This window comes from Ornithodoros turicata, chromosome 1, assembly GCF_037126465.1.
Source record: "Ornithodoros turicata isolate Travis chromosome 1, ASM3712646v1, whole genome shotgun sequence".
Lineage (NCBI taxonomy): Eukaryota > Metazoa > Arthropoda > Arachnida > Ixodida > Argasidae > Ornithodoros > Ornithodoros turicata.
In genome coordinates, this window is record NC_088201.1 from 4494735 (window position 1) to 4615896 (window position 121162).

General features: G+C 44.8%; 10 protein-coding genes across 14 annotated transcripts in view; 4 read left to right on the forward strand and 6 right to left on the reverse strand.

The window, feature by feature from the left end:
• LOC135377345 (succinate--CoA ligase [ADP/GDP-forming] subunit alpha, mitochondrial-like) overlaps nt 1–2277 on the forward strand; it is a 5513-nt gene extending 3236 nt beyond the window's left edge. Inside the window, exons 6-8 of the mRNA XM_064609701.1 lie at nt 30–103; nt 1112–1300; nt 2137–2277. Of these exons, the coding sequence (XP_064465771.1) occupies nt 30–103; nt 1112–1300; nt 2137–2163 (290 nt within the window). The 3' untranslated portion in view covers nt 2164–2277. The remainder of the gene's footprint in view (nt 1–29; nt 104–1111; nt 1301–2136) is intronic.
• Nucleotides 2278–7305: 5028 nt separating this feature from the next.
• Nucleotides 7306–21414, reverse strand: LOC135377347 (programmed cell death protein 4-like). The gene is made up of 9 exons (XM_064609703.1): nt 20963–21414; nt 20410–20519; nt 17026–17139; nt 13385–13606; nt 12567–12664; nt 12386–12500; nt 9635–9853; nt 9437–9576; nt 7306–7493 (listed from the first exon to the last, which is right to left on the reverse strand). The coding sequence occupies exons 1-9, from the start codon at nt 21240–21242 to the stop codon at nt 7433–7435; spliced, it is 1359 nt and encodes a 452-aa protein (XP_064465773.1). The 5' UTR covers nt 21243–21414; the 3' UTR covers nt 7306–7432.
• Nucleotides 21415–24008: 2594 nt separating this feature from the next.
• Nucleotides 24009–41872, reverse strand: LOC135377348 (inositol polyphosphate-5-phosphatase A-like). 2 transcript variants are annotated; one of them, XM_064609704.1, is made up of 16 exons: nt 41385–41872; nt 40126–40167; nt 39945–40045; nt 39035–39122; nt 38807–38870; nt 38644–38747; nt 37239–37355; nt 37105–37160; nt 36230–36314; nt 36068–36163; nt 35439–35516; nt 30782–30855; nt 30434–30545; nt 30068–30142; nt 29093–29123; nt 24009–24425 (listed from the first exon to the last, which is right to left on the reverse strand). In XM_064609704.1, the coding sequence occupies exons 1-16, from the start codon at nt 41436–41438 to the stop codon at nt 24325–24327; spliced, it is 1278 nt and encodes a 425-aa protein (XP_064465774.1). In that variant the 5' UTR covers nt 41439–41872; the 3' UTR covers nt 24009–24324. The 2 variants fall into 2 exon arrangements, with proteins under 2 accessions (XP_064465774.1, XP_064465775.1); XM_064609705.1 differs by lacking the exon at nt 24009–24425 and adding an exon at nt 28052–28111 and having other exon boundaries at nt 28977–29123; nt 41385–41870.
• A 72-nt stretch (nt 41873–41944) lies between these two features.
• LOC135377349 (uncharacterized) lies at nt 41945–43932 on the forward strand. Its single transcript, XM_064609706.1, has 3 exons — nt 41945–42275; nt 43032–43219; nt 43282–43932. The coding sequence occupies exons 1-3, from the start codon at nt 42079–42081 to the stop codon at nt 43497–43499; spliced, it is 603 nt and encodes a 200-aa protein (XP_064465776.1). The 5' UTR covers nt 41945–42078; the 3' UTR covers nt 43500–43932.
• Nucleotides 42960–50667, reverse strand: LOC135377350 (ras-related protein Rab-24-like). Of its 2 annotated transcripts, none has more exons than XM_064609708.1 (7): nt 50510–50667; nt 50065–50216; nt 49937–50005; nt 48708–48854; nt 48501–48651; nt 45187–45246; nt 42960–43712 (listed from the first exon to the last, which is right to left on the reverse strand). In XM_064609708.1, exons 2-7 carry the CDS (start codon nt 50176–50178, stop codon nt 43660–43662), a joined length of 594 nt encoding a protein of 197 aa, XP_064465778.1. In that variant the 5' UTR covers nt 50179–50216; nt 50510–50667; the 3' UTR covers nt 42960–43659. The 2 variants fall into 2 exon arrangements, with proteins under 2 accessions (XP_064465778.1, XP_064465777.1); XM_064609707.1 differs by having other exon boundaries at nt 42960–43715; nt 50510–50665.
• Nucleotides 50668–60448: 9781 nt separating this feature from the next.
• LOC135379209 (regulator of G-protein signaling loco-like) lies at nt 60449–77087 on the reverse strand. The gene is made up of 14 exons (XM_064612453.1): nt 76853–77087; nt 72563–73571; nt 72217–72519; nt 72054–72146; nt 70075–70257; nt 69896–69982; nt 68419–68740; nt 67239–67396; nt 67010–67174; nt 64990–65187; nt 64836–64926; nt 64631–64770; nt 61521–61623; nt 60449–61447 (listed from the first exon to the last, which is right to left on the reverse strand). Exons 1-14 carry the CDS (start codon nt 76879–76881, stop codon nt 61266–61268), a joined length of 3063 nt encoding a protein of 1020 aa, XP_064468523.1. The 5' UTR covers nt 76882–77087; the 3' UTR covers nt 60449–61265.
• A 4469-nt stretch (nt 77088–81556) lies between these two features.
• Nucleotides 81557–90623, reverse strand: LOC135377352 (golgin subfamily A member 7-like). The gene is made up of 5 exons (XM_064609710.1): nt 90489–90623; nt 87527–87643; nt 87295–87447; nt 84279–84380; nt 81557–81791 (listed from the first exon to the last, which is right to left on the reverse strand). Exons 1-5 carry the CDS (start codon nt 90501–90503, stop codon nt 81756–81758), a joined length of 423 nt encoding a protein of 140 aa, XP_064465780.1. The 5' UTR covers nt 90504–90623; the 3' UTR covers nt 81557–81755.
• A 208-nt stretch (nt 90624–90831) lies between these two features.
• On the forward strand, nt 90832–109393 carry LOC135377351 (uncharacterized). The gene is made up of 10 exons (XM_064609709.1): nt 90832–90972; nt 93456–93634; nt 93692–93824; nt 99153–99286; nt 100605–100809; nt 100876–101081; nt 103615–103744; nt 105876–106009; nt 107321–107537; nt 108048–109393. Exons 1-10 carry the CDS (start codon nt 90903–90905, stop codon nt 108155–108157), a joined length of 1518 nt encoding a protein of 505 aa, XP_064465779.1. The 5' UTR covers nt 90832–90902; the 3' UTR covers nt 108158–109393.
• A 4266-nt stretch (nt 109394–113659) lies between these two features.
• On the reverse strand, nt 113660–115514 carry LOC135396712 (uncharacterized). The gene has a single exon (XM_064627850.1). It carries the CDS (start codon nt 115188–115190, stop codon nt 113952–113954), a length of 1239 nt encoding a protein of 412 aa, XP_064483920.1. The 5' UTR covers nt 115191–115514; the 3' UTR covers nt 113660–113951.
• Nucleotides 115515–115715: 201 nt separating this feature from the next.
• LOC135377353 (mannosyl-oligosaccharide glucosidase-like) lies at nt 115716–120283 on the forward strand. Of its 3 annotated transcripts, none has more exons than XM_064609711.1 (3): nt 115716–115756; nt 116428–116987; nt 117921–120283. In XM_064609711.1, exons 1-3 carry the CDS (start codon nt 115753–115755, stop codon nt 119808–119810), a joined length of 2454 nt encoding a protein of 817 aa, XP_064465781.1. In that variant the 5' UTR covers nt 115716–115752; the 3' UTR covers nt 119811–120283. The 3 variants fall into 3 exon arrangements, with proteins under 3 accessions (XP_064465781.1, XP_064465782.1, XP_064465783.1); XM_064609712.1 differs by having other exon boundaries at nt 115717–115875; XM_064609713.1 differs by having other exon boundaries at nt 115717–115875; nt 116431–116987.
• Nucleotides 120284–121162: the final 879 nt, after the last annotated feature.

Here is a 121162-nt window from a genome sequence, read left to right on the forward strand (position 1 = left end):
AGTTCTGAGCAGTGTCACGCACTCTGCAGGTATTATTCTCATTGGAGAAATCGGAGGCAATGCGGAAGAGAGCGCAGCCGAGTTCCTCACGAAGCACAACTCGGTGAGTTATCTCGTCTTACTGTCCTAGTTGTTATTATTCAGCCATTTATACTTTGTGTGGCCAGTTGTTTATCTACTAACGGCAATGTTGAGCGTTTGAATCCGGCCGCCAGCAACTTTGCGGCATGGAACACGTTTCTCGAGCACGTTGTCATCGTGTGGATCAGCGCATGCTCAAGATCTTGCGAGCGAGCAAAATTAACCCACGGTCCAAGGCTTTGCTCATGATCTATCACGTGACATATACAGGAGTTATTAAAAAATTAGTCTATAGAAAGACTAGCAAAATTTTGCTGGATTCCAGCAGATAGTCTGCATGTCCAAGTCGCAAAATGGAATAGGAATTGAGGTAACGAAACTCTTTCCCGTCCAGTTCATTTAAATCCTTAAGGGCTGTTTATACTCCGCAACGGCAAACAGCGTAGCTCGTGCCAGAGCACGATGATTGACTCTGCACGTTCTCTGCCGCTCGAGTATAAACACTTTCGACGGCAGGCATCCTGGTTGCGCGCGCTCGGTCGTGGAGGTTACGACGGAGTATAAACACTCCCCTTTAGTTGACATTTTACCCATACTTGATTTTTGTAGCATTCATTTGTATGCTGTGCAAGTAGGCTAAGGGACTGTGCCCTCGTAGGTTGGTGCTCGCAAAATAAGTGTGTTTCTGCATGGGCTGACAAACAATGTCTCCTTACATGACTCGTCTCCTGTTCACCCCCCCTCTCACAGAGTGGGGTGAACTGTGGGTGAGGGGTTGAGGTGGGTGCATTACTCTCAGCATTGTCGAAATGATAAAATATTTGTGAGCCTGTGGCACAGCTTTCAAAAATTGAAACCACTCTTTGGGTTCCAATTCAAATCATCACGAAAAATTGTGATTTAAACTCTCGATTAAAATCGGTTGTGTAAATCCAGATTATTTAAATCCTGGTTAGTGCAGATTTATCTTATATCAGCTTGAAAACTAAATGTTGAGCTATGACACCACTTGCGCGGTTTACTCTTTCAGGGTGCCAATGCAAAGCCTGTGGTGTCCTTCATTGCGGGTCTCACGGCGCCACCTGGGAGGCGAATGGGTCATGCAGGCGCCATCATTGCCGGTGGCAAGGGCGGCGCCAAGGAGAAAATTGAAGCTCTCAAGACGGCTGGCGTCACGGTCACCAAGTCTCCGGCACAGATGGGGGCCACTATGCTTCAGGTAAGCGAGCTAGCATCGAATTTGAACAGTGAGTAATCATATGTAATAAGGGCGTTAAGCAACCGTTGCATTGTCATTGTACACCTGGCCTTGTATCCTCCATACATTTCATCAAGCAGTCGCTCTCAGGAGCAAAATATTTTTGCATGACCGTGTCTCACCACTCATCAATTTACGGGTGCCTTCAAAAACAAGCCACGAGAAATGAGGCTTGTCTTTGAAGGCTCCCATCACCTGGTGTGAAGTACCGGAGCAGCTGCGAGGTATCATTTCTAGAGACTGGGGTTTTAGGGTTTAACCCTATTTTTAACCCAAATTTGCACCCTGAATTGAAGTTTGCCTCTCTAGGGTGAAACTCATATTTACTCAGCAAATTGCAGTCACTGAAACATCTGTAGGAATGCACACTAACTTATTTGGCAGAAAAATACAATTACATCACTGTATGTACCAAACCAGTATTGTTAGTTTGAGTAACTGAGCCAGATTTTCCCCCCAAATTTAGCAGAATGGAAGTTTTTCCACCTGAATTTGCATGAATTTAGAGCACATGTTTGATTACCTGATTTTTACCCCTGGATTTAGAAGAAAAAAAATTTCCCAAAAACTTCAGGCTCTAATCATTTCCCAATGAAACTATGTCACATAGATTTCAATCTGTAAATGAGGGTATCTTTCTGATGTAACTGCACCTGCTTCTTTCATCCATTCCTCCCACCACGTCTCTTTACTATTTCCATTGCTGGGTGTTGAAATGTTTTCAGTTGTGTCTTGCGCAACTGTTTTTTCACTTTGGCAGCAAAGTGGCATCTTTAAAGTTGAATCTTGTCTTTCAGGAAATGAAGAAGAGAGGTCTGGCCTAAGCGAGCATCATGACGCTCCTCTAGTTGTAGCTAGTTTTGGGTTCTCACCTTGCATCGCGCTGTACAGTCGGGTCTGCGTTATTTAAGCAGAAATAAAGGCCCATTTTAAAATGCTGTTCTACTCACGGCCTTTTATCCTACGCTCTCGTCTACAGGCAACAGCACCTTGTTGCGCTAAAAGGCTTGCACGTGCCCAAATGTGACACGCAAGGAATCTGCACCACTTTCCACATCCTACCTTCCTTCCTGATAGGTTAAAATAAACTGTTTTTAAGCGAGCAGATGACTTTTGACTCAACACAGTACATACCACATGCATGATATGGGTTCCTCAAGTCCAAGTGGCATCACAATTGCGGTTTTAGTAAATTTAACGTCTCTTTCTCGCTTTCACACTGTGAAATCGAATCTCATAAGGCCACACACAACAGAATGGATGATTAACCGTGTATTCACATCCTGACGGAAGATTCTAGTGGAAGAAAAAGCGAAAACACTGCTCACAGAGCCGTATAGTTCTGTCCCGTGTTATGTTCAGCATTCACACTGCGCGGAATATCGAGAGCAGCGTACTGAACACTTTGCAGATTACACCGTCAGCGTCTTTTCCTGTCGTCTGCTACGAAATATACTGCAGCTGTGTCGCAGGATGTTCCCCACGATTAGCAGTGTACGCGAAGATACGTCACAGCGGAAAGCTACGACGTTTTTCGCATCTTCCGCTGGAGTGTTCTGGGAGGAAGAAATATTTCTGCTCCTTGCGAACACAATCTCAGCTCGGGTTGTCAGGGGAAAGAGAGAACAGCCCTTCACACTTTGAAGATTATGGGGCCAGAGAGGAGAAACTGTTAGATACCTCCTTCTCCCCCTTTTCTCAGTTTAAAGCAGCACTGTGCTCTCCTGGGTTTTCTGCAGTCGTCTATTCAAAGCGCGTGGACAATGGCATAGCACTTAGCGTCTCCACGTTTCCTAGGTAAGTATCGGACAGTCCAACTGTTGGTAGCATTCCATCCCACCAGACTCTTTAGTGCAACCTTGGAGATGCTGTGTCCACTTGGCTGCTGGCTGATGAGTAATGATATGAATTTACGGGGCAACAAAAAGAAAAAAAACCCTAAAACTTGAGGCTTAGAGCCTCAAGTTTTAGGGTTAAACCAGATTCTCCCCTGAACTTGCACCCTGAATTGGGGGTTGCCTCTCTAGGGTGAAACAGATTTTTACCCGGCAAATACCCGGCCCTCACTGGGACGTCTGTAGGAATGCGCATTAACTTGTTTGGCAGCAAACACAGTTACATCACCCATTGTACTGAACCAGTTCAGTTAGTTTAACCGGGCCAGATTTCTCCCCAAATTTAGCGTACTGGAAGTGTTTCCACACGAATTTGCATGATCTTAAATCGCACGCTTATTTACCCAATTTTTACTTCCCGAATATAGAAAAAAATATTTCCCCAAAACATCAGGCTCTAGTTATGATTGATGCAAGGATTTTTTTTTAATTTTTCTTTCAAAAGTAATTGAAACTACTATCTCACTACTTTTTGAGTAAGTTAAACTACACCTGTAACTATGGAAAAGTAGTTTTAACTACCTCTGAACTACATATACATTTCCACACAATGTAGAACCTAATACAGTTGCACTTCATTTATGTCAAGCTGAATGTCCTGCTGACATCCCCAGATAAAGCTTGCCTCTGCCCTCTACCCAAATTTTGGCAGAAGGCAAACTTGATTACCTGCCCTTATGTATGCACACTTGTAATACATGCTCAAGTTAGGCACGTACCTTTCTTCAAGTGTTTTACTAGATCTGGGTACTTACTAGGTACTCATTTGGGGGTTTAAAAAATGTACACGAAGAAAACAGTGAAGAATGTCGAAGTCACAAAGGTATGCTTGAGAATGGAAGACGTAGGAAGCATCCGAAATTCAGAGATTACTAGCTTTCAGGCAGAGACTGCCCTTTAAAAAATGTGATAGATTTTCGCGGTGCTTCTCACGTCACATGGCTCAACTTTGATTTGACAATGTCCTCTATTGGATGGTTTCTGCAGAGTACCTGCTGAGAGGTACTAGAGTCATCAACAGAAAGTCAGGTCTATGAACAGGTTTTAGTAGATGAAAAGTACTCCACAAAAAGTGCATGACACAGCAAGTTGTCAAAACCACGCTCAAGAATGTGATGCAACATATTTCAAAAGAAGAACACGATGATACCACGTTTTCAAAGCTGCTATTATGAACACTTATAGGTAGAGCGGGTGCAAGTATACCTGTGGTTTACCCACACAATTTTCGGATTTGCGGATGGAAAATGTCACTTGATGCCGGTACAGCCGCGAGTTGTCAGGGTATCCGCACTACCTGTATCAGCAGTAGTGTGGTGCCATGGCAGACCACAAGACAGTGTCATTCGTTAGCAGGGGCTGCTGCGTTTGTACCACAGTATCCCTGCATTGAGCACACCTAGTGAGAGGTTGTTTTCTATGCCTGGGCATATTTTCCGAGAGAGGAGAACAGCCCTCAAGTCAACTAAAGTGGACGACATACTCTTTCACGACAGCGTTTTCGTGAAATAAAAGCGTAAACATCTGGACTTCTTCTTCTGGTGTTTTATATAATAATCTGATGACAATGTTTCTTAATAGCTCTGTGTGTTTTGACACACCAAAAGCGCAATTTCTTGTGCGCAGACCAGTGATGGCCAGTAGTTAACTACATGTAATTGCACTACCTGATTGTAGTTAAAAAGCAGTTATCAACTACTTTCAAAAATGTAGTGTCAACTACTAGTTAAACTACTATTTCGAGTAGTTCACTACAGTAGTTAGATTACTGCAGGCGCCAACTACTTCCGATTTTGCCGCAAGCTTTACAGCACGACTGTGCTTCAGACTTTTACCTTGAGCTACTCGTTCGATGAGAACGGAGGTGCACAGCAATTGTGCCGTTCATGCGTACTAAATCTTCACTTTTATCGCTGCTTGTGATTCATATTTAGGTGTCCAAGAACACTATAGAATGGGATTGGTGTTGATGGACAACGTTAAGTAGTTATAGATGTAGTTAAAATACGTTGCAGTAGTTAAATAAGTAGTTTTAACTACCTCCCCTGAAATGTAGTTGACTACTAGTTAAACTACTCTATTGCAAAGTAGTTAGTAGTTATAGTTGAACTACTGTAGAAGTAGTTAGTGGCCATCACTGGTGCAGACACTTTCGTGCATTTCAATGTTTTGCTGCAGTATGCAAACTTGTGCTGCTCGGCATCCCACGTGCAGCGCAGGTCTGCGGTTATACCCACACAACCTGCAGGTGTGAGTAGTTCTATCAAAACTCATGCTCGAGATTTACATACCTGCACAGACCTGTACTTATAGGACGGCACACACGCAAGCTAGCTGGTGGACAAACTCCATCATACTCAAAGCCTGAAGATGGGCAAGACAAACGACCACACATACAATTTTCATTTCTTTTCAAAATTCCTTATTTCCCATGTAGTGTGCTTCAGTAAGTGTTACTTGTGCGATTCGTACATTTCCTTCGCTGCAAGTCACATTCTGCTATCTTTTTTTCCCTCATACGGTCTTTCCCGGCACAACTTGAATTGGTATGAGATTGTGTGTGATATGCGTCCACTTATGAGTAGACCCTGAAGTTTTCGGGTTTTATATTTTTCCAAATTCGGGGGGTAGAAATCGGGTCAATAAATTGATGTCGAAAATTCATGCAAATTCGGGCAGAAAAATCACCATCAGACTGAGTTCGGGGAGAAATCGGGCATTATTGTAGAATAAACGTTGACTGTACCGTTTATTCAGAGTGCCAGAAGTAAGGGGCAGTCGCATATTTTGTGAGAAACTAGTATGTCGATGCCTTGAGGTGCCTAGCCTAGGTGCAGTTTTGCAGGTAGAAATCGGGTTTAACCCTAGATAGGTGAACCTCAATTCGGGGTGCAAATTCGGGGAAAAATCGGGTTTAACCCTAAAAGATCAGGGTCTACTTATGAGTTGTCCCAATACGACATGTCTTGGTATGAGTTGAGTGTGGTAGTACAAGTTGTACTGGTATGAGCTGGACGGTCACCAGTCAGGCGAACTAGGTGTCGTACAAGTAGCAAATCCATTCTTAGCCTCGAATCACACGATGCAACTTCAGTTGTGCGCAACCAGATTGCACCACCGGGTTGCACCGTGTGAACGGCAAAGCTCTAATGGTTGTGCAACCGCAGTTGCAGGAGTTGCACAGCCGGTCGCTCCACAAGCGATTTCTCCTGCAACTCTAGGAGCAACCTGTCAATCACGCGGCTCCTCATTCCAAGCGCATCGAATCGTTAGGACTGGCTGCCGTGCACAATTTCTGTGACGAAACTTCCGCGTGTCAGCTGTTGCGGTACGCAGGACGCCGAAATTATGGAAGTCGCAGCGGCGGTTGAGGTAAAACGTTTTGCAACAATATAATGCGCAGGTGCTTCGTTGCAAACTTAGTTGAAAATGATGACGATGGTGTTTTTTTTTTGTGCCATCTTGCAAGCACGGTGACAGTGTGTGCACGTGACGTTCCGAGTTGCTCACCGTGTGAAAGGAGCCTAGTCAGTGCAAGCGGGGCAACTTCGGTCGTGCGCTACTATTGCGGGAACCGAATTGCAGCTAAAAAGTTGCATCGTGCGAACGGGTTGTGCAACCTGGTTGCAAGAGTTGTGGGACACATTGTTCCACGAGCGATTTTTCTTGCAACTTTGAGGCGCAACCTGTGAGACACTTGGCTCCTCAGACGACGACATCCAATTTCAGTGGCTGGCTGTCGGGGAGTCACTTCCGCGACTTAAATTCCACAGCCCAGACAACACGCTAGCAGCATGGAAGCTGTCCCTGCAGTTCACGTAACGCATGTCTGAATGTTTTTTTTTTAAAAAAAACATTCTCGAATACATCATTGCAAACTGTGAACAATTTTTTTTCTAAGGTTCTCGCTCTCGTGCGATTGGATGAGCATGATGATGGTGGTATTTTCTTTTGTCATCTCACGAGCGTTGTGTGTGGAAGACGACTGTGATGGAAGTTAACCATGCATAGGTTATTTTTTATGGAAAATGTACGTGCTTGTACAACCAGAGTATGACACGGCACAAAAAACCCATTGGTTCAACAAGTGTCGTTTATCAAACACTTCACGGGTGCCATGAAATACATGGTTTCTAAACACCTCTACGCGGAGGTAACACAACGTCGGAAAAGAAAGCGGGGCAGGATGAAGTGACGTTCAGTAGGCATCCTCTTTGAGGCGACCGCCGTCCCCTTCGGAAACAAAACGTTTGCGGCCCCTGAAATTGGACAAACATCAGGTGAACTGCGACAGCATTATTGGTGCATGTCTCGTACATCTGGCAACACTGAAACATTGTCAAACACACAGGATGCGCCTCATCAGCGTTGTCCGCCCGATACAAAGGGCACAGCCGATAGGATCATCATCATCATCATCATCAGAAAGAGCCCATTGCCACAAAATTCCTTCCGGTATACTACAGCCAAGTTTCACCGCAGAATAATTAGAGCCTGAAGTTTTCGGGAAATATTTTTTTCTAAATTCGGGGGGTAAAAATTAGGTAAACAAACATGCGCTCTAAATTCGCGCGAATTCTGGTGAAAAAAAACCTTCCAGTATGCTAAATTTAGGGAGAAATCGGGCACAGTTACTCAAACTAACTGCACCAGTTTGGTGCAAACGGTGATGCAACTGCATTTGCTGCCAAACAAGTTAGTGTGCATTCCTACAGGTGTCTCAGTGAGGGCAATCTGCTGGGTGTAACGTGTAAAAATCGAGTGTAACATGTAAAAATCGGGTGTAATGTGTAAAAATCGGGTTTCACCCTAGAGAGGCAACCTTCAATTCGGGGTGCAAATTCGGGGAAGAATCGGGGTTAAACCGTAAAACCTCAGGCTCTAAGAATAATCAACAGCTCCATTCCTCAAGGCACCGCACCCCCTTCCTCTGTTTCCCGAATATCCCAATCCGACAAGGAGAGGCGACTTAAGCGAGTACGACACGAACCTGCACACAAGAATGGTGGAACGAAAACCAACACTGCACTGAACGAATGGTAGCGCCGATGGCGACTGCACACACGCATGCAACCCGCACGCGCCACTGTTGCGTAGTTCTGTATCGTAGAAGTCTTATTCGTGCACCTACACGTCGTATGTGGATTTCTCACATAAAATTTCAGCCATACATTGCGTGCATTTCGCTAGTGGAGGCCAGTTACCAACAGCGGGTCGGAACAACACGCGTCCTGCCGGAGCGGAGAGAAGCCGCCGAGAAATTGTTTGTGAACACGTTCGTGAATGCACTGCTACAGAGCGTTCCCATTAGGGGGACGCTGCATGGGGAAGCAAAGGGCCGTGCTGTGCTGTCCCGGCAAACTGCGGGCCATATGGGGCCATAAAAAACGACATGGACTCGAACATTGTGCCGACACAAGTAGTTGTGTCGGCACGAAACAACTGGTACAAAGTTGTTTGGTTGTGTATTCGTGCAATGCGAGAATATTCCCGTTAATCTCCGGGTAAATGGAACCGAAAGTGGAACTGGCTCGAATGATTTCTAGGTGCTCTTGAACACTAATGAGGGCCATTGCTACGTGCATCGTAGTTCGAGCCTTTCCACTCCTGGTCGTAAAGAGACGGCAAACGCGTGACCGCAGGCAGCACAAAAATGTGCGCGCCATAGTGTCTCGCTCGCAACGAAAATCAACCTCATCAACGATTTTGAAAGTGCAAAATGGCACAAGAATCACTGCTCTCGATTTGCACCACAGAGAAAGAGAGACTGTGGCTGGCATATCATGAGGAGCTCGAAAAGTGTTTGGTCTTGCGGATGAGGAAAGCCAGAATGTGCGACCCATCAATGGTTCCATTATTCATCCTGAGGCAGAAGAATTCCTACTTGGCATTGGAATTGAAGGTTTTTCCTGCAGCGAAAGTTGGACGGCGAGATTTAAAGAGTGCAACGGTCTCATATTTTGATGCCGCAGAGTGCAAAGACTGGCAGGCACGATGAATCGACATATTCTTTGGTTCCTAATGAGCGAAGCGCCGTAATGAACCTGTCCCGCGTAACAATAAACCTCGCCATTATAAACTATACGTTTGTTACAGTATTTGTGCCCCGTCCCTTCGGGTTCCGTTTAAAGAGATTTCACTGGATCTATATACTTATATAGATCGAGCCATTCCTAAGCCGCGACTCTATTGAAGGCCTTACCTTGACGGCATAGCTTTAACCACGTCCTGCGACAGGAATCCGGCCTCGCTGCACCGGGTCACAAACTTCTCGAGCACTGTGTACGCTGGTGGGACGTCAATGCAAATGTCGGGCATCTCTTGAAACACCCGGTCAAAACCCTGCGGGCAACGGCACAATGATGCGCCTCTCGCGATACACTCGCTCGGGAGCTCTTACCCGCTTCATCTGTTCGGGGGTCACGATGACGCTCTCGTCGAGCGCCTTGAGCAACTTGCACATCAGCTCCATGGCAAGGTCACCCATGTCTTCTATCACCATGACGACCGCTTCGTACACTAACTCGTGGTGGAAGTGCGGCACCTCGAGGTCCTGGAGGCACCGGATGGCCTCGTTCACGTCACCCGAACACAGGTACTCCTTCAAGAGCATTTGAATCTGAAGGAAAAATTAACAGTTGGAGCCACGTGTTTACTCATCGGAAGACATTATATGCTGCATTGATTATTTTATTTGTTTTATTTTCAACAATACTGCAGGCTTTAAAGGGCCCATGCAGGAGTGAATACAAGAGGTTGAAGGTAGAGCCCTGCGCGGATAAGATTTTTGACATCCGCATTCGACCCGCATCCGCGCACACGTTATCCGCATCCGATCCGCATCCGCAGCATACATAACCGTTTACATCCGCATCCGATCCGCTGAGCAAAAGGCAACATCCGCACGTTCCGAAGGACGCGTAAAGACCGCCGGAAGCATGTTGGCATAATTTCGGATACCTCCATGCTGTCACGGACTCACAACGACAAGCAAAGGTAAACCTTTCATTAAACGCGATATGGAGAGACGAGAGACTTCTGGAACGCGTGGATCGCTACCTCGCTGGTGCTCGCGTGGTTCGAGACGCCAGAATGCCTCCTCTCCCGTCTTGGCCGTGCATGGTCAAAGGTGAACCCGAGCATGCATGCGCTCGCTGTCAGCGCGCAATACAAATAAATTACTGGTGGAAAAATTACGGCACGCGGTATATCCGCATCCGATCCGCTACCGATCCGCTGCCTTCGCATCCGCATCCAATCCGCATCCGATCCGCACACCGCAGAAAATGCTAAATTTTCATCCGAATCCGCAAGTATCTTGCGGATATCCGCTTCCATCCACGGATGGTGCAGGGCTCTAGTTGAAGGTATACATTGGCAACATCGAACTGCATCATAACACAGTATATAAGCTCTGCAATTCAACTTTTAAAATGTAGCACCGATTGCTGTTGAGAAGGCATCGTCAGAGGCGAACGCGCAAGGCGGTAAATTGTTCCAGTCCTCAATAGTCCGGGGAAAGAAAGAGTATTTATATCTATTAGTGCGGGCAAAGATAGGTGTTAATGAATGTTGATGGGAATGTCTTGTTGTCCTCGAGGTCAATGGACAAATATAACTGGATGGACTAATGCCTAATCTCCCGAAATAGAGAGACCGCATAAACATAAGCCGAGCAAGTTTACGTCGGTGCTTCAGTACTGGAAGTCTAGACCTACGCAAGAGATCACTGATTACTGACCTTTCTCCCACCCACACATCGACCTTTTGAAGGTACGTACTACTAGGTGCTACAAGTAGTCTAGTGCTAGTACTGACCACGACCTACTAGATTATGACGACCATCCATGGCATGGCACCCCTTCCCAGCGCCGCATTTGGAAGCTAGCGGTGGCGCTAGTCCTCGTCCCAGTTATTGCTTCCTCAACTTCTACGATACTTTGTACTTCAGCTTACCTTAGTATTTCTGTACAAGCGGTGGATATTCCACAGTTGTTTCATTCTGAGGTTGATTATCATCATCATTCTAGCGTTTTCATAGGAGCTATTGCTGTTGTCTGCTATGGTAGTCGTACATACACTTCTGCGCGTTCAGAATTCAAATTTCCATCGTTCAATCGTGATGCAGATCTCGCGTGCCGATGAGTAGCGCCCCCAGCGGACGGGCTCCTCATAGAGGTTACCAAATTATGACATGGTCGTTATAATCTAGTAGGTCGTGGTACTGACCCTTCCAGGTGCATTCTACTCACATTTTTGCAAAAGACCACAATGAGTGTGCCGTGCTTTATCAATAGTGCTCCGAATTTTACTAGAAGCAATTACTAACTGCTGTACTGCGCTAATTATGTTACACAGTGGCTACATAAAATTTTAAACTTTTCAAGACAAGTAAGCATAACATCGTACCAACCTGCAAGCTTTAAAGCTCAACTCTACCCATTTCTGAATGCAAACGGCTCAGTACATCTCACACAAAAAGTGCAGAGTATTAACGAGGCACCAAGATTTTGGGTTTAACCCTATTTTTAATGTATTTAATTATTATATTCTGCGTCGAATAGGATATTCAATATGAGTGACACACAGTATTTCCTCCCAGTACAATGTCTGCAAACACTCAGAATAAAACTGGATTAAAAAAAAAAACAAAAAAAGAAGCTGCCTGAACAGATGCCATATATGTTTCATAGCTCGATTATTATATTCATCATACACGCCAAACAGGGTGCACCCATACTCAATACCTGTAAGAACCAGACTAGAAAGGCTGGAGATCGACCAAAAGCCAGGAGACATATTGAAGAGATGAGACGTAAACTGGCTTGCCAGCTTGACTGGATAGCTTACTGGCTTAACATAACATACTAAGAACAAGTTTACTGTAACATTTCGTCAACATCACACCGAAAACAAACGGTAATCTATCCGGGGTCTGATTTTATATCTTCGTTATTCCCTCGTAACGCGCAGGGAGAGGCCCCTGTGGCTATTCCACGCATTAAACCCAGCATTAATGTGCCATGACTCAAGGAACGCTTTTACCGCGGAAAAATGCATAATTCATAGTTCCCCGCTGCGGAATTCAGGATTTGGCGCAGCAGAAGAAGAAGGGCCTCAACCCTGAGAGAACCAGTCACACAGAGCTCACCTTCTTCACCAGGTACTTTACAGGACGCATCCCTCCCCCCATCCCCCACACGTTGTCCAAGCGCACCAGACCGTGCTTCATGCTGAGCAATGTACACGCGTGCTGCAACGTTTGCCTGAAAAAAAAAAACATTTGCGACAACGATGAGCTGCAATTCCGGTATCTTGTGCAGAGCACTCACTTTGCCAAGGGACAGTCAGTCTCCTCCAGGTTCAGCTGCACGTACTTGGGAGGAATGCAGTCGTCTGCCACGGCCCGGGCCAAGAAGTTGCCCAAAACCTGAGCGAGAATTGATTGCCTTATGGGCCCTACTCTGCTCAACGCTCGAACAGCGCCACGTGCAACGTCCGAGGAAACAACGGAGTGAGGCTTAAGACGTACACATTTTCCGCGAAGTTTATAAGCCTCTATAAATTTACGTGGACATTTGGGTCACGGGTGAACACCGCCTATTCGTCCCTTCGCGGAAGACTGGGGGAGATAACCATGCTTCGACGCTACCCTTGCTTCGATTTTTCGGCCCAGCCCCAACTTCACTGACAAGAATTCAGCCCAGAATTGTTGCATTGTTCTTTAATATTTTTCCTCATAATTTCCATAAGAGACATAGGCATTAGGCTGTCTACATGGCTACACTTTCAGGCTCTAGCAGACACAATATTTGAAACGAGAAAGTACGCTTTGCTGCCTGCGTAGTTTGGGAGTGAATCGCAATATTTGTTTCCAGATTTTTGCGCTATTTTTCTTTCCAGATCCTGGAATGTACCAAAACACCACACAGAGTGAAAAGAGCGTCAAGTGCAGGGGTGTCGCTAGAGCCCCCTCTAGGTGAAGAAACATACCTAACAAGAGAGACAAAAAGCAGAAGGCGGCATTCCCGGAGAAAAGGAAAAAGCACGCGCTGCACGTGTGGGCAATAAAACGTGGTAAAGGCAGCACACTAAAACAATGTACCACACTTCCGAAACTGTGAGGACCCTTTGGTTACGTCACGCTTACCGTTGTTGCGTCTGGGGTATCGAGGACGAGATCGGGAAGACTCTTGAGCAGCAACTGAAAGCCCTTTTCAAAGTCCGGCTCCGCCAAGATGCGGCCGTACATGTCCGATAAGAGCACCGACGTCATCTCCCGATGTGAAGGCTTGCGCTCCATGGCCAACGAGATGGCCAGGCAGGCCAAGTTTGGCCGGATGTGGTTGAGGTTGTATTCTTCCAGGGAAAGCTGCGGACAAAGTAAACACCAGAAGGGATCATGGTGCCACTGATGTCAAACTTTAAAGTAGCACAGAAGTCATTTTTAACACCCAGTTTTCTTCCTATAAAACTGTTAAGTTTGTCAGTAAGATGCACCATACGAAGTAATTTACACCACAGAGTCATAATTATCGCAGAAACTGAATTTAAAATACGCCACAAAAAGCGACCGTGCGCAACGGCGGTGAACAGCAGTAATAGCCTGTGATCTGCCTGGAACCTCGCGCTGACGCTATAAGGAGAACGCTCGCTGATTGGCCTAGAGAAATGTCGTCTGCTACTCCGCTGTCGTCTGCTACTCGGCTGTTCGGGGTTCTGATAAAGCCTTTCTCCTTGCCCTCGGTAATGCTTCGGCCGCTCCTTCTATCCCCAATTCTCCGGGAGAACTGGCAAAACAGGTTTACAGCAGCAAAGGGACAATGCGCTGACCCCCACTGACCGGCAAACCAGAACGAGTCTCCTTATGCCGTCATCGGTGACGTGCCATCATACCTCCTCATCCTCGTTATCGCTGGAGTGGCGAGTTAAGGGTGAAGGCGCGGAGCTACGTTTATGTGAGTTTTTTTCTGGGAAACAAATTGCACACATCAAAACCTTTCGCGCTATTCGGTATAATGACACACACACTTTCATCAGATGTCTTAATCTGAATTTTTTTTGGGTGGCCCTCTGTACTCCTTTAAAGGAAAACAACAGTAAAAAAAAAAAAAAAAAAGGGGGGGGGGGCAGGGAGGAATCATGCAGCTATGGCCCGCCAAGTACAGCTTTAAAATCCTCAGCTGATTAGTGATGGCATAAAACCTGTAAAAGGTTTATACCGGTATAATCCTATAAAAGTTGAACACATTTTATAAAGTTTGACAATGTTGGATTTTATTGCTGCTTTACGGTGTCGCGTTTGGGTTAGAAGAGAAGAAGGAGGCAGGGTATTTGAGAGAAGGAAACGTGTGGGACGAGCTACGTACTGACACGATTTTTCTTTCTTTTCAAGTCACAGAACACTGACAACAACATCACAGCTGCCCATAGACCAGCTAGCAAAAATTAAATCCCAAAACAGAACTTGCATTAAAGGCGTTGGGACACTTTCATAGATGTGGTTCATTACATCATGAACGCCTTGTACTGCGTGCTAGAATACCGAGGAAAAAAAGAATTCTTCTTCTACGTGTCGTACTTAGCGAGATACAATCCCCCGAACGCACTCCCCAGCAAAGCGCAGATGTCAAGAGAGCCCAGAGTTGCGTCCATTCCCATTGGCAGCCGCAAGCACGTCGCTTCTCGTGCGCCGCCTCACTGGTGGTGGCGAGGGCTGTGATGTCAGAGCCGCGTGAGTTTCGGTGTTCGCGGTGCCCATTTACTCCGCTTCTATCACCCTCTTCCAGTGATGACCAGTAGTTAACTACATGTAGTTAAACTACCTGATTGTAGTTAAACTACTATTTGGAGTAGTTAACTACAGTAGTTAGGTTACTGCAGGCGCCAACTGCTTCCGATTTTGCGGCAAGCTTTACGGCACGATTGTGCTTCCGACTTTTACCTTGATTGATTTTACCTTGATACCTTGATTGTTTGATGAGAACGGAGGTGCAGAGCAATTGTGCCGCGCATGTGTACAAAGTCTTCACTTTTATAGCTGCTTGTGATTCATATTTAGGTGTCCAAGAACACTATAGAATGGAATTGGTGTTGATGGACAACATTAAGTAGTTAGAGATGTAGTTAAAATACATTGCAGTAGTTACAGAAGTAGTTTTAACTACCTCCCCTGAAAAGTAGTTGAACTACTAGTTAAACTACTCCATCGCAAAGTAGTTAGTAGTTATAGTTAAACTGTAGAAGTAGTTAGTGGCCATCACTGCCCTCTTTGCTGTGAAACTTTCAACGCACGTTCACATCGTGCGAATAACTTTTTTTTTTTTTAAACGTTTTTCCGAGATAACGTCAGGAAGCGCAATATCAAACTGTATCTGGGTGTTCGTGACATTCCCTGCTCTGGGGGCAAGTTGAGCCTAGTACCCATATAAAGCATATATAAAGGTTTTGATGCAACGTTTTTTTTTCTTCTCAGACTCCATCAACTGATACAATCTGAAATAAATGAGGCACGCCACGAAGATTTTTTCCGGTAAGTCACTTCGACCCACGCTTGTTCCGGGGGGACGTGAATGGGCTCACAATATTCTGGGAGAGGGCAAAGAGAGTCGCGTCAACTATTTTCCTCCTGCGCCAGAAAGGGTGTCTCCACCTATATACCTAACCGATACCTAGCTGCCACAAAATGCAAGGAAAAACGGATCCTTCCAACTTTAATATAGTCACGGGTAAGTTACTTTAAAAAAAGTAATTGAGTTACAGCTAGTTTATGAAAATACTAACAGAGTTGAAAATGTGTTACTTTTTCAAAACGTAACTAGTTATAGCGACAGTTACCAAGCCAAGGTACCTTGGTTACTTTATTGTTAACATTTACTAAATGACATCCGAGAAAATGCAACGTTCCAAAGTTTTATTTTACGACTGCATCACGTGCTCCCAACACTTACGCGGTGGTTGTTTTTTTCAAGGCGTCATCAGTACGCTGCCCACTGCTTCAGTCCAAGCCCACACTAAACGGTCACTCAGCAGTACGAACGGTGAAGCGTTCTCAGAATAGCAGTCTAAGGAACAACAGCATCGAACGCTACCTGAGTAACGTAATTACGGTGATTTTCCTTACGGCCAGTTTTCACCAGTAAGTGCTAACTAGCCGGAGTTAAAAGTTACTTCCCCAGAAACGTAACCTGTTCCTGAAATAACGTAACTACACAAGACCGCTTCCATTTTGGGGCCTATAGAAAGCCCCACCTGTTGTTCCTCAGATATTTCGTTCAAACTTTGTTTACAGCGGAAGAGACAGACGCGGTTAACACATTAACGCAAAGATGCTTAACAATTCCTAGTAAGCAGCATGCTGTCACGTTCTTGTATTGTTATCACCGATTTCGTTCAGCTTTCCTGCAGGTTGGTGACGTTATCGCTAGATCCCTCTAACCTTCAAGAGCATGGGATGTTATCAGTGAGCTGTTCGCTAGAGCCTTCCTGATAGTGTGCCCCCCCCTAAAAAAACATCGTTTGCCAGTGATGAGCTAAGTGTGGAAAGCAACAGGTGGAAAGCATGTAGTGAAATGTAGTGCAACTGCATGACAAAACTCTGCCCACAGCTGTACTTCGCTTGTGTTTCTGCCTTATTTGTGCGAAGGGGAAAAAAAAAAAAAAAAGAAGAAGAAAACATTGAAATGGGCTCCGCAATTTTTTTTTTCTTTTCGGCAATTTCTATTTTCTTTGCGGTTTAGATCTCTCGGTCTTCGCATAAATTATGCCCAAATGGGTTCGTTCAACACTTACCACAACCTCATTGGTGTCGCCATGCTCGAAATACTCGAGGAGCAGCGGATAGACAGTCTTTTCAAACTCATCTTCCGTGAGTTCCGGAGTTATCGACTCAAACTCGTAGTTCTCCTGCAGATAAACAGACAATACAAATCAGACGTGGATATAACTGCTGCTGCTGCTCGCTAAAATTCTTTTAAAATTCTTCCATTTCTTTTTCAAAGCTAAATACCCCATCGCAGTGCACAAATAAGCGGGTGCCAGATGTACTCCAGATGTCCCTGGAGTCTAAAGTGGGATAATATGTTATAGTCCTAAAAGAATAAATGGTAACCAAGGCCTGGGAAAGACTATGTAGTCCGAAAACAAGGTGCATCAGACATGACATAAGGAAGAGAAAAGTGCTAGCACATGCGGAATTAACGCATTTGAACATCATACACACATGGTGCATGAATCTGTATAGAAAGAGTAATATAAAGTAAGGCTAATCGTATGCTAAACCTAATAAAATGAAACCTTCAAAAAGCATCACAGGAAGTTAAAGTAACGGTTTACATTTCGTATGTTAGGTCTATATTAAAATATGCCTCTATTCTCTGAGATCCCCACAATAAGAACTCCACAGATAGTCTTAAGACTAGACAAGATAGGATGGCCTCATTTGTTTTGAACAATTATACACAAGCATCAAGTGTTAGAGCAATGGAAAGTTCACTGAAATGGGATACACTGGAAATTCGTAGAAGGAATTTAGGGCTCAAATTGCTTCACAGCATATTTCATAATCGTACCGATCATTCTAGTAGTGTCAATAAAAACCGTTATCTTTTACCACCCGCCTATCTTTCTTACTCGGATTATGCTATGAAAATAAAAGAAATATATTTGAGAACAGACTGATTAAAACACACTTTTTTTTTTTAACAATGAAACGACTGGAACAGACAGCCCCTACCCCCATATCAAGAGAAAACAATTGGCACTTCTTGAGGAGCCTCTTTGAAATGTAAAGCACCATTCAAATTATGTCTCCATGGCCAGTTTGCTTTTGGTGTATATTATGTTGGTAGCGTTTGATAACCTTTTTGAAATGTAATGCTTTAGTAGCAGCTTTCTCTCAGTTCTCAGCTTGCTACTGGCACATTTGTGTTGCATAGCAGTTATTATGCTAGGCATACCTGATAGTTGAAATTAATGTACATACATTATGCTTTAATGATATGCAGTGAAACGATTGCTCTATGTGCGAGTATGTATGTGGTTTAGCCATCTTATTTTATGTTTGTTCCCCCCTACTATAATGCCTCACGGCAAAGTGCGAAGCCCTGCAAAACAAATCAATCTAAGCGCACAATTTTCTGCTACACTACCTCTGAATCTACTGACATATACATAGGGCCTGACTTTTTAGGGTTAAACCCGTATCCGCCCGATATTTACCCCCCCGAATGAAATCTCTAAAATTCGGGTTTAACCCGAATCTACCCAAAAATATCTGGGTCGCGCAGCACACTCATAAGCGTGCATTAAAATAAAGTTTGATAACATTGCTAAACATTAGTTCCATGTTAAGACAAATTTTTATTAAACAAAAAAAATCACCCGAATACACCCGAATTCCTGACGACAGAATATGCCGTAACGGGATTTAACCCGAATACACCCGAATTTTCAAATGAAAAATATCACCCGATATTTACCCCCCGAATTTGGCCAAAAATAAAACCCGAAAAAGTCAGGCCCTACATATACAGGCTTTTTTTTTATCATTTACAGAATTTTTTATAATAGAGCTATGACAGCTACACAGACGCAGTTTTCACAGGTGGGTTATGCGGTCAGGCGGACATTCTGCCGGAAAGCGTATGCAACCAATTACCTAAACTTCGATAATTAAATTATTAATTAGATGTTCTAGGGGAGATGCGAGATAGCAAAAATAATGAACGGCTCCAATTTTGCTAGCTCGCATTTTCCCAACTAAATCTAATTAATAAGTTAATAAATTAACGAATTTTAGGTAATTAGTCATCACGTAGTTCTTGTCCAGCAGACTATGCTTTCAGGCAGGATGTCAGCCAGGTCGCATAACCTAACTGTGAAAACAGCATCAAGGAAGCTCTCATTGTCTTATTATAAAAATCTGTAAAGGATTAAAAAAAAAAAAAACTGTATATTGTGGAGCAAATTCATCGCCATCCTTGCACGGGCGATTCATTCTCTGTTGGCCTTCGCTGCCTAATAAACGAAACAGTTTATTAGGTCTTATCAGTCTTCCGTCTTCACAATAAGTAATGTTCTAATTAGAATTGTGACTATGAGGTGAATGCAGCTACACATATTGATAAAAAACTGGTAGAGACATCAAAATTGTGACACAAACTTTGTCAGAATTTCTGCTGCAATTTTCGTCAGCCGCCATCGTCATGCAGAAACAGCAACAAAAATCCAGTAAAATCATGCCCCGTGCATATTATAGGCCTATCCCAGTCAACTTTTGACTGAGATAGACCGTTCAAAATGCATGGGGTAAGACTCTGAATACCCTGCACTTTATGTCTGTATTGCAATGATGTAAATAAAAAAATATAGGCGCACGATAAAATTTCTTGCAGACATTTTTGCGACTGCAATGTTTCCTATATTTTCTGTGACGCGATCCGAGCATGCAATGATTGCAGTATTTCCCCCGTGCATCTTACGTTACCTTTTTCTTTACAGTGTTGCACAATGTTCAATTTATTTATTTTTCTCGAGCCGTGGGATCAATGCTCATTGCGCTACAGAGCAAAAAGTGCTTTTTATACGCAGGGTGTGTGCAGATAAACTCCAGTGGCATCTGCACGCGCGACTCGTCGTCTGCATACCGTCTGCGTCGTCTGACGACCTTCCGGTGGCACACGACGGCACATTTATGCATGCGAAAGCTACAGAAAAACCGTGGGAGCCACACTCTGCGTAAGAAATAAACAGAGCGATGAAAACATCGGCTTACGTGTATCAGAATAAGGCAACGTGGCGGCCTCAGGAGCTCTATTCGGGCATCGCTAGGGGAGTTATCGGTGCAGAAACCGACGCGACGTCCTATATATGGATGCTCATCAGTAGTGCCCCTAGCAGTACCCTGAGGCTCCATATCATACTCTCCTGAGGCCACCAGATTCTGATACACGTAAGCCAATGTTTTCGTAGCTTTATTATTATTTTTTTTTTTTTACGCTGAGTATGACTTCTACGATTTTTCTGTAGCTTTCGCACGCATAAGTGCGCCATCGCGTGAGCCACCGGAAGTTCGTCAGGTAAAGCAGACAACGTGTTACGCGTGCAAAATGCCACTGGAAATTATCTACATAATCCGTTTTTTTTTTTTTTTTTATACAAACTGGCAACACTCACCTGATTGTCAGAATCGTAGTTTGGATCTCGCACGTCGGCCGTGATGTCCTCGTCGTCGACGGAGAGCTCGCTGCCCGGCTTTCCCCATGTGCCCTTTCCCCCAGCGCCGCCTGAAGAGATGTCGTAAACATGAAACATTATTACAGACACGCTTCAGCATCACACGATCATTCGCGTCTCATGGAGCATCTGATGTTTGCTTCTTGTTTACCCCACCCCCTTGACAAGTCAACAACCATGTGATGATAACGCACCAGCAGACGCATCCGAAACCAGAAAACACGCCACTGACAACTAAGTAAACCATTACTGCTCGGCAACATTGCGACGATAAACCGCAGTTAGCAACACAAGTAGCAACACAGCTAGCGACAACATCATATAAAAACACAAAAAAAGGAAGCCTCGGTATCCGCCGCCATATTTATGTTTACATTCCGACCGACAAAGGCGCACTGCAGACGCGCGATTTCAATAAAAGGACCCGAAGCGTTTTTCGGGGATGTCACACGGAACTTAGTTCACATTTAGGCGACAAAATTTCCCAGTTTACCTTTCTTCGGCTGACCCCTTCCATGACCATTCCTAGGCCTTCGGCTGTTCTTCCTGAACTGCGGGTGCGTTCGCGTGGTCGCAACCACGACGGGGCTTACGTCTCCGGACGCGAGCATCTTAGATGGTCGTTTCGCCCTCCTTTTTATTCTTCCGTCCGTCGACGGGCGCTTTGCGTCGTTGTCCGAAGACACAAGCTCGCCGTCCTCCGCGCCCATCACAGACGCATCAGCGTGCTCAGTATGTACGGCATTATTGAAAACGTCGGCTTCGCTGGCCATGGCACCTGATAGTTATTTCTCGGTAACTACTTCACTACCCAACCTCTACGTTTATATCTCGGAGGAGTTATAACGCTCCCTAACAAATGTACCGCTAACAAGTAAAACTTTATCACTTCGAAACCGCAGCACGATCCACAAACAACTTTGCGCCTCTTCAAAACCCGATGCGAGCACGCAGCACGTTCTGCGCCAGACGAAAGATCGATAGTAAAAAATATTGCAAACGTTGTTGTAACAACGAAACGTTATTTGAACGTTCTACAGCGAGTGTGAAATTTGATGATAGCTAGGTCAATATGTTGAGTAGAGCCTGAAAATGAAGATCGAATTAGCTTTTGTCTGTTATCGTTGTTGTTGTTGTGCACATCTTGCGTCAGGTTTTGACATTGGAGTTCTCCTCCGTTCCTCATGTACGTGCTAGCACGTGCGTACGACTTGTTTACAAACAGCTGGGATGCCATTGTGAGGGATAGTTGACTGATTTAGCGAATAAATAAGGCCTATTGCGTTTATTTAAGTAACACACAGTAATATCTCAATCTCGTTTGGAATTGTCACTCGGTTATCTATGAAAACTGAGTGTGCGATCGACCTGCATCGAGTGGTGAGTGGGAAAGCTTGGCCGGCTCGGCTTGTGCGCATGTGCAGTTGCCGCGAAGGAAGCCTCCTTGGTCATTGCATAAATGAATATATTTCACAACAATGCGCAAAGGACAGCTTCTGTGCATCAGCACACATAAAAGTGATTTTGCCTGGAAGTCGAGAACAGACACGAAAGAAAAATGAGGTTACCGCAAAGCGTATAGATTTCTCATTGAACTTTGAAATAAGATCGTTTCTTGCAAACTTCAAAGTACAATGTACTGCCATGCCTAATTGGATATGGGTACGGTTTTAGGGACTTAGAGTGGTATAGCCAGATGGCGCATTGGAATCTGAGCTTCCTCCTTGGTACTTAAATTTCCCCTCATAGCTGCCACATGGATCTCTGCACGGCTCCCACTTGCAGGTCAAAAATGTTCACGAAACTTGATCCATATACACTCACACAAAAATTAAACTGACAAGAGATGTGCACATAATTTATTGCGGACATTGACATTCAAAAGCAGCAACAAAGATGTTTCTGATAATCTATCGACAGACTTGTATATGGGGAATGACAACTTGCAAAAGTCTGACAAGATCATGCGTCCTAACCAGCGGCAAAGAATCGTAGCCTGTGGACGGAAACATTGCGCTGCAAATGTAACCATGATAGAAAAAAAAAAAAAAAGATCTGAGCATGAATAAACAACGTATCATACTAAAATGTATGGAGTCTTTAAAAATAGGTTTGTAAGAGCAAACCGCTAATGAAAGAATCACTTGTGCAATGAATTTGGCACCAGCAAAATTAAAAGGATCATAAAATATGTCGCGGACTGCAACTGCCCGCATAATATTGTCGAATTCCAACGCCAGTTGAATCCGTCGAACTGGTTGAATGCAACCAACTGGTAGTCGTCTTAGATGTAAAATGAAGGCGGGGGGGTGCCACAAAAGCAGTCACAATGTAATGGGCACATATCGCTAGGCTTCGCATTCCAGAGGTAACAAATTCCATCACTCTATGTATAACATTTTAGCTCGGTGTTGCGTTACATGAGGTTGCAACATTTTTTATTTTTATTTTTTTCTACCGCTAAATGTCCCAAAATTGCCAGGACCCTCTCCGCGACCAGCAACGCTACATGATTACAGCTATAACGAGATGCCAAAAGCTACGTGTATCTATCTATGTTGTAACTGCCGCCTAAAGTATACTTTTAAAAATGCCTTTGAGGGCACAGTTCTTTTCGTTTTACTTTTTGGAGATTTGGATGCGAGCTCAAGATACGCGTCATGTGTTTTGCAGAGCTGCCCATTCAAGTACGTCCACAAATTTTTCACGCAAACTTTTGGTCGTCGCAGACGCTGTTGCCAAAAAAAAAAAACCGAGCTCTCGCATACCTTCCCGATAAAAGTTAGACTAATTAATTAACAATTCACGTTTGCGAGTAAAAGTCTGAAACTACAGGTTCACATCTCCACTACGTGCACATAATTTTTTTTTTTTACGTATATATTACTCTGAGAACTGCACGTTTTCAAATGAAACTGTCGCATAAATGCACGTTACGCTACTTGTTTTAACGCCGCACTCGTCGACGTTGAACGTGTGAAGCTGCGTGTTTTAGAAAAGCAACTCTGTGTGCACAGCTAGTAACGAGTGGAGAGAAACAACGAGAGGTTGCAGACAGTGGAAGTTTCAGATTTTTGCGCACAATGAGATCTCGCTGGTTCAAAAACACAGCGAAGGGGTGTCTGGGGCGTCGGCTGTTTGCAAGTTAGAAAGGCCCACGATACCTAGTGTGCCTTTGGAACAGTACATGTTTCGCTTCAGATCTCTTCTCAAGAACCGCAACTGGGGATTCGGCTTTTCAGAACGGTACGACAAAGCCTCTTTGGAGCTCATTGGAAACTGGGATTTCGCTTTACTGCTTGTCACCAATGGCAATTTTTCGAGCTTGAACGCAAACAACAAAGTTGTGATCCACATAAATATGTAATGTTCCATATTTATGTGACTGCAACTGAATAGTACTGTTGTGGACAGTTCTGTTTCAGTGTTACCACAAGAACATTACATTATTCCTTTGCTTTCGCAAAAGGAAGATTGCAATAAATCATGAAAATGTCGGGGACTTCAGAACCCCAGACCCTGCGAGGTAAGACGCTTCCAAAATAAGAAGAAGACGCCAAAAGGAAAAAATTTCGGGTCGTATAAGTTACTGCGCTGGTATAGGTACAGAATTAAAAAGTGTGCCGTCGAGCCACTGTTGCACGTGTGTATGCACTTTCGCGTAGCCAACCGCAGTGCCGACTCGGTGACGTGTATGCTAAACGCTAAAATCACTTAAAAAGGTGGATGCAGCTAGAGATGTGTGACGTGATGTGACAGCTAATGCAGTCCGTGTTCTTGGAATGGCCATCAGACCTTTGCACAACGTGTGTCGATACCCGTGGAAGCTAGCAGTGGGGGGTGGGGTGATGGCAGTCAGACGGTGGTCTCTCTGAAGATGCGAACGGGAGACCCGGGGACCCTGACCTGAATGAAACGGGTGGTGGGGTCTTCCTCGGGGTGGACCTGGCTGGACCCTGCGAAGTGAGATGAAAGTGAAACAGTACTGTTAGCAGCCAATACAGTAGAATCCCTTTATAGTAAAGCTGGTCGGTACTCGAATTTCTATCGCACATAGCTTATAGTGTCCTTTGTAGCCGTAATTATTTATTACTACATTCAAATATGGTAGCCTTATCTACCTTTTCTGCACATTACCGGTGAAAGACGGTTCCAATACATTGACTGCAGCACGCAAACCAACCGTTTGGAGCCCCGAAACTGTCATGCCCAAGTTCTCATGCAAGCTCCAATGACTAGTAGATTGCATGAACAGGTTGTTTGTCTCCCGCAATCCTGTCTTCTCTTACCTGGGTATTTTATTCCAAAATTCTTTTATCTACTGTATCCATTTCTCTGTGAATTGATATATATATATACTCATGGAACGATGCGATAGCACCAGAGGACACGTGTTTCGCCGTGTGTGCGGCTCGTCAGCTCTGGGTAGCTGCGCATCGTTCGGAATTGGCAAACCAGGGGTCACTCAGCGAGCGATCTACACATGGGAGGGTGACTCAGCACTCCTCAATGCCACAGGGCAAACCAGTAATTATAATGAGGGGAAAAAATGCCATTAAAGAAACAAGTAAATGACACTAGACATATTTGAAATTAAAAATTACAGATTAAGATGGCAGCCATAGAAGCCATCTTAATCTGTAATTTTTAATTTCAAATACGTCATGTCATTTACTTGTTTCTTTAATGTCTTTTTTCCCCTTCATTATATATATATATATATATATATATATAGGGTGAGGTAAAAGGATTATCAAACGGCCACGAAGTTTTACAGAAGTTCAAAAAAAGACGCGGAAACAGATTTTAGGGAAGTTAAAAACACTCAAGGGGTCGACGTTTCGACAGTGGCACTGTCTTCGTCAGGACAAAAGATGCGTAGCTGATTACACATTTCTTAAATAGGTTTGCTACATGACGTCATAATCGGTCCGGGCACGCCACAGGCGTTTGTCAGTGAGTCAGATTCGGGTATATTCCAGAAGGTCAAGTCCGGGGGTGATGTCATTCGCCGAGGTCACTGTCCGCTTTGGGGAAAATTCCGGGAAGGGTGAGCGCTGCTTCATATATATATATATATATATATATATATATATATATATACTTGGTGAATGGGGTTCGGACGACCGCGAATATATGTAGCTCAAATGAAAATTGAAACACAGACTACGAAGGTACGGGAAGTAAGAAAAAAGGGATAATTTATATATATATATAGTGAAAAAAAATAGCATAGGCTCTTTGGCTGCACGTTGAACATATGTTTATAAGTTTATTATAAACATATATATATATATATATATATATATATATATATATATATATATCTCAGTCCCGAAGAAGGCGGAGCTTCCTCCGAAACGTAGACTTCCCCAGACCCTTAGTTTAAATGCCAGCTTAATAAATAACTTTCCCCTACTCCCTACTTCAGTCTCTGGTGTCTTTTCTCCCCTATCTATATATATATATATATATAGAGAGAGAGAGAGAGAGAAAAAAAATATATATAATAGAAAAAAAATAAATATAATAAAATAAAAAATAATAAATATATATAAATAGAAAAAAAATATTTGGGTGCCTGTGGCTCTTTAATTGGGACATCTTACTATATCCATACCTTTGCTATGTGCAGGTTTATAACTTGGAGCTTCTACTGTAATTGCAACGCGGTTATCTCATTTATTGTAGTCTGCACTTGTTGTGCCCCACTCTCTGGCTGGGAAAATGCACTCCACATCCACACAAATCCTGTTGATGTTTACAAAAAAAGCCTGGGCAACACGGAAATTAATTAGAGAAAAAGACCCTGCTTGCGCCATCGCACGCAGCTTTCTAAATGTTCTACATTTGCCGTATTTACCCAGTAGACTCTCGCTAATTCAAACTCCCGGGGACCAGAGAAATTAGTCTGAATTATCGGACATGCCTCAAAATATGAGCTACAAGAGAAAATTATGTCATGGGGGCATATAAGTCTTTTTGTTTGCTGAAAAACGTAGCCCCATAGAAAGGGGCGCATTAATTATGCAGGGAAAAATAAAGTACCAACATTTGGGTACCCAAGTTGGGGGAGCACTAATCGTGTCAACAATGCAAGTAAATACGATATATGTTGCCTGTATCCACCGCTGGATTTCAGTATTGACACTCTAATACAAATTATGCAAATCATTAAGCACGCAAGGTTTGCAGATGTATATACCCCATGAGGTCCTATCCAGATATACCTCTCCCCAATCTCAGATTCTAAAAAATAATTTACAACTGTGTGTACCAATACTGACTGATGGAGCTAACCTGAACACAGAAATACTGTGCAAGTGCACCTCAATGCTACACTACTGCTACTACTACTACTACTACTGCTACTACTACTATAGTACCCCCCCATGATGCAATGTGACTCGATTCTCTGATTACTGTAAACATGTTGTGATCTAGGTTGGATACATTATAGAATAATGACTAAAATAATTGGATTAAACCATCTGATAGAAATGGTGAGGGTACATACAATGCCCAGAGATTTGTGCTAAAAATTTTAGGAATACTTTGATGATGCCTCGTTGCGTGTACCAGTTAGACAGTCACTCGTTGCATGCAAAGGCCACGCTCTTTGCACAAAAGTTGAGGAGACTTACCTATTGTGCGGCCATAATCACCATGTTTTCGACACTTGGTTTACATACCAGCAATCAGGAGGAACAGACTTACCTCAAATTACCCGATGCATGCCCACCATTATAGGCGTACAATATTTTCCTACTCGATATTAATACTACCCTAATTCAAATAAAATATTTGGTTCCCCTAGTGGAACATGAACCCGAGACGGCGGATAGGATGCCGTTAACGGACGTCGATCAATGTGAATCGTAACAACATTTCTGCTGGCAACCTGAATGGAACCTACTAAACGAGAAATTCATTCCCAAAATACAGATTGTATCCCGACGTACACAGTAGTAATGTGTCACTATGGGGATATATAAATTAGGGAGATTATAGATAATATAATATAATACTAGCTCTCAACTAATATTCAGGCACCCTAATATCCCGATCTTTGCTAAAACTGACAGCAGAAGTGCCGCTTTAGACTAAACCTCATTTATACCATATTGCAATCTCGCATCGTATTCTCGCAAAATACTGTTTCTCACAGAAGTAACATAATCTGACTCCTGTCTAGCAATGTTGTTCCTCCACCTATTGGTTGCTGACTACCCTTCAATGGGGGCCAGAAAGACATAGATCAGGAAGGTGCCATTGCTGTGCCATTGAAATGCAACTGTGCCTGGTGATGTCACCAGGCTTTGACGGTTCTTTCAAAACGTTCACCAATGGTTTGCAAACCGAGTTTATGAGTGATGTCGATTTATGATAAAATAAATACCTTTTTTTTTCTTGTCTGGAGTGGCACTGCGGCGCTTCTGCCAAACTATACCGCATAATAGCTAGGAAAGCGTTCAAGTTTACATGTCGTGCTTTCCTTTTTTTTTTTCCTTTTCTTTTTACGAGCACCTGCCCACTTGAGAACCAGCTAGCAATGTGAAAACGTGCAGAGAAGTTGTCACTTACAGGATGGGATGACGATTGGCCTGACCAGGCTGAGTAGTTGACTAGAGGCATCATGCACCTAAATGTGAACAAAAGAACTCTACAGCAATAGTGGCAAGATAAAGCGGGCTTGCAACCAAACATTAAAAACGCGAGGGTGTAATAATACTGTATTTACACGCATATCTAATGCACTTCCCTCGTTCGCTCGCAAGTGCATGTATCAGTGGGTTACGCAGTTTTAGAAATGATCACGAGAATTTCAAAAGGTTCACGTAAGAGTTTGAATTTGTGTCTTTTCAGATTACGACACGAGTGTTCTATCGAGGTCTAATCAGGCAGCTCTTATAATATTGGTTTAAGGGTCGACGTGTCAATCATAAAGTTGTAGAGCGCCTTGAGAAACACCTGACCGAAGGTGTTTCACACAGACGTGGGCGGAACAAAAACTGACAGACACAACGTCTCCATTTTGTTTAATAAATTCAGCGCACCGGCAAGCGACACAGTAAACAACATCAGACTTGACGTTTCGGGTCCCATACGGGTCCCATTATCAGAAGAGGACGTGTGACTTCCGATGATGGGACCCGTACGTACGGGACACGAAACGTCAAGTCTAATGTTGTTTACTGTGTTGTTTGCCGGTGCGCTGAATTTATTAAACATGTCTACTCCCGGCCTCTGGACTATATTCATCTCCCACTTTGTGTGGCTTCCTTTTTTTTTCACCATTAAGAAGAAAACAATGTACCCATGCGACTTGTACCACAGAGTTTTAAACCAGGTTCAAAACCCTCAGTATGATCAAAACTGATCCAGCGTATCGTGGCTGATGCTCTTTCGTACTCGATATCGTACTCGGACTTACGTTGACGTTAGTTCTGTACGGTGCATTTCGGTATGCGCGTAAATACTGAAAAGCGGCATGTGATGTGACTTACGGCATGCGCACACAAGGGGGTACAAGCCATGCACTGGGAGCATCACAGGATGCAGCAGGTGGGACACGTGGCTGAGGAATGTGAGCGTTGTTCCTTGTGGCGAGACACTGTCGTACCTTGGATCAGCCGGAACCACAGGGACACTGGCTGAAAGATACGAGCAGTACCCATTGGTTCCATGCACTTTGAACAGTCTGCTTTGTCATAAGTTCTGCTAACTATCCCAGGAGTCAAAACTGGACCTCTCGGACTAGAGATGTGGTCATTATGGAGACTACTGCAGTATAGTCAAGCAGGGCAAGGTTTCAGGGTGAAGTAATGGACAAAACGACGTCCACAGAGGGACTTGATGTTTCGTGTTGTGATCGTGGAAACATGACAGAATAATTAAATTTTCAGTTGAATTAATGGCATTATCTCACAAGTTGTCCACATTAGTTTTATGCCTCTACATTATTTCAAACTCGAGAACAAAAGTGCCATCTAGGAAACATCTGCAGTATTACTATTTGCATGCCATTATTCTGGAGATTTTGTCCTCCTTGCACAGATATCACGCGACATACGCATTTTAACACGTTACACGTACAATTGAATAACATACATTTCAAGTTTCTGCACAATTTCTGTTTAAAAATGCCCTTTTCCAGTTTTCAATGGGTCACAACAATACGATCACACAATTGAATGTTCAAGCACTGGATGACATGGCCAGGCATCATGCCACTTTGGCTGATCCGTCAAACAGCACATCACGTCTACCTCACTGATGCTCATACAGGATCACCAAGTTACATTCACTTGGGTTATTTCAAGGATCAAATGCTGAATCGGAGCTCAATTCGCGGTGGAACCTTCCTCTTTAGAAAGATGACAGTACAGTACTACAAAAAAATACATTATTACATATAAGTATTTGTGGTTCAAAATGCAAACAAGAACAACTCGCTGCTGTCTCAGATTACTATAATGTCGTACAGATTAATCTCAATAAGCAAATAAACAATAACAGCTTCGTAACTTTAGCAAATTCTCAGTACAGTTTCGGCAATCTTGGATGTCTATGTGACTTGAAAAGCAAGTAACCTCACCTTGTGATCGCCCATACAAACATTTGTCCCCATACTCTGATAGGAAACGGGTGGTTTTCCAGTCTCATCGGGAGTCTGCAGTAAAAAAAAAAAAAGTCAGACTAGAGCCACATGTTTGTCCCTACATGCAATATCTAAACTTCATGAGATAACAGTGGTCCCCATGTTTCCACTTTTTGGTTACACGTCTGCGAGCAATGCCTTTGAATTTCTTTGCAGACGACGCATCGACATTTGCAAAAGTCCTCTTTACAGAGGGCAAGAAAAGTGCCTCGCACTCTACAGGGTGCCGTGATGCGTAAGAAAGTGCGAGTGCCAGCAAAAGAGCCGGAGGCATAGGCGGAAATCAGCCGTTGAAAAGCATACCATGAGCACGAGGGTTTTGGCAGACTTGCTGAGCAGAATCCGGTCGCACCACGCGGGACAACGCGTCCGCATGTAGCTCCGTGCCTCGCTCGACTCTTCCTTGTACGGGTAACTGGTGAACACACAAATTTATTTATTTATTTATTTATGGTAGTACCTCAAGGCGCCCCATTGGGGCATTACATGAGGGGGTAAGCGAAGATAAAAGTTAACACAAGTAGAATATAAATAACACGGAAATATTGAAAATTAATGGAAGATTAATTAATTAATTAACGGAAAATTAACGGCAGTAGTAGAAAATTAATTACTCGTAGCGCCACTGAAATCTCAATAACGTGCTCTCACCTGGGTGGAAACTCTATGTCAAACTCAAACAGCCGGTCCTTGAAGAGCTTCGGTTCCTTATCGTATTCTTGAAGCTAAATAAACAAAAACAAACAACCAAACAAAAAAACAATCATTACGTCAGAAAGAGGAAGAGATGCGTCCTCACAGGCGTGAATTATGCAATAAATACTCCGGAATAACCGAGCCTTTTTCGCTGCATAAGAGTCACTCCAGTACGTGCAGGAAGTGATGTTTATAACAGCAGGCTCCTCTCGGACCAACATTCTGTTTGAACGATATGCAGTCCTTAATATGAACGCTTTTCTCCGCGACAAAAAGCGTCCATATAGCCAGTCGTGCATATTATCGAACATCGGGTTATTAAGGAAAGAATCGGGGTCAATCCAGTAGTCGTTACTGTGATCAAAAGTCGCAGGCGGTAGGATGCTAACATAGTGCCAGCAGTTTGCAGTCGTTGCTGGGCATGCTGCATCCCATGCCATTCTGAGTGCCCCCCCCCCCCCCCAAAACAGCATATAAAATCGGCACATACGTCATTAAAAAACATGAGAAGACGGGGGTTCCCTTTATACCGGAAATACACGGGGCTATATATAGGTTTCGTACCTTATTGCACCGTCCATTTGCAATATTCAGTTCCCATTATCCGATGCGGGAACACACTACGCCGATACTGGGAGGTGACACGGGTTCAAATCTCGGCACCGGCTGTACCGTCCGAGGTTTTCCCCCCGGGTTTTCTGTCAGACTTTCCAGACGAATATCGGCAGGCACAGTTACCCCCGAAATCACCCCGTGACGTATACTAACCCCCCCCCCCCCTCCCATCTCCCCCCTCACTCCTGCTGTCTTCTCTCCATCTGCACACTTTACACTTGCACACACACACTACACACTCGCGGCACTAACGCGAAATTAAACGCAGGGGGTTACCGGGCGGAATCAGGTTTAACCCGAAACAGTAACTTCCTAACTATTATATGACTCGCATCCTTTGACAGAAATTGTGCGTAGCTCGAGAAACCCCGCACGCCAGAATCCCGAGAGTACAGCGGCGTTCAAATGTCCACATCGTGCTCACCAAATATTTTTGTCCAGGTTACGGTTGCGTTATAGTTATGAAGAGAATAATCTTTCCAGTTACATCGAGCATGCCCAACGAAAAGACGTGATCCACCCGCATGATGAGATTAATCTCGTCTATGGCTTCCAGCAATACCGGCTTAGCAACAAACAAGATTAGCAGGTCTATATATGGCCTTTCTAAGCAGACGACATCCACACGAACTGCTGCAGAAGAACCGCAGAAGAACCGCAGAACAATGCTGGAGAGAATGGGGTGAGGATCGTTGCCTCGCAAGTTTGCATTTCAACTTCCTTTGCTATAGTCGACGCGCTAGACGTGATAAGCATTCTACCGGTTGACATACTAAAATCTCCCATAGACGAAACATACGGGGGGTGTGTTACCAAAAAATGTATTAAAAAATCTACTCAAAATTATGGGGTCAACGGTATTCATGTCGGGAGAGCTTTTGCCATGACTTCCAAGCACTCTATTTCAAGTTGCGAGAAATTGAATTTTCTGAATTGAACTCTCGAATATGCCAAGCCAGCCTCACGTTTTTTTTGTTTGTTTTTTTGCCAGAAACAGAACACGCATGTCAGACTTACCCCATTCCATTGCAAAATACATTCCTTACTACAATAATAATAGCTGGAAAACAAAAAATAATTAAATAAATGCAAAAACCATCGTTTTGAGCCGTGCAAATTGTTGGCAGAGCTCGGTTATCCATCAATTAGTGAATGCAAGATGCAGCGAAAGGAAATGGTGACCACCCTCTTCCTGTTTCCTTCTCACGTTGTAACCATGCTGCCATTATCAGTAGAAGCGTGGAAAAGGGAAAGGGACAGGTTCACGGCCTCCTCGCATCACTGTTTTCAGAGACCTGAGTGCGGTCAACGATTTGCACCCCTCGAAAACGGTTTTTTTTTTCTTTTCTTTAAGTTTTTCTTTTCAGCTAGCATCATTTTCGTTAGGGAATGAACTTCGCAATGAAACTAGGTAAATCTGACCCGCGTTCTCCGTTTTCTGACAAAAAAAAAAGTGTTGGGTTGGCTTCGCAAACTTCGGAGTTCAATTTAGAAAATATTTATTTCGTGCGACTTAAATTGATAAAAGTGCTCAAAAACTCTCCCCGAGATTAGAGCACTGCACGGGCCTAATTTCCAGGCCCGGCTGCTACGGCCCGCACCCGGCGTCTTCTATAGATTTCCCACCCGTACCCAGCTGTTCCCATGCTCAGGCCCGGTCCCAGCCCGCCTCTGCTCTGTGTGCTCTCGAGGCCCGGAGGCGTATTTAGATTTACTAAAGAGCACAGCGCAGTGAGGAAAAGGACGCAGCTAATTGGTGGAGAGTGAGGAGGTACACTCGAACGGAGCGGCTGTGTTTCTCTGCCGGCACAAAAGAACCCCCAGGTGGTCCAAATTATCCGCAGTCCTACCCTACATGTTGCCACACTGCGCAGACAAAACCCCCCCTTACGTGTAACCACCGTACCATTACCATTCTCTGCCAGCAAGCCGCTCTGTGCTCTGTGCTTGCTTGCTTGCTTGCTTGGGAAGGCAGCGCGCAGCGGCGCGCGGGCGTTAAGCATGTACCTTGCGGTTCAAGAGAGACTCATCTTCGCTCTACTGTGCATGCACCGGTGTTAGTTCCCCTTTCTCGAACACTCACGCGAACGAAATGTGTCAGAACACCTAACCTAACGGACCCTCATGCCAAACTCTCAGCGCGCCCGTCACACCAATCGTCCCCAAATGTGTGTGAGTGCACGTGTGAAATCCAGACCCATTACACGAAATAAGCGTGATCACATATAAAAAAAGTGATAGTTCTCAGATGAGAATACCATGATATCCCATACCCAATGGAAAAAAGAAAAGTAAAACCAAAATTCAGCTGTCCAGTCTACTGAAATATGTTCGCGTACATGCCCAACCATGGCCGGCGTTGTCAAGCCCGTACCCGGCCCGGTGGCTGAAACCCGAGCCCGCCCCATGCCCGTATAAAAAAATGCAAAGCCGGGCCGGACTCGGGCTTTCGGGTAAGCCCGGGCCCGTGCAGTACTCTACCTGAGATAAGTAGCACCGACCCAAAAATTTTCAGAGAAGTAGATAATTTTATTAGAATGTTTTAACACATTTGGTGAAATACCACGTGTATGCCGAGGAGATCACATCTCGGCAATTGGTGGCATCCTCGGCCAGGTCCGCTGGCACCTGAGGAGCGCTATGCGGACACTGACTCGCCCGCATAAGCTCGCTATTCCCGAACTAGGTTTCCAAACTCGACAGTGCTTACATCGCTACAACCGAACTCTCACGATTTATCATACTGCACATGGCGAGAAGGAGAAATGACACAATGAGCCCTTATTTACAATGGTCCCAACAACTGAACCTCTGTATGCAATAAGGGGATAAGTCGAATTACCCCTTTTTTTCTATTTTTGTTGCAACGACATCTACATACCAGTATGTACCTGTCAAAGAAAATTTAGGACCGTATTGCAATTTATTGACTCGCTATAGGAGGATAAGAAACGGGAAATGCATGCGTGTCAATGGGATGGACAGCCAGATCCAGCCCCTTTTCTACACATGCATACAAATGGTGTAACTTTAAATTTTGCTACGATGCGGAAATGAACTTCGACTTCGACTGGAAAAACATGTTGTTCCTACCTCACGTGACCGTGCCGGCAGTGCTAATGAGCGTTTTCATCGGAAAAACGTGTGCACTATGCTAATAAGTCATATTTTACTGGCCATACAGAACATTATTTTCAAGATTGTGTTCGTTTAGCAGCATGATAAGTCCGGTCTAGGCTGCTCCACTGCACAAAAGCACCTTCGCCCGTCCTGGCGTCACCATGAAAGTCCGACACGTGAAAACTGTTTTTTCCTGCACGAAAACCCTGTCCGTGCAGTGTTATATAGAAAAAGGGGATATGTCATGCTCCTGGGTTTTGTTCAATTTCTGCTAAGTCACACACCCAGAAACGATGCTAACGGGACATGCATGTAGCATAGAGACACACATATATGTTACACATTGTGCATAGGGCCTGACTTTTTCGGGTTTTATTTTTGGCCAAATTCGGGGGGTAAATATCGGGTGATATTTTTCTTTTGAAAATGCGGGTGTATTCGGGTTAAATCCCGTTACGGCATATTCTGTCGTCAGGAATTCTGGTGCATTCGGGTGATTTTTTTTTTATATATAAAAATTTGTCTTAACATGGAACTAATGTTTAGCAATGTTATCAAACTTTATTTTAATGCACACTTATGAGTGTGCCACGCGACCCGGATGTTTTCGGGTAGATTCGGGTTAAACCCGAATTTTACAGATTTCGTTCGGGGGGTAAATATCGGGCGGATACGGGTTTAACCCTAAAAAGTCAGGCCCTAATTGTGCATTTGCGTTATAACTCATCTGCAATTACTTTACCAAATATTCACTTGCAGTTTTCTCGTTTTGGGATTTTTTTACTTATTGCATACAGAGGCTCAATTATTGGGTATAAAAATAATGAATCAATAAGGCCATCCACGAGAAGAGACAAGATTTTCATAATTTACTTACCCACTTCCCGTCATTACGATAGAAGGCTTCTTCGTGATCTTCTAGGCTGAACACTTTCCGTTCGACAGTGAGCACCACCTGTTGTAACGTCCTCGTTGTCGGCTCAACAATACCACTTATGTGTGCACGCATTCATTTCACAGATCGGGGCATAAAGGGCAAGTACACTGAGCGGGGGTATGTGTGGGGATGGGTGCTAATTTTTATTTCGCGCGTCGCGCAACAAAAAATGTCTACGCTGTCCCACGAGGGCAAAAAAAACTTTAATGGCGAGATGACCTACTTGGTTCGAACATTGTAATTGCTTCCATCCATCGGGTCAATACAATTGTCATGGACAAGAAAACCGGTACTTTTTGAGAGAAGCGGGTTGTAAAAAATTGTGAAAGAAAAGTATGGAAGAAAGCCTATTAGTCGAGAAATTGAATACTTAGCAAAAAAAATAAAAAACAAGGGGGGGAAGGTACCAATGAGTACCCACCATTTATAGGCACTCATTTCTCACTCCAATCAGGAGCATAGGGACATCAATTCTCACGAAACCCAGTGAGTGTGCATGTGCTGTTAGGTCCGCCCGAATTCCTGAGGCCCACTCTTTAAGCAAGTACACTACTACAAGTTCCACTTACCCTATTTTCATCTTTGGGATGCCTGAAGAGAACCTTTGTCACGTCACCGTTTTTGGCACTTTTCACATGAACCGGAGGAGCGCTTCGGGTGATTTTCTGGAAATGTGTCACGGCTACGTGTGACACACAGCCCTGTACGAAGGTTACAACTGGAAACGTTACCTCAACAACTGCTTGCATGTCGAGTCGAAAATTGAAGTCTCCAAATATAAAATATGGGACCTTGTCATACTTGTCGTTCTGTAACCTGCAAAATAATTTGTGCCAATTACGACTTTGTGCATTTACCGGATTACATGTATTTTAAATTGTATGTAATTTTTTATGTATGTATTGTATGTAATTATTTATGTATGTATTGTATGTAATTATTTATGTATGTATTGTATGTAATTATTTATGTATGTATTGTATGTAATATTTTAATTGTATGTTGTAAATTGTATGTATTTTAAATTGTTTAATTTGTATTGTATGTAATTTAAATTTCAGATGTGCTCGCAATAATAGTAGTTAGATAGTTTGAGATAATAGTCAAGCATTAAGGAGGAGCAGAGCCCTACCAATTTACGCGACACATGTCTCGGTTGGTATATGTTACTGATTTCTAGTGCTTAATGAGGGTATATTTTTAGTGTGGGCCTTAGAATCTCTTCTACGGTGCTCAGAAGATGAGAAGAAGAAAAAAATAGAACGTATTTCGTGCTTTTTCAATATCTATTAAAATAAAGATCCTGAAATTAGAATTCTTGTGTCCTTAATCACTATAGAAAGATACATCTATCTAATACACCCAAAAAGAGTGTCTCCACTGAGCCAGATACCTCCTACACGATTTTTCAGTTTCAGGCTACGTGCAGGGTACCATGGTCCCAGCAGGACCTAGTCGGTGTGTTGGTTTGCATAGCGGTACCATCTGTCGAGCGTGGGTTCAGACTGCGGAGGGTGTGCGATCCCCTTCATAATATACTAAAACAGGATGTTCTCAGACACGCAAAAATACCTTTTTTTTTTCGTGCAATCAAGTAGGTGCCTACCTGTTGAGTGTATATTCCAATGCACCTTGTCTGGTTTTCGTGTACTGTGATGGAAACTGTTAGCAGAAAAGACATTACATCTTACAGCTCAGCAAGTTGCTCGTCTAGGGAACAACAAAAGACACTGAACTTACAGATTCCATTGCAATGAAATTTGACTCATCGTGAAAGAGATGAATATTTATGAGATCAAACGTTGTGCCATGTAGATTCCATCGTGTCCTCATAAACCCTTTTCTTGCCAGCTTACGCTGCAAGAAACATTAGGGAGTCATTCTATTAAAATTTTAAAACTCCACCCCCGAATGGCATACAATCATTTACATGACTGCAAGATCTGTCCATAATCTCTCTACAACAAACATTTTCCAGATAAATTCCAGTGTACCATGTATATTAGCCATGTATTCTACATTGTAGATAAAGGGATAATATGTAATAACGAGAGTGGCTAAGGCCTCCATGTGTTAACACCAGGCCTGACATCAGGCCTTCTCCCCAGTGTTGTTCCAAGCATTGTGTGCACCAGCCATGTGTAATTCGCTACCGTGGTGCCCTTGAGTAAACTTTAAATCTATTCAAATTTGACGCAGGTTGCCAATTCCAAGTGATTTAAATGCTAGCCAGAACGTTCTGCAGACAATGCTAACAGTTATCACATTTTTTGTATTACGTGCACGTATGAACAGCTATTTTATTACACTTATCACCATCCAATGCCATCGTAGTGATTCGGGGCCAAGTTGTGAGCACCACTACAGAATGTTGGTGAACACTAAACATTACAAAAGTCTGCCATGAAAGCGTCACAAAGCTTTTCAGGCCTCGTGTAACGTACGTGGAGGTCTAGAGAGTTGTACGTGCACAAGATGCAACATCCTGTCGTACACTTTACATTTTCAGTAACGTATCAAGTACAAACAATGCAAAAAATACAGATATGGTATAAAGGGTCATAGAGCATGACTATCTCAGTTCATAATGCAACAGTACAACCTGTCTCACCCCAGCAAGCCACGTTCATTAGGGAAAGGAATTAAATCAACAGCAGCAGCAGCATTGGTTACCACAAGTTGTGCCGGCAACAACAACAACATCTGCTACCTGAATATTCACCCTCTGACAAAACTAAGACTGAGCAAACTCCTTTTGGGCTGCCTGAAGCAGATTGATCTCGTAAATAAATAAATAATGAAGACGGGAAAGTGTGGTCATGATTTCAAAGAGCAAAGATGACTTGGACTTAAATACGGACAACTGCTTCACCGAACTTGACATGGGCACGACGTTTTCTTTCTTTTTCTCTTTCTTTCTTTTCTTTTTTTGCACGAGTGCACGGCTCCTTGCCCTCAAAATTGCCATCTGCTGTTGTGGTACATTACCCGAAATTTCTGGCAAATGACTCCGCTGGTCTGAACAACAATTTTTCTCACAAATATAAAATTTCAGTTTAGTTTTGAAGCATATTGGACCCTACGAGATATGTCCCTTTAAAAGTAATGGCATCATCCTGCATTACCATGGTCGGCGACTTCTCACCTTTGGAAAAAACTCTTGCGGGAATTTTACTTTTTCTTTGGTCGCGACTTTCTCAATGTTTCCCGAATGCACGTCTTTACCCAGCACAGGTTGAAAGCGGCACTCTGAAAAGGACGGGGAAAATAATTCCCTCATCATGTTCCATTAGGACCAAGAATGTTACCTTGGAAGTCCCATATCTGTACATTAGTCAGTGACTGGTGTAAGAAGTACAAGTTTCCAAGAGCCTAAGAAGAAATGTCAATGAGAATGTGCTAAACCAAGACACAAAAAGTTCAGTGCCAAGTGGATTGATTTCAATGAAGAAGTGAGACCGAGTTCTTCAATTTGTCTTATCCTTTTGGTGCATGAAAAATTTGTTAAGTCGGTTTAAAAAAGAAAGGTTGCTCACCGTAAATTTTTCCGTGCAAGAGAAATCTTCATCTAAGAACACCCGCACCGCTGAATAGTTCGTCAGTTCCTCACTCGACATCAACGTGCTGCACAGACAGAAGTGCAATCCTTTAAAATAATATTCGCATTAATGTTGACAATGGGCACTGTCTGCGTGGCGTACATCAAGTTTTGCAAGGCGGATCCAACACCCAAGCTTAATAATAAAGGGGGGGGCTCCAGAGCAATTAACTAATTTGGTCCACTTAAGCGGAGATTAAAGCAGCGATCGCCAGAACTTTTCTCCGTTATCCTCCACCCCCCCGACGCTTATTCATTTTCAACTTAGAGACTAAAATTAAACATTCAAGTAAGGCAGGTTGAGCAATCAATTTTGGTACTCAAAACAAATTAAGAGTTCTTTTGAAGGTACGAGGTCTACCTTAGCTTGAACACATTCTGACATTGTTGCCTTTATTGCAATAGCTATTGCAGAACTATGGTAGTGTATGCTAAGAAATGACATGTCAGATGGCCGAAAGGCGATATAAATACAAAATAGACAAGACGAGGGGTGTTTATTAAGGGGTTAAACTTCGTTAAAGGTGCTAAGGGGCATTTACAATGACGTTGCGATGGAGGCTTTTGTCGTGAAGGATCTCAAGTGCCAAAAGTACGGAAAACGGAAGTTGATCCGTACCACATGTGCCAGTAACATTAATTCTCAAGTATCATGCGCACAGTATGTAAAGCTACCTGCAGCCTAACAAAATCCAAGCTACTTGAATATATCTCGAAACACAGAACCTAGCTCACAAGCAACATGTTACTGCATTTCAAAACACTCTTTTGGGGTATTTTTTTAAAATTACATATCACAGAGTGGTACACATGCAGCTTAGTGCACCGTCATTCATAAAATAGTCTACCTGACAAAGTCGGCCACGTGGGTCATGGTCTTTGCGTAGTCCTTGCCCCCGACCTCTTGGCAGTGAAGAGCCAGGAAGCTTGGCTGACACTGACGCACCCTCTGCGTGGTAGGTTGAAGAGATATGTCAGAACCCTCTCCCTTTACACTGCCATTAAAAACTTGCACGACAGTTCACTTACTCCAAGAAATTCTTTGATCCATCCAGGTAAAAGTGTGTGAGGCTGCAAGGAAATCATGATGTAGTAGCAGTTAAACGTACGTAAATTAATTTGTAAACTTTTTTTTTTTTTTTTTTCCTTGAGGTATACAGGGGCAGCATTTTGAAGAGATGGAGGACATCATCTATCCGTGTTGGCTGGGGATATAAAATAAAATTTTAATACATTTTTTACATTTAAATAAATTATTGTATGTGAACGTCAGCAAAAGATACTATACCACCAACAGGACAAATATAGATGTCACCAGCAATACAAAGCTCTTAAGTTCTGAGGTACTTAAGGGTACATTTATTGGCTTTCCAATGCCAGTTTCCACGATCTCAGCTGTCTCACGACGTAAGCCCCCAATTATTCTAATTATTATTTTTAATGCCAGTTTCTTGCGCTATTAGCCTATGTCATTGGCAGACTTGGTTCTTTGCAATTATAGAAGCCAAAAGTTTACAATTACTGCAGTGCTTGTGCTGTAATCCCAAGAAGCAGACATTCCAACAAATTTTTAAAAACTTTTTTTAAAAGCTTAAAATGTCATATGGCAGTCTTTGAAAAAAAAAAGAAACTTTTTATCCAAGGATCACCCTCGTAGAGACTTTTCCCCCCCACCAGAGTGGCGAAACCTTTCAGATCTTTCTGATTCATTGCAGACGACGCGATTGCAGATAAAAAAAAAAAAATTGACGCGTTTTCGCTGTTGCGAATTTCTATGTGCGACAGTGCGACATCTGTGCGCAACCGAAAGATGTCGCAACATCGATATCTTTGTCTTTGACTTTTTGTTTTCTTTCTTCGGAATTTTACCGCGAGCGGACCTGGTGAATCCCCTTCAAGAGCCATTGCTGCATGCAGCACCAAAGCTACTTCCAGTAACCATATTCGGAAGCCGCACACTGCTACGCTCCGTTACACCCCAACACAGTTGCACGCGAAATAAACAGGCGAACGGAAAGCACATGAGCGTGCGGATCATATAAACACTGCTTTTCCGCGGAAAAAGAAGATGCACGCATTATGTGGGACAGCATGATGAGCAATCGTGGGGAGGGCTTGTACGATCGCGGTGAATGCTACAATAATTGATGGCGAATCAATTGATCGGGCATCGATTCGTACGTCTCTTTTCCACTCGTTCTCGGTCGGCAGATCGCAACATCACAGCATCCTTGGTTTGCAAGCGAAAAAAAGAGCCAAAAAATCTGTCTTGGAGGCAGCACCCTCACCTCTTCAAAGATGGACCCCACGTTGGCTGTGACTAGAAGTACCGGGTCGCCCATTGCTTGCGTTCTTCCCCTCTTGTAAATGGTTCAGTCAGGGTGTACCGCGGAAGGCCCCCATCAAGAAGACGTACTCAACCGACCGAAAATTCGTTCATGATGCCAGTGCTATGATGCGAATCCTCTTTGCGCAAGGCGTACCCGCCCACAAGCATTGACGTCACAGCAACTGATTATCGTTCTTCGTAATCCAAAATCGGTAGAACAATGTGCAGAAGTAATGCAGTCATCTCACTAGCCCATTTGAGCATTGTTGGCGATGCATTGTCGGAGGACCATGCAATGTTTACTATTTTGGACGGCACGTCCGTTATTTCGAAAGCATATATCGTCTGCGATATGGGTTCGGCTACGGCCGGAAACTTAGCTTCGCGCTTTGCTCTCCTCCTCCTCCCCAGCGCCTTTCATATACCGTTAAGTGCAAATGACGGTGACCAGACAACTTGACGACAACGTACAGCATTAATAGGTCTCATTTATCTCGTCCATGAATTACCCGCACACCTATACTAACTACGGTGGCGGCGCGCTGCGCGGGTTCGCCCGCCTGAGCCGTGCGTTCTGTTTGTGTGGTCTGCTCTCACAAGCGTCACATTGTTGAAGGAAGTTGGAGGCGTTATCTCTGTTTGACGTATCCAGAATGTCTCGAACAACCAGTTTCGCTAGCAGGAGGTTGCAATGTATATGCTTAACGTTCAGTCTGTTTTTGTTATTCGCGTTATCTTCTTTGAGTCACTCGTCGATGAAGTTCGAGTCGCTTGTTTCACTTCCCAGCCCGAAACAGGCATGGGATTACGTGGCTGATCTAAATCACATGTGGACGACGAATCCGGGACTGTACGTTGCACTCTTTTTATCAAACGTTTCGCGCCAGGTAGCATTCTTGATTAGACTGAGTAGTACAGCGTAAACGATCGCTGGGATATCTATGCCCTTTAGATGGGACTGGCGTGTTAGAAGTCAACCTGACAAGTAGGGGGCCAAAATTTTACTTGACCCCTTCCCTCTTACAAAATGCCGCTCCATTTTGACCAGTCAAATGCATTTTTTTTAAATCATACTTCTGATCGGGTAACTGTCGTCTGCTACAATTGCTCATTAACTCACAGATGGAAAGTCATGCTGTTCTTGTTTGTGTTGTGGACTTCTGAGGTTGGGAAAGCTAACTCATGAGAGCTCTGCGGGAATCTGATGAACTTTTTTTGGAAAAGTATGCAGTGCCTCAAAAATTATTTTACCTGAACCTATACTCACTGCCGGTTCCCTGTCCTTTGCAGACATTTAGCCTCCTCCATACACAGGCGAATGTACTTTGAGCACAAAATTAAAGGCACTTTACAGATTTTACAGCCTCAACAAGGACCAAACCTGAAACACCAAATCATTCACAACACTTCGGACATGCCTGAGCAGTGGCATAGCCAGAAAAATATAGTTGGGGTGGGGTTCTATGGTGACTTTACATTGAGGAGGAGGATTTCTCCCCCGTCAAAACGAATTAAATGATTCTAACAGCAAAAATGTGGTTGCAAAAAATAAGATATTTATTGTCATTATACAACGTCCCATATAAGTAAAAATATTAATCCGCAGCATCGACTTCACGATCCAGTCGAGCGGAGGCAGCCACCCCGTCTGGGAGTACGACGTCCTGCTCAACGAACGGCTCTCGCCCTACGGAATCCTCGCCAGAACCGCCCACTACGTCGTCGAGCCGGCGGACGCCGCCAGTTTCCGCATCACGACGACTGCCTCCTTCTGCAAATTCCACCTACTATGCGGTAAAGGGCACTGCTGGTTAACTAAACGGACACAGCCGTTCACTTTGGTTCATTGCTTGCAGCTTCGACGAAGAGCGTCACGACCTTTGCCGCCCCGCATGCTAGGAGCGGCGGCACACAGCTACGGGACACGTTTACGGTTTCCATGACGCCGCTGCTGGCTTGGCTGTACGGACACGAGGCACTGCAGCTACACCACAGGGGCATGCTGGACCGTATTGTCGGCCAGCTGGAGAAGGGGAAGCGTGATTCGCCAGGCATGCCGGCCGTGCGCATGTGACATGGCCTGTTGCGCTTTGCAGCTTTCGGAATCGATGCAAGATTTCTAAAACGTGGGGAGGTGTCCTTACAAAAGTCTGCGGGGGCTACTAAGCGGGCCTCTTCAGTTGCGGAAATGCAGGGTTCACCCAAGTTCCTCGACGAGGGCTGGGCTGGTGACATTAGCAGCAGTTGCGAGTTGCAGGGTGGGGCTCTTCGAGTTTCAGCTTGGAACCTGCTAGAGGGGGGTAAAAAAAAAAGAAAGAAAAAAGAAGAAGCACTTTCAGTGCAATTTGTTTAGCTTGAAGGCCTGGGCCATATTGGGGAGAAGATACAAAGAATCAGACCTCCAAATTGTGCTTGCTATCTATAATCATAATCCAAATTGCTATTTATAATTAGGGCCTGACTTTTTCGGGTTTTATTTTTGGCCAAATTCGGGGGGTAAATATCGGGTGATATTTCTCGTTTGAAAATTTGGGTGTACAGTCAAACTCCTTTATAGCGAACACCTTTTTAACGAAAATACCAGTACAGCAAATTTTTTTGCGGTCCCGCTGGAGTCCTATAGGTCCAATAATGGACATCCTTTTTAACGAAAATACCTTTACTGCGAATTTTTTTTGCTGTCCCCTGAGTTTCGTTTTAAAGGAGTTTGACTGTATTCGGGTTAAATGCCGTTACGGCATATTCTGTGGTCAGGAATTCGGGTGATTTTTTTTGTTTAATAAAAATTTGCCTTAACATGGAACTAATGTTTAGCAATGTTATCAAACTTTATTTTTAATGCACGCTTATGAGTGTGCCACGTGACCCGGATGTTTTCGGGTAGATTCGGGTTAAACCCGTATTTTACAGATTTCGTTCGGGGGGTAAATATCGGGCGGATACGGGTTTAACCCTAAAAAGTCAGGCCCTATTTATAATCAGCAGACTTCACTACCTTCCAAACATGCATCTATCTCAAGCCTGGCAAGTATGATGGTGGAAAAGCACGGTTTACAGTGCTCTCCTTATCATCATAGGAATGTCCCTTTGACGGTACACAACATGCCGCAAGATACTTCCATCCAAGATTTCAGTCAATTTCACCAACATGCTGACCTAGAGTCACAAAAGGGATATACTACTGTGCACAAAGAATCATCCCAAGGTTTACAAACACAACTGCACACCTTCAACAACGAAGCGTACCTTATCAATGTTTACAACAATAACAAAAATGTTTGAATCTAAAATTTTGAGATAGCATATTTCTTCTATTTTTGTATGCCATCTTGATGTTTGGAAAGCCAAGCCAGGCATAGAAAGCCAGGAAGTGGGCCAATACCACGACCAGAGTCATAAGGCATTTCTGCACAAATTCATGCGCAGTATGCCTCCAGTTTGTTACACTTTCACAAACTGCAAACGTCAGCCTTCGATACAATCGAACACAACCCAGGCTTAAAGGTGATGCTGATGACGACAGGAGTTTTAATGGTGCATGGATAAATCCAGTCCCTTTTGTATTGATATCAGGTCACAGCAAGGCTTTAGCAGCAAGCTTTAATTCCGCGAGGTGAAATCTTTGCACTTTAGTGTCCCCAGAAAAAAAAAAAATAACAATGCCCACTTCCAATATAAAAACTGGCAGCACGGAAATCTCTCACAGAACATTTCCCGAATCTATGACATATTGAACAATGACAAATGCGAGGCGTACTCACATCTAGTGAACGGTGATGTTGAAGACGCATAAGTTTGGGCTACTTGACTAAAGAGTTCCGCTGAAAAGCAAAATTACGTGGGATTTTTTGTTACTCAGCCGGTTTGAGGATCCACAGTAGGTTATACTAAGTGAAATTAAATCGACACACATTGCGGATATAAACAGCGATGTCCAACCTACGGTTATTTCTAGAGGCGGAATAATGTTCTTTAGACAGATACAAACATTGTCAAGTGTGATTTATCTGTTGACAGAACACCTCCAGTTGTCAGCTGATGCCATCTTAGACTAGATATGACCTGATTGCTAACTGATGTGACACAGTTGCCGTTCCCCTATATGAGATATTATCCGCTAGCCGCTGCCATCTATACAACACACAACAAATGCAAGTTCCAAAACCATTGGGCACAATGCGAGCCTTCTGAGCTTTTGTGAACACACTTATGTAATTATGTCTCAGCTTTACAAACATATTAAAGGGAAGACTAAAATTTCTGTATTTAACTTTCATTTTGCGCAGACAAAATAATGACTACTTAAATATTCATACCCAGCCAAAACGACAGTTAGCACCTTGCGGTTACCCCAAATTATTCTTAAACAAAGTTACTAGGTAGGACAGATGCTGTAAATGCTTCTCCCGACTGAGAAGAATTTTCGGAACACAACGGAGAAGGTATCCTGCCACGTGCGTCATGTAAATGTGTATACCTGCTCCTGCTTAGGCTCGAGAAAGAGCCAGCAGCATTGTAAGCTAGAGACTGACGTGGGCCGGGCCCAACCTGAGCAGCCTTTATTACGCTTCCCTTTGCTTCGCCTAAGAACAGAAAACGAATAAAGACAACGCGATCTCCACCGCTCTCTAGCTCTGAATGCTGAGCAAAGGAGGGACTGCGCGCCTCATGGTTTAAAAAATGCTGCTCTCTAAGGGGACATAGAGCCCTCAATGATCCAGTACGGCCGATCACGGTGACATAGCCGGTTCACGGTGTGTTAGGGCAGCAAAACGACGAGGAATAACGCCACACTAGACAAGCCGCATCTGCTAGTACTTCACAGTGTGTTTACAGTATGTCTTGTGAAGAGCAGAAACAGCAAAAGGAGTTTTGGCACATGTGGCTATGTACGTGTGTGTATGTAGTATTGCGAACCAGACACCGTCCGTTGACGGGATCCTTTTCGTCCGCAATAATCTTCAGCGGCAAATAACGAACGCCATGTATCCATATGCCTATGCCAGTAACTTGGGAGGGGGCTTGAGTTCGTATTTAAGGGTGCGGGGCTATGTCAATCTCTATTGCACAAGAATGAAAGAAATATTTATGAGAAAGAGACACTACAGTGCCTAAACAACGAGGTAGTTCCTATCGGCTTTCAAACAAGGTGTATTTTATAGTAGTCAGTAGTGTGAGTTCTACTAGTAAAAGTGCCAACGAATTAAGAGTCTCATGTTGCGTGTCAGAATGCTTTAACCCATACATTAATGGCCTTGTTGCGCATTATTACGTTGTACTTACGGTGTTATTTGTTTTGTTAAGAAAAACTCTGCACCTTTTATAGCACTAGCCATCTTAGGTACGTGTGTCTATAACCGCTGCCGCACCAGAACTGGACGGCTGTTTCGGGTCTTATGGGACCTCGAGGCAACGTTTGAGGCAGTGGTGTCGGAAGGTCATGCGATGTCTTCCTGTCAAGATGAGAGCCTCAGCAGAATGTACAACCACAATGCTTTCTTAAAGGGACGGTCACATCTGGAACTCCAGCTATGAAACCGATACCCTATGTTTGGCACCGGCCGACAATATACAGCGAACCCTCGTTGATATGGCCACCGCCGTTCCCGCGGATTTTGGTCATCAAGCGAATTGTCATATTGACGAGAAACGCACCCTCCGCGGACCGGACACACCGCTACGCACAACAAAAGCCGACGTAATTACGATTTATTTTCTGAAAAATCTGTTAACAAGGACTACGTCAAACAATTTTCGGTCATTAATTTTTCTAACTGGACAGTAGCCCCATCAATTGCGGACACGTTATCGACCGTTGTCTGCTCACAAAATAACGAGGCAACCTGTGACGCCATACTTTAACGCGTGTCACCATCTGAGCGAGGTACGAGATAGCCTCTCCCGGGGGCTACCCTGAGGGTCGTGTGACGTGGTCATAATAGTGGATTTATAATGCCTGTGTTTGAGCGTACTTGTGACAAAAATCGTGGTCACTGTCCAATAAACGGATTGTCATATTAACGAGGGGGATTTACATGCTGGCGGAACGGTTCCCGAGAGAAACGGTCACAAAGCGAGTACATGTCAGATTAAAACGGGGGTCATATTAACGAGGGTTCACTGTACCGGGCTCATTTTATCGTCCGAAAAGTGCTTAGATACTAAATAAACGAATTTGAAAGATCAGCGCCGCTTCCGCAGCTGCGGAGTTTCTGGCTGCGCGACCTCACTCCTTAAGCGGAGGTGTGAGAGGGCAGCACTCGGAGGAGAAAGGCGACATCCAGGTGCCCCGTAACTCCGTGTGACGCCCGCCGCACTCCTTTCCTCGAGGTTGCGCCCTCACTGGTTCTTAGGGAGTGACGTTTTCTCGTTTTTCTAGAGGGGAAATTCCGACATACTCTTCAACATCCGGCGTCTGCTCCCGTCATGTATTCCATCGAATAACGGTCAAACTCCGCCACTTTTTCGCGCAGGATTTTTTTATGCCGTGGTCGGCAGTCCAGGAGGAATAGAATGACACCATTAGACCATTAGTTTAGAAACTGACTTGAATGGATGCGACCGTCCCCGTAAGGACAATGTAGCGGGCGAGTTTGTTAGGACCTAGTCCCTGTTTTGTTTCTGTCTTGTCTCTGGTGCCACGCTATCGTTTGGTGGATTTTTAAGCGGGGGCTCTACTTTTTTTGCAGATTCCCACACAGAATCGATTGTTTGCGCTAATTTTGTGGTAAAAGTCGCAGAATAGAGTAAAAAATACACAACAGCAGAAAGTCATTACATGTAGCTTGTGTATTCGTGAAACGTACAAATCTTTTACTACCAGACATGCTTCATTTCTAAATTCCCTTTTTCTTCTATTATAACGCTTTGGAAAATGTCAGTGCCTTTTTTGCAAACTCTGTTTCTTTTTTTTAAATTTGCAATAAAATCTGAAAACACTACTCAGTAAAAAAATGTGGTGGCTGTCACTGCAAAGTACGCTCGCCGATGCTCAAAGAATAAAATGAGCCACACAAAGAAGCGTCATTTCGATGTTCCTTTGTGTCAACTTGGACCAAATTTGCATCGTACTCACCGACACCCTCTCCAGTTTTGCTGGAGGTCTCAAAGAGGCAGCCTTCTAGCTCTTCCGCATACTGCAGGGCGGTGCTATAGTTGACGGCTCTCGCTTGATGACCGTCGTCGATGAGGTCCTTCTTTGTTCCGCAGAGAAAGACGCGACACTTCTGTAACACGTAGGCATATACCATGTAATCCAAAGAGGGCGAAGCGTCGTGCCCACCTCTTCGTGTTTACGGAGTTCCGAGACCCACTTCTTGGCCTTCTGGAAACTCGCTTTGTCCGTCAAGTCAAAGCACACGATTGCCACACCGGCTCCGCGGTAGTAGATGCGGCTCATGGCTTCGTACCTCTCGCTGCCCGCGGTGTCCTGAAGACACAGAATCTGCATTTACCTACCACACAGTCCAAGTGCAATAGCTGCTTTTAAAGGCAAAGTATCTCATTTTTGGCTGCTACAGAAGCTTTTGGCATCTCAGCAATAATTTGCAAGAGAGCCCTTTCAGCTGTTCGAGGGCAGGGGAAAGTTAAATTATGCCATTGAGGAAAAATATTTTGCCCGATAGAATGGGTTTCAAGCGATGATAACCCCCGAATTGACAGATGGAACTTGACTTGAAGCCGCATCCTGACTTGTGCAAGTCCGTGCCAAGACGGTTTGAACGTGTCATGAACCCTCCTGCTGTCTTACCTGGTCAAGTTTAAGCCTGCTAACTGCGTATGGGAGGGAGATTTTTGTACAATTTTTGCACTTCCAATTTGCTTCGCAGTATGAAAACGCAACATTTTGTAGAGTCAGGACTGATAAGATGCGTTCACCCGCCATCCTGCACCAACACTTGTGCAAGGGCCCTGTAAACAAATTGATGATGCATCAGCTCATGTAAAGCCAAGACAGGCAAGATTCCGAGTGCCGTGTGGCTTCCCGGAGCTGGCGTACTGGAGCGTTATCCGAGTCGGGTTCAAGGTAGCCCAAGCGCGGACTCGAAATTTTCATCCCGCGTATCATGTTGAGCTCGCTGCGTCAGAACACTTCAAGACGAAGAGGGTTTCTGAAGTGCACTGACACCTTTCCAAAGCAGCTGCAAGTCAAGTCGACATCAAGCCAAATCTATGAATTCGGGGGAGTAAGTGTTGCTTGCCCTTTTAGCTGTGGGCACTTCCAGTTGAGATGTTGTCGTGCAAAATGCAACTACATGAACGCAGATGTGGCTGCACCAGTTTATTACACTGCTCTGTATCAAGTGTTCCACTTAGGGGTTGGAACAGACCTTCCACTGTGCGTGAAATGCTGCATCCACTAATAAGATCTGCCACCCAACTCCATGCTTGAAGAGTTTTTTTTTCTTTCTCACGCTTATCACCCGCGCAAAATGACTGCTACGTGCTCGTTTTATGTTCATCGTTATAAACGCAAGTTTACACGGGGAATTTTCCTGCAGACAATCTTACCCATATTCCGAGGGTGACTTTTTTGTTCCTTAGGAGAACTTGTTTAGCGCCATATGCTGCTCCAATTGTCTGCAACAAATCGTGTTATAAATCATCTTGGCTAGTATATGTCCGTTCAGTTTACTCACGTTCTGGTACGGCGCCGTTCCATTAAAACGATCGTATAAGTACCGCTCCACTAAACTTGTCTTTCCGCAGTATTCCTTTCCTAAAAGCACAACTTTCAGATCCACTTGGCTCATCTCAACCTGTTTCTCGGAAGCGGTTTTGTCTTCCGTTTCTGCGTCAAAGAAAATTCTTTTTTAAATGCACATGCGCTGGGTTTGTGTCGTGTTTACACGGCGAAGGCTATCAACTGCACACGAATGAAAACCAACACTTCAGCATGACCTTATCACTGCTGTGTGTACGGTTAGCACGTGCAATACACTAAAACAAACGAAGGCCAAAACTGCTGCTCTGAAAGTACCAATAACATGATCACCAAGGTTTGGTAAGAAACATGCGTGACACAGCTGTGTTGTGTCGTCATTTCTCTACGTGTGTCAGACAGTTTCTGCGAATGTCACTTACAGTTTGCGCGGAGTCCAAGCCTTGTTGAACCACAACAGCGCTCGCTGCTGTAAGCCATCAAAGCAGATGACACACCATTGCTGGTGGATGGCACCCCACGTGATCTCGTAGGTGTCTTCGATTGGGCTGCTGCACTCGATTCAGCGGAAGTGCAGCGGCGCAGTGCAGTGCAGAGCAGAAACGTGAATAAGGTAGCTGGCGCTGTCAGCGTATCAGCGACCTGGTGCATACTCGCAATACATTTTGTTATTTTGTTAAGACAGCTTGGTCATCGAGGTCATCGAGTCAATTAGTAATTAGTACGGCAACAGCTGCCCAAAATGTTGCGACGCAATGCTGACGTCTGTGACAAAAGACCGGAGGAAGGTTTTCTATTCGATTGGCTCTACTGCTCTAGTGTAACGTGTAACTCTGTTGCACGAGGGCAGCACCTGTCGTGCACTTGCCCCTTACATTTTCTTCCGAAACCGAAACGTCGGTGCCGTCGTGCTGTCACTTGTGTGACGCGTTTGTCAATTTAGCTTTGGTTTGGGGACAATCTTCAGAACTCTGAAGCCTGTCCTACAGCTGGCCAACCTTTTCAGTGACTTTCATCGTTAATTGCTTAGGCAATTTGAGGCCTTGTATGTATTTGTCCCTTCTATGTTGTTCCAGCCTCAGAACATCAGTTTTCTCATCTTCAGAACTCGTCGCTCTTTTTGTCCAATTAGTTTAGACAGCGCTGCGCTCGCAACTGAGCCACGCTTCTTCGGTTTCGGTTTTTATGGTACATATATACAAGCAGGAAAGTTGGGGAAGTCGGTAAAGATGCATAGGGATAGAACTGCAAACCAGACGTGGACGGACAGAAGAGCTGTTGGTGTATCTACTTCTGTCCGGCCTCCGTTTGCGGCTTTATTCCCATTTAGTACAGCTTGGCGATAGCATCTTTTATTTCTCCGGATTATGTGCACGCTTCTGATCTTTTTTTTTTTTTTTTATGGAATACTTATAGGCTTCACGATGCCGTTGGTTCCAGTTCCTTTCCTCGGCTTAAATGCACGCAAGAGCAGCTGTTAGTGGGAGCTGATAACATACTATACACGCATAAAGAAAAAATCAAAGCCGAGAGTGCAAACACTACGCACTCGAACAAGACCTATATGCATCCCTAAACCTACACCTGAGTAGGGTAGCTCACGTGACAGGGTTGTACCACGCAGGGGCGGACCCAGACGCTCGGTTGGGGGGTTCTTTGTCAGAGAGCGTAGTGGGGGAGGGGAGAGGGAAATCCAATGTACAAACTGAAGTTCGCCCGGTCCGCCACTGGTACCGCATGACCCTACAGTAGAACATAAGAAGAGGAAGCAAGCAAGCTCGTGCATGCGATCCAACAGAAACCTTTTCCTTGAGTCTGAGGAGCAGGGCCCTGTGCTCCTCAGACTCAAGGGGCGCGTTCGGTGAACTCTGTCCCTCACACTCCAGTGCTCTACCCTCTGCTAACTAAACGGTCTTTCAGAGCCACAAGCCCAGGCAAAGTTTCCAAGGGGGCTCACCGGCTTTCTGGCGTCCCCTTCCTCCATACGCGCTCCGACCTGCAAGCTGGAGCGTGAGAGTTCATCAAGAGCGCTCCACTCCGGAAAAAGGAGTGATACAGTTGAGTAAAAAGGAGAGCGCTCCCTGTGCTCTGGAGCCGCTACTCAACGTGCCCGTGGTGAGTAGCTAGTCGGTCGAGTAGGTTTGGGAAGATGTGGACGGAATGGCCTTCCTGCAGGATGGCTACATCGTTTCTAATGGCACATTCCATTGGAAGAGCTGGGTCAAATTTTTGCTCCGGGAAGGGACAAAAACTGTGCCATTGGTGGCAGAATCGTGTCAGACGTTGAATGTTTCATTGGCAGGCAAAACGTTTGCTCAAAAGAGCAATAGTTTTTGAGCCATGAGACCAAAGCTAACCCGGGAAAGCACGGGCTCACGTGCTATGCGCGGAGCGTGATTCGTACCTTGAACGATTGTTAGCATTCCATTGACGAAGCAAAGCAGTGTGACCCCACCCAGCGCAGGGCAAAATCTGCTCTCCCAATGGAATACGCCATAACAATTGCATAACATGATAAAGCCAACAACAATCCAATCCCAAACAAGCACATGCAGCATGAAAATATCGTAGGAAGATTCAGTAAAAAGACACAATCGCGATTCTTTTCCAGCAGCTTAGGCAGCTTGAAACACAACAAGGAACGATACATGACGAACATTTTGCTTGGAAGGCTACATAACTTGCGCGCATGGAGAGAAATTTACTTTGACAGCTGCGGAAGTGAATCTCGCTTGTTTCACCTAAAAAGGAAGTCTCAACACACTCATTGAAACAACTGTGCAAGCTTGCTTGCTTTCGAATGGTGTTATGATGCGCCATCCCAGGACTTTGTGCTCCTGAGGGGATAGCTGCTCGAAAGCATCCCACGAAACGCCGCTTCGAGCAGAATGCTACTTCAACTCTTGTAGGTTTAGGAACGCACCCCTGTTGGACCTCCGTGTGAGTTGAGTGGCAAAGCTCAAAATTCTAAATAGCTGTAGCTCTTGAACATTCCTCAACAACGGGTAGTACAGTCGAACCTCGATATAACGAATTTGTAAATGCTGGCTCTTTGTTTCGTTAAATAGAGATATTCGTTAAATGGAACATGCCACGGAGGAGAAGTAAGGAGAACTCTTCTCGAAATAAGGTTGCTGTCATGCACTCTTTCAGATGTACTTGTGTGTCCAGTGCGAGCAGAAAAAATATTTTGCTAAGTAAACACGTTTGCTGTGCATCGAGGAACGATCTCGCTATGAATTTCTCGCCTACAGTTTTTGTTAGTGCAAAGCGAGAAGCTTTTATTTTAGAATGCGGGGAAGCCGCCGTGAAGGGGTTCCGTGTTTCCTTGAAGGCTTGAATGTCGCCGTAAGCGTAGTGCGGTCGCAGTCTTGCGGTCAACAAGCTGTTCTCTTTTTTTCTTTGAGATAAAACACGACACCCGAAGAAGCACAAAGGTTGTTGTCCGACATCGTACAGGATATGGTATTTACATCACCGCCAACGCACAACCAAGATATCACCTAGATATCAGCTAAAATATCTAAGATATCAGTTTAAATAACAACTAAAATGTCAGCTAAAACATCATCTAAAATATCAGCTAAGATATCAGTTAAAATAGCAGCTAAAATATCAGCTAGATATCAGCTAAGATCTTAGTTAAAATATCAGCAAAAATGTCAGCTAAGATAGCAGCTAAAATATCAGCTAAGACGTCAGCTAAGGTGTCAGCTAAGATATCAGTTAAAATAGCAGCTAAAATGTCAGCTAAGATATCAGCTAAAATATCAGATATCAGTTAAAATAATAACTAAAATGTCAGCTAAAACATCAGCTAAAATATCAGCTGAGATATCAGCTAAGATCTTAGTTAAAATATCAGCTAAAATGTCAGCTAAGATATCAGCTAAGATATCAGCTAGATATCAGCAAAGACTCCTGCGTGCGAATGGGGCTCTAAGATAAATGTCGACACAGTTCTCTGTGAAGTCGGTCCAGGACGCACGATCCCCCTGCGGTAGGTGTGACATAGGCCGCCTGATACCACTACGAAGTGAGGCAGTAACAAATCAGCTAAACATAGGGTAGCATTATCAGCTAATGGTAAACATTATCAGCTAAATATCAACTAAGCTATCAGCTAAAATATCAGCTAAGATATCACCTAGATATCAGTTAAGATCTTAGTTAAAATATCAGCTAAAATGTCAGCTAAAATATCAGCTAAGATATCAGTTAAAATATGAGTTAAAACATCATCTAAGATATCAGTTAAAATATCAGCTAGATATCAACTAAAACTCCTGCGTACGAATGGGGCTCTAAGATAAATGTCGACACAGTTCTCTGAAGTCGGTCCAGGACGCACGATCCCCCCTGCGGTAGTTGTGACATAGGCCGCCTGATACCACTACGAAGTGAGGCAGTAACAAATCAGCTAAACATAGGGTAGCATTATCAGCTAATGGTAAACATTATCAGCTAAGACATCAGCTAAATATCAACTAAGCTATCAGCTAAGATATCACCTAGATATCAGCTAAGATCTTAGTTAAAATGTCAGCTAAAATGTCAGCTAAGATGTCAGCTAAGATATCAGTTAACATATGAGTTAAAACATCAGTTAAAACATCAGCTGAGATATCAGCTAAAATATCAGTTAAAACATCAGCTAAGATATCAGTTAAAACATCAGCTAAGATATCAGTTAAAATATCAGCTAGATATAAGCTAAGACTCCTGCGTGCGAATGAGGCTCTAAGATAAATGTTGACACAGTTCTCTGTGAAGTCGGTCCAGGACGCACGATCCCCCCTGCGGTAGTTGTGACATAGGCCGCCTGATACCACTACGAAGTGAGGCAGTAACAAATCAGCTAAACATAGGGTAGCATTATCAGCTAATGGTAAACATTATCAGCTAAGATATCAGCTAAATATCAACTAAGCTATCAGCTAAGATATCACCTAGATATCAGCTAAAATATCAGTTAAAATATCAGCTACGATGTCAGCTAAGATATCAGTTAAAATATCAGCTAAAATGTCAGCTAGATATCAGCTAAGATATCAGTTAAAATATAAGCTAAAATATATAAGATATCAGTTAAAATAATAACTAAAATGTCAGCTAGATATCAGCTAAGACTCCTGCGTGCGAATGATGCTCTAAGATAAATGTTGACACAGTTATCTGTGAAGTCGGTCCAGGACGCACGATCCCCCCTGCGGTAGTTGTGACATAGGCCGCCTGATACCACTACGAAGTGAGGCAGTAACAAATCAGCTAAACATAGGGTAGCATTATCAGCTAAATATCAACTAAGCTATCAGCTAAGATATCAGCTAAAATGTCAGCTAAGATATCAGTTAAAATAGCAGCTAAAATATGAGCTAGCTAGCTGCTAAAATGTCAGCTAGATATCAGCTAAGATATCAGCTAAAATATCAGCTAAGATATCAGTTAAAATAGCTAAAATATCAGTTAAAATATCAGCTAAGATATCAGTTAAAATATCAGCTAGATATCAGCTAAGACTCCTGCGTGTGAATGAGGCTCTAAGATAAATGTCGACACAGTTCTCTGTGAAGTCGGTCCAGGACGCACGATCCCCCCTGCGGTAGTTGTGACATAGGCCACGTGATACCACTACAAAGTGAGGCAGTAACAAATCAGCTAAACATAGGGTAGCATTATCAGCTAATGGTAAACATTATCAGCTAAGATATCAGCTAAAATATCAGCTAAGGTATCACCTAGATATCAGTTAAGATCTTAGTTAAAATATCAGCTAAAATGTCAGCTAAAATATCAGTTAAAATATGAGTTAAAACATCAGCTGAGATATCAGTTAAAATATCAGCTAGAACATCAGCTAAGATATCAGTTAAAATAGCTAAAATATCATCTAAGATATGAGTTAAAATATCAGCTAGATATCAGCTAAAACTCCTGCGTACGAATGGGGCTCTAAGATAAATGTCGACACAGTTCTCCGAAGTCGGTCCAGGACGCACGATCCCCCCTGCGGTAGTTGTGACATAGGCCGCCTGATACCACTACGAAGTGAGGCAGTAACAAATCAGCTAAACATAGGGTAGCATTATCAGCTAACGGCAAACATTATCAGCTAAGATATCAGCTAAGATGTCACCTAGATATCAGTTAAGATCTTAGTTTAAATGTCAGCTAAAACATCAGCTAAAATATCAGTTAAAACATCAGCTAAGATATCAGTTAAAATATCAGCTAGATATCAGCTAAGACTCCTGCGTGCGAATGAGGCTCTAAGATAAATGTTGACACAGTTCTCTGTGAAGTCTGTCCAGGACGCACGATCCCCCCTGCGGTAGTTGTGACATAGGCCGCCTGATACCACTACGAAGTGAGGCAGTAACAAATCAGCTAAACATAGGGTAGCATTATCAGCTAATGATAAACATTATCAGCTAAGATATCAGCTAAGGTATCACCTAGATATCAGTTAAGATCTTAGTTAAAATATCAGCTAAAATGTCAGCTAAAATATCAGTTAAAATATGAGTTAAAACATCAGCTGAGATATCAGTTAAAATATCAGCTAGAACATCAGCTAAGATATCAGTTAAAATAGCTAAAATATCATCTAAGATATGAGTTAAAATATCAGCTAAGCTATCAGCTAAAATATCAGCTAAGATATCAGTTAAAATATCAGCTAAAACATCAGTTAAAATATCTGCTAAAATGTCAGCAAAGATATCAGCTAAAATATCAGCTAAAACATCAGCTAAAATGTCAGCTAAGATATCAGCTAAAATGTCACCAAAGATATCAGCTAAAATATCAGTTAAAATATCAGCTAAAACATCAGCTAAGATATCAGCTAAAATGTCAGCAAAGATATGAGCTAAGATATCAGCTAAAATATCAGCTTAGATATCAGTTAAAATATCAGCTTAGATATCAGTTAAAATATAAGCTAGATATCAGCTAAGACTCCTGCGCGCGAATGAGGCTCTAAGATAAATGTTGACACAGTTCTCTGTAAAGTCGGTCCAGGACGCACGATCCCCCCTGCGGTAGTTGTGACATAGGCCGCCTGATACCACTACGAAGTGAGGCAGTAACAAATCAGCTAAACATAGGGTAGCATTATCAGCTAATGGTAAACATTATCAGCTAAGACATCAGCTAAACATCAACTAAGCTATCAGCTAAAATATCAGCTAAGATATCACCTAGATATCAGCTAAGATCTTAGTTAAAATATCAGCTAGCTAGCAGCTAAAATGTCAGCTAGATATCAGCTAAGATATCAGTTAAAATATGAGTAGGGTTCGTGGTTTTCGGCATTTTCCGAAAAGTGCCGGAAAACACCCCCCGAATAATTTTTTTCAGATTCGGAATATTCCGAAAAAATACGAATTTCTCGTATCCTGACAGCTGCCATTCCTGGAACCGCAAAGGGAAATCCCCTTGGAATCTCCCTTTGTCGACTGTTTCTCGAGCGATTTTTCCGTTAAAAAGGCTATCCGGTGCCGAAAGGGTATCTTCGGGCTGTGCCCTTGTTTCGTTGTGCGTAAGCACTTATAGGAGGATGACCTCAGCTCTGTTGATGAATCTCGTATGGATGATATAAAGCGCGAGTTTTTCGAATATGGTGCATGCCCTGCCCCTCAGGTGGATATATCTCCTATTCAGTTTTAGACGACCCGTTCCAGCACATGGCCTTTGTTGTCGCAGTGCACCTTAAGCATACTGGCTATTCCTGTTTCTAGCGCTAATGTTGAGCGCGCGTTCTCTAAACTGCGTGTTATTAATCACAAGGAGCGAGCCGCTATGACAGATGTGAGCATGATGTACGCTTGCATCTATTACAACAAAAGGTAGTCTCATTGTTTGCTGGTTTGGCACAGGCAATAAAAGACATTGTTAATGAAACCATGAATCAATTCACTTCTTTTCGGTTCGTTGTTACTTCGCCCGCAAAACAGGCTCTCCTTCATGCGAAATAAATAGATGCCCGTATTCGGGCATTTATTTTTTGGGTGGAGTATAGATGCCGAAAAAATCCGATTTATAGTCCCCAATATAAATGCCGATAAACACCCCCCCGAATTGGGTTGAAAATAAATGCCGAAAACCACAAACCCTAAATATGAGTTAAAACATCAGCTGAGATATCAGCTAAAATATCAGTTAAAACATCAGCTAAGATATCAGTTAAAATATCAGCTAGATATCAGCTAAGACTCCTGCGTGCGAATGAGGCTCTAAGATAAATGTTGACACAGTTCTCTGTGAAGTCTGTCCAGGACGCAAGATCCCCCCTGCGGTAGTTGTGACATAGGCCGCCTGATACCACTACGAAGTGAGGCAGTAACAAATCAGCTAAACATAGGGTAGCATTATCAGCTAAATATCAACTAAGCTATCAGCTAAGATATCAGTTAAAATATCAGCTAAAACATCAGTTAAAATATCAGCTAAAATGTCAGCAAAGATATCAGCTAAATATCAGTTAAAATAGCTAAAACATCAGCTAAGATATCAGCTTAGGTATCAGTTAAAATATCAGCTTAGATATCAGTTAAGACTCCTGCGTGCGAATGAGGCTCTAAGATAAATGTTGACACAGTTCTCTGTAAAGTCGGTCCAGGACGCACGATCCCCCCTGCGGTTGTTGTGACATAGGCCGCCTGATACCACTACGAAGTGAGGCAGTAACAAATCAGCTAAACATATGGTAGCATTATCAGCTAATGGTAAACATTATCAACTAAGCTGTCAGCTAAGATATCACCTAGATATCAGCTAAGATCTTAGTTAAAATATTAGCAAAGATATCAGTTAAAATACTAGCTAAAATATCAGCTAGATAGCAGCTGAAATGTCAGCTAAGATATCAGTTAAAACATCAGCTGAGATATCAGCTAAAATATCAGCTAAGATATCAGTTAAAATATCAGCTACGATATCAGTTAAAATATCAGCTAAGATATCAGTTAAAATATCAGCTAAGATATCAGTTAAAATATCAGCTAGATATCAGCTAAGACTCCTGCGTGCGAATGGGGCTCTAAATGGGGAAGATAAATGTCGACACAATTCTGTGTGAAGTCGGTCTAGGACGCACGATCCTCCTGCGGTAGTAGTGACATTGCCCTCCCGTGTTTTCTTGTCCGAAAACCCAAAACAGGTGCGAAGAGGCGCCGGTTTCGAAGCGGCGTCGGCAACGCAAATATCTACACGCTCGTGCCTACAGCACGTGACAACCAAAGTAACCAAGGAAAACTCGCGTGAGGACAACGGAGAGGGGAAGGTTTCTCCTCCTCATCTTCTTCTTCTTGGTGAAGGAGAAAGACACGTGCGGATGGCTTTAGTCGCCCAGAGACTTCGTTAAATGGAGGTGACCAAACGAATGTATTTCGTTGAATCGAGTGCAAAAATACATTGGCGTCTATGGGGACGCGTGCGTGCAACGGAAATTCTTCGTTAAACAGAGGATTTCGCTAAATCGACGTTCGTTATTCAGAGGTTCAACTGTATAAAAGTTGTTGCATATCGTCAGCATCGACAATGATGAAGATAGCACAAAGCGCGCGATCGACAGCAACAACCTAGGCGATCCCGTCGAATAATCTAACTATAGTTGTTGTCACCCGAGCTGTTCAAATAATTACTCTCGGGCTCCTACAAAAGCAACGATATACGCTGACTGTGTGTACACATGCTACCAAAACCGGATCCTCAATTTGCTAGAAGGGCATTTTCTTTAAAACTCAGCCTAAATGAATTCTGTAACGTAAGGGAGCTCCATAGGCTGTTAGCTCGGACATCCTGTACGTAGACAACACAACGTTCCACTTGCGTTGAGAAACTGCCAAGGTGCAGAATGGGGAAACTTCTAGAGGGTGGAAAGTAGCTGTTCCGAGGCTAGGACACGCAAACGAAACGCGTCCTGCCGCTGTCTGGCTTTTTCGACGACTGCCATATTCCAAGTTTTATATGTTGTTGCGACTCTGTTCTTGTGTGTTACCCAAGAGGCTCACCCCAGCATTGTTTCTCTCGAGTGTCCAACATTTATTTAAATATACCCCCATATATTTCTATACACCATACAAACAACAATGTCAAGCTAAGGCAGTGTCTGACTTTTGCACATTAAAGTATGCCATATAATCCTATACATACACAGCGTTTCAGAAAGATGGACATATTTCATCATAGCAGGTAGCAACTTCATAGACATGAATGAGAAAAGCTCAAAATGTAGTACGTTAGCATGTAACACAACATCAATGTCTCATGTAATGATCATTTATATATGGCATTGGCAGTCTGAGGTCCACGTAACGCATCCATTGACATTCGTATTATAAAGCTGGCCTCTAAAGGCCCCTAGGAAAAAACAGCACATCCGTGAACACATACCACACGTGCAACATGCACGTTACAGAGACGTGCAAAACTGATAGCACAAATAAATCACTGTCGTTTGGCACTGTCCAAGAATCCGAGGACTGACAGTTGACTTTTTTTTTTCTTTCCACACTGCTAGCTTCAATCATATGCCACTCGAAAATATTAATGAAATTTATGCGAAATATATGAGCAAAAGTGCGTTTAAATATGTACAAGACAAGAACCAGTCAAAACGTGGCTCACGTTTGTTGGTCTTTGTTAAATCTGCACCGTGTCTGCCAGTATTCACCTAACCAGCATTTTCCAAACAGGAGACATTTCACAGTACTGTGCTTTCTGTACGAAGCACACAATGACAATAGAGCTCTGAAACGCACTCAAAAAGTGGGCAGGGCAGTTTCCTCGGAAACAGAAGTCGTAGGGTTACCAGGTCCCCCCCCCCCTTCGGCATGTACCAACTGGCCAAACTACAGCTTCTTTACTGGCATTACGGGGAAATTCCGAGTGGACATTGAACACAACCGACCTGAGCATGGCGTTTTGGCCCCATGTAAGCTAAATTCCATTTTCCGCTTTTACAGACATTCTGCACAACCGAAACGTTATTTGCGAAAGAATAAACTTTCGCAAATCGGACGTGAATCCGAGTAATTGCGGACTGCTTTCCACTCTGTGCATCGTCGATGCAATATCGTGGCCGCGGGAAATTTATCCTAAAGGAACGGGGGCGGCGTCTGCTGCTCCTGCATCGCGGAGGGTCTCGCAGCCTTCAACGGTTGCCGCTTACTTTCACACAAAGCTGATGTTACAGTCATGGGAGGTGTTGTCGATAAGCCGAGCTAGGTGGGAACCACCGTGAGGAGCACAGGGCGGGGGACGAAGCGGTGGACGGGGTGGGGGACCACGAGGGCCTTGGGCTTTCGGAGGCAGCGGGGGAGCTGGCGATCCGTGTCGAGGCACCCACGGTGTACCTGCAAAGGTTAATAAAATTAGGTGAACACTTTATCCGCGACAGCATGCGGGGGAAAAGAGCATGAGGCGCACCATCTGTGCCGGCGTCGCTGCTCTTGTTGAGAGACCCGAGGCTCTTGCGGCAGGCCAGCCCAACCCGAGTGTTACGCGCTTCGGCTGCCTGGTGCACTTCAACCTGCAGACACAGATGCAGATGAAAAAATGGCTAAGGTCTCGGGGTTTTTACATTATGCAACAGATGCAGAGACATGACCGAGATACTACCGTGGAAATTTCCACCATATTTGCATGCACAACGTAAAACACGCTTTTTTTTTCCTTCAAAAGGTTAAAAACAGCTGAAGCTAAGCAAAACTCTTCAACGAGATCATTCCAGGGCGCATTCATTCCCCGCACCTTATCAGAATGGAATAGTTTACCTGGTTCTGTCACTTCGATTACTAATATTATAGAATTCAAAAATAGCTTGTGCAATCCCCTTCACGTATATAATGCAATTACACACTGTCGCGTCTACCTCACTAATGTGTTCTTGTCGAAGTTGCTCGTTTACTGTCGTTTTGTTGTGTCCGCAAGTTTATCGATTGTTACAAGAGAGAAGAGAGGATTGTTATAAGAGACAGAGAGGAGAGGCGTGTTAGCTTAGCTCAATTGGTAGAGCCCTGGACCGGTAGTCCAGAAGATGTGGGTTCGATCCCTACAGCTGGCTAACCTTTTCAGTGACTTTCATCTTTTATCGATTGTTACCGTGCTTTCAGCTTGCATTGTGTCCTGCTCACTCCCCTCTTTAATGCCCTCTGGGCCTCTAGGGTATATGTATAAATAAATAAATAAATAAAAGGTAAGGTGGCTAGCCGCGTCACAACGAACGCTGCGTACGGCCACGCCTCTACGACTGTTTCGTCTACGACTTTTGGGCACACTTAATTGTACGCGGTTTTGTTTCGGAGAGTTTCAACATTAGCTTCTGCAGCCGTTTCGTAATGCAGCAAGAACGGCTTCATTATGAAGACTGTCTTAAGCGGAAAAGTGCTGGCAGGAAAAGAGGGAAGCTCAGCAGCGTCGTATGCTTTGGACATCCTGGCGCGTCACTGGAGGGAGAGAGAATTTTCGCCCTCAAATCTTCGAGGAAGGGTTTTGAGGTAAGAGTATGCAAAGAAGCTGCAAATGAGTCAATGCCAGTCTCCTCAAGTACGCATCCGGGCATTCCCTAAAATATGTTTTACGAGGTACCTATGTGGTGTTCAGCTTCTACTTTTTTTATCTACGTATAGTAGATTCAGCAGCTAGTGAGATTTTGCATTTTTGGGAGTTAAATATAATCGCCTACCGATTTTTTGTACTTCCAGAAGCCACAGAATCGGTGCCAATTTTTAGGCAATGGCAAACATCCTCTTTGCTGCGTGAGCATGGGACACGGTAAGCTCTCTCATGTTCACATGTGCATGTTCACACATGTACACATTCATGTACATGTTCACACGCGTGTTGCAAGGGTCACCATGGTCGAACCTCAACACACTCAACATCTTCGGCACTGCTGGCAAGTCAGGAGCTCGACAAACAATTTCATCATCAGCTGCCTCGGTACAAATTCAAAAATGGGGTGCGTCTGAAGCAGAGCCGTTGAGAGCACACACATAGCTATGCTATGGAACCCCTATTGTGGTGTCTGTTTTTTACTTGCGTTTGTATTTTGAATTTGAATTTGAATAAACAAACAAACAAACTCCTTCGTACATGCTGTGTTCCTGCACATACACTGCACCGGCTGATCCCTCCGTAAAGCAATCCTAAATATCGGGCTCTGCAGTGCTACTGGGTTTTGGGAGACTGGACGTTGTAAAATTCAAGCAAGCCCGGAAGCAAACTGTATATATATATAAAAAAAAAATGGAGCTGTTCTTTTAAGAAATGTTGTCCCAAATATCGGAAAGGGAAATAGTACATACATTGAGTTGTCAGAGTATTTGGAGTATGAAATATTGGTAGCGACTGTATACCTGCGCATTACAGTTTGGAGTGTGTTCGTGTGATAATCACGAAGGAAACGACTATATTTTAGGTAGAGCCCCTAGCTTTCTGTGAATCTGCGATTCGGGGAAATTCTGTGGAATTGGCCGTGTCTCACGGAATCTGCTGTTCCCATCAGAATCTCCTGTTTTTCGTAGTATGTTCAGTGTCTTACAGAATTACATAGGGATTTCAATCGATCTGCAGCCTTTTCGAGGGTTAAACCCAGTGATGGCCAGTAGTTAACTACATGTAGTTAAACTACTAGTTAAACTACCTGATTGTAGTTAAAAAGTAGTTATCAACTACTTGCAGAAATATAGTGGCAACTACTAGTTAAACTACTATTTTAAGTAGTTCACTACAGTAGTTAGGTTACTGAAGGCACCAACTACTTCCGATTTTGCCGCAAGCTTTACGGCACGACTGTGCTTCCGACTTTTACCTTGAACTACTTGTATGATGAGAACGGAGGTGCAGAGCAATTGTGTCGTGCATGTGTACAAAATCTTCCCGTTTAATGCTTGTCTAGTGAAGCCTATGAAATAATTCTGCAACTTAGTTTATTGCGTAGGCACAGAAAGAATCCCGCCGCAAGCTTTGTATTTAACGATCGTAGCAATGGCTTGAGCCAAAGTTTATCATTGGTTGCGATTCATATTTAGGTGTCCAAGAACACTACGAGGGATTGGTGTTGACGGACAACGTTATGTAGTTATAGATGTAGTTAAACTACATTGCAGTAGTTAAAGAAGTAGTTTTAACTGCTCCCCTGAAAAGTAGTTGAACTACTAGTTAACCTACTCAGTGGCAAAGTAGTTAGTAGTTATAGTTAAACTACTGTAGAAGTAGTTAGTGGCCATCACTGGTTAAACCTGATCAGTTGCAACTGCAATGGCTGACACCACTGACACCTTCACGGCTGAATGCGCCGAAATTTAACGACAGCGCAACGCCTGGAGAGAGATTGTGAGAAGCGAGCCTAGTCTTGCGCACCAAAATCTTACGACCGGCTGGGAAAGTGCGAGATGAGTCGTTATGCTGCGCTTCTTTTTTTCTTTCTTCTTCTCTCGGTCGCGGAATTCAGCGGATTTGGGGAGCCCACTTCACGTAAAAGTAAATTTTCCACCGCAGAAAGCTAGGGGTCTTAATTTTAGGGTTCAACTCACCACGGGAGGGAAGATGATGTCCAAGTCCGCCACCCCTAGGTCGTCAAAGTGCACCTTGCCCTCGTGGATAGCATCCAAGAAGCGTCGCACAAGCGTCTCTCTGTGGAGGCGCGATGGCTGCATTCGGTGACCACGGTTTTCTGTAACACATCCAACGACTGTCTTTCAAGTGCTGTCTCAGACTGGGTCCGAGTAAATGGATTACCCGAAACGCTCTCTTTGAACTGGACTAGAAGCAGCTGAGAATCCAGTTCGGACACTGGAGTGCTCGAAGGCAGTGCTTTGCAGTTTTGGCTCTGGAGGAGAAAAACGCGCAGTTGAGGGCAGTGCTCATCCGCGATGTCCCATACGCCACTAACCATTCGCAATGTCACGTGCTCCAGCTGAACACTATATTTGGCTAGAATGGGGCACAGGATGTCGGCGCAGGTGTGGCCCGGGGCCACCTTCACTCCGAGAGTTTTACTGTTTGGCAACATGGTGCAGAAGACGACTCGGGGCTCCACGCGAATCTCTTTGGAACCCACCATTGTGACGTCCAAGTTGGGGTTGATTGGCTACATGAGAGACAGGTGTCATTAATGGTGATACAGTCAAAGTCCGTTCATTACGATCTTCGATGTAACAACTCCGGTATTACGATCAAATTGCTGGTTCCCGTCACAACCTACTAGATTATAACGACCATGTCGTGGGCACCCCTTCCCAGCGCAGCCTTTTTGGAAGGTCGCGGTGGCGCTACTCATCGGCCCAATTATTGCTTCCTCAACTTCTACGATACTTTGTACTTCAGCTTACCTTAGTATTTCTGTACGAGCGGTGGATATTACGCGGAAGATGTTTCATTCTGAGGTTGATTACCATCATCGTTCTAGCGTTCTCGTAGGAGCTATTGCTGTCGTCTGCTACGGTAGTCGTACGTATGCTTCTGCGCGTTCAGAATTCAAATTTCCGTCGTCCAATCGTGATGCAGATCTCGCATGCCGATGGGTAGCGCCCCCTGGCGGATCGTGCGGACGGGCTCCTCATAGGGGTTGCCGATTATGACATGGTCATTATAATCTAGTAGGTCGTGGTTCCCATCAGCTCAACCATTGAAGCACGTGGAAACAAGACGTAGATATAGCGATCGCCGCAAAAGCGTTTGCTCGTGTATAGTGATCAGAATTCTCCCGGCGGCCGGTATAACGCGTGAAAATCGAAAAGCAAGATTGTACCTTTTCACTGAAAACAAATTACGCCGTCATTTTCGAGAGCCTTTGCCTCCGTGCGCGTTAAAGTGAGAACGCAGCGCATTTATCCGCGCGCATTGCAAGACGAACGACTTCGAAATGGCGGAAGAGGCTCACGAGAAGTAGAGGAGGTTGTTCCCTCTCCACATCGTTCTCCTGCCCTCAAGTTTTTCTGTTTTTGTTTTCTCGTTTGCTACGATGGCGTTTGCGGTTCTGAGACACGTCTTGATGAGAAAAAGACTCATGGCTCGACCCGAAGTTCTGTGTGCTCGACGGATTTTGTACTGGCGCAAAACCGGCGTTCTACTTGTGCCGATCTACTTCACTGACTCAATCCCGAGCGGCAATTTCGTGAAAGCTCATTTTTAACAATACCCTGATATAACGATTTCGCGTTCCCGTCAATATCGTTATAAATGGGCTCAACGCTTGAATACGTATGCTACAGCTGCGAAGTTCACAGACAAGCAGGCAACCTCACAGAGCTCACTCTGAGCTCATAGCTATGTTCCTTCAATTCTGGATAACAGCAGGACGTGGCATGTCCTCATGCTGTGTCATTGTTTTTTTTAGTACACTCAATGCCTTGCCCTTCACTATATTTGTAACTATCTTCTTTACAACTGGCCACCCATTACTACAACAGGAAAAACACAGCGCGAAAACAACAACCACGGGAGGAACATAAGACACACACGGGCGCTTACTTCAACTAAACTGTACTGCACTGAAGGGTGCGCAGCTACAGGAAAGAAACAGGAAAGAGCTAAAAGGGAAAAAAAAAACCAGGTAGATAAGAACAAGCAAAACAACTTAAAAATTTCCTGCTTTTCCTTTTTTGCTCTTTCCTGTTTCTTTCCTGTAGCTGCCCACCCTTCAGTGCAGTACAGTTTAGTTGGAGTTAGCGCTCGTGTGTGTCTTATGTTCCTCCCGCGGTTGTTGTTTTCGCGCTGTGTTTTTCCTGTTCTAGCAATTAATTACCAACTAGCCCAACAAAGCATTTTGTTGGCCACCCATGCACATTCCTTCTTGAAACAAACTGCTATACACAAAAAACAAACAAAAAAAAAAAAAAAAAAAAAAACTAAAACACACACACACACACACACACGAAAAACTCAACGTAGGTGGCCCGATGCACACGCACCTTGTTGGAACCGGCGATAAAGACATCTACAGCCGAGTATGTAAGGGAACGTTTCTGAAGGAGCTGAGTCAGCGTGGCACCCAGCGTTTCCCCCGGGCGGGCCCTCACCACTGTCGTCGATCCGTCGGGTAGCACCACCCTGCTGAGCACCGGGTCCTCGAGGGACTGCGGAGAGAACCGCCGTTTAGAGACTGCTCTTACGGAAGCCCTATTGGTTGTAAGCCCTAACCGAAGAAGCCTGAGAGCACAACATCCCCAAGCTGGCTTCGCTGCTGGCGAGGGACGACTGGCTACCCGCCAGCTCAACCGGCCTCTTCTTCTTCCGTGCTGAGCGACGTGCCCAGGCAGCACTCCGCTCACCCAGCTTGGTGCTGACGAGCTTCAAATCTAAAGAAGGAGCAAGGTATGGTGGAGATATACTAGCTGACGCTAAAGCAATAGAAAGATTATTGTAACGAATGACTCGCTCCATCTAAGCACATTTTAACGCCAATAACCCCCGACGTACTTGCACCAAATAACCGCAACTCGGAAAGTCGCTACGATTTCTCTTTCGGTTACTTCTACTTGCATTTTGCGACGTTTAAAGTTCTACGACTTTTATGAGTTCACGCCATATTTAGGCTCTTGTACACTTGAACATACCGAATACAGTGCAATCCTTTGAATTCAAACTTCCGGGTAATTGGAACTGGTGCTCTGGTCCCGTCAAAGTCCTGTGTATTTCAATGGTGGAAAGACCTTGCAATCTGAACACATGAACGCGCACAACGGTCTATTTGAACCAGATTGCGGGGCTGTGCTTGACTCCCGTCTACGCACTGGCCAGAAAGCGCCCGTAATACTTATAAACTTAATACTTAACTTAAACTTAACACTTATAAGACCATTACTTATAAAGGTGATACTTGTACTATAGGAAAGAGGAACAGGGAACAAATCACCGTAATAGTGTAGGCAAATATGCAGAACCATGCTGCTTACTTGTGGTCGAGGAAGCAGAAAACCTCGTTGTTTTAAGGGGCCAACAAAACAAAAGGGGGCCACATATTTTATCAAATCGCATCGGCAATATTCCCTTTCGGGTTTGCAATAGGGTTGTCCGAGTTACTGCTGAAGAAACGAATGCATGCGCATATAACAGATAACTCTACCCCGAGATGTTTGACGCTTCCCTGTAAATAAATATTTTGGGACGAACGAGCTTCTTATATTCGCAGCATCGCGAGACTGCCCGCGTGCGGCAAGGTCTAGCGAGCCACAACGCGTCTCCGACGTGCTGCCAACGCAGTAAGCCCTTATTCAGAACAGCTCCCTTTAGCTGGAGCTTCGTTTTATTCTAACAAATTTTCGGTCCCTTTCAAGTTCGAATTAATGTGACTGCACCGTAACAGCGGTGCTCTGCTTACTCTTGTGCCATGGCAGGAATGACTTTCGGCGTTTGTCTTCCTTGGGCTGCTTCCAGGTGGTCTCTGGAAGCTCGGGGAAGATCGGTTGCCCTTGAACCTCGCGGAGGAGGCACTCCTTGAACAGGTCAGACTTGAGGAATCGCTGGTAGCAGTCGAATTTCATCAGGTGAAAGATGTGACGCTGGGCTATGGTGAAGAGATCGGGATCTGCATCCTCCAAGCCCTTCTGAGTCCCCTGCTGTGAACGGGCATCTACGTTGACCGGTTCCAAAGCCCCCGGCGCTAGGTGCCTCTGGTAGATTTCACGAGCCACCGTCCTCCGCTGTTGTAGGGATGTGAGAAATGTGCCTTTTTTTACTTCAAACTTTACCTTACATTTCTTTACTCTTGACATATTAGAGAAAAAATGATGAGCCTCACGAATTTCCCATAGCAAATTTGGGCAATCTAAGCAGTGATGGCCACTAACTACTTCTACAGTAGTTTAACTATAACTACTAACTACTTTGCAATTGAGTAGTTTAACTACTAGTTTAACTACTTTTGAGAGGAGTAGTTAAAACTACTTTTTTAACTACTGCAATGTAGTTTAACTACATCTATAACTACTTAACGTTGTCCATCGACACTAATCCCATTCTATAGTGTTCTTGGACACCTAAATATGAACCACAAGCAGTGATAAAAGTGAAGATTTAGTATACACATGCACAGCACAATTGCTCTGCACCTCCGTTCTCATCAAACAAGTAGCTCAAGGTAAAAGTCGGAAGCACAATCGTGCCGTAAAACTTGCGGCAAAATCGGAAGTAGTTGGCGCCTTCAGTAACCTAACTACTGTAGTTAACTCCTTAAAATAGTAGTTTAACTAGTAGTTGCCACTACATTTCTGCAAGTAGTTGATAACTACTTTTTAACTACAATCAGGTAGTTTAACTACAAGTAGTTAAATACTGGCCATCACTGAACCTAAGTCACAGCAGACACACTTTCAAGGTGTTATTTTTGGGTAAAGTTAAGTTTAGGCATTTAATCTCCAGTGTAGAATGCTTACAGTCCATTAGAATCAATTAATCACAGTCACTCATACATGTACTAGAAAGATACCAGACATAATGACTCTTTTTTTTTCCATAAGAACACTCACGCCACATGCCATAAATGGCAAACATTGTACAGCATGTATGCAGCTATAGCAAATCATGCCTGAATTAGTGGGTATGGACAACTTCCCATTGACTCCTTTGAGCTTAACCGTGAATGGAGCTCACGCATACAGCAGCTCAGTGTTATTACGAAAACATGCCTCATGTCTGCTGACGCGGGTGCTGTGCAGTGCCATTCTGCTTTTCTTATCACGGGTTAAAGAAACCTAAAAAATCTTGTACTATCTTGACACACCTTTCTGATAATATAAAAGGGACCATAAGGTATTCCACGAACGCTCATAGACGACCAATGAATGGAGGACAGTTACCTCAGTGACATCTTGAATCTTCTTGTATTGCTCACAAGCCACCCAGAAGAAGATATTTTCCTGACTGAACTCTTTTTTCAAGAACTCCTGAAACGAAGAAAATCACACACAATTTTACGCGCAATTCACGTTTTCAGTTTTTAATGACAACGCACCGGGAACGGTTTCGAGATACTCACGGCAAATACTAGAAGGCCAAGGGGATCGTAGAGCAGTCGGTCAAAGCCCGTCACCCAAGACCCAACACGACCCCGGGGTGCATCGCATGCGCTGCTCGAGTCGCTGACCTGTTCCAGGCTTTGCACGCTGCTCGACGGGGATAACTTCTCGCTCCCGATTTCACCATCTGATACAGCTCCAGCCTGGGGGTGAATTACGTTTCAACATTAGAGGTCCATCTCCATGTATCGTACATCAATACACGTGGTTCCCAACCAATTTTGATACAAAAAATTCGAGGGCCTTTCAAGCAGGGTTGCAGAGTTGCCGGGGGTTGGAATGATTCCGGAATTATTTCAGATTTATCACTGCCCCGAATGGAATTGGAATGGAATGGCGGAAACTGTTTTAGGAATGGAATGGGAATGGAATTAGGCATTTTTTTTTGCAGGCAGAATGGAATTGGAATGGAATGGTCTGGGTGCCCTGGTGGTAGTTTTGGTTTCAACACGAAATAAACCTTGTCTTTGTGCTTTTTCCGTGCTGAGTAATGTCAATCTCCTCTAGCAGTGCTGGGCTACCCAGCACGGTTACCGGTCCCTTTTCTTTTATTGATGGAATTAAAGGAATGGAATGGGGTTGCCAAGCAATTCCAGGAGTGGGAATCGGCCATACCTTTTCAACCTGAGAAATTAAATACAGAAACTGACACTGAAGATTTTTGTTTAAGTTTAATTTGTACAAGCTTTCGCATGGAGGTCCACCTCAGGTAGGAGGTCTTCCTCAGGTACAAAGTGAAGTGGTGACACGCATAAGTATATGTCTATACTATATATACTTCTGCGTGTCATCACTTCACTTCGTACCTGTGGAAGCGTGGACCTCCACGTGAAAGCTTGTACAAATTAAACTTAAACAAAAATCTTCAGTGTTGGTTTCTGTATTTTGTTTATGTGATCTACAGGACTTGACTCCCCTCTTCGTATACAAACCTGAGGAATTGAAAGGAATGGAATTATCACAAATCTCCATTCCTCGGAATGGAATTTGAATGGAATGGGTGAACCCATTCCGCAACCCTGCTTTCAAGGACCTCTTAAAGCTCAGCTGTCATGTTTGCCCGAGACGTCAAACGCAGCCGCATGTCTGGGACTCGAATATTTCGCAAATATATTTATAAGCTACAGCTTAAAGGTAACCGCTCGGCTCAGTACATGGAGACTGCACAACTGTGATTCATTCACAAATGTGACCAATGCGGATGTGCGGACCCAGATGCGGATGTCAAAAAGCTCGTCCGCACGGGGCTTTAATCAGGGATTTGGATCGGGGAAAGATCTTGGGTAAGCCTCTGCGAGCTGCAAGCCAACAAACGGTCAGTTCTAGTAGAACATCTAGGCGAGAGGGAAACATTTATCATCTGGTAGTATGCATGTCAGTCACGACGACTGCTACTTCCATCGCCACCGGAAGAAACCACGACTGCTGTCATTGCTTCACTATTCAGGCTTTATGCAAGCAGGACTGGCTCCAAGAATGTAGGACAAATGCAAAAATAAAGGAATACGTATCCTTAGTACTTTTTTGTTGCTTTGTGACGACTTAAGTGACGGAGCATATCCGGTCGACACTATGCCTCTTTATTAGAGGGTACAATTTTTCGAGACTTTTTTTGCAGTCGCAAAAATTATTACTTCCCGAATAAAAAACATGTTTACAGTACTCCTCATTGACTGCTCAGTTAATGGGTTTCCAGCAATGTCAAGCGCCATTTTAAAAGACATATTTCTACGTGACAGGTGAAACAGACTGGCCATGGTCATGTCGCACGTAGTTATGATACCAGATATATCTCGATGCTACAGGTTTTCCCGGCGGTTTTAATCCAAGTGCCAACTAAATTAATCCATGCCCCATAAAGTTTGCATGGCACGTGGATTAATTGAGCTGGCACTTGGATTAAAATCGCCGGGAAAACCTGTAGAACAGGTTAACTCACATCGTGCGTCGACCGATAATGGCTTCTCCGAGGCCGCCGGCGCAGCGACGACGTTCTCGTCCAGTTCCGGCTGCTGCTGCAACTGCTCACATTCTGGGACAAAAAAATAAAAAAATAATCAGTTACGACAGCTGCAACGCGCACCAACCCGATCGGAACTCACCCGTCGAGGCGTGGCGGATGAACTGCCGTCTTCCCCCTTTGTGGACGCGTCACGAGCGCTCTCGGTGTCCAGGCCACCCCGCTCGTCCGTCATGGTGGAGTCGCCGAGAAGCGTCGAATCGCCCCACTTGTCCCGCGAGAGCTCAAAAGTGGAGGCCGGATGCGTCTCGTCCCCCAGCTCGGAGTCTGAGTGCGCGCGTGCCCCTGGGCTGCAGGGTAGAGCTCCCTGCCGGTCAAGACTGAAGCTCTGGAAGCGAGGGTAGCTGTCGACGTCGACCACCAGTACGCAGTCGCTCGCGTGGGCCTGTCAGTTAATGGGACAGAATTAAAAGTTACCAAAGTCCCACGGTACGACAGGCCCATGTAGTGTCGTCACCCAAAAGACTCGCTCTAAATTCTAACCGAAATGAGATACCTTCATCGCGGAATCCGATTCCGCTGTCGCTGTTGCTGCTGTGGCTGCCAGCTTGGCTCGGCTGAGGGGACACGTGTGCTCCCCTGTGATAAAGCGCCGCCAGCGCCCGTAAGATGGGCTCCGCAGAGTCGTGCACATTCAAACTGGGTGCTCCGCGCCGAGGCGTTGTCCGAGGATCCACCATGAGCACGTGGCAAGAGAGGGCGCCGTCCGCTCCGCGAGTCACCAGTCCGAAGAAACGACTGTCGTCTGCATACGCCCCGCTGAAAGTGATGCGCTCCGATGGAAACCGCGCCAACAGCGTCCCTCGCAGATCTCTCAGTACGACGCCGTCCCGCAACACCGAGAAGACCACCAGCGTGTGAACTTTCTGCTCGATGCGCAGCCGACGCACGCAGCTGCGAATCGCCTGCAGACGAGAGCCGCAGACCTCCCGCGGCAGCTCGATCGTGCCCAAGTAGCCGACTACAGTGCGGAGCACCGGACGCGGCGGAGCCTGACGGGCCGCCTTTTGCTGCAAGATTAAGTCCAGGAGCGCCTTGTTCCCAGAGTCACGAGGCGGCCTTGCCGGGTGCGGTCGTCCCCGCAACGGCCTCGCGGCCTCTTCCTCCTCGCTCGAATCGGAGCAGTAGTTCTCTGCAATCTGCAGCTTCAGCGCCCCCATGGAGTTGCCTATGAGGCGTACGACGTCGTCGTGTGGAGCACGAGAGATGTTGTGGCCGTTGACAGCCACCAGGAAGTCTCCGGGACGTAAGCCCGCACGCTCCGCGGGACTGTGGGCCACGATACAGCTCAAGATGCAGGGTGCCTGTCCGGAGATGGTGAAGCCGAAGCCACCCTTCCTGCCGCGGGACAGCTCGACGGTGCGAACTCCGTAACTGGGCCGCTTCTTGCGACGGCGGGTCGGGTGCATGGTGTCCGGAAGGGAGTTCAACGCACTCCTGAGGAGGAGTAAACAAGAGATATGGACGTACTGTGCGCTATATTCTGTCGTAACCACGACCTGCTCCATACTAGAGACCTGGACAACTGGCGACCGCCTATGGGAGAGCCGGGTCGTGGGATAGTTACGATAGTGGCCACTGCAAGCGCCACATAGCATCATTGGGGAGATGGAATGACACTGTCACTCTCGCCACCGTCTTTCGTGCTACACAGGCTGTTGCTAAGCGCGCGCTACGCTTATTGCTTCGTCGTCGTCAACACAGCCCACCATGTATTGCCGCGGTTTTGGCAAGTCGCGTGGTAACGAATAGTGCGAGCTAGCGCCAAATCCCATAGCCAAGCGGCGATTGTCAGAACTACTACCCCGGTGCTGGGAGCTTTGCGGATGGCCAGGTCTCTAGTTATAGTAGTAGGTCGGGGTTGTAACATGTGGTTCCTGAACCAAGAACAGTCACCTCCGTCCTAGCAGTCATTTTAGCAGCAGTAGAGTTAGCTTTTTCAAACATAACTACAGGTTTTCCCGGCGATTTTAATCCAAGTGCCGGCTAAATTAATCCACGTGTCATGCAAACTTTATGGGGCATGGATTAATTTAGCTGGCACTTGGATTAAAATCGCCGGGAAAACCTGTAGTTGCAGCCTCCAGATAGCAAGCTAGAGTAACATACTCAGCTGACTCTTAGTGTTCAAGAAACAAACGGGATTTTAGCACTGACATTGTCCAACCTCAGGTATAACCATAGGTCGGCGCAGTCATGATCGCAATGCCTTATCAAAGCCTGATGATCGCGATCATGAGTGCGATCACGAAGCACTGATAAGGCTGCCGCGATCATGATCGCGCCGACCTACGGGTATAACGCATGCTTTGACACTTAAGCAGTAACCTTCTTTTTTTTTTACATTAACTTAAGTAAGCTTCCATCGCTTCAATCCAAACATATTACGTTCCACGTTAAACAGTCATTCCAACAGGAGCGCGGGAGGTTTCTTGCAACAATGTCCTGCAAGCGACAGAACGACGTCTAAACGAGATAGATCTGCGAGTTATTCACAACTCAGTTACCATCCAAGTCAGTCTGGGAAGTGAAGGATGGAACATTAAAAAAATGAGCAAGAATCAATGTGGCAAATAATACAGGGTGCATCTGTGCGTGGTATAACTATATTTGTCATCCCACTCTACATAAAAACATGGCATTTGGTTTCCACGTAAACTCGATCCTTGAGATACGTGTGATTTTCACGATACAGCAACTCGTTGTGACAATGCCTGACACACCATCTCCATCCTGCGTTAATGTACCTATACCACTCTGGCTCATACGCAAATATTTCAGAAAATTTGCGGAACAATTCACACACCCCGACCAGGGAACCTTCGGCGACATGTCACGCACCTCTTCACCTTGTTCACCTCATTTCACTTCTCCTGACCACTTTTAATAGGGATAGTTCAAGGGTCACTCTTACAACGATACAGCAATCCAGACACGCACGCAGGAGCTTCACATTCCATTGTCTTTGGATGTCAGTGGAATACATTTTCAACATCCCATGAACTAAATAGAAGTCACATTTCTACATGAACAGTGTTGAAATATAAAGGAGATTTTTTTTTTGTGAGTGCTACTTAGTGAAGTGACCCATATTACGTAGCTGCTGTGCCTATTTATTCCACTCATTGCATGTACAAATAGCAAAAGACTCGGTGAAAATAATACTAAAAATAGTGAAGAAAAACTGACCAGCTCATCACCGTTTCTTACCTTAATTCAACAACAAACCTCTAGAAAGAGAACAATGTACAGCTAGTTTGTGATACTGAACCATATCACTAAACCTAGCCGTTTTTTTTTTAAATTATTCTTCATCGCAAAAATTACGCAAGGAGCCTGGTACACAAAAAAGGCTCCAAAAACAGTGCACGAGAGCAAGGGTGGTTAATTAACAAGACTATGAAATGATAACACCTCCAAATCTACACGTCTCCCAGCTACAGTATTAAAGCCACGGAACATATTACGAAAGCTCACGGGAACCCCAAGGACTACATGGGCGAAGACAAGACATGTTTCATTGGCAGTGGCTTCCCAAAAAATGTCCTACTTTTTGGCAGAACTGGCACTTGCCAGGAACCAGCAGGACGTCTATTGGCAGCCAATAAAAATATTTGAATGTGAGTTGCAACAAAATATCGACATGAAGCCGGTTCCCGCAAATGTGTCGGGAAGACAACCTTTCCTTTGTGGAAGTCTTCGGGGTACTTGATAGAGTTGTAATGAAGCGTGAAATATGATGCAATGTCTCCAAAATGTCTGCAGGTTGTCTATTGGCCTGTGTGATGCCATTTTGCATTGGATGAAAATAGCCTTTATTTAAAAATACCGTTTCTTCGTTTCACTATAATTTTTCACTTTCACTGCAACGCTTGCTCCGCAGGTAATGCTCAGATATGTACCAATGATTGCCGTAAGCCGCAAACAAGTTATGGGGCTCGTAGAAATGGGTATACCCATTTTTCCTTAATTTTACAATTTCAAACTTTTATATTTCGTAACTTTTTAGCACTTGATGTGACAGCCGTACAAGACAAGATTTTGACTTGCACATAATTTGTGACATTGCACAAATTTTCACATTTCTACCCAACACGGGCAGGAAAACCAATTAATTCTAGTTAGATGCTGTGCGTGCAACCTCTCACGAGGTGGTATTTATCGCATTCCCCTGAGAGTCACTCATTGCACAGTATATATAACAATTAATAGTGCAACAAAATACAAGCGCAGAGTGCAACTTGCATAGTTCTTGCGAAAAACAGCATTACACTGCAATATATCCGTAACTTGGCTAATCGGAGCTGCTACATTGACAGCACACAACAATCTCCGACGCTGACACATTCATAAAAAGAGCTGAGAAAGACAGCTCAAAATACACAAGTTACACAACAATCAATATTACACACCTGCGTTGCTAAGAAGCATCTACGGGGCTCCAAATTGTAACGTCGCCTAGCTTAATCAGCAAGCGCTTATTTTTATGGTGCTCATCTGTTTCATGTTGCTCGCAATCTGTCATCGATGAAGACAGCGAGCGACTAAAGACAACCACGGAGACAACTGCACCATTTACGAAATCTCGACTTGAGCAAGTAGGGGTGAGCTGGAACAACATTCCAAAGCAAGGGTCACAAAAGTTTATTTGGACGGAATTTGTCGATGCGCGTCAAATCAAATGTGATCCGCTAAAAGTCCGAACCGAATGTACTTACGTTGTGCCGTTTTGACTCGTGTGACTCATTCAGCCCATTGATCCTTCAAGTTGATCGTAAATAATTTACAGAAGTTGCTCCCCATCGTAGCTTACACGGTTCACAAAATGGTGACCGTTTTGGGTCACGTGACAAAAAGTACGGAATTTGATTGGTTGAAAGTTAGCTACTCCGGAATCGGTAACGCGCAGGCAGCATCCGATGAAGCGATGTTGCGAGACACCGCCCAAGGAAGAATGACATAAACAGGACACACACGATATTTCAAGCAGATGACAGATGCATTAGAAATGTAGACTACATGAGGAATACGTGTGTCAGCAACTGAAGTTGACAAAATTCGTGAACGAGAGACAAAAGATCTGCATCTAGAAAGAAGGCCTCTTGCTAATAATGCCTAGAAGAGACGCAACACAAAAATCATTTTCCTACGAATTAATTAGAAAGTGGAGATCTGCATTCTTTTTGCGTGGGGGTAGTCTACACGAAGCAACGGTGCGAAAGCGTCGTTTCTCCGTAGTTTCCCTAGCTTTCAATCAGACGTTATCCAGAAAATAGCAGAAAATGTACATAAAAAATGCTTGCGAGAAATATTCACAATACATTATCGAAACATTTTCCCGATCATGTTTGCACCAAAACTAAATAAAATGGATGGACATCGGATGGACTTTCCCTGCAAACGCAGCCTGTCACTGGCGCCACCACTGATATTTTTCAGGCGTCGATAAACACGATAAAGATAAAGGCTAAAGCCTGATAGAACGAATAACGGGGTATCTGCTTTCAGCTCTCGATTTTGGTAAGCTTTTCATGTCAATTTGTGACAACTGAAGCCAAATTTAGTGAGCCGGCGAATCAATAATGTTTCAATAATAATAATGGCGTTACGGGTTTCATTGACCATTCTGCTAAAGCTGCAGGAGACGAGACGACAAGCACACCAGCTCCTGCTTGTGTCCTCGTTCCCTGCAGCTCTAGCAGAATGGATTCTTACGGACTACCCCACATGTCAGCCCAAATTTCGTTGACCGTATTTGCAGAAGTGTTTCGTCTGGGAATGGTATTCCCACTGGGGGGTGTTCCTGATCCGTTTCGATAATGAGGTGAAGCCAATTTTTCAAATGGTGACGCCTACCAAAGGAATGCCCGCAGCGGTAACTGCGCGTCCTAGCCTAGCGAAATTTGCTGTGTCTCATAGGCGCCGACTGCGGGGGGGCGCGGGGGCCCTTGCCCCCCCGGAACAAGAACTAGGGGGGGGGCGCCGCCCCCCCGGGAAGTCAGAGACTGACACCAACTTTTGGGGCTCGGAGCGCCCGGGTCAAAAGAGCGAAGAGGCACCAACCCCAAAAATGCATCTTGCAATTTGTAAAATATGTATCCGCCCACCATACTCATTATCACAGTAGAAGGTGAGGCGAAGAACAGAGAGGATGACACAACACATTGCCTGAATTTCGCCCAAAGTAATCAGATCAATGAAACGAAAGCAGTCGAAAAGGTACCTGCAGCTGCCAGTGAGGTGCAACGGTAGAATCTTCGGAACGCATATCCGTTGGGAGTTGGTTCAACTCCCGCTGGTCCATTTCATTGACCATATTCATAATATTGCGCGCATTTCGGGTAAAACACCGAGGATTCAATGCATTTTGTTCCTTTTGCACTCAGTTTTCAAAGGCGTAATGCCTTCAGTTGTGCACATGTTCACTGTTTACGTTCTCTCTGTTTTTCTTTTTTTCTGTTCTTCCTTCCTCTTATTTCTATACCAGTTCTGCATACATCATAAGATCCCGCCAGAGTTTGTGATTAGTTTTGTGTTCTTCATTTTTCTTTTCTTTCCTTCTTTTTGTTTTCTTTTTTCTTTTCCTTTTTTGTCTTCCCCCTTTCACTTTTTTTTTAATAACACGCCGACATCCATCTGGCTTACCTTTCTTTTTTTTCTTAATAAACATATCCCCCACCCCTGCCAGAGTACTTATTTCGCGGTGCGCCCTTGCCCCCCCTGGGAAAATGAAAACTCTCCGCCTCTGCTGTGTCTACTGGACGGTGCGCTAGCTCCCAATGTTGCGGTGCGTTGCCTTGCGGTGCGGGAAAGCGCCCAATCCTCCCGCACCGTCGGCCGGCTCACGATCATTGGATCTCGATAAACTTGTTTTGTCTGGCGTTGCAATTCCGCAAATCGGCTTCACCTCACTATGGAAATGGTTTTGGGGAGCGAGGGAAGCTGCCACAGCCGCACTAAACTAACTGAAGACATCGTAGACAAGGTTAGTTTAGTTTAGTGATGAGGTTAACTTAGCACGGCTGTGGCAGCTTGCCTCGCTCCATTGTGGTGAAGCAGACTTGGGTTAGTTTAGTGATAAGTTAGGTTAGTTTATAGAGGTTGTGGAAGCTAGCCTCGCTCCCCCCCCCCCCCCCCCCCCCCCCCCGTAAAGAAAACATTCCCATAGTGGGGCTAGCCAACGAGCTAGCCGCCTCTGCACAATGGCCTATAATGGGAAGTAAAGTAGTTTCTTGAACAACCGGGGTGTTTATTTCTGTACACTGCGATCCAGTGGTCGCTCAGCAGAGTTTGCGCACCGTCCGACGGTGCAGTAGACATGGTAGACACAGCGAACCTAATTGTATTGTCAAACTGCTGACGTAGTAACCCGTCGGTTTCTTTTCCACCAGAATTCGAGTCTTAACGATTAACGAAGACTTGGTTGCCAGGTGGTTTCCCCACCTTCTCCGCTGTGGGAGTTGTAATATGCTTCCAAAACGTCAATATAGGCAGCAAACAAGAAGGCCAAAGTTCGATGGATGTCAATCTCCTCTAGCACTGCTGGACTTGCCAGTACGGTTACCGGTCCTTTTCTTTTATTGAGGGAATTGACGGAATGAAATTGGGTTGCCGAGCCGTTCCAGGAGTGGGAACTGACCATACCTTTTCGTTCTGAGGAACTGAAAGGAATGGAATTAGCGCGAAATCTCCATTCATCAAAATGGGAGACCCCATTCCGCAACTCTGATGGGCACAGATCTTTCTACCTCCAAGGAAAGTTCCCATATAGGCTCGTAGCCAGAGCTCTCGGTGGGTAGCAGGAACGCGTATTTGCTTCTCGTTACCGGCGGTCAGGTCTGTCCACTTGGCTTCGATCCCGTACGACTGCAGCAAGTCAGTGTGACCGGGTGGGCTAAGGCGCTGCTGTTTTAAGCGCATTTGTCGGTGCCAAAAAAATCACGAGGCACTCGTTATGGCCTGTGGTCACGATTATTGAGGATGGGATACGCGTGTCCACCCCATTCTTCGTGCAAAATCTGTGTCTGATAAGCAAACTGTCATGTTAACAAAGAAGGTTTACACGCGGAGGGAATGGTTCCCAACAAAATCACCTGGCAAGTGACAGAGGAACATATCCAATGGGCACGGGGCGAGACTGCATGCACACGCCTTTGGCAACACCACGGTGAACATGCTGCGTTGGTGTCGTTTGTCACTGTTTGCGTAATCTTGCGCTTTTTTTTTCTGCCTTCAGAACTGGAACCTCAGTCATAACCCACCATGTCACATCCAGACAACGGCACTAGCTACGACAATGGGCTGGACAACGTTGAAGTTCCACCCACCTTGACCGATCACCTCAACAGCAAACTTTTGCAGTCGTTTCTGCACCGACTGAACGAAATGAGCCCCGAACCGACGATGGAGCAAATAGACACGTCGGACGACGGATACCAAGAGGCGTAAAATAAATGTTATTTTTATTTCACAATTGTGGCCAAGAGTGTTTCTGGTACATGCTTTATATGATGCTATCAATTTAATCCATATTCATGGACATTCTGTACAAAAGATGTCTATTTTGAGCGTCAAACCTGAACTTTCTAAATGCTCACATCTACAACTGGCTGCACAAAAGCCAATTTTTGCAACTTTGGCGTTTGCAGACGAGGCCGGAACGCTGCGATTCCATTATCTTGATTATGAAAGACTGATGCGAACACAGCCCTAGGGCATTTACAGTGCGACATGGAAGCCATCATTTTGCACCTAAAAAAAAAAAAAGAAACTGAATAAAATTGGCATACAATACTGGTTGCTGTGTTGTGCACATCTTTTAATGCGGCAGTCATTTTTTAATTTTTTTTATTAATACATATGTTCAGCAGAGGGGTGTTTTATGTACATGCAGGAAAAGGATCGTGAAGCACTCGAAAGAATCTCAAACAAACTTAGATTTTGTGCATTAGAAGCAGCACTTTGGTTTACAAGTTGATACAGGTCACACATTTACTAAGTCGCAAATTCCGAGTCTCGCAGAAACAAACAAAAATCGATCACATTTGCTCCACAAATGATGGAAAACATGAAACAGAACAAGTGACATGGCCATAAGATCCTGCACGAATGCCCATCGCAACAACAAAATTGCCCAGAATTCAGAGAAAGGAAACAAAATTTCGTGAGGTTCCAAACCATAGTTGTTGCTCTGCAGCAGATCTTTGGTTAAAAAAAAAAAAAAACGTCTAGCACAAAAAAATATTCATCCTCGACGTATTGCCCCCCCCCCCCCCCCCCCCCTACAAAAAATCAACGGCAAGTTTTTCCCGTAAGCCAGAGCATCCGTACGTGAATTTTACGGCAAACAAACTGTCCGATCTCGAATTCACGTTCACAGAACGGCGTCACACAAAACGCAGCAAATCCCCCAGAGACCATGATCAGTTTGTCCTCCACTTTATTAAATGCACGGCTCTAGACCTGCTTTGAGTAGAGTTAAAAACCCATTGTTCCTCCTCTCCATTTAGCGAGATTCCTGGCACTGAGTGGTGGTTGGCTCTTTGTGCGCTCGGGGAGGCTGGGAACAAAACCAGCCAAGCCAAACAAGGGGGAGACGGTGGATACCCGTGGCCCATGGGATCAAGAACGAGCGTCGCTCAAGATGCTGATCTCAATCTGGTTGGTACAGTCAAGGAAACACTCTTGCTGGAGGTCTATGGGCGGCAGGAACCTCTCTTCCCCGTTCACATGCTCAAATGCGACATTCCCCCAGAAGCGGAAGATACGAAAAGCGTCACAGCTTTCTGCTGTCAACGTCGTGTTTTCACGTACACTGCTAACCGTGGGGAATATCCTGCTACACAGACGCCAGATATTCCGTAGCAGACGACAGGAAAACACGCTGACGGTGTCGTCTGCTAAATGCGCAGTACGCCACTGCCGATATTCCGCACCGTGTGAATGCTCAGCATAACGCGGGACGGAACTTCGGCTCTGTGAGCAGCGTTTTCGCTTTTTCTTCCACTAGAATATTCCGCGAGGATGTCTCTCGTGCGAATACACGGACACTGTCCTGGTGTATTGGTAGGATATCTGGTATGCACAATGACACGTCACACACTGTAAGACCCTCAATATTCGTAAGCTCCAAATTTTAAAGAGCACGCAGAAATTTTGAGATGGAATTGACGCTGCAATCGCACAACTGGATGTACAGGTTGACAGTAAGCATTCGAAACACTTCGCAGCACAGGCGTGTGCAATGCTGTTTTTAGAAGTGTGGGCAATCTCGGCCTTATAACAAATTCCGCCAATCAAGACACTAACGCGAGCATTCACAAATATTGCCCAATGCATGAAATCAAAGGGATTTGAAGTACAGCACTGCAAACATTCCAAACTTTCAATTCAAATCTGATAGCTAATCCTATTCTAGCAGTGTTTGCCGCACCTTTGAGCATTTGCAGTTCTCAAATATTTTTCGAATATTACTCTGACAAAGTGTGGCACCTTCCTCGGCGCACTTTCACATCAACACCGCGGATGAGACCGAGGCAGCCGCACGGTAAAAATGTGCTGTGCGACAAGAGTGTGGCGAGTCGATATTTTTGGCCAGCCGAAGGTTTAAATGCGAAAATTATGTTTTACTTACTAATCAGCATCTTCCAATTTGGACATCGGTTTCATTAACTGTGATCACGCAAGATATTAATGTAAAATTGTTAGACTTCGAGGGATAAGGTGCAAATTGAGATGCCAGTTTTATTAACTAAAGTGTAGTTTCATGACCACGTTGGTACTATGCCTTCGTTCTTTGTTGTTGTTTTTTTGTGCATCTTCGCAGCAAGGTATAAGAAACGAGACTTTATTCCCTACAACTGCCGCAACTTCTACTACACCAACAGTGATGATAAAGTAGGCGTTCCGTACACAAGGTTGGATTTCCTAATAATGAATGCCACGTTGCCTGATCAGCTTCCTCACTGTGGGATATACATTGTGGTATTTGCAATTGGTAACACGAGAAGAATCAAGGTTTGATTTTAATGAAAGCAACTCCAACAAACTTATTTGATGAAAGTGCGATGTTGCAATGTTACATCCCAGTAAGTGCATTCATGAGACTCACTGTTAGCGAGCTCTAGTACACCAGAAACACTCTATGAAAACGGTACGATAGAGGAAGTTGCGCCGTGTGATGGAGGAACTGAGCGCCTCTCGCATTTTAGGTGAACACAAGATGCGGAACGGCCGTGCTGAGTGTGCACCACTAAGCGTTCTCAGCGCCCGTATTGGTGGCTCAATTGGCACTTTGCCAAGTTAGTTTTCTGGGTTTTTCGCATTTTCCCCCAAGTGATGATGATGCAAATCGGGGGTAAAAACGGATTTTTGCCACGTTTAAACATGAAACACACGGCCCTATGCAATCCCATTAATTCAAAATTTCTTAATTCGAACTGATGCTTGGGCCCGTCAAAGTCCTGTATTTCACTGGGGGAAAATGCCCGGTAATCCGAACATATGAACGTGCGCAATAGTTTATTCGAATGAAATTGCCCGGCTGCGCCCGACCCACCTGGGGCACTGCTGGCGTGTCGCAGCGATATTTCACGTTGGGGTTCACGGTTGGTTGGGTTCAACATTGCAAACGACGTTGATTGAGTAGCGGCTGAGGAAACGAATGCAACCGCGGCGTTATTAATTAATAAATAATTAATTATATTATTATATTACATAATATAATATATATATGCTACGCTACGCTAATATATATATGCTAACGCTATAATATATAATATAATATATCATTATATATTATAGCGTTATTAATTAATAAATACCCTGAGGCGTTCCGATGCTTGCCTGTACATAAATATCTCGGAATGAATTAGCCTCTCATATTTCCGGCATCACGCGACCGCGAACATGCGGCGTGACCTAGCAACCCGTGATGCGTCTCCCATGCTAGTATGTGCTGCCACGCATCAAGCCCTCGTTTAGAGCACTTCCCTTTAGTTCGAGCTCAGCTTTAATTTAACGAGTCTTCGGTCCCTCCGAGTTGGAATTAACAAAATTGCACTGTAGTAATTCCTAAGTACAATTTTATATTAGGACTTTTCACACTGTAAACTTCCAAGATCTGCTTGGATGTGTAAAGGATACGACCCTGAGGCCCCGCTCAATAGGATCTGTGATGAGGAGGCCCCTGGGAACGTACACGGTCTCGTTCTGTTCTTCAATGTATGCAGCTGCCTGCTTCAAGTACTGAAACCAAACAGACGACAAAGTGAATCTCAAATCAAAAAAATAAAAAATGTGTGGGAAATAAAGGTCAATTTCAAAATCAGACATGCTGTACACTTTACACTCATTTTACTAACAAACATACACAGGTTTACATAGGTGGGTAGGTAGATGTTAGAATTCTATTTTTCGTCTGCTTGCATCTGGGGTAGTACCCCAATTGAACCTAGTTCAGAATGGGTAGGGACTTTTTTTCCCCAACAAAGTGAAGCAAACTTTGTGCAACAGCTACTGCTCAGGTGCAACTTGTACATGTTGACTTTGCATAAGCGTACTTTTGCCAATTCAGAAAGTAACTGTAAAGTAACTAAGTTACTTGTAACTTAACTGGCACTATTCATAGCTTTCCGAAGACTGGTATGGACTGCATTTTCCGCTTGTGGAGATACCAGGGCATGCTGAAAAGTTCTCAACCACATCCACTTCCAGATATACGAGACGCAATCTCGTCATCGCAGACACAAAGAGCGAGATGAAGAAGAAGAAAAAATTGTAGGTTCGCAACGCGAAGTGTGAATTTTTGCCTGGGCTATGAACAGAACCAAGTCTACTACAAGTGTGAAATTTTCGAAGGCTGAACTTCGGGCTGTCACAAAGTTCCTGTTCATGCGGAAGAAAACCTCAAGGGAAACCTATGAGTGCATGATGCAAACATTAAGTGACGAGTGCCCATCATACTCAACCGTGAAGAAGCGGTGTGCCAAATTTCAGCGTGGGGATTTTGACACAGAGGATGCCGGAAGATCAGAGAGACCTCCAATGGTGTCGACAGCCAAAATTGTCGATTGCGTCCGTGACTTCATTTTGGCATATCGGCAGATCCGGCTACAACAATTGCTGTGACCTTAGGCATATCCAGAGAACGTACTGGGTTTGTGGAAGCTGTCAGTCAAGTGGGTGCCGGAATGTTTGAATGCCGATGAGAACCAGCACCAAATAGATGCCTCCAAGTTGATTTGGCAGCATTTTGAGTGTTCTGGTGACACTTTTCTTGAGCGACATGTTCCAGATGACGAGAGATGGTTGCATCACGATAGGGCTGTTGCAGTGAAGTTTGCACAGCGCCATTTCGGGCCCAAACGGCCACGGATCCCGACAGTAGGTAGTTTTATCAGAGGGTTTTGCATGGTGTTTCAAACGGTATGGTGCCAAGGAAAAGCTACAAAACCTGTAGGAAATCCACAGAAAAAGCGGTGCTTCTTGAAAAGTGCGAACAACTCGAGACCGTGTATCTGAAAGTGCCGCGTCGTCTGCTAAACTATCGCGTGTTGCATAATTTGGGGCGCTGACTTTGGTTGCTCACTCGCGCCACCCTGGCCCAGAGCAACAGGTCTATGATCGCGAGACAAAAACAACAGTTCACGGAATGACGGCACTCTCGTTCTCCGAGGCCAAAGAAATTCGAGACTCAACTACCAGCTGGAAAGGTCACGGGCACGATTTCCCGGGACAAGGAAGGTGTTTTGATGACTGACTTTCTCCAGAGGGGTGAAACAAATAATGCGGTACACTACCATGCTACCGTAGCTTGCTCTGCCGGTTAACTCTTTCCTTACCGCGGCAAAAACGACCATTTTCGGGTGGTTCGACAGATAATAGTTTTTGTGGCTGCCAATATCACAACGAATTGGTTGCTATAGAGGAAACTGCACCTAATTGAGCACCCTATCGTACGATATAGGTCTTAGAAAAGAAGCTATCCATGTATTTCTTAACTTAATTTCGGAACAGAAAAAAATTGGTGCATATAGAAAACTCATCAAGATAGGTCTGTATCTCGAAGAAAAATATCAACCTAGAAATTCAAAAATACTATACAAAATGTGGCAAATTTTGTCTGAAGTAATATCTGCAAATGTCAACACTCTAGGTCAAGAAGTTTGTGAGCTGTGGAAAATAAGGTCGACGCTCATGCCATACATGCCATTGAGTGACTGAGTTCCTTGAAGGAGTAAAACAGAAATTAGCATCATAATTTCTGTAGACAACATTAGTTTCATGCTCAGCTTTCCTGTCCTCGTACCACATTTTGCTATTTGACCGCTTTTCCATTCTTCCAGTTTCACATATCCTTATATTCAGGACAAAAGTCTGGTTATCCAACTTGTTCAGAGTCATTACTTGTGTTCTAATGAACTAATCGACCCCAAATACGCTTCGAATGCGAGTATTGCACACTTGCAAAAGAGGTTGTGCAGCGGGAAGACGACGACACGTCCAAGATAAAATCTCCCCAGTCCACACTGCCTCGTTGGCACAGAGACAGCTTCATAAATCGCTACCACGAAGAGAAGCGAAAAGTGAAACTGAAACTGAATCTGCAGTGTCTGTAGTGTCCACCAGATGTCACCATTTGTCCATACGTGCTCAAGAGGCCGGATAGTGCAGTTTGCAAACCGTCGACTGCTGGTGATAGACGCTCTGTGGGCACGGTAAGGCAAGAGTTAAAGGTGGCTTTGAAAGAAAAACGGCGCGGGAAGCTACGAGAAGGCGTTCTTTCCTTTTGCAGGTCAGGGCACCGGCTCACAAAGCAGGCAAGACAATGCAGGGAGATACGTTATAGCGTTGCGGAGTCCCTGCGCACCGGGCAATATTCGAGACGATATCCGAATAAGCTTCAGGAAACTTGGAGGTGAATATGAATTGTAATAAAGGTTTATGACTCTAGGCCGAGAACCTGTCAGCACCGCCTCGTATACCTCCGCGACACTCTCTCATGTTGTCTCGGAGCACAAGAGTGTTAGAAGACCTCTGATAACGTGGCTCCCCAACCAGGCCACCGGTTCCGGTGTGTACAATAACGTCACTGTGACGTCTTCAACCGTCCGCTAACGTGCTCTAAAAAAAATAAAGAGCAAAAACAACGAAACACTACCTTTTCATAATGCGTCTCCATGCATAAGTAGAGAAGATACGCAGTCAAGCACGCAGTGAAACCTTCGCAGAAAGTCTTGCTGCTCATCTTTTCTGCTTCCGAGTATATGTTGTTGATCGTGGTTACCGTCTGATCGAAGATGTGCCTATCGATCTGAAACGCATAATCGATCAGTCCGAATACGCCATTCAATTTCAACGTTGAAACTGCTAGCGGAAGGAAAAGCCAGTACCAGGCCTTCAAGTTCCTGAGGAAACTTTGTCTGAAACTTCACCAGTGTGCCTTCCGTATAATCTCGTTGGATAAACACCTTGTGTGGGACGCGACTGCCTTCGTGGCCCATCTGGTTCTGAAATAAAAAATGCGACACAAATGACAAATGTCGTACGTTGAGGCAGAGGCGGAGAGTTTTCATTTTCCCGGAGGGGGCAAGGGCGCACCGCGAAGTAAGTACTCTGGCGGGGGGGGGGGGGGGATATGTTTATTAAGAAAAAAAAAAGAAAGGAAAGGTAAGCTAGATGGCTTGTTATTAAAAAAAAAAAAAAGTGAAAGGGAGAAGTCAAAAAAGGCAAAGAAAATAAGAAAACAGAAAAAGGAAAGAAAAGGAAAAGAAAAATGAAGAACACAAAACTAAAGCTGAAGAATCACGCACTCTGGCGGGATCCTACGGTGTATGCGGAACTGGTATAGAAATAAGAGGAAGGAAGAACAGAAAAAAAAACGACACAAAAGAAAAAACAGAGAGAACGTAAACAGTGAAGATGTGCACAACTGAAGGCATTACGCCTTTGAAAACTGAGCGCAAAAGGAGCAAAATGCATTGAATCCTCGGTGTTTGACCCGAAATGCGCGCAATATAATGAATATGGTCAGTGAAATGGAGCAGCGGGAGTTGTCAGTCTCTTAGCGGGACTTCCCGGGGGAGGCGGCGCCCCCCCTAGTTCCTGCTCCGGGGGGGGGGGGGGGGCAAGGGCCCCCGCGCCCCCCCCGTAATCGGCGCCTATGCGTTGAGGCATGACAATCGCGTAATACTCTCAGAGACAAAAGGTTCAGTGCGGAGCAGCTGCGCATAATATTCCCCAAGGGAATTTCCCGTAGGTATAAGTGCAGTCATTAACTTGTCAGACATGGCATTGGCTTATGACAGATCAGTGTATGGGGGTGAAGCGGCAAAGGGTGTCACAGGTAAGGGTCGGAGCAGGGAACAAATGTAATACTTCGCCAAAAAAATTAGGCAAATCTGCTAGCGAAACCTTGCAGATGATTCAGCAGGTGTACTGTGATGAAGTCCCTTCTTACCATTAAAATTATAATACTTTACGAGCTGATTAACAACCTGGAAATCGGTCACAAGCTTTGACGAAATTACATGCAACTCTAATTTTAGTTTTGGTGAAAATAACTAAAACGTAATCTAACTCCATTTTGTTTTCGAGTATTTTATGCATGACCGGCGCAAAGCATTTATTTATGATACCCTCGGGGCTTTGATGCATTACAGAGGGGAGTGGGGAATGCGATAGAAATTTCCATATAAACAAACATTACAACACACAGTATACTAACAATGTACTACAATAATTAAAACAACACTAAATAACTACACTACTAACACAGTACTACATGTAAAGGACTAACATTGTGTGAAACAATGCTCTGGTATGGCATCTTTAAATTTATTAGCATCGATAATTGAAGTAATGGTGCCGGGACGGTGATTCCAGTCTACTGATGCGTGTATGATGTGTACAAGACTCTAGTGTTACAGCCATGTGTGCAGCTGCATATTCTAGCTTAGGTGGGACTAACATTATACAGAGAGAATGTTTCGGGTCAATTGGTGCCGTCCGGTAATCACTCTTTATGTAGCCAAGAGTGCGATTTTCTTTAGTAGTAACAAATTCCACACGACACTTCTATGTTGTCTTTTAAGGTAGTCACCTCTAAAGTTGTTAAGGTAGTTTGTAAGGTAAACTCTGAGGTATTCGTAAAAGTTTACGGATTCAAGAGAAGTGATGTTGATGTAGTAAGACTCGGACAAGACTATTCTTACGTGTTACCCTTATACGTTTACATTTATTAATGTTGAGTTCCATTGACCAGGTCTCATACCAGCCGAGCACGTTATCGAGATCTGGTTCAAGCACTCTGCTATCACACAATCATCTGCAACAGACGTACTGAAGACGTATACATTTAGGTAAGTGATTAATACATACAACAGAAACCCAACACTGATCCTTGGGGGGGGGGGGGGGGGGGGGGGGGGGGGACACCGGATAATACAGGGGTTATTTCAGAGTCTGAATTGAACTATTGAATTGTTAGCATGCGCAACACATTCCACAGCAAGATCATGCTCAGCTATGGATGTGGGTTTGTAACATCTCAACCAAAGGCAAGGAAAAGGATGGTAGCTTCAGGGACGGGGTGGGTTAGCTTCGGCTGCTTCAGTAGCCGGAACCCACCTCCTCCCCCCGAAATCGTACCTGTGAAGGAGCATTTGGAAGAGGGAAGGCGCTGAGTGAAACCCTTTCCCCCATATGAAGCTCCCGTAAAATCACTCCCGAAATATTCTTCTAGCTACGGTTATGTCAGCGTGCAAGCTATCACGACTGCCATTGCGACAAATATTATTCAAACACGTCTTTTACTGAGAAACAATTTAGCTTTCAAACGGCTCCCCTGCCTCGTCAAATGAGACTGTAAAATGGTTAGCTTTCTATGAGAAATGACTCATCGAAAGCAGTTTACGTAAGGGCACTGTTTACATGTAAACACCATTCAGCACGATCAGCTTTGAAAGGGGGCAGAAAGCAGAGTACATCACAAGGTTCTCCAACATGTTATTACACTAAAACTTCCTAATCAACTAGCACACACGAACTGGCAGTACTACCTAGGGTCAAAAGCCGAGGAGCAGCTAACACATGTATCTTTGACATTACTGTATACACATGCAGCGGTACGCGCATGCAGCACGGAATTTTTTTGCCACCTGCGCTTGGGATGGACGACGTTATAGCAACAGACAAAAACGTCTTCGAGAGTGGTACGTCAATGATGTAGGTTCAGGGAAGATCTGAGTGCATTTCATGGATCTTGAGTTCAAGGCGTAAGCCTAAACTTCAGGGCGATAACCTCACGTAAATAAGCTAGTTTAGACCCTTGCGTGAGCATTTCACGCTACTCACCTGACCAGATGCCATAGCGGCATACCTTATGATACAGTGAAATTGCACGTAATTCTCATAGAAGGAAAAAAATGTTACAGCCTACTGACAGTACAGCATCGACCTCCTAGTAGGGACATTACTCGCAGGATGGCATTGCAAGCGAGGGCCAGTTGTCAAAGCCAGTAATAAAGGCAAAACATCTTTGGCAAGATTAGCGCACGTTTCTTAAGATTTAACAGCTTCAAAGAGTGTAAACGCATTAAATAGCTATAACTATTGAAATTATAAAAAAAAACCGAAACCAAACCGAAACCAGAACTTGAGCTAACGCACAAGTTTTCAAAAGCAGGAGGGCGCGCGGGTCACTTGCAGCGAAATGGCTCGTATGTAGTGGTTAGACGGTTTTGTTTCGTCGTGGTTTTGTTAACCGTTATGAGCCGCGTGTATTTTGTCCTGTGTGTCACCGTCACCTCTATCATCATATGGTTACCCAATACAATGAGTAAGTTGTCCTGATTGTCATAGCGTGGGCCGCGCGCTACGTACCGCGCAACCGGGTTGCGCGCTAACATTGATCTAGGTGGTGATGACTGGGGATTCGGGTGTTCTGACATCTCCCACCGCCTCAAATTCTGTCATTACATAGAGTTTCAGTTGAACTTAGGTAGTGTATTACGATGTGCGATGCCGTCCAAGGCAGGACCCCTCACCCCCTCCAAAGAAAAATCATAGATCTGCAGGGCCAGTGATTGTGATGGACACAGCCGTTCCCTGTTGAACAAGTTTATCTGGGATATCAATGCTGTAAAAGCTGTCCCCGTCACCTGGTCCCCGCCGTTGCATAAGATGGTGAATATTTCATAGCAGTGCGGCGTCTACATTGACATGTCTAAAAAAAAATACTAGAAACTTCCTCTTGGACTTGTATTTATTGCAGTTTATATTAACGGTCATTCTTGAGGCACGTGCAGAGGATGACCGTTGCTGTCACCTGCTCCCCTCTTTTCCGAGTTGCTTTTTTTTTTATATATATTTGTCTCTTACTTTATATCAAGTTGGCTGTGAAGTGCAGCCCTTGGAAGGCTGCCAGGATATTCATTGGAGCGAATAAAGGACCGCCCCGTGGTAACCCCCCCTGCGATTGTGCGGCGAGCGTGGCGAGCGTATGAAGCGCGGTACTTCCTGCGATTCCGATTGATGCTCCGATTTCGTCATACTCGGATTGCAGATAGGCATTTGTTCAGAACAGACGATTGTTCTGATGAGTTTTGCCCTGGAAAGTGCAGTACAGCAGACGACAAAGTTGCACAGTGCAGGAAAAACTTTTAAATACTGTTGTTGGTTGTTTTGACCATTTCTCTGAATATCTATAGGCTTTCAAAGTGAGTTTTGACAGCAAAGCACACAATAAAATGCCATGGTTTTGCAAGGGACACAAAAGGATGCCACACTTTGTATGTGATTCTTTTCCTTCTCAAACGTTGTGGCAAAAAATGGGAGGAAGGAAGACATCCTGCCCCATTGAGTGAGGCACAGGTGGGAGACTTCACTTGGTGGTGTCCATGCCAAAATTATACGAAAAGGACCACCAGTGATGCTTCAGCCCTTTTTGCAATGCCCGTGGGTCTATTAAAACTCGAGGTAGACAAGCACTCAAGCTCCACACCCAGGAGGGCCGTAACCTCACCTTTTTCTGATTTCATTGTGGAAGCTTATAGTCAATTCCATAATTTTCCGAAACCACTTTCCTGAGTCTTAGTTGAGCGAGTGGAATACCCCTCCAAAATTTTTCGTTTTAGGCTGGAGTGTGTTGCACTCGAGCTACTAAATAAGCTTGGCTTCTGAGAAGCAACAGTTCCAGCGCAGGCGAGCATGAGACACCATTTTGGTCGGCCATTTGGGATGCATACCAACCCCTCCTTCCTGCTGTCCACAGTTGGTTGACGGTGCTAACGAGGAAAGAAAAGAAAAAGATGCCATTTTGTTTCAGCTCCATACCAATGCTATCCCCAGTTGAGGATCAAAGACAAGCAAACATGATGCTCCCTGTCACAAGCGTGTGTGATTGTCACGCGATAATTCATGTATTGTCCACGAGAGCGTCCCGACAAGGTTAAGTTATCCACCTTGGTGTCTAACTTCTCGCAACAGAAAGCCACGTTTCAGAGCGCACTTCATAGATGGCATCGTGAGCACGGAAACAAAATGGCTCTCCTGCTCGCCCATGGAACTCAGTGTCGCTACCCCGAAGCGGAGATTTAGTGACTCCACGATGCGTGAGGAACAGCGGGTGTTCCTGCACAGAAATAGAGCTCTTTAATCTGAGAAATCTTTGAAATCTTCGAGAGAGCCCGTAAGAGAATGAGTGAAGTTGGCCTCGCACTACGCTCCCCAAGTCATGGCAGCATATAGCGGGCTGCACGTTCAGTGTCACTTTACTGCACACGAAGCCTTTTCCAAGGCTGTATTTGGAACTCATTTACTGCCTCTGGAGCAAAACTGGCTATACTCTTGACAGCAGGGACGAATAACGGCGCGAGCAGAAAACAAGTTCCGAGTCAATACTCTAGAGTGCTCACAGAAGGTTTGTATCATATTTTTCTGCACTGACATTCCTCAGCACACGTCTGCCTCTCGATCTGCTCTCGTCTTTCAGGCTAGTCTGCACTGAAACTGCATGCAGGAAGGCCTTGACAGAGACCCTCTTACAGCATTAAGTGGGGCTCTGCATGTCATTTATTTATTTATTTATTTGTATTTTTCTGGTGCCCATGAATGGCCAGAGAGCCTCCCTAATGGTGCACCATACAAACAGTCAATACAATCAAACAATTTGACTGCTCCTTTAGGTGAAGAGACCGGTAGATCCATTAGTAAGGGCCAACTTAGGTACACTTAGCAACCGGAGGGATACTTCGACGCATGTTAAAAGTGCATGTTGAGTACAGGTAACGCTTACGGTAGTACTAAATGTTCCAACGGCAGCTTCGGTACGCATCCTGGGAAGGCACATGGTCTTGCGCGGAGAGTCTATCTGGCTCAACTGTACGGCAGAGAGTATCAACCAAGTGTGGTGGTACAAGGACAACATCCTCTTCTACACGTTTGAGCGTGGGGCCGAGCCGTCGACGCACGTCTTCAGTGTGCCAGGAGTCTATGTGGATGTGAGTTTTCCCCAAGTGTCTCTCATTGCGTCCTCTGAGGGCACACTTGTACCTTAGCAAACAAAGTCAAGGGAAGGTAGCGTGCTGCTGCTGTACACGGATAGGCAGACCGAAGGCACATTCCTGTGCGACATAGCCGCAGCTCCGGGTCACCTGCCTCAGCGGGCTCACCTGCACTTGCAGGTGGTAGGTAAGTAGTCCGCATAGACCCGTGCTTTTTGAGGCTCTCGTGTGCGTGCGGCTTTGGCTTAGGACTGTACCAGGGACCTTGAGACCAGCGATGAGTGGATCTGATCCGTACCTCCAAGGTCATGCTAGGGTCAGGTCAAGGTCAGGTCAAGGTGAGGTCATCCTAAGGTTAAGGGTGGGGTCGAATGCCAGCACCTCCGGCTGTGCTCTCCAACGTTTTCTGTGCGTGGTTCCAGCAGACTTTCCAGACATCTGTACACTATTCATAGCATTATAGTTGTAACACGAAAAAAAAGAAAAAGAAAAAAAGCGTCACTCGGAGATACTCGGAGGAATAGAACGAATTGGGACGTGTCTTACCATTTAGGTTACCACGATTACACGTCTCAAGGCCCACAACGTTCGATAAAGACATTTTGTTTGCTCGAAAACTTGGAAGCACCGAGAGACATGTTTCGCTAACCGATTCCCGACAGCATTAGCACGCTCTCGCGGGCAGTCTACTATGTAACGTTCCGTCTGGCCCATGTAAGAAGCGCAACGGGATAGTGGAATGTGACATACCTCTCTTTTTTTGGCGAGGCATATGTATTTTTCGAATGACTCACAATGCAATGAACGACTCACAATGCAAATCACTGTTCACCACTTCTGACTGGTTCAACACTTGAACTAGAAAAATTTGACATAGTGCAAGTTTGAAAATTAAGTGAGAGTGGACACTTAATGGAAATAGAAATTTGCTCTGGTGGATCAGTTGATAACGTGCGCTGGTCTCGAGGTCCTGAGTTGGAACCAAGGAGGTTAAAACAGAGCTTGATCACACAGCCCGGAGACAACCGTCATTCCAAATGATAACATTCTGTCTCCTGATTCGCTGAAAATGAGATGGAACCACCTATTTTGGACACTGCTTAATGTGTCCAAAATAGGCGGATCCATCCCATTTTCGATGAATCAGTAGAGAGAACGATGCCATTTCGGGGTGATGGTTGACCAGGAGTGTGTTACGTTGTCAAGTTCGGTTTTAACATTGTACCAGCTTGACTGCATGGTCTTAGACACGTCATCCACCAGAAGGGACATTAAAGGAGCAGTGAAAGCCTCCTCCCTCAAAATTTTAGGGTTTGAGAGAGGCACACCCTCTAGAAACTGCTCAGCTCTTTCAGATAGTTTATAAGTAAATGAATGATGTGAGAGCATGACGTCAGGCAGCGCCATCTATACTGAACAAATTTTCGCCGCGAAATAAGACCTCGCAGTTGAAACGAGACAAGCGAGTTGAAGCAGGGTAATAGTTGGTGAAAGTGCGTACTAAAGTAAAAACTGCGCAGCAAAGGGACGTGGTGGAGCGATGACAAAAAATGAGGCCGCAGAGGTTGGACGAATTCCACGTGTAATCTTAACAGGCAAGGAATTGTTTCTCCCGCTTAGTTAAAAGGAAAGTGATGGCACACGTATGCGTGCGTTGCTGTGCAAGCTTACGCGGAATGCCTCCAGAATTTCACGGACAGTTTTATCGGAACTCTCGCCGATTACTCTTAGTATCTTTGAACCCCGACGAACAAGAACAGTCCCTGCTATGCACGAGTGTCCATTGGTGGAGTGTGATATAGGAGTGGTTTACTCCATACTGTTGGATTGTGGTAGTTTTTATATTGGCCAGTCTGGCCGCTGCCTCGATGTTAGACTCCTCGTGCACGCGTCGTCTATAGGATGCACTCCTTCTTGCCATCTGCCAGTACATTGCAGGGACTGTTCTTGTTCGCCGGGTTTCTAAGATGCTAGGATAATCGGCGAGAGTTCCAACAAAACTGTCCGTGAAATTCTGGAGGCATTCCACGTAAGTTTGCGCGGCAACACGTGCATAAGTGTGCCATCACTTTCCTTAACTAAACCGGAGAAACAATTCCTTGCCTGTCAAGATTACACGCGGAATTTGTCCAACCTCTGCGGCCTCGTTTTTTTTTTGTTATCGCTCCGCGTGCTAGCTACTGTTTTGTCATTGGTTGTTGGCCTTGTGTAATGTATATATTGTCTTTACCCATTAAACTTCCGCTAGTTGCGAGCGTGCAGGTCTATCTGTCGTTTACTGTCTTATGCCGCTTGTCCGCGTCCTTTTGCTGCACACTTTACTTTCGTACGTTACCAGTGAACAGGCACTGAAGGCACTCAACAATGTCTCTATGCTGGTGCTACATCACGGTTAGTTTTTGAGGAAGTCTCTGTAAATGAAATAGCGCTCTGACGAGGCCCCTTTCAGGGAGAATATTGTGCGTGGTGACTCCTGGTAGAGTGCTTGATGAGCGAAGCACGGTTCCGACCGTCATTTCATTGCTCCTTTAATGTGCAGTGCCGATATTGCAGCTCATGTTGGAGAGCCCTTAGATGGGAAAAAAATTCATCCATCTTAGCATCGTTGATGATCGCATCCAGACCGCTGTAGCCTTGTTGTCTCATGACGCTACAGATTAGCAGTGTCAGGTATTTGCACAGCTTTGTCTTCAACGTGGAATGCTAGGAATGTGTCTGCTGTGACATCCTCACATGTCTCCTGTCTGACAGCTAACAGAATGTGAGTGCAGTCTCTCGCTTATTTGCATCCAAGCAGTCGTATCTGGACATCTGAGTACGCTTCGGCTTGCGCATGCCACTCTTGCAAGATGAGCTTGAGGTCATAGTGACGTGCAACGCTTGGTACGACGTTGGGATGGACGTCCTTATTGGGAACTTGCATGTTTTATAGCATTGAGATGCATTTCTGTGGCAGCATCCTGTGCCATTCTATGTGACTGACCGGCAAAATGTTCTGGCGGATATAAGAAGTATTACGAGTATGTTTGTTAAGGGTGGAATCACTATAGCTCACAATTTTGTACAAGTCGCTGCAGTTACGAGGAAGTGATTGCGCTATGAAAGAGCACTGTTAACATCTTTTTTTTAAACTTTCCCGCTGCAGTTGGTCGGTTTTTCTTGTATGCCTTTCTCTTTCGTCAGCGGGGTTTAATTGGACAGAAACGTTGAACAGTTTGTTTGTCAATGTCCAGGAAATAAAAATTTGCATGTAGTACTGAAGATTGTGGTAGTGGTAATGAACATGAACATCATGTTGAGACATGCTTTGCAGTCCTGCGCTTTGTAAGTGAACCCGTTTCGACAATTTGTACCAAGATGCACGTAATAAAACTGTGAGGAGCTTTGAATGTCTTTCGTCTCGGATTTTTTGCCCGCGTAAATGAACACGTTGGCTTGTGGTGTGTCTTCCCTGTCCTTACTTTATAGCTGCTAAAGAGGTTGTAACACTTTGCTCCACATCACAGGTTGTAGGTCTAAGTCTAGTAGGGTTACATCACCTGTGAGGAATTGCAGAGATGGGCAACATCCACATGAAAGAGCTTTCGTTGCATCTGCTAAGTAAATGCAAAATCGCCACTGTACTTCTATGCGCTTTAAATCTGAGGAGGGAGCTCATGTTCCAATAAACATACCAAGGTGTACTATTGAGAGATTGATAAATATAGAGATAACTGTAGCTCTCGAAGAAGACTGCAGAACAGCTGGCTGCACACTCATTTTCTTGTTGTTTCGATTTTATTTGTGATTGATTATCTGTGGAAATTGATTATTTGTAACTCATTGAAATCTGTCCTGGGACGATGGTGTGCCTTTTGAAACCAGGTTTGTCCCTTTTGGGTTGGGAGGGCATCTCCGATATGTGCATGCCCATATTCGTGCTTTCTAACACGCATACTTTCTAATTGTCACTAATGGAGTCCAAGTTGGCCCGCATTATGTTTGGCTCACTCGGCGGCTTTTCACCCTTGATATATTAAGCATGACGTACGAACTGTGTGGAGAGCTTTGCGTGCCTTTTTACTTTGCTGTCCGAATTAACCTTGAGTGGAAGAAATTAATGTAAAGTTGCAAACACCTCGGTTGGCCACCCTAGCTTTGTGACATGCATCTGCGCTAATGGGTTGGCTCCTATTTTTTTTGCTAGTTTTGGTGATAAATTATTGCTTTGGAAGCTTCAGATTTGTTGGACAATTTTTTGCATTTCTGTGGCATTTTTTGCTGCGTTTGGTGAACTTGTCTTTAAAGTGGGTACAAAGGCTGAATCCAACGCCAGAGACATTTTTGTCTCAGCATTGTACATTCTATAACATTGGGAAAAAAAGAGAAAAATGCAGAAAGTAGGATATTGCAGGTACTGAGTGTTGCTTGAGATACGCCAGCATGCTTCGCAGGTAGCAAAACGTTCAAAGGTTCATTTCAAATATTGTATCCGCTAAAGCCTGAACGTGTCGCCTAGTGCCATGTCTTCTATTGCCGATGGAAGGGTGAAAAAAAATTACGTACTCGCAGCAGGTGGCGTACAGTGTTTTGCACGAATGAAAAAAAGATTTCTTTGGTATTGTAGTCGGCATCATATTGGACAAGAAAGAACGGCGCGTCGCTCATACGTCATGATTCCTGAAGACATGCACGTCCTAAAATTTCGGTACGGAGGTGTCCATTCTCTCACCAAGCGCGAGAGATGAACAGTGCCTTCGTAACCACTTTAAATCATTGGCAAGTGGCACCGAAAGCACTCTAAACAACTTGTCATCTCGGACATTTGATGTTCAATGCGATTAGTAAACCCATTTTTCAGCTACAAGGTGGAAAAAAAGAAGTCCCACAGTTTCTGCCTGCAATGTTTTTGCTTGCTCGCTTTTTCGTTTTTCCCACGGAACATGTTTTTAATAGGGTGTTTAGCATCACTCAATTAATCCACGAGGCTGTTCAAGAGACCACTCATCAGAAAGTGTGACCTTACACGTCCTGCCAAAGAGGTCACCGTTAGTCCAAGTAATTGATGAATGACCAAATTACTTCTCCTTCTGTATCAGCAAAAGGATGCGACCTTTCTATTTATGGCTAAACATTTCAATTGAAGAATGTCGGTCGATAAAAAGGCACCAGCGATGGGATTCCTGGTCAGTGATGCTACCTGCTACTACACGATCATGCTAGCTGCACCCTCTCATCAATGTACCAAGCCATGCTAGGAAACACAGGGACACCATCAACACATCCTCTCTTACATTCACGCAGACAAACACATTTGTAGCAGACAGGCAGCATCTCATGTAACGTCATCGTAGCTGAGGCAGTGAAAGACAACACTTAAGGCTCAACACTACATTTCCCAATGTGGGACCACCACCTGGACTATGTCCACTAGGAGCTGGCAACATCTTCCACCTTGTATCTGAAAAAAAAACAAAAAAAAACAAGGCGTCATCACATATTAATGCTTGCCATCTCAATTTGCACGATATTACAGTGGCAAACCCTCGCGGCCCTGTCATAGAGGGTATGCAAGCACAGTATCACATGGGCCAGGAGATACGTGCCAGCTGCAGCAGCGGGCCATCCAAACCCCTGCCTAGGCTTTACTGGCTTATCAACGGCAAGCAGGTAAGTTACGTTTCACCGGCTTCCTGTCGGGTGGCACAAGAAGGGACGCACATACGCACGTAATACGCTACATAGGCATTCTGAGAAAAATGTAAGACGTAGTGGAGACAGTACGCGCATTGATTTAAAAGTTCTCTACGTAAAATTAATGATCCCATCGATGGAAGTTGAAGGACCCATCGAAGGATCCATCAGGTCATAGCGCCTGATTTCTCCCTGAATTCTCGCGCGTAAATAGCACCTGATTTTTCCCTCCCAAACCTGGAAAATTGTAAAGCCCCAAAACGCGGAACCCCATGTATGCGCAACAACAAATAGGTGCCCTTTCAAGAGGACAGTAAGATGATTCGCAGAAAAGGGAAGAGGAAACCCTAGGCATTGGATGTTTTCCAAGTAAACCTGGGTAAAACTGCCCCTCCGTGTCAAATACGTAGTATCACTAATACTGTACCCTGTTCAACGACTCCAATATCAGGGTTCCCTTAGGCAAAGATGGAGAAAGCCTGCATTATAATTAGGGCCTGACTTTTTCGGGTTTTATTTTTGGCCAAATTCGGGGGGTAAATATCGGGTGATATTTTTCATTTGAAAATTCGGGTGTATTCGGGTTAAATCCCGTTACGGCATGTTCTGTCGTCAGGAATTCGGGTGTATTCGGGTGATCTTTTTGTTTAATAAAAATTTGTCTTAACATGGAACTAATGTTTAGCAATGTTATCAAACCTTATCTTAATGCATGCTTATGAGTGTGCCACGCGACCCGGATGTTTTCGGGTAGATTCGGGTTAAACCCGAATTTTACAGATTTCGTTCGGGGGGTAAATATCGGGCGGATACGGGTTTAACCCTAAAAAGTCAGGCCCTAATTATAATGGATGCTTCGCACGTTGATAAACGAAAGGGTTTTGCACGATGGATGGCAATCTTGGCACGAAAGGAAACAAATCCCACCAAACAATCATCGGGGCATGGCTTCTTTTGCTCAGCTCTCGGTTACTGGAACATATATAAATCCAAATTGCCGTTAAATTTTAACGGTATCCTTTCTTTCTTTTTTTCCTTCTTTTTTTGGTAAATTCGAAAACCCAAAATTATACTGGCCAGAACCAGAACCATACTTGGCCCAGAAGAAGAACAGTCTCTGTTCGAAATATCGGCGGCTGCTGTCCTGAGGCAACGCCCTTCCTACATCTCTACCGGTTCGCTGGATTTCTACCCATCTACAGAACCACACTCATTTGTTATGCCCTGCCTGATTATGCTTGTCTGAATGATCCCGTCTTAAAATGTAATGTACGGAGGAAATGTCTTTTTACAGCCGGATGCAGACGTGTCGCAGGGAGTGGCGCTGACACGAAATTCGCAAGAATTGGAAACTGGCACAATCAACATAACACTGAAGGCAGACAAAGCAAACTTCATCAACGGCGTCATGAACCTGACGTGTGTAATGCATATTCGAGGCCTCCCCGAAATGGAAAGAAAGTCCTCCGTGAGGATGATTACTTTGGGCTATGCCTCGGGTATGGCGACTTTCATTTTTTTCTCTGTAGAGCACAACGATATGTTAAAGAATATATTTGTCCCAGATTTTTTGGCAGGTAATTTACGAGCAGGGTCAGCCAGACTCTCGGTTCCCACAGTCGTCGTCCATGGTCAGGGGTTTTGGTTGAACTGCACTGCCGAAGGGGCTCACACCTTTGTTTGGCACAAGGACAACCAGCCGTTCTATCGGGACACCCCGGGCGCCCAGCGTCCCACACTGCACCAAAGCCCGCAGGGTGTTCACGTTAACGTGAGTATGTTGACGCTGTGTGTTGTCTCCCAGTGCAAAAGGGCTGCTTATTCTCCTGCCCGACGACCCGCAGAAATGAATCTGTTTTTGTTTGGCGTTCAGTGGCAGACGTTGCTAACAATGTGTCCATGTCTGTGTATGCACGCGAGCAACATCCTCACGGAAGATTCTAGTGGAAGAAAAAGCAAAAACACTCATAGAGACGAAGGCCCGTCCCATGTTATGTGAGCATTCACACGGTGTGGAATATCGGGAGTGGCGTACAGCGTACTTAGCAGACGACACTTTGCGGACGACGCCGTCAGCGTCTCTCCTGTCGTCTGCTACGGAATATCTTGTGACTGTGTTGCAGGATATTCCCCACGGTTAGCAGTGTAGGTAAACACTGGACATTGAGCACTCGCGCTTAGTCGCGGGGTGGCGTACAGCATACTTAGCAGACGACACTTTGCAGACGATGCCGTCAGCGTCTCTCCTGTCGTCTGCTACGGAATATCTTGTGACTGTGTTGCAGGATATTCCCCACAGTTAGCAGTGTAGGTAAACACTGGACATTGAGCACTCGCGCTTAGTCGCGGGGTGGCGTACAGCATACTTAGCAGACGACACTTTGCAGACGACGCCGTCAGCGTCTCTCCTGTCGTCTGCTACGGAATATCTTGTGGCTGTGTTGCAGGATATTCCCCACGGTTAGCAGTGTAGGTAAACACTGGACATTGAGCACTCGCGCTTAGTCGCAGGGTGGCGTACAGCATACTTAGCAGACGACACTTTGCAGACGACGCCGTCAGCGTCTCTCCTGTCGTCTGCTACGGAATATCTTGTGACTGTGTTGCAGGATACTCCCCACGATTAGCAGTGTAGGTGAACACTGGATGTTGAGTGCTCGCGCTCAGAAGGCTACGACATTTCTCGACTCCTCCGCTACCGCGGGGAATGTCGCTCGTGTGAATACACAGTGTTTGACCATCAAAATATGTATTGCGGTTAATGTTTATGCATAAATATTTTCTCCGTACCTGCTGGGCAGCCTTTTTGGACCCAAATGGACAATTTGATGCTTTTCAGACATAGTGATTTTGGCTTCCTTTGTTCTGCTGCTATGCTTATTCTGTGAACTGCTTCTGCATTCAAATTAGTCAACTCGAAATGTACTATGCACGCTTGCATTGAACACAGTCGAGTTAAGTGAGAAACCAAATTCACCCACTGAAATTAGCGCAAGTAGCAATGGCAGACACGATAGCTCTCCAAGTTAATTTCATTTAAGCAACGTATTCATCTCTTTTCTAAACATTTTCGATGCGTAGCTCACCAGCGGAAAAATTAGTCACCCGGCAAGTGTACCGTATTTCCTGAGATAAAGTACAGTAGTTCTGCTCCATAAAAAATACCCCTGGGATGGCAGACATCAAAAGTTTTGTCAGTTATATATGGAGTACTCAAAAATTTTTCAGCTTCCAGACCTGTTTCAGTAAATGAAAACTTAAAAACCACTCTCCTCTCTAAGTTGCCAATACCATATCATGCCATTTTTCTGAGCTTTCTGAGAACCACAGTGCCTCTGAAATAAACTCTAGAAGGCATTTTTGCTAAAACTGAAACAAGAAAGTTGCATGCTATGCTTTGAAATCATAAAAGTGCAACAAAGTAAATATCGTAGGAACCAAAATAGCGTTTAATGCGGGCGATTTGGTTAATTCCAACACCATTCATTGCACGGGAGGGTCCATTGAGCTGACTTAAGAGGGAATAGAGTTTCTAGATCGCAGGTTCACACCAAGTGTGAGCGCCCCCACGTAGTCTGACCTTGATGGAATTGACTCTTGACCTCGTTGTGTTCTCTTATCCTCGCTACCCTTGGTTAACCTCGTTCTCTACCCCTGTACGTTTTGCTGTGCATTAAACTCTTATTAACCTCTCTTTAAAGTATCTTTAAACTCTGTTGAAACCCTCTCATTAAACCACTCTCCTTAACCCCGTTACCCCGGATGGCCTCGTTGCGTTCTCATATCCTCGTTGCCCTTTATTAACCTCCTAGCTACGCTTTGTTAGCCTCATTTTCTCCCCCTGTATGTTTGGTGCGTATTAAACTATACTCTTTGCTGGATCGTGAGTCTGTCGTGTGTCCTTCTCGTCCCATCTTTTCGTTTCCCTCAAACTCGAGGCAATGTTACCGTCATTGAAATGAATCATTTGGTAGAAGGCGGTTGTGTGTATGTGTATCATGTTCTTGACCCCTCCCGCAATCATGAATAGTATTGTAGGAACGTTCGAACTACTACAAAACTATGGAAACTCTCGCGCACACGAGGCTTAGCAGACCATATACAGACCATTACAAATGTTAAGACTGCAGAGGTTTTTCAATTTTCGCAATTTATCGATGAACGCAGAGAAAAATAAGATGAGTCTGCCATTCTCAAAATGCCACAGGTGAGCCAGCGACAGTGACCAGAATAAGCACCCAGCATTGAAAAGGAAGCAAACTGTAACCACAACGAGACAGTAACTCTTACGGTTTTCCATGCAGCATACCATTTCACACGGAGGTCATGTCTACATGGATACTTCTGACCTTGATACCGAAGGCATTTATATGTGTAAAGTGATATTGGGTGAAGTTCGCACCAGACAACTCGAAAAAAAGGTTCAAGTATACGGTAAGCGTAATATTTTTTGGGGCGCTGAATGGAGCTGTGGTATACGCTTATCTCCAGTTTCCACTTATCGACGCCTAACATATCACTTGCGGGCGGTGGGTGCAGACGTCCGTCGTCGTGAGAGAAGCATAGGGCCAAATTTGATGTGCCAAACTTTCTCCACAGTGCGTGCGAGAGCTTGCGAGACTTCTCCGTCAAGGAAATGGCGTTGCCCAAAACCACACCTTTTTTTCTGCTAATTTTCGCCCCTGTCATTGCCGATACCCTGGCGTTTGAACCGTTAAGAGCATTAAAAGTAGGAAGCACAAGCATCGAAACAAGACGAGCTGCATGCACTATAGACGCACTCATTTTAAGGCAAAGTAACCAACGAACTATCCCACCGTAACACAAAGCAGCAAACTGAAGAAACATGCTCTCTCTATCTCTCGGCATCACCGCTCGCGCTGTGACATCGTGTTGGATGTCACCATTTTTGCAATAAGGCGTTACTTATGGAGATTGTGTTACTCTTGTGTACATAATATTTAAAGCCTGAAGTTTTAGGGTTTAACCCGTTTCTTCCCCGAATTTGCACCCCGAATCGAAGGTTCCCATCGGAAGGAGGCAATAATGTAGGAAGGCAAAAATCGGGTAGGCTAACGTGCGCTCTAAATTCGCGCGAATTCGGGGAGAAATCTGGCTCAGTTACTCAAACTAACTGTACGGGTTTGGTACAAACTGTGATCTAACTGCATTTGCTGCCAAACAAGTTAGTGTGCGTTCCTACAGACATCTCAGTGAGGGCAATTTGCCGAGTGAAAAAACGGGTTAAACCCTAAAACTTCAGGCTCTAATCACGAGTCATTCCGAAACTGGGCATGCAGCCTTTGACTTGCGTCATCCAAAACAACGGGCACTTGTGGGTCAGAAGGACCACTCGCTCAACCTCAGGCACACATAACATCCACGTAGAGTGTTTGCCTCCTATCTGCGCGAAAAAATCTCGGTGATTGTCTTGCGAATTGTCTTACTAACGAGGAGAATGTAGATGGGGAGGGAACGGTTCCCAAGCAAAATGGCCATATGTCATTTTGCGTGTCATATTACTACCGAGGATGCCGAGGATATTACCGCAAGAGGATGTCATATTACCGAGGTTAGACTGTAAGTAGGGCCTGAATTTTTAGGGTTAAACCCGTATCCGCCCGATATTTACCCCCCGAACAAAATCTGTAAAATTCGGGTTTAACCCGAATCTACCCGAAAACAACCGGGTCGCGTGGCACACTCATAAGCGTGCGTTAAAATACAGTTTGATAACATTGCTAAACATTAGTTCCATGTTAAGGCAAATTTTTGTTAAACAAAAAAAAATCACACGAATACACCCAAATTCCTGACGACAGAATATGCCGTAACGGGATTTAACCCGAATACACCCAAATTTTCAAATGAAAAATATCACCCGATATTTACCCCCCGAATTTGGCTAAAAATAAAACCCGAAAAAGTCAGGCCCTAACTGTAAGGTACCTCGTAAGACTGAGGAGGAGCTAGAACGACTGCCCTGCCAGGGCACTGGCCGTCGTCTCACGGCGCCGTGACATATGTTGATGCTCCGCTCAGGAATCAAGACTCGTGAAGAACTAGAACTTTATATAGCATCTGTTCCATGGTTCCCACTGGTCCCTGAAAACCCTTGATTTTGCATCTTTTTCTACTCTCGTGGAGCTGTTAGTGCAAGTTCTGCTTATCCGGAGTCAGAACTATAGGCGTTAGCACTCGTTGCAGTATGAATCAGCAGCAGAAACCAGCCATGAAGAGAAATGGAACGGCGCTTCGCATTGTATTGATCAACCTTCCTTTCTGTCCTGTCATCTTTAGCACTCAGGAGTCGCCAGTCACATTTGCGAACGGACCACTATTGTGCATTCCCCATGGATTCTCTTTTGGCATACCCGTAGCTTATATAAATATTTTTGTGAAATGTTGAAGCCCCGATCATAAGCCGCGTTTTACAATATCAGAGGCGAAAAGATGGCTGAGCCTTAAAGGTCCTTGAAGGTGCTATTGTCTTTGAAAGGACTGCAACCTAGGGGTGTGGATGGGCTCATGAGCGTACATTTGCCTGTGTTTGCTGACGTTTCAGTGCTGCCAGAAGGTCCTCCTACGCTTGAAAATGTGAATCCCATCTACAAGATGGGCGATATAGTGAAAGCCAAATGCAGAAGTGGGCCATCAAAACCAGCAGCCATCCTCACGTGGTACGTGGACGGCGTTAAGGTAAGATCGTCGGCTGGGAATTGCTGGGCATTTTTAGAAACGTCGTAGTCAATTATTATCACTTCATAGACATGTTGTACTCGTGTAAAAGTGACATTTTAGCTGTAGCGAAAGACAAAGGGATGTACCAAAGTGCAAAGTTGGGGTAGTTGGTGTGACATTAGCCACGCCGGGGTTGTGAAGTCCAGCATAAGAGGCCTTTCGTAAAATGTGACACATCTTTGGTTTATAAAATCCCTTTGACCTGCGGCAAGTACTATATAGGGCAGACTGGAAGGTGTCTTAATGTTAGGTTACTTGAACATGCGGCTGCACTAAAAAACACGCCCAGTGGTCACCTTGCACTACATGTAAGGGATTGCGGTTGTACACCGTTATTTGACCGCACGTGCACGCTTGCCAAGCATCCCAATCAGACAGTGAGGGAGATACACGAGGCCTTCAACATTTTTCAGCATGGTCCCGATTGTGTTAGCTCCCCTTCAATAGCCTTGTCTTCTGCGGAATGTGGTTATCTAAATGACAGTCGCACAGATCGTGATATCGCCGTTTGAGTGTGCTAACCCTGCTGTCATTGCTGTTGACGTCATCATATCTTGTAGTTCTGATGTTTTTTTGTTCCTTGCATTAAATTTCGTCAGTTGAGAGTAAGCTGTTTCTGTTGTCGTGTCTCCTACTTTGTCCGACGTCCCCCTTGGCAGCCTAAACTAGTAATAACAAAGGGATGGTTTGACCGGTGTCAGGAACTGATCTTTCATGGATCAGGCAAACCTGTCAGATTTGTTTGATTTGTGACTTTCAGAATACTAGGCAAGGGGGTGAACAATCCTCGGAAATTCTGGTTTGATTTTAAGGAAAGTCAGATCTGTCTATAATAGTGGTAACTTGGAAAGTGTTTGAAAAAAAAGAAACAGTGAAAATGTACAAAATTTCATTGCAAACAATGTAGCAGACAATTCAGCTAAAAGGCAATGGAGAAGACACCCGAAAAGTTGTTTTCTCACCTTGATACCTGGAAAGGGGGACAAAGCACTCAGAAAGGTCACAATGTAGCTATCCACATTTCCATTTTCAGGTGACCTCACTGTTAACTTTTTGCTGTCGTCTGCTACCCCATTTACATAACAAGTTTGCATACTCATGGATGAAATGTTTTCATTGCTCTCTGTTTTAACAGAACTGTTGAGGCTCTTGAATTCTCTCTCTGTAGACTTGTAGGAGTGTCAATAGCATGTTATTAGTCGGCACGGGGACCCTGAACACTGCTATCTTTTTCACAATAGCGCTCAATATTTATTGAGATACTTGCAGGTGGAAAATGAAAATGTGTCCCTGGACCAAACTCCCGCAGACGAAAGCAGAACCTTCGAAAGTTTTAGCACACTGACCATGCTGCTTGAGCCCAGTATAATGACAAATGGCTCGCAACTGCTCATCAGCTGTACTGCTCAGATCGGAACAATTTATGCGGAAACATCCGAACAGCGGCTCACTGTCTTGCAGCCGCAGGAATGGGCACTGTATTACGGTATGATATATGTACTGCTTTTCTTAGGCCCGATTCATTTTCAAAATTTCCGAGGTATAGTTGTAAGTTCTGCACAGTCATTGGGGATGGGAATCCATACCAGTGAAACCTGAATAATGTCATGAATACGTAGCACAAAAGATCCATCTTTTTGTAAAATCTTATCATAATCTTTCAACTTAATCGTTTTACTTGAGTCGTTCAACTTGAATCATCTTACTGTTCCTTTGAAGAATAACATGACTGATTTAGACACACAAGTGACACTTAAGAGCACACTTTGGCAAACCCAGTTTTGAACGGAAAGTTGCCGCTTAGAATCGCGGTAAAAATGCGGTGCATAGAACCCTTGTATACAAAGCAGATTTCTCGTTTTGCACCTTCTCAAGGATAGCGCTGCATTTATACTAGCATACCAGACCGTGCGAATGAACGTTTAATTACGTTGACTGCATCCGAACTCACCCAATAACAACGTGAAGCTCATTTTAACATTGTTTCTCTTTCTAGCTGGTAATTCAAGCAAATCTGTTCTCCCGAATTATTCGCTGTGCGTCGGCATTTTGTTGACTTTGTACAGCGTACTCAGCAAAAGCGACGGCAGCTTCCATCGGCACTGATGACTGGTTGTGTACGTGATATACAAAGCCAGGGTGGCTTTTGTGCATCACAAGTGGTTGAAGGTTTGTGTGTGTGTGTGTGTTGTGTGCTATGGCATTTTCCTAAGCAAGGAATTTGAAGCCAATCGTTAGGACAAGGTTGTGAAAAAGGTCTCCACACCCTTCAGTATTCTGTTTGTGTGGCAGAGTGCTCATTTTTCGTTTTCATCATTAATTAACCTTCGTTACACTTCACCCCATTTTCATGAAGACCGCTCTCCAAACTCTCTTCCCGGGGAAGAGAAAAAAAAAGGACTTGCAAGGAACGAGCAGTGTTTGCTGTTATCGATGTGAAGAAATGGGGGGGGTCCCTGCTTTTCTCTTATTGGCCTACGTGCACACGTTAAGAAGTGAAAGTTCCGACGAGCTCGTAAAACAAAACCAACATACATACACGTGTATACTGGGCATTTTTTAAAATCCTTTACAGTAACTCAACTGCAAGATCAACATCTGTGCTTTTCTCATATCTTTTTCGTATAAAATCTGTAAAGGATTAAAAAAAAAAAAAAAAGAAAAACACCCTGTATACACTCATCACACATACAGCAAAAATAAGCTGGGGCTATCTGACTGCACATGAAATACAATCCCAGCTGTGGACAGCCGTTTCATCTTTTTGGGCAGCTTGTCGCCACAGTGCAGGAAAGTGACATGCTTTAGGGTCACCTAATACTGTTTCACGCATTTTGGCCACATTTCTTTCATTTTCGGCATACGTTTTCATGGTGCATGACGCTCAGCGCCATGGCTTCCTGGTGGTCATTTTGATCACCGATGTTGTTTGTAGCTCAAAGCATTCGATATATTCACGAGCTTGCTTCCACACTTCTGTTTTATTCATGGTGAAAGGACTTGTTTTGTTTGTTGCCGTGAGAACAAGCTTGTTTCCTTTCTTTTATTCCTATCGTTTTTATCTGTTGCATCCGTCACGTTTTATTTATTTGCATTTTTGTGAGGTCACAAGTCAGCCCTGAAATACTGGCACTGCCACAAGTGAGTTATCTAGAATGTGCTTTCAGTTCTGCTCATCTAGTGTCAAAACATTCCCACATTTAAAAAAAAAAACTTGATTTTTTAAAAAATGTCAATGCAAAAGTTTACCAGGCTGTGGAATGTTGAAGATGTGCATATATATATAAAATATAAAGAAGACTGGTGTGCAACCTTACGCTGTGTGTGCGAAAACTGGTTGCGACTAGAGATTTTTTTTTTTTTTTGGCAACGTGAAGTGCAGCAAAGTTCAGTTGGTCGTGTCAGTTACAATGCCTAGTTTAATTTTTTTAATTTAATTTTTAATTTTTTTAGTTTAATCTAGTTTAATTTTCCTGTTGTCACATACTGTTTCTGTGGACTCGACAAGCAATCGTATCCACTAGTGGCAATGTTATGGGTAGCCTTTACTGTGCTAGCATTGTCAATGATTCATCTGGTTCTTTAATGAATTCTTTATTCGTGGGTCGATCGTAGACGAGGTAAGGCCGGAATTAAGAGGGCTTGTGGAGCAGACAGACTGTGCAGTAAAACCTGTTTGAACAATGAACTGTTTTTTCTTTTTTCCTAGATAACTCAGCTTAGCTGTTAGAACAATCAAGCACCCATGTTCGCACACTCGTTGTTACAAGCAGACCCCCATCAAACTGTTCAATGAAGTTACAGGACAAAATGCTGTGCCAGCCAAACTGGGCTAAGCAGAATGGAAGGCATGCTCAGTAGCACCCTTGAAGCAGTGGTTGAACCAGAATACCCCCCCCCCCCCCCCAAAAAAAAAACACCTTTTTCTCTGTACTACTGTTACAACTTAACTGTTCCACCAATTTTTTGGAACACCTCCCCAAGCTTGCGGTTCCGGGTTAAACTACTGCCTTGAAGACGTTTATTGAGATTGCCGGTACAACGTGTACTGTCTTGTAATGTTTGAAAAGGGCCGGAGAAAACAACAAATCTGCAACTTTTTTTTTTTTTTAAGTTTCCTGTTAGCACCGTGTACAGATGGAGTGGGAGATGGGGGGAATCTGCAACCACCACTCTGTCATTCTCGAGAGTTGTTCTGTGAGTTTTGGCTTGTGACAAACCCGTGTAATGGTCCTCGTGATTTTTGTTAGATGTGGTTTCGATGTTCTGTGCAATGTCCACGAGTTATGTGATGCACCAACTTTCTTTTTTGCTACCTGTCACAGCTGTTTTAAGAATGTAAAAACTGGCAAACGTTCCGGCTAGCTCCTTTCCAACAATGTCACCGTCTTCTCCAGCCCACAGCAGCAAGATTTTCAAAAACATGTGCAGGGATATGCAATTTGTAAATTTTTATTTTGTTACTCGTTGAATAAAGGGAGCCCCGACTGGCTTAATAACTATCGCTCTTTAATTACGTGACTAATTGCGAGAGTTGTGGCTGACAGTTTATTGGTAGGGAGTGACTTTTTCGGGTTAAACCCGATTTCTCCCCGAATTCCAGTCACTATAAAATCCTCGAGTGACGTTTCCACTGAAGACGAACAAAGGTCGCCACATGTAACACATGTAAGAATGGGTCACTTACGTTCCCAGCAATACACCCGTGTGTGTCAATACTGTCTATGCCTTCGGGGATTACCGCTGGAAGGTCACGATCCCGCAAAAAAACAAAAATAAAAAAGAGAGTAGGAAATGACTTAACACCACAAGGCACAATTACTTCAACCCCCGCATACTCCCGTTTTTGGCCGCTGTGGATTGTGCAACAGATGACATGGTAGGGGTCCAATTCCTGCCACTGGTACTTAATGACCTTTTTGTCAACTGCCATTCTCGGAAACGCTTGCAAACCGGACGCTAGTGAAGCTGATGCGTTGTGTTTGTCCCAATTGTTGATTCAGCCTCTGCAATTTAAGTTACTAAACGGCATGCGCCCTTGTACAAGAATGATGACCATAAGCTGACCTCGAGCACGCGAGAGGGGTCTATAATCTGCGCACCCTCCAGGAACGAGTCAACTCCTTCAAAGAGCTCATAAGTGAAGACAGACTGATCAATGAAGCAGCTGAGCAATGCTAAGTTGCTCCTTTGACAAATATCACCAGACGCTACGTCTGGTGAGCAACTTTTAGCTGGCATCCATGTCTGGGTTACCAACTCATCTACCAAGGCCAGCACCTCGCTTTGTACGCAGCCACTGCTGTATGCTCCCGTTGGGCTTCTGGGTTTGAACGCTGGGCTCGGTGCCACAATAGAAGATGCTTAGACACGCCGTCTGCCATGAGGGATGTTCAACATGGGGCGCAGAAATTTTAGCACACGTTAATTAAGGAATACTAGAGTGGGGAGATTAATTCACGATGTAAAGCCTAAACTTATTACCTATTTCGTCCGTTTAAAATATTGACAATTCAACGCAAAGCACTTCCTTCTACCTATTGTCACCAGGTGGCTGGATTTTCCTTACATCAAGTGTCAGAAGTTGAATTTTTGTGATGAGCTCATGAGACAAACAGTACGGCCCTTTATTGGTTCTTGTCCTAGCATGGAAGACCCTGTCTTGCGGCAATACTGTCATCAATACATCATTCACTGCAGGTGCTAATGCAATGCACACAATCACAGATGCAGAAGCTAGCAGTACAACACAATTGAAATAGGTAGAATACTACTAGCACCAAACTGAAATGCTATTACATCCATAGTACACTTAAAAAAAAAAAAAAAAACTTCTGCTGGATGATGATCGTCAGTAGAATGGCAAGGATTGTCTCACCAATTTGGTGCCGATTGATTAATTCAGGGTTATACGTCAACATCAGTTTCACCATTTGTGACGAGGGCCATTCAATCGAAACATTTCAGAGGTATTCAACTCCACGGAATGCATTATGCTGCTCAGACACATGGAATAGCACATCTGATCAGGTGAAACAGTCGTTACAAAACACCACGAAATCATTTTTGGCAGGGGGTTTCAGAGAAACCTGGGAAGTGGTAAAAAAAAGTATCTGACGACGACAACTTTGTCTAAATAGCACAAGGAGGAACGGCTTTCCAAGGTATTCTATAATTAGGGTTCCACATTTTCAGCATTTATTCCTGGGGAGATGTGGCGGGCGTTTTTCGGCATTAATATGTTTGGTCAAATTTGGATATTTGGCATTTCAAAACATCTTCACGAAAAACAGATGCCGAAAAATTGGCAGCTTTTATCACTAAGGGGAGTTATACGGGGGCGACTCATGAAAGGGGGGCAGCTTAGTAGGAGGACATTCAGAACGCAAAGAATGTCCTTTCCTTTGTAGGAGGGTTCCGCATAAACTTGAATCCCCTTAACCCACCGATAAAAGTGTTACAGGGGGCAGTGGGGGGTTCCCCAAAACATTATACAGTCAACCCTCGATTTATGAACACCCTCGGTTCCCCGAAAAATCGTTCATAAATCGAGGGATTCATAAATCGAAAATTCCGTTAACGGAGTACTATCGAGCAAATGGAGCAGTATTTCCGAGTTGGGATTGGTTTATAATGCCATATATTGTGTAATTTTGCTTTTGACCATGCCTTCTGCTGTATCAATCTCACAAAGAACAGACTTAGCGCATTCACACTCTGTTTATTATGCAATACTAAATTGTTTAATTTTGCTTTGGACCATGCCTTCCGCTGTGTCAATCTTGGAAAGATGAGATGTCACCACATTCGCACTGGACTGCTCTCTGATTTCCTTCGGGATTTTTAACCTCCGTTTATTAATCTCCGGGTGACAGCGACCACCTTATTCATCAACTGAGGTCAGGAACACTGGGTCGCACCTTGTGCGACCCCGGCAAACCCGTTTGTTGTTCGGATTTCGAGGGGTCAAGAACCGAGGGAGCAATACCTGGAAAACGTTTTGTCCGTTCAGGAGTCATTCATACACTCTTAAAAATTAACTTCACCGCATAGCACGCTCCTAGCCAACCACCATTTTGAATGATATCGTTATCTGCCCCGATTTGTTGAAAACGGGGGGCGGACGCCTTTTTGTGACAATTATGAACAGCATAAGTGTCATAAAAAAGGCGTACGCCTCCCGTTTTCAACAAATCGGGGCAGATAACGATATCATTCGAGATGGTGGTTGGCTAGGAGCGTGCTATGCGGTGAAGTTCATTTTTAAGAGTGTAACACCACGGAATAATCCCTTTGAAGGTTTCTGTTGACCTCGGAACGATCCGTTCATAAATTGAGGGCAAAAACGCTGGGCAACTTCTAGTTGGTTCCCAGAAATTCCGTTCATTATTCGAACATCGAGGTTCATAAAACGAGGGAAAAATGAATGGAAAAAGTTTGGTTCCCCGTGCTCGTGTTCATAAAACGAGGGAATTCATAAATCGAAGGTTCATAAATCAAGGGTTGACTGTATATTGGATTGGATATTGGATTGGTTTATACATTGGATTTCCCTCTCTGCCCTCCCCCACTACGTGCTCCGACAAAGAACCCCCCCCCCCCCCCCCCCCCCCCCCAAACTGAGGGTCTGGTTCCGCCCCTGTACAGGGGAAGGCTTTTCCTCGAACTAGAGGCTAACGGCTCTGAAGGGCGGTGTTCCCCGCACTCCACTTTAATCGGGTACCGGCATTTTCGGCATGTAGCACCATATGCAGCGGTATAATTCTGAGTTTTTAGGAAAATGCCAAATTAAAAATTAAAAAAAAAAAATCTGTCTGGTGTGTGTTGGCAAATGCAGAAAATGCGGAACCCTATCTCCAACATTCTGAAGGTTGCAGGGGAATATCTCTCCTAACTATAGTCAAACTAACAGTGCATCTCTTGCCACCTGCAGCTTCTGGTAGCAGTCGACTAACGGCTCCAGAATCCTGTGCAACTTAGTTCGAACCGCCGTCGACACTTTGTCGACGTCGCAGTCGGGCAGCGAGAAGCAGAGTTGCAGGGCTTCGCTCTGCAGCACGCACGGCAGTCTGTCGTCCTTTGCGTCCTGGTGCAGACGCAGGCGGTGGATGCCGGTTTCCGTACAGAAGCCTCCGATGACGGCCAATACCTTGCGTAGCTTTCCCGGTACAGGCTCGCTGTGCTGCATCTGTTTTCCAGTTTTCACGTCATAAACTGTCAATTCTTTCTCCCTAACAAGCACGATAACAGGACCAAAGGTAAAAGAGGCTACGGGCCGTTCCAATCCGGTCTCCAGTTGTAGAGTTCGTGGATTCGGACCCAAGATGCTCAGGGTCGTTAGTGTGCCGTCCCAGACAAAAATGTACAGGCTGGTTCCAAGATGGGACGGCAAAACGTCTAGGACCTGCGCGGCTCGGTCTTGCAGTCGCCACAGGCGAAGGTGACGCCTGTACTGAAAGCCGGCGTCGAGTGGCAGCTCAAAGGTACTGCTGTACAGATGCTGCGTTGGTTGAGATATCGGCGATAAACTGAATGTGTCCGCTTCGGTGAACGTCCAAAAAATTGCTGTTACGTCGGGGGCCGACGGGAAGACTGTTACGGAAGTTCCAAATGTATAGAGGCTATGTACGGGCAAACCGACAGCTAGACAGCAAACGCTGGTAACGGTGCAGTCTTCGGGGGAGAAGATGCACCTCCACAGGGCGCACGAAACAGCTGGGTGCGCTCCTCGTCCTTGACGGACCCAAAAGAAGTATCGGTTTTGGCATAACGCGGCCCGAACAATTGGATCGCCCTCTGGGAGACAAATACGTCCTGCTGGCAGCCAACCTTCTTCGGGGGAATGCTTCAAGACTTGCACTGTGCCGTCTTCAGCGACAATGATCACGTAGCCGCTCCCCACGCCGATTAAGTTAATCAGTGGCGAGTTCACAGGCGCTTGTTTCACGTTTGAAGACAAACTCTCATAGAGGCTACATGTGTGCAAACAACTGTCACCTCGAACGACGTAGAACACATGACCCGGAGCTACAGCCCATATTTTGTCAACTGTCTGCGCTTTCAGGGCTTCTTTCAGAGCGCGGATCGGTGGGGATTTGAGATTACCATTGTCTTCGGTGACGTTTATAATTGTAAACATACCTCTCGCTGAACAACAGAGTCAAGGACCATTGCAAAAAAACATGTTGTAAAATCCTAAGTTGAAAATGCAACAGATAAAAATCCAGATGCAAAAATCCCGCGTGTAAGATCCAAAGTCGAAAATCCCGTAGCTTGGAAACCCTAGAGATGTGAACTTGCACCCGAATCAAGACTCACTCCGGGCTAATTAGGGCGTTTTCCATTGGTTGCTTCCTGGAAATCACGACAGAATGATAATACGAGCCAGAAATATACGCCACATACGCTACGGCTCATCACTACGGTATCTTATAGTGCCATACCGGCCTTTACCCCTTTACTGCCTGTGTGACATGTGACGTTCCTGGTGGCAGCAGCAGACCGACCCATAAAGTTCAATGAAACTTAAACTGACTAAACGCAGCCTTAACATATCAAAATAATAATTGTGCGCCACGTCAAGTTAAATAAAATTAAAGAATGTTTCTTTCTGATTCATTTGTATTTTCCTTTACTGCTATCAAATATCAAAGGTTCGCTTTGGTTTGTTTTGCCGTCGCGCAGCTTTTCGCTACGTCTGCATGTGTACGTAACGTTCCGTACTCTCTGCCGGCGAACTTTCCTCTTGGTTTGCCAATTTGCCAGCTTTAGACGTTTTGTATTTGCAGTTGATTGAACTGGATGAAAGGAGGCTCATCAAATTGGTGAGCGCGTATTTGCGAATGATCACTATTATGCGGACTGCAATTTCTCTGCCCATGTTGCTGTACCGGCGGCAAAGTTTGACTGCCAAAGCTACTTTACTTTACTGCGAACGTATTATATTGCAGTTCCTCAGTAGTTTGAGTGCGACCGATAATGAAACTGTTTAGTATAAATACATATAGTATACTGCACGACTGCTAAGATCAGTCACACAACGAGAACATTGTATCAGTTGCACGGAGATATAGCGATCAAGCGAGCAGATGTCAGTTGCGTCATTGGACACGTGTCTGTGTCGTCCCTAATTGTGGTCTGCCTCGGCCAATTCTCGTTGCTTACCGTGATGACGTCTTCATAGTGGGAGAGGGGAAACTCAGGGACATTGCAGTCAACAGTGAAGGGTTTTTGATAGGGTTAAAGGGGTGCAGTAAAAAATCATGCCGAAGCAGATAGAAAAAAAAATTCCTCGGTCAAAATTTTGAGAGTTTTTGCACTGGTTTCATGGGGAAGAATCTTCCGCACACAACACTGAATTTTCATCTTTCCTATAGCAGGTATGGGTGTGCGTCAAAGAAAAACCGGAGACAGCAGCCAACCGTCCTCCAAAGAGAGCTTAGCGAAATCCAAAGAACCGGAAAAAAAGCCAGAGTCCAGATTCGATTCAAAGTTTGTCATTTTCGTCATCTTCAACGCCGTGGTGGTGCTGTGTGTCATCATCTACATGGGCTACCTCCACTACCTGGAGACGTGGGTGGTGACGCCGCTGAACCTACCAAAGGTTGTCACGAAGAGTGACTTGGAAGTTCCCGACAGGTACTGGGGTTCGTACCGCAGTCCCCTGTACTTTGGACTTAAAACCCGCAGTTCGCGTCCCCTCTCGGTCGGACTCATGTGGTTCCCCCAAGCCCTCAGCCGCGGGGTACTACCGGTTCGTCACTGGTGCAGCAAAGGGGACGGTCTCGCACAGTACGGCTGGCTACGGCACGACGGCGTCAACTTCGGCATCCAGAGCATTCTGGACGGAGAGTACAAAATCGAGACTTCATTCGTCAAGAGAGCAGGCGGCCGTAACGGTGGTGACTGGACCGCACGCATTGGTGTCAAACCGAGGGTAAGACGTGTTGTGGTTCTGAGCGGCTATGTAGTGTCGGGCGTCATTCGCCCTTGTAGCGGAGGTAAGTTGGAAGTTTGAAATTTACTGAAAAGAGCAATGGGAGAATGATGCAGGGGCTGGGGTCAATGGCTTCTGCTAGTACGGGCTCCTGGCCACTCACTCGGTCACACTGGGGCTACATAAATACATTGTGTCCTTAGCAATACAGTAGTAGACAGTGGCATCATAAACACAAACAATTGAGCAAAAAAAACTGAACACGTCAAGCTTAGATACAAGATATACTAAAGTAAAAAATACTAAAAAGATAACCAAATACCGAAATGTCGTAAAACATTCCAGAAAAACAACATGCGACACTGCACAGATTACGCATGTTACAAGGTATGCAAGTTGTCTGACTGTATTGTGCCCGAAATAGAGGCTATGGAAAATAGCACAACCCATTGCTATTGCTAGTACGGCGGTTCTCAACCTTTTTTGCTTCATGCATGCCTCCTGCTGTTCATCAACGCATTATCCCTCCCCTGGTATTGACTCCAAAGCAATACACGCATAAAAATTGGAGGTATTTTATTGCTTCTTCCGAGTTTCTTTAAAGACAACCACAGCTTCGATAAAAGTGTTTGGCCTGACATTTGATTGTTGACATTGACATTGATTGGACATTGTTGATTGGCCTGACATACCTGACGCTGACGTAGTGACATTTACCAGTGGGAAGCCCGAACCTAACAACTGTGCGACAGAGCCGTACATCGAGCGGATGCGGAAGATTCACAAAATTAATTAGAAGGGGCGCTTTCATTTTGTGTAGCGTCTATTACAGCTGAAATTGTACTGTCTACCAATTCTGTTGGAGGATGACAGATACGTAAGAAAAGGCAGGACTCACCGTCTGAATAATTTCTCTCGCATATCTCGTTGCAGAAGAAAAACGCAACGGTCACCGTGCCCATTTCGCTACTCTTCTACGTGGCAACGGACGGGCACGGCAGGGTCACCCCTTCAGTCGACGTGTCTACCCTACACTCTGTGCACGGCGAAAGCGACGAGCTCGGCAAGTTCCAGCTTCGTTTCGTAGACAGGGAGCCCAAACAAGTCATGCACCACAATTTCTTGAGCACCGTAGCCACGGGGATGCATACTCTTAAAGAGACAGTCGTAGGAAACATCGTTGCCGTGCAAGGCAAGAAGGGAGGGCCACGCCTGTACTTTGTGAGGGGCCACAACATCCCCTCGGACAAGAACGTGCAAAAACGCGTGCCCAACTTCATACTGACTCAGGTCACCGTTCAGCCGCCGTACGAGATGGAGGTGGTCTTCGAATCGGCCAGCTTCGAAGATCGTGAAAACTCTCTCGAAGGAGAAGAGTACGACGCGGAGCTTCTGAGGCGAGTGACCGACTTTGAGGAGAAGTTTGAACGCCTCTTTGGTCTCAGTGCAAAGAGCTATACGCAGGAGGAGAGGAACATGGCCAAAGAAATTCTCAGCAATACCCTCGGAGGTATCGGCTATTTTCATGGCTCCTCTCTCGTGCAGTCAGCCTACAACAAGGAACCGGTCGAGTACTGGCCAGCGTCTCTGTACACGGCAGTTCCCTCGAGATCCAGTTTCCCGCGCGGGTTTCTGTGGGACGAGGGATTCCACAACTTGCTCATTAGTCGCTGGGACGCCGAGATTTCGAAGGACATCTTAGCTCACTGGCTCGACCTGGCAAACGTCGACGGGTGGATTCCGCGGGAACAAATCTTGGGCCTCGAAGCGAGGGCGCAGGTGCCCGCGGAATTCGTGGTGCAGCGCGACACCAATGCCAACCCTCCCGCGCTCCTGCTGGCGTTTGAGACTCTGCTGAACAGCCCAGAAGCGGAGAGAGACGTAGCTTTCTTTCGCCGTGCCTTTCCGCGTCTCCTCAGGCTCTTTCATTGGCTCAACACTACTCAGGTAGGAAAGCTGCCCGGTACTTACCGGTGGCGCGGCCGCGCCGCCGCCAGCCGCAGCGAGCTCAACCCGAAAACGCTCACCTCCGGACTAGACGACTACCCGCGCGCGTCGCACCCCAGCGACGACGAACGGCACGTAGACCTACGCTGTTGGATGGCGCTCGCAGCGCGCATCCTGGCACGCATGGCCGAAGTGGTGGGCGAATCTCCCGTCGACCTCGTCGCGACAGCGCGCCGCCTAAGTGACCCCGAGGAGCTGGACAAGCTGCACTGGTCGCCCGTCTCGGAGTCCTACTGTGATTACGGCCTGCACACGGACCGTGTGAAACTCGTGAACCAAAAGACCCCGCCCGGCCAACACCCACCGCAGCATTTACCGAAGGTCCGTCTTGCCCTCGAGTCTCCCGCCCTCCGTTTCGTGCAGCACTTTGGGTACGTGAGCCTGTTTCCGCTGCTGCTGCAAGTGTTGCCCTCGGACAGTCCGACGCTGGGAAAGCTCCTGTCGGACCTGCGGCAGCCGTCTCTCCTCTGGACGGACTATGGCCTGAGGTCGCTGGCCAAGACGTCGCCGCTTTACATGAAGTACAACACGGAGGTCGACCCGCCGTACTGGCGAGGCCCGATCTGGATTAACGTGAATTACCTGGCGGTGCGTGCGCTCTATCATTACAGTCAGCTTCCGGGGCCGCACCAGGAGCAGGCCTTTGCACTGTACAAGGAGCTGCGGAAGAATGTCGTGGACAACGTCTTGCGCGAGTATCGTTGCACAAAGTACATATGGGAGCAGTACCAGGACACAACGGGTAAAGGGCAAGGGGCGCACCCGTTTACGGGCTGGTCGGCATTGGTGGTGCTCCTCATGGGAGAACGTTATTAAGTGGAGCGTGCTGCTCGTGCTGGACGGTGTTTGTCCAGTACGGGAAGGACTGTTGGGAATGTCGCCATTCCGAGTGATGCGTGCTGTAGTACATTCGCTCTTAAATTTCTCCTCGTGAAACGAAAGATGCTGTCACGTACCTTGATGCCAACGCAGAAGGAACCGGACTCATCGATTCAGAGAGCAAAAGAAACCTCTTTCCCTCTCATTGGTCTCCTCAAACGATTTGTCCAATCATGGGGAAGATCATTTGAGGAGACCTCTCTGCATTGTCGTACTTCTTGAGGGAGCAATTTTAAGGGTGTGCCAACGACGCATTGTTGTGGATATGAACTTTGGTGGGGCAGTTTTTGTTTAATTCTAGCGCAACGTAATAAAATAAGCTGGTCACGCGATTTTTGTGACACAGCTGGAATAATGGGTAATAAAGAAAGAAATAAAAAAAAATGGATAAAGACCTTCAAGTAAAACGAGGTGCTCGACTGTACAATCACTCAAATCCTGCGTCTTACTGCTCACGCTGTGGCTTGCTCAGCTGAAGCTTGTAAATTCTTGCGAATCTAGACTCGCATCCAAGTTAACCTACCTTCCAAGTTTTACAGCAAAGTCGGTGTTGGACATAACATAGAACATCCTCAGACTTTGACATGATGGCCAGCATCTGCGCAAGTGTGACAGTCACATGGTTTCGAGAACAAATAGGAAGGGCTGAGGCTTCCTAACATTGGAGCTAACTATCTCACCAACTACAACATACTCTGGCATGTAGCACACTGTTGGCATGATGCAACCAACCCATTCAAGTTCAAGCTTTTGAAAATTGCACGTTTCTTTGAGCGTTCATTCATACCTCTGTGCATGCGATGCAGGGAAGAAATTTCAGCGAATCCCAAGCAGCACAACATCTTTGCGCAATATTGGCAATGTCTCCGCAATATTGGACAAAGATTGAACCAATATTGGACCAAGATTGGCAATGTCGGCCAAAGTTGAACAAAGTGGGACAAGTTAGACAAATGTTGGACAAAGATTGGCAATATTGGCCCAACATTGGACCAAGATTGGACAAAGATCGAACCAATATTTGACCAAGATTGGCAATGTCTGCGCAATATTGGACAAAGATTGAACCAATATTGGACCAAGATTGGCAATGTCGGCCAAAGTTGAACAAAGTGGGACAAGTTAGACAAATGTTGGACAAAGATTGGCAATATCGGCCCAACATTGGACAAAGATTGGGCCAGTAATGCCAATATTGGTCCAATATGTTGTGCTGCTTGGGCTATTTCCCTTAAATGCTGCTCAAAATAAGGCAGCTCTGAAAAGGGATGATAGTTGACCTGCTTAAA

Excerpts from the sequence above, each read along its gene's own strand:
- LOC135377347 (XM_064609703.1), bottom strand. The coding sequence starts at position 21,242 with ATGGCCAGCGAAGCCGACGTTTTCAATAATGCCGTACATACTGAGCAC. Across the intron at positions 20,520-20,962 it reads AAGGGGTCAGCCGAAGAAAG|GCGGCGCTGGGGGAAAGGGC; the intron begins GTAAACTGGGAA and ends ACATCTCTTCAG. Across the intron at positions 9,854-12,385 it reads TAAAGTACCTGGTGAAGAAG|ATTCAAATGCTCTTGAAGGA; the intron begins GTGAGCTCTGTG and ends TTTTTCCTTCAG.
- LOC135377348 (XM_064609704.1), bottom strand. The coding sequence starts at position 41,438 with ATGGGCGACCCGGTACTTCTAGTCACAGCCAACGTGGGGTCCATCTTT. Across the intron at positions 39,123-39,944 it reads CACGTGGCCGACTTTGTCAG|CACGTTGATGTCGAGTGAGG; the intron begins GTAGACTATTTT and ends CTGTCTGTGCAG. Across the intron at positions 36,164-36,229 it reads ACATGCAAGCAGTTGTTGAG|AAAATCACCCGAAGCGCTCC; the intron begins GTAACGTTTCCA and ends ACACATTTCCAG.
- LOC135377349 (XM_064609706.1), top strand. The coding sequence starts at position 42,079 with ATGTCTCGAACAACCAGTTTCGCTAGCAGGAGGTTGCAATGTATATGC. Across the intron at positions 42,276-43,031 it reads TGGACGACGAATCCGGGACT|CATCGACTTCACGATCCAGT; the intron begins GTACGTTGCACT and ends ATTAATCCGCAG. Across the intron at positions 43,220-43,281 it reads CAAATTCCACCTACTATGCG|CTTCGACGAAGAGCGTCACG; the intron begins GTAAAGGGCACT and ends CATTGCTTGCAG.
- LOC135377350 (XM_064609707.1), bottom strand. The coding sequence starts at position 50,178 with ATGAGCCAAGTGGATCTGAAAGTTGTGCTTTTAGGAAAGGAATACTGC. Across the intron at positions 48,652-48,707 it reads AACTCCGTAAACACGAAGAG|AAGTGTCGCGTCTTTCTCTG; the intron begins GTGGGCACGACG and ends TACGTGTTACAG. Across the intron at positions 43,716-45,186 it reads AACATCACCGTTCACTAGAT|CAGGTTCCAAGCTGAAACTC; the intron begins GTGAGTACGCCT and ends ACCCCCCTCTAG.
- LOC135379209 (XM_064612453.1), bottom strand. The coding sequence starts at position 76,881 with ATGAGTCACACGAGTCAAAACGGCACAAC. Across the intron at positions 72,520-72,562 it reads CTACATGGGCCTGTCGTACC|GCCCACGCGAGCGACTGCGT; the intron begins GTGGGACTTTGG and ends ATTAACTGACAG. Across the intron at positions 64,927-64,989 it reads AGCACGTGACATTGCGAATG|AGCCAAAACTGCAAAGCACT; the intron begins GTTAGTGGCGTA and ends TTTCTCCTCCAG.
- LOC135377352 (XM_064609710.1), bottom strand. Across the intron at positions 84,381-87,294 it reads TGGAGACGCATTATGAAAAG|TACTTGAAGCAGGCAGCTGC; the intron begins GTAGTGTTTCGT and ends GTTTGGTTTCAG. Across the intron at positions 81,792-84,278 it reads TTGAGCGGGGCCTCAGGGTC|ATTGAGATCAGCATCTTGAG; the intron begins GTATCCTTTACA and ends TGTACCAACCAG.
- LOC135377351 (XM_064609709.1), top strand. The coding sequence starts at position 90,903 with ATGAGCCGCGTGTATTTTGTCCTGTGTGTCACCGTCACCTCTATCATC. Across the intron at positions 93,635-93,691 it reads TGCCAGGAGTCTATGTGGAT|CAAACAAAGTCAAGGGAAGG; the intron begins GTGAGTTTTCCC and ends CTTGTACCTTAG. Across the intron at positions 100,810-100,875 it reads TACTTTGGGCTATGCCTCGG|ATTTTTTGGCAGGTAATTTA; the intron begins GTATGGCGACTT and ends TATTTGTCCCAG.
- LOC135396712 (XM_064627850.1), bottom strand. The coding sequence starts at position 115,190 with ATGTTTACAATTATAAACGTCACCGAAGACAATGGTAATCTCAAATCC.
- LOC135377353 (XM_064609711.1), top strand. Across the intron at positions 116,988-117,920 it reads GCATTGGTGTCAAACCGAGG|AAGAAAAACGCAACGGTCAC; the intron begins GTAAGACGTGTT and ends ATCTCGTTGCAG.